Source organism: Arvicanthis niloticus, chromosome 7 (genome assembly GCF_011762505.2).
Source record: "Arvicanthis niloticus isolate mArvNil1 chromosome 7, mArvNil1.pat.X, whole genome shotgun sequence".
In the NCBI taxonomy this organism is placed as follows: Eukaryota; Metazoa; Chordata; class Mammalia; order Rodentia; family Muridae; genus Arvicanthis; species Arvicanthis niloticus.
The window spans coordinates 10,243,337-10,383,959 of record NC_047664.1 but is presented as its reverse complement, the minus strand read 5'-3'; the positions used below and the strand labels follow the sequence as shown (position 1 = coordinate 10,383,959).

General features: G+C 36.8%; 1 protein-coding gene across 2 annotated transcripts; it reads left to right on the top strand.

Annotated features, from left to right (window-relative positions):
• Positions 1-24,590: 24,590 nt before the first annotated feature.
• On the top strand, positions 24,591-101,681 carry Tinag (tubulointerstitial nephritis antigen). 2 transcript variants are annotated; one of them, XR_013111672.1, is made up of 12 exons: positions 24,591-25,013; positions 37,359-37,422; positions 38,074-38,163; positions 41,727-41,841; positions 51,113-51,236; positions 54,666-54,816; positions 58,036-58,216; positions 62,029-62,074; positions 65,037-65,160; positions 68,584-68,688; positions 90,528-90,573; positions 101,342-101,419. XR_013111672.1 is itself a non-coding variant. In XM_034509170.2 (11 exons), exons 1-11 carry the CDS (start codon positions 24,656-24,658, stop codon positions 101,474-101,476), a joined length of 1,434 nt encoding a protein of 477 aa, XP_034365061.1. In that variant the 5' UTR covers positions 24,591-24,655; the 3' UTR covers positions 101,477-101,681. The 2 variants fall into 2 exon arrangements, 1 of the variants encoding a protein (XP_034365061.1); XM_034509170.2 differs by lacking the exon at positions 68,584-68,688 and having other exon boundaries at positions 101,342-101,681.
• The last annotated feature ends 38,942 nt before the right edge of the window (positions 101,682-140,623 follow it).

Genomic DNA, 140,623 nt, shown 5'->3' with positions numbered 1-140,623 from the left:
CTCTCCCCTCCTCTCCCCTCCTCTCCTCTCCTCTCCTCTCCTCTCCTCTCCTCTCCTCTCCTCTCCTCTCCTTTCCTCTCCTCTCCTCTCCTTTTCCTCCTCCTCCTCCTCCTCCTCCTCCTCCTCCTCCTCCTCCTCCTCCTCCTCCTCCTCCTCCTCCTCCTCCTCCTCTTCTTCTTCTTCTTCTTCTTCTCTCTCTCTCTCTCTCTCTCTCTCTCTCTCTCTCTCTCTCTCTCTCTCTTGCTAAGGATCTTTGGGAAGGTGTTAGAGACCAAGGAGAGTAGTTTGCAGAAGGGTTCTGTGATAAAAAAGAAAATGAAAAACACAAACAAAAGCAAGCTAACAAACAAACAAAGGAACAAACCGGACCAAACCAAACTCACACACATGCACATGCACACGCACACACAGGTGTGAGTGGGTTAAAGATTCGAGCCTGTCTCAGAGGTGGGCAATTGCCTCCTCCCCTCCTCCCCATAGTAAGCAGGGCATCTTGTCTCTCCCCTCTACTAAAGGTTATATATATGGTAGGTTTGTATAAGTTTTCCTCAAGAAAGAATTTAGCAATGCTAAATCATTTATTTACTTCTTTTATGCCATTGTTTATCACTGTTGTTTTTATTTTACTGGTGGAAAAATGAATTATATGAATGATAAGCATATTACCAGGCCTACCCTGTTAAAGATCTGAAGAGCCCAATAATATTCACTCAAGAAAATGTAGTAGCTGACTCTCTGGCAGTGAGAGTGGCTTTCAAAAGGGTATAGTGAAAAACTGTGATTTGAAGTATTCATTAATTATCTCAGTTACTTCGTACATTTTTTTTTTTTTTGGTGTGTTGAGCAACTGATCTGAGCAGGGGCTGGGCTGCAGAGGTATGACTTAGGAATGTTAAAACTGTCCAGTAAGCCCAAAGAATGGTGGCCAGAGCTTCAAAGTTCAATCCTGAATGGTGGCCAGAGCTTCAAAGTTCACTCCTGAACAACTCATTAACCAAGCTCCCCAAATCTTGAAGAATGCAAATTTACCTTTCTAAGCTATGAAAGGAAATTCTTCACATCTTGAGAAATTGTGTCTTGCAGACTCTATCCCTAATCACAGCAGCATTTCAGCCGAATGTCACAGTTGCCTCCATGTCTCAGAACTCCATTGCCATCTGGTGCTTTTCCTCTTTTCCTTTGTTCAGATTTAGTATTTTCCTCATTAATTCCTCTAGCATTTGCATTGTATAATATATACTATATATATAAAACAAAACCCAATGTGATATATATATATATATATATATATATATATATATATATATCCAATATGATATACATATATCCAAATTCTTCTGTGCTCAGTATTTTTAAGTGTATATCATTTACACTTTATATTATGTATATTTAGATTACATATTTTATGTATATTACATTATGTATAAATATTTATTGGTGTATATTAATTTTCTCCCATTGCCATTTCTTGCCTCTCCTACATGATACTCCTTCCTCTTCTCAAATAGCTTACTTCTATTTTCATAACTTGGAAACATTCTTAATTCTGTCTTTAAGATGATATTGTCTTTTTTCCATCATGTGACTTTGACCTTTGAAAAATGTGGTTTGCAGTGAAAGGGAAAATGATGGGCTGTCAACAGAGAAAACCAAGAGCCTTGGAACTCTCTTGCCCTTATCACCTCTTCTGCCATGTTCTCTGCAATTCTCTAACGAGTGTTGAGATTTAGTCCAAACCAGTTCAAATGGGATTTTGTTACTTATAGCTAAAAAACATTCTTTAAATCAGTAATGGCTTAATACACACTAACTTTTATTACATTTAAATAGTAATTTATTAATTTTTTGAGAATTTCATTCAGCATATTTAGTAATAACTCATTCCCTCTTCTTTAACTTCTCCCAGATCTACACTCACCTCTCTACTTACCCAACTTGATGTTCTCTATAAAAAATAACAAACAAACAAACAAACAAACAAACAAAAACTTACCCAGTGCGACTTGTGTTGACCAAAGACTTTTTGGGTATGAGCCCTGCCCTGAAGATTAGTGAACAACCAGGGGTCACTCCTTAAAGTTAACAAACTCATGTTCTCACAGAAGCTATCAAATGCCTATAGCTTATCAGCTGGGGGTATAACCTCATGCCCAAATCCCCTATCCATGATGGAATTTGTTCTGTTTTGGGCACACATATGGTGTACATATTGTTACAATTACAATGAGTTCGTGTGTGGAAGACACTGTTTTTGTTGAATTTATCCACACTTACCATCTTCCTGCCCTTTCAGATTTGATAAAAACCTACCATTAGGGTTGAGCACTTTGCAGTCTCTTATTCTCTGCAGGTTGACCTGTTGTGGGTTTCTTAGCTAACTTCCATTTTTGGTAATCTGTTTACAGCTTGGTAAGATTGGTGGTTCCTTTTCTCCTCAGGTAGTATTCATAACATCCTCGAGCTCTGTGAAAGCTAAGTAGAGGAAGGAAGTTTACCAACATGATTTACTACTTCCTTACTTACTACCTACTTACCTACCTACCTATGTCTCTCTCTCTCATCTCTCAATCTATCTCTCTTCTATCTACTTACCTACTTACCTACTTATGCCTGCCTATCTATCTATCTATCTATCTATCTATCTATCTCGAGTTACCATGAGCAAAGGATAATACCCCTACTAGACACCATGTACTAGCAAATAGAAACATTAGTACCAGTAATGGGTTACTACCTTTTGAGTTGTTTGTGAGTGGTGTGAGTTGTATTCCATAGACCCCAAATTACAGGTTTTTGCCATTGTTCTTTGTTACCCTATAGAGCTTGTCAGAAAGACCGTGTTTATAAAAGCCAGATATATGAATCACATTTTTATTACTATAGCTAAGTCTTAGAATAATTTAAAAATTCTGGTCACCTCTATTCATACCTAGAATCAGCATTATGAAGTTACTTAAGATTATCAAATCTCATTCCTTTACTTACATATTTATGAATGCTGGATGACATTGTTTTAAAAATTATATTAGGAAGATTTTAAGTCAGTTAAAAACAGGGGGAAAAGTTACTAAGCATTAGAATTTACAGCCTAATGGAATGTTCAAGACTGTATCTGGTTGGTGAAAAATAATAAGCATCAAACCATAACTAATTAGGATTATTCCATCATTCAGATTAGTGGTGAGGAAGGATAAATCTGAAGAAATAATGCATGTGGCAGCCACAGGAGAGGAAACTCAGCTGTCAGGGAGACCAACTCTGAATGTCCTTTACCACTATAAATAATGCAGTTTAACTATATTAGTCATCCAAGTTACTGAGGCAAATAAAAATACCATGGCAGAAAATGCATATTCTTGGGGAACAAACCTAAGAATAGCTGTTATGTTAATCCTATGTGTAATTACTTAAGACCTTTTCCAGGATAAGTTATGGAGATTTCCAGGGTGAACCACAGAACTTTCCCTAAGAAGGACCATATTGCTGAGAAAGGTAACTCTCCTTAGTTTATACCTGGTTGTTGTTATTGTTATTGTTGTTTTGACACTTTAAGAAAGTCAGTAGCTCTGAAGAAGGTCATAAAGAAAGAAGTGGTTTCTAAAATCATTTTATTTTCCTTAATATATCACAGTGTAAATGGAAGAATGAATTTAAGGGGCAGAGAGATCCTGAGATCCTGGAGAAGACATAGAAAGCATGTGCAAGCTTTGAGAATGAGAAGAATGAAAAGAAAAATGATAACAAAGATAAAGACTTCTAGAATAATCGCAGCTGACACCTAGTTCTCACAGCCCAATGGTTACTACATGGTTGAATAAAGGTCAAGCAGGAGAAATCCAGGGAGTCTTGTCCATGTACTGAGTTAGAAAGACCTGGAACTTCACAGGTCAGAGATACTGATGGTCCCATAGAGCAAGCACAGGCCTATCTTCAGAAAGTAGAATATGAATATGTATATTCATATTCTATGCTTCAAGCTGAAGTCAACTAACTAGACCACAGATTTAATGATAAATTTATCATGTTACCTCAAACACAGGGGCTTTGTAATTCAATTTTCCAAAAAGACTGTATTAGATCGAGTCCAGGTAAGAATCGGGAAAGGGAAGGCATATATGCAGTGCTTAAAATGAAGTTCATGGGAAGGTATCTTTTTTGTTATGATATTTATGCTAAGTTTTAAAGGATAAGTAGATTACTCCAGTGGAATTTGGGAGGCATGCGAAGCTTTCTGATTCTCAGACACATATCAAGTATTTATAAGAATTATGAACTTCTTCATATGAGAATTTCCAGTGGTTGTACGTCCTTGAAATACAAACTTAAGGCATGCCTTATACTCTCCAGGAAATAGCTGAGGACAATTTAAAAAAAAAAAAAAACTTTTAAAAACTTTTTTTAATATATTTATTTTTTACTTATTTTTCCATTAATTTATTTATTCTTTTTACACCATGATCACTGTCCCTCATGCCCCCTCACAAGTCCCTCCTCTTACCACCTTCTCTTCTGAGGGTACTTCCCTCCCAGGTATCCCCAAACCCTAGCAAATCAAGTCTCTGCAGGGTTAGGTGCATCCTCTCCCACTGAGGCCAGATAAGTCAGCCTAGCTGGAGAATGAATTCCACAGACAGTCAACAGTTTTAGAGACAGCCCCTGCTCCAGTTGTTGGGTTACCCACATGATGACTGAGCTGCACAGCTTCTACATATGTGCAGTGGGCCAAGGTCCAGCCTGTGTATGCTATCTGGTAGGTGGTTCAGTCTCTGAGAGCATCCAAGGGGCCAGGTTAGTTGACTCTCTTGGTCTTCCTGTAGAGTTCATATCCCCTTCAGGGCCCGCAATTATTTCCCAAACTCTTCTATAAGAGTCCCTAAACTCCATCTAATGTTTGGCTGTGGGTCTCTGCATTTGTCTGAATTAACTGTTGGGTGGAGTCTCTCAGAGGACAGCCATGCTAGACTCCTACAAGCACAAGAGAGTATCATTAAAAGTCTTAGGGATTGGCAGTTGCCCATGGGATAGGTCTCAAGTTGGACCAATTATTGGTTGGCCATTCATTCAGTCTCTGCTCCATCTTTGTCCCTGCATGTCTTTCAGACAGGACAAATTTGGGGTTGAAAAGTTTTGTGGGTGGGTTAGTATTCTTATTCCTCCCCTGGGGATTCTGCCTGACTACAGGAGTTGGCCTTTTCAGGTTTCACATCCCTACAGCTATGCATCTCAGCTAAGGTCACCAGTATTGACTCCTGGGAGCCTTCCCCATCTCAGGTCTCTGGCATGTCCTAGAGATGTCTGTAGAATTAATTATTTAAGAAATCTCAGCAACATGTTTCTGCTTTCTGCCCCAAAGGTTTACTTTCCTGAATGAAAGACATATACACAGTCTTTATATTTTGATATGCCTTAAACAGCACAATAGCTGGGCCACTTCCTAACCTCCATATGGTTAATCAACCTCCCTCTGATAATCCTGAGTTATTACTTACTAAATTCTCTATTCTACCTTGACTGCACTGGACCCAGAGGGATGCCCAAATAGGTCGCACTCTCCTGGCTCCTTCATATGCTGGCTATGCCTCCCTGTCTTCCTCTATTCTCAGGTATGATGTTTCTCCTCTCCTTCTCCCTCTCCTGGCATGATACCTCTCCTTCTTCCTTCTCTCTCAGTCCCAAGCTAAGGAACCCAAAAAGTCCTATCTCTGTCTGCCATACCCAGCCATTGGCTCATCTTTATTTACCAATCTGAACCAACTGGGAGCAGGGTCCCTCAGTGTCTTATGTGCACACACTCATGTAAGCAGTTTTGGGGACCAAAATTAACATTATAATACAAGCAGCACTAGGTGAAACCCACTAGAGATGTCCCCCACCTTCTATTCCCACTAGCTGCAGATTTCCATTTACTTTCCAGGACACAATGAGAAGACCAAACCTAAGGATAATAGGTATAAATGAGGGTGAAGACTCCCAACTAAAAGGGCCAGTAAATATCTTCAACAAAATTATAGAGGAAAACTTCCCTAACCTAAAGAAAGAGATGTCCATAAATATACAAGAAGCCTACAGAACTCCAAATAGTCTAGACCAGAAAAGAAATACCTCCTGACATATAATAATCAAAACATCAAATGTACAAAACAAAGAAAAAATACTAAAAGCAGTAAGGGAGAAAGGTAAAGTAACATATAAAGGCAGACTTATAAGAATTACACCAGACTGCTCATCAGAGACTATAAAAGTCAGAAGATCTTGGACTGATATTAAACAGACTCTAAGAGAACACAAATGCCACCGCAGACTACTATACCCAGCAAAACTCTCAATCAATATTGATGGAGAAACCAAGATATTACATGACAAAACCAAATTTATGCGATATCTTACCACAAATCCAGCACTTCAAAGGATCACAAATACCACTGCAGACTACTATACCCAGCAAAACTCTCTATCAATATTGATGGAGAAACCAAGATATTACATGACAAAACTAAATTTATGCAATATCTTACCACAAATCCAAGACTTCAAAGGATAATTGGTGGAAAACTTCAAAACAAGGAGGGAAACAACAACCTAGAAAAAGCAAGAAAGTAATCTTCCAACAACCCTAAAAGAAGATAGCTACACAAAATAACTCCACCGCCAATAACAAAAATAACAGGAAGCAACATTAGTTTTTCCTTAATATCTCTTAATATCAATGGACTCAATTCTCCAATAAAAAGAAATAGACTATCAGACTGGATACATAAACATGACCCAGCATTTTGCTGCATACAGGAAATGCACCTCTGTGAAAAAGAGACACTACCTCAGAGTAAAAGGATGGAAAACAATCTTCCAAGCAAATGGTCCCAAGAAACAAGCTGGAGTAGCGATTCTAATATCAAATAAAATCGATTTTCAACCAAAAGTAATCAAAAAAGATAAGGAAGGACACTTCATATTCATCAAAGGAAAAATGTACCAAGAGGAACTCTTAATTCTGAACATCTATGCCCCAAATGCAAGGGCACCCACATACATAAAAGAAACTTTACTAAAGCTTAAAGCATACATTGCACCTCACACAATAATAGTGGAAGATTTCAAAACCCCACTCTCAGCAATGGACAGATCATGGAAACAAAAACTAAACCAAGACACAATGAAATTAACAGAAGTTATGAACCAATTGGACTTAACTGATATCTATAGAATCTTTCATCCTAAAACAGAAGAATATACCTTTTTCTCAGCACCTCATGGCACCTTCTCCAAAATAGACCATATAATTGGCCACAAAATAGGCCTCAACAGATACAAAAAGATTGAAATAATCCCTTGTACCCTATCAGACCACCATAGACTAAGACTCGTCTTTTATATGGACAAAAAGAACGGAAAGCCCACATAAACGTGGAAACTGAACAATGCTCTATTGAATGATGACTTGGTCAAGGAAGAAGTAAAGAAAGAAATTAAAGACTTTTTAGAATTTAATGAAAATGAGGACACATCATACCAAAACTTGTGGGACTCCATGAAAGCAGTACTAAGAGGAAAACTCATAGCTCTGAGTACCCACAAAAAGAAACTGGAAAGAGCATATACTAACAACTTGAAAGCACACCAGAAAGCATTAGAACAAAAAGAAGCTAATATTCCCAAGAGGAGTAGACAGCAGGAAATAATCAAACTCAGGGCAGAAATCAACCAAGTAGAAACAGAAAGAACTATACAAACTATCAACAAAACCAGGAGCTGGTTCTTTGAGAAAATCAACAAGATAGACAAACCCTTAGCCAAACTAACCAAAGGACATAGAGACAGTACTCAAATTAATAAAATCAGAACAGAAAAGGGAGACATAATAACAGAAACTGAGGAAATTTAAAAAATTGTCAGATCCTACTACAAAAGCCTATACTCAACAAAATTGGAAAATCTGGATGAAATGAACAATTTTCTAGAGAGATACCAAGTATCAAAATTAAAGCAGATAAGGAGCAGACAAAGCATCTAAACAGTTCCATAACCCCTAAAGAAATAGAAGAAGTCATTAAAAGTCTCCCCACCAAAAAAAGTCCTGGACCAGATGGTTTTAGTACAGAATTCTATCACACCTTAAAGGAAGACCTAATACCAATTCTCTTCAAACTATTCCACAGAACTGAAACAGAAGGAACAATATCCAATTTGTTCTATGAAGCTACAGTTATGCTCATACCTAAACCTCACAAAGACCCAATAAAGAAAGCGAACTATAGACCAATCTCTCTTATGAATATTGATGCAAAAATACTCAATAAAATGCTCACAAACTGAATCCAAGAACACATCAAAGCAATCGTTCATTATGATCAAGTAAGCTTTATCCCAGGAATGCAGGGATGGTTCAATATTCAGAAATCCATCAATGCAGTCCACTACATAAATAAACTCAAAGAAAAAAATACATGATCATCTCACTAGATGCTGAGAAAGCATTTGACAAAATTCAACATCCCTTCATGTTAAAAATCTTGGAAAGATCAGGAATTCAAGGCCCATACCTAAACATAGTAAAAGCAATATACAGCAAACCAGTAGCCAACATCAAACTAAATGGAGAGAAACTGGAAGCAATCTCACTAAGATCAGGGACTAGACAAGGCTGCCCACTCTCACCCTACCTATTCAATATAGTACTGGAAGTCCTAGCCAGGGCAATTAGACAACAAAAGGAAGTCAAGGGGATGCATATTGGAAAGGAAGAAGTCAAACTTTCACTATTTGCAGATGATATGATGGTATACTTAAGTGACCCTAAAACTTCCACCAGAGAACTCCTAATGCTGATAAACAACTTCAGCAAAGTGGCTGGATATAAAATCAACTCAAATAAATCAGTAGCCTTCCTTTATTCAAAGGATAAACAGGCTGAGAAAGAAGTTAGGGAAATGACACCCTTCACAATAGTTACAAACAATATAAAATACCTTGGAGTGAATCTAACCAAGCAAGTAAAAGATCTGTATGACAAGAACTTCAAGTCTTTGAAGAAAGAAATTGAAGAAGATCTCAGAAGATGGAAAGATCTCCCATGCTCCTGGATTGGCAGGATTGATTTAGTAAAAATGACCATCTTGCCAAAAGCAATCTATAGATTCAATGCAATTCCCATGAAAATTCCAAATCAATTCTTTATAGAGACAGAAAGAGCAATTTGCAAATTCATTTGGAATAACAAAAACCCATGATAGTGAGAACTGTTCTCAACAATAAAAGAACATCTGGGGTAATCACCATCCCTGACCTCAAACTGTACTACAGGTCAATAGTAATAAAAACTGCTTGGTATTGGTACAGAGACAGGCAGGAAGATCAATGGAATAGAATTGAAGATCCAGAAATGAATCCACACACCTATAATCACTTGATCTTTGACAAAGGAGCTAAAACCATCCAGTGGAAAAAGGACAGCATTTTCAGCAAATGGTGTTGATTCAACTGGAGGTCAACATGTAGAAGGATGCAAATCAATCCATTCTTATCTCCTTGTACAAAGATCAAGTCCAAGTGGATAAAAGACCTTCACATAAAACCAGATACACTGAAACTAATAAAAGAGAAGGTGGGGAAGACCCTCAAATACCTAGGCATAGGGGAAACGTTCCTGAACAGAACACCAATGGCTTATGCTGTAAGATCAAGAATTGACAAATGGGACTTCATCAAATTGCAAAGCTTCTGTAAGGCAAAGAACATTGTCAATAAGACAAAACAGCAACCAACAGATTGGAAAAAGATCTTTACCAATCCTACATCCAATAGAGGGCTAATATCCAAGATATACAAAGAACTTAAGAAATTATACTCCAGACAACCAAATAACCCTATTAAAAATGGGGTACAGAGATAAACCAAGAATTATCAACTGAGGAAACTCGAATGGCTGAGAAGCACCTTAAAGAATGCTCAACATCCTTAGTCATCAGGGAAATGCAAATCAAAACAACACTGAGATACCACCTCACACCAGTCAGAATTGCTAAGATCAAAAACTCAGGTGATAGTAGATGCTGGCGAGGATGCGGAGAAAGAGGAACACTCCTCCATTGTTGGTGGGATTGCAAGATGGTACAACCATTATGGAAATCAGTCTGGCGGTTCCTCAGAAAACTGGACATAGCACGATCTGAGGATCCAGCTACACCACTCCTGGGCATATACCCAGAAGATGCTCCAACATATAACAAGGACATATGCTCCACTATGTTCATAGCAGCCTTATTTATAATAGCCAGAAGCTGGAAAGAACCCAGATGTTCCTCAACAGAGGAATGGATACAAAAAATTTGGTACATTTACACAATGGATTGTTACTCAGCTATTAAAAATAATGAATTCGAGAAATTTTTAGGTAAATGGATGGAACTAGAAATTATCATCCTGAGTGAGTTAACCCAATCACAAAAGAACACACATGGTATTTACTCACTGATAAGCGGATGTTAGCCCAAAAGCTTGGAATAGCGAAGACTCAACTCACAGACCACCTGAAGCTCACAAAGAAGGAAGACCAAGTGTGGATGCCTCAGTCCTACTTAGAAGGAGTAACAAAAATACTCAGGAGCAAATATGGAAACAAAACGTGGGACAGAAACTGAAGGAGGAGCCATCTGCAGACCATTCCACCTGGTTATCCATCCCATGTACAGTCACCTAAGCTAGACACTGATGTGGATGACTTGAAGTACATGCTGACAAGAACCTGATATAGCTGTCTCCTTAGAGGTCTGTCAGAGACTGAGACATTTAGAGGACAATGCTCACAGCTAACCGCTGATATGATCAAGGGTTTCTCAATGGAGAAGTCAGAGAGAAGACTGAAGGAGCAGAAAGGGTTTGTGACCCCATGAGGAGAGCAACAATACCAACCAACCAGAGCTCCCCAGGGGGTCTAAACCACCAGCCTGGGAGCACATAGGGAGGGACCCATGACTCTAGCTGTATATGTAGGGGAGGATAGCCTTGTTGGGCATAGGTAGGAGAGGAGATTCTTGTTCCCATCAGTGGGGGAGGGGGGAGGAAATGTGGGGGCACAGCCTTATAGAAGGAGGGGGATGGGATAGGAGGTTTCTGGGAATTGTGGTAAGGGAATAAAATCTGAAATGTAAATATAATACCCAATTTAAAAAGAAAAATGAAAAGAAAAAGAAAAAAATGATTTATTTTTCCCAAGGGTAATTTTAAATAAAGGGGTTTTAATAATTTTAAGTCCAAAATTAATACATGTGACCTTCTTACTATGTAAGTAGGTAGTACTCAAACAGTCAGTGTAGCTTAAAAGTAAAGTTGGCTTTAGGGTAAGGATAATAAAAGAAGAATGATGCATTATAAAGTTGTTCCAGGTGACAAAAAGGAGATGGTGAGAATTTGATGTTTGTGGGTGGAGCTTAGAATGGAGAAAAGTGAACTGGCTAAGGAAATATAGAAATATTTTAACTGGCGGCCCATACTACACATGAAAAGTAGGCAGGGTGATAGAGAAAGATTGATGAAAGCTGTTTTGACCCGGAAATCTGAAATAGAAAATTTGGTCAAATACAATGACTTTCATTTCCTATGTTTTCTTTTGGCTCATAGAAAATTGTGTTTGGCAATCCATTTGAGGTTAGGGTGAAATGTGCAACCATCTCTGGCTAATTAAGCATGATTGGAAATGATGCACATTGCTTCTGAGACCAGACACTAGAAACCCTCAGCTAAGCTGTAGCCTGTATCTTTCTCTTTGGCATGGAGCAGAGAGGCCGTATGTGAACTGTTGAATCTCAGAATCAGAGTTCTGAGAACAATGAATTCCCTCTTGGAGGGCAGATGCTTTGGGCTGATGCACAGCCAAGGACCTTGTATGAACTAAAAATATACTTTATATGGCATGCTTTTAAACTTTGTTGCTGTTGTTTCTGAAAAATAGGGCTAGCCTATCCTGATGTATACTGGTACATAGAAGAAGTGTGTGTGTGTGTGTGTGTGTGTGTGTGTGTGTGTGTATGAGAGAGAAAGAGAGAGCGAGAGAGAGAGAGAGAGCCAGAGAGAGAGAGAGAGAGAACGAACCTGCCTTAGGGGAGATAACAGGCCCAATGCGAATTTAGTTTGTAAACACCAAATTTGAGATAACTAAGATATAAAATGAACATATTTAGAATATAGTTAAGAAAAATAGAATATAGTTAAGAAATATATGTGATGACTTCAAGCAAATACTAGACTAAATGTATAGATTTTTACAATAATCAGAGTCAAAGCTAAGTCATATGAAAGATGACTAATAAACTGTTTAACAGAACATCTTAGGGATACCCTCACAAAAGAGCAAAGAATTCACCCCATCATCATTAGCTATTTATAACTAACTACCCTCTTCCTTGTGAAATTTCAAACTCAAATCAGAAGTTGTATTTGAAATTTATCTGAGGCCATCAGTCACACAAACAGAACAAGCCAATATACCATTATCAATAACTATAAAGAAATCTCAATGCCATTATTTTAGGAACAGAAAATAAGATAGTACTTGGTGATGTAAAAATTACATGATTAAACCAGACTTCATAATGCTACAGATGTAGTATTGGGAAGACAGAGATGTATCAGAGTCAGTTATAAGTTCAACCTGCCTTAGGTTAGTGTACTCTTGTTCAGTTCTGTGTGTGTATTCCTGCTTAACAGTTGGCTGTTAGACACTTAAATTGAAACTTTGAGATCAACAAGAAAACATACAGTCATGAAGTTCACATCACTTTGTAAACAAGGCAGGAAGAAATAAGTTATTTGAACATGTACAGCCTAGTATGATCTAAGATGTCGATGACTTTCACATAATATTCTAAATCTGTGTGAGTGGGGGTAAGTCCACACCTAATGGATATATTATCTAATCTGTAACTAAGTAGCAAAGGTAAGAAAAGGTCAAAACCTCACATGAACTCCAAGAGGAATTCCCTGCAGGATAAAGTCAAACCCAGAGCCAAACCTGAGTTTCTTTCATTCCAAGTCTCCTATGCTTCCCTCTTGTCCACATAACCTCACATGGGATTGTTGTAGGTGAGGATTTCATTGATGTCCTGTAAAAATCTCCTCTCCTCTCCTCTCCTCTCCTCTCCTCTCCTCTCCTCTCCTCTCCTCTCCTCTCCTCTCCTCTCCCCTCCCCTCCCCTCCCCTCCCCTCCCCTCCCCTCCCCTCCCCTCCCCTCCCCTCCCCTCCCCTCCCCTCCCCTCCCCTCCCCTCCCCTCCCCTCCCCTCCCCTCCCCTCCCCTCCTTTCCTTTCCTTTCCTTTCCTTTCCTTTCCTTTCCTTTCTTTTTCTTTCCTTAGCCTTCCCTTCCCCCTCCCCTTCCCTCCCTCTCTCCCTCCTCCTCCTCCTTCTTTTTCTTCTCCTCCTCCTCCTTTTTCTTCTCTCTCTCTTTCTCTCTCTCCCTTCCTCCCCCCTCTCTTTCCTTTGGTTTGTAACTTTGAAACATCTTAAAAAGATATTAGTCTTTGTACTTTCTGATATCTTTGTGTGTGTGTTCATTAAAACAGTTTCCTTCTTTCTTTTTTGATTTTAACTAGATCAATGCTACAAAACAACTTATCATTTCAAGCCAGCAATGGTGTGTGCCTTATGGCAGGAAAAGAAGGTTGACAACATGCTATCATTTTAACACTATGCAGAAAAGTAATAGCTCCTGGTAAAACAAGGAACTCTGGTCCTGGCCAAAGCCATCCGTTGTCTCAGCCCACATATATCCGTCTCATCCTGCCTCTCATTGCATCTTGCTCATTCTGTTCTGATTAAACAGCATCTTTTGAATGGCTTGTTATCATCTGTATGAGTAAATGGGAAATGAATACCCTGAGGATACCACTCATGAATATAGAGTCTCTTTGGTTATACAAAGGAGACACATGATGCTGCTGAATAATAATAACCCACCAGAGATTAGAATTTAAGATTTGATAACTTCTGCCTAATGCATTTATTATCTGAAGGAGAATGATAGGAAGGGGAGGGCAGAGCAAGAGAACAATTTAGAGGAAGTGGCAGATACTGACTGCCTATTGCGCATCTGGTGAAGATCCTTTTAATCAGATACACTTTCAATTTATGGAGTCTCAGTAAGTGAACAAAATTATACTGTAATTAAAATCACCCATCACCATTAGATATGGTTAGGACAGTGTTAGAGCATTTTAGTCATTGGGTTTCTAGACTCATGGACAGGAAGTAGGCCATCTGCACCATTTTGGAGGTAATTTATCACCTCCATGGATAACCCTATATGCGTGGTAAGTAGCAAGTGAGTGCCTGAAAGACAAGGCTTATGGGATGGAGAGTGAAGGTAACGTTTATACATTAGAGGATGTAAAAAACGGATAATTATGTACAATTGTGGATGGTGACTCATTTTTCTCAGAAAATGAATCCTGCTTGTTATAATCAATCAAGGAAGAGGGAGGCCTGAGTCTATACCACTGGAATTGATAGGGAAAAGATGACAAGAGAGTGATTGACAAATAAATTAGCTTGTGTCCCAGTAGCCATCTTTCAGCTGCCTGCACCTCGAGGGTCATTAATGATGTGGTGTTACTTCTTCACTTTTCCTTGCTGTTGCTGTCCCTAGTTCCACAGGAAGAATTAGGCATTATTCTGTAAGCTCTTTTAAATTTTCCTGGAATAAAACATAAAGGCTGATTCCTATGATTTGTTTATAAGTTTGTTTTCCCAACAACATTAGCTGGTCCTTAACTACAAAGAACAGGTTTCATCAATCTATATATCCTCTGATTGAGCACAGTGCCTGAGATGCATTTGGGGTTCAATTTCTTGGAATGTGAGGGTAAGAACTAACAGTTTATTATTATGTCAGTTCCCACTGGATTCTAATCTGAAGCTATTGTTAAATCACTGGCTTAGGAGTTTTGGAATGAGATTATGAGCTTCTAAATGAAAATTCTTTTAAGCATATAATAATACTGGTGAACTATATTTTCAATAATGAAACCATGCCAGTGGTAATTCTGTAGGCACAGAGCTGCTCAGTATAAACATTTAAATCAATAAGGGGGTCAGTGATTGGTGGCACTGGGTGCTGCGAAGAATTGTTCATGCATAGATATCATTGGGAGAGTTGAATGTGTTTTTGTATATGTGTTTCAAAAAGGCTTCCCAGTAAGAAGATATTTTGACTTTAAGTCATTTATATGAAGTGTATATGAGACTCTTAGTTTGTAATTTTCTCAGACTCTGGACTTTAGAACACAGAAATTTTATATCAACTCTTCAAACTGACCTTTTTCAGGAACAGAAATTTCTGCATGTTTCCAACACATTAACCTGTGTTGTTTTACTTAATCTCCAAAGCAGCTCTATTAGTTTTACACTACACTTTCCACTTTGCTGCTTGAGGTAGTCAAATCTATTAGAATATAACTAACTTGATCAGTGTCTCAGGGTGACTAAGGAGGGCTTGAATTCAAAGCTGAGACCCTTTCTATAATACCACATTTCTCAAAAACATATATATTAAGTACGTTTGAATTTTTGTATCATTTGAAGGAAGAATTATAAAACATTTTAGTAGCACTCATAAGGTATTAAAATGTGATTCCTTACAGTTGACTTTTATAAGCAGATCATTTAAATGTCTTGCTGATAGTCCTGGCTGACAATAGGTAATGCCATTCTACAGCTTTCAGAATCAACTGTAGGCTGATAGCTTCCAAATCTACACTCTGGCAAAGATGAAAGTGAGTTTCTCATTAGACTTTTCCATCTGGACAAACCAGTGGAATGTCAAACTGGGTACATTGCAAACTGCATCCATTTTGCTTTAAATTGCTTTTACTAAGCTACCGACACCTACTATCTAGCCACTCATGCAAGAAAACTGAAATTCACTCTAGATAACTACAGTGCCTTTTCTGTTAGATCCAAGTGACTTTCAAAGTCCTTAGCTCCTTACTGCCTCTCTTCGTTCTCCAGTCAGTTCTGAAAGGAAGGTTATCATTATTTTTCACAAGTACTGCGGTGTTTTCCTGGCTCATCTTCTACCCTCCAGTCTTACCATTATAGAACCTGTTCTCTATTTTGATGACATAGCAATCTATTTAATACAGCAGGTGTGTTGCTGCAAAGCTATAATCACAGTGCTTAGGAGGCTGAGGTCAAGAGATTGTGGGTCACCCGACAGATTGAGTTATGTAGCAAATTTTTATCCTAAATAAATAAATAAATAAATATGTTTTCCTTTCCTTTTTGAGATTATATTACAATTACATTTTGTCTTCCTCTGAACCCTTCTATATGTCCCTTCTTGTTCACTTTCAAATTCATAACCTTTTAAAATTAATTGTAACCTACATGTATACATATATATTCCTAAATATAATCTGCTCCGCCTATACAATGATTATTGCAGTTATGTTGTCAGATCTAACATCTATCTGTTGGTTACTTTGGGAATTGTTATTTAAATACAATATCTCTCCCTTCTCTTTCTTGCCCCCAAATTTTTACATATAACTTTCTCTACTCCCCTTCAAATTCATGGCCTCTTTTTAAAATTGTTATTGTATTCATGTGTGTACTTGTATATACACATATTCTCAAATATAACTAGTTAAATCCATATAATGTTTCTTCTGTGTATGTATTCAGGGATGGATTTTTGGCACTAAACAATCAATCTGTGTGTTCTTGCATAGAGAAGACTACCTCTCCCACTCCTAGCTTTATTTAGTTGCCAGTAGTTCTTTCTGTAGGATTGAAGTTTGTGGGCTTTCCTCTGTGAATGAACTTATGTTCATTGCTATCTTCTTTGTTCAGCTCAGGTTTGGCTGGTCATTCATGTTGGTAACAATTTATAGTTATAGCTTCTATTGTTAGTAGGAGAGATGGACTCATATCAAATTCCCTGATTCTCTGTCTCTTGTAATCTTTCTGCACCCCCTTATGCAATGTTTCCAGAGTTTTCAGTACAGTAGTGTTTTGTGGATTCATCCATTGAGACTGGGATCTACAACTCTGCATTTAAACAGGTTGTGGTTTTCTGTAATTATCTATAACTGCTGCAAAGAGAAGTTTTCTTGATGAGAGGTCAGACTTCGTGAATCTCTGGATATGCTCAGCCCCCAAAGTGTCACTATTAGAATGTGTGGTCCTGTCGGAGTAGGTGTGTCACTGTGAGTGTAGGCATTATAACCCTCATCCTAGCTACCTGGAAGCCAGTATTCTGCTAGTAGCATGCAGATGAGGGTGTAGGACTCTTGGCTCCTCCTGCACCATACCTGCCTGGATACTGCCATGTTTTTTCCTTGATGATAATGGACTGAACCTCTGAACTTGTAAGCTTGTAACTGAATGTTATCTTTATAAGAGTTGTCTTAGTCATGGTGTCTGTTCACAGCAGTAAAACCCTAACTAAGACAGATTGTTGTTAGGAATTATCCTGTTTTTATACACTAGTGGTTATAGATTCTCTTCCAATAGACATGACTTCAATAGCATTAAGTAGTTATGTAGGTTTACAGTACTAGACATGATCCCTCTTGTTGACTAGGTCTTAAGTCCAATTAGAGATTGGCACTATTGCACCCATAGGGTTATCATGCCATGCTGGTCATTGACATGGTCCATAGGCATCATAGCTCGATAGGCCTGTTGGTTTCTTCCATCTTTTAGAAGCTTGCATGGTGCTTTGTGGTACCATAGAAGCTAGTCTACAGGGAGGGGTCATTCAGATCAGTTCTGTAAGACCCCAAAAGGGGACTCTCACCCAAGTCCGGACCTGCACGAACCCAAGGACACACGAGAAACCTTCTTGATGCAATTGCAGAGGAGGTTTAATGACGAGGGCCCTCGGGCCGGAATATATCTCACGCAAGAGATAGAGATTCCGACCCCAAGCCCAGGAAACTTGGGATATTTATGGGTAGGGGTTGGGGAGAGCGGGAAAGTTTGGCGCGGTTACATATGATTGGATATATCAAACATCCGTTCCCAAGCCTGGTTTCCATCTAGCCCCCATCCCAATTATCCTAATTTACATCTGTATCTTGCTCCTGAGAGAATTCCTTTCAAGTGACTTCCGTTTACCCAGGTGTTTTATTGCCTCTATCTTGGGTCTTTTGTGCCTTTGAAATGTTTATTCAAGCCCTTGGAATGCACCCCAGGGGCAGCTAACACTTGAGTGTAAATTGAAACTCTGAACCTAAGAAACTCACGTTGAGACCTAAAATTTCATTTTTACAATTTATTCTTACAGTTCCAACTCAGTGGTTTCTGCGCCCCGTATTTTTAAATATATCATAACTTTAGCACTAGAGGCTTAGTTTCGATCTCTGGGGAATAACCAAGGACAACAGCAATAGATAATATGTTGGGCAGTCTCTTATCTCTGTTTAGGTGTTTGGCTTTTGGGGAAATCACTATCAAGGGCTGATATTTTTTAAAACATTATTTTGATCTTATTCTTGTCTTGTTACAAAATTGTGGTAATTTTCTGTCTCATGATATCTTTGTTCTGGGGCGGAGGAAGTTTTGGGTGAGTTGAGGGTGGTTATGATTAAGATTGTGTGGATGAAATTGTTAAAGAATAGATACAAAATATAAAAAAATAAAATTTTAGCTACAGTTGACTAAATTCTATGCCGACTAAAAAAGAAAAAAAAGAAATGTTTTAAGAGAACATTGTCACTCACAGAGTTAAGGAAAAGTTGAAAGTGTCTAAGTCATGATCAAGTTTGGGAGTGTTGTATCTGAATGATCAACTCTGCTATTTATAAAGTCCATGTCTGTGCCCTTCCCCCACGCTGCCAACCTGTCTAGGTTGAGCAGCCCCTAGGTTGAGCAGACCGAACGTGCTGTTTACCACTAGAGATCCGAATAACAAAGGACTTGGGAAGCTGCCTGCATTGGAGACCTGCAGTCTGCCACAGGAGTTGAGCTGAATGGACTGCCTGCTGAGCTAGCCTTGACACCTTCGGACTGCTATCTCCTGGCCCAGCCCCTGGGCTGAGCCGAGAAGAGACTCTGGAGGGTGGGGCTTTCCCTTTATATGTGAAAGCCAATTATTAAATTTCAGGCCTTGATCAGAGAATTTTGTCTTGGCCTCATCTCTTCTCGCCCTCCGTCCCTTTCATTCCCAGCCCCCCTTTCAGGTGAACCCACTTGACTTGTGGCCGCAGGCGGCTACACATGTCCTCTAGGACCTGGGTGACTAGAGAGCCTAGTTTACCATGGGGTAAGAAACCTCTAAGAGGTGGTAGAGATGAGTATCTGTGGCTGACAATCATGCTAGACTTTCAATATAGAAGCAAAGTCAATGGATCCTCTAGGGAAACTATGAGGGGTCACATAGAACACAAGGGTGACAGTACATTAAGCATGTCTTCTTTACTTTTAAAGTCCCCAGTGTTCATACTGCATGTCATTCAAGATGCAGTTATGTAGCTAATCAGTTCTGCAGGTGTGCTGTGTGTTGTATTCTTTTCTTCTGTCTACAGTTTGCATGACAAACAGCCTCATGTGTAATATCACTTGGTGTTATTTTTCTAATATCCACCAGAAGGGCTTCCCAACATTTCTCTCTGTGCCCTTGTGAAAACCTTTTACATGCCCAGCAATAAAACTTAACAAGGACCATTGAAATGGTTTCTTAATAGGTTTGCTTTCTGGTCTCCTAGGCTAGTCTTTAAGGAGTAGGATCATTAATTCACATATCATTATATGATATGGCATTTTGAACTTGTTTGAAATTAACCTTTTTTCGTGTATTTGATGGGAGCTCTCCACAGGGCCTTTTGAACACCAGGCACATGCTCTAGTTAATGCACTACATCTTCATTGCCTAACATGTTTTGAGTAAAACTGAATGACTAGTATTTACCTTCTTCAAAGCATTATAATACCAAAAGAGCTGGGCATGTTTAGTTTGAGCTATCAGGCCCATTTCTTCTTTTCAGGTGTTTCTTGTGAAATGAAGTACTAATTAAAGATTTTATTTTTTACTTCTAGAATTAACGCCTTTGCTTTCTCCATTACTTCCCATTCCAATACATTAAAACGCAAGTTCTGAAGTGAAACTTTGTTCTGACTCACATGTGCAGCCTCCTTCTGCAAAGAGCTTTCCACTGGCCTTGTCTCTCCTGCCCTTTGTCTCTGCTACCTGACATTTCCTTTGTGAATTTCCCTTCATTTTCCGTTTCATTTTTGGCTTCTTTAGAGGATTTGTAATTATGGAATTTGAAAAAAGGGCTTCATAGTCTACAATGAAGCAAAGAGTTGAAAACAATGTTTCTTTGGGAGTCCTTTCATCAAAAGTAAGAATCCAGGAACAGGTGACGCAAGGCTTCAGGGAGTCTCTCTTCCTTCTGGGCTCAAAAGAACACATCATATTGGTCTATTTGAAGTTTCTGTGTTGACAATCTAGCTTGTCTAAATATGCAGTTTTACAGATCATCACACTATATAGCTCTGTGTGAGTACATAACTGGAAAAAGACGTTGATCAAACAAGAGGAAAATGGTACCCAAAGCATCCATCTAATAATAATGAGATAATCAAGTTTATCAACAAGACTGCCAAAAATCTCAGAGCTCAACCAGCATCCAGAATTGCATGGTACGCTCCCCTTTTCCATCTGATGGGTACGTGAAGTTGTAGATATTTTTCAGCTTTCATCAGCATTGTATAATTTGATACTGGATTTACATTAATGATCATAATTCTGCACAAGAAAATTCTTTCAACACTTGAACACTTTTATAATACACAATTAACGAATTAACAAAACTCATTATCCTTGCCTCGATCTCTACCTCTGCCACCCACCTCCACCATATTCCCTCTTCTTCAAAGATCATACTGTCTTGGTAAAAGACATGGGACAATTTTTTTTTCTGATGTCATGGATGGAGGCCAGGTTTCAAATAAGAGACTCAGGCGAATGTTTAGACAGAAGAACAGATGGGGCAGCAAGTTGTTCTCTGAGCAAATATTTTGTGTGACCTTGATTAGTCTCTTGATACCTAACTTATAAAACTAAATATATCATACACACTAAAAAAAATGAATGATGGTTATAACCTCTATCATCAATGAGAGCTTTAAAGATCATATGTGATCACACAATACTGTATATATGTTTTCTGTAGTCACTAAAATTCTTCATTCTAAAACAGTGAGTCAACTCCGTGGAGGAGAAATAGGCCACCTCAATATTGAGTTGAAAAGTCAACATGTGAGGAAAGATCCCTTCACTTGCAAGGCTTTAGGTATCTTTCCAGGCCAACCAGTCTTCAAGAACTCATGATCCATCCCAGATCTCTTGTCAGGATAAAGGTGAAACCCGCCACACTGAGGTGAGTTCATGTTACCTAGCCTCTCTTACCGAGAAACCCTCCCAATCAGTGAAAAATGTTTACCTAGTAAAAGAGTACTGACAGAATGTAGGCCACTCGGGTCTGTTATTTCAGCAGGTCCACCTTTCTGTTCTAGCCCCCCAACTTCTTCCTAACCCTTTGCCTCATAATTGAAAAATCCCCATCAATCCCCAACAAAACCACTGATAACAGGTGGCTCTCTCTGGAAATACGTACCATTTCATTAGTCACTTTCGAGATGAAGCCACTTGTTGGTTGTCTATCTGCTGGAACTTTACAGAAGCTCAAACTGAACATAAGCACTTTACAGACTCTGTGTATTCCAGGATGCTTAGCATTAACCCTCTCTACTGTACACCAAGTAAACGCCAGCAGCATTGAAAGGTCCGGGACTCCCCAGAAAGGGGTCCACTTAAGTCACAGGATAGCACGCACCCAAAGGACACACGAGAGACCGTCTTGCTGTAAAGCACATGAGGTGGTTTATTAAATCAGAGCTCTGGGCCAGCCCATATCCCCATATCTCACATAGGGGATAGAGGGACTGACCTCGTGGCTCAGGGGCATAGCGCTTATATATGGGCGGGGTAGGGAAAAATCGAACTTTCGCGCGGGTGCGCAGGATTGGATGTTTTACCTTTTTTGAACACTAGTAGGCCATACCATGGGGCAGGGTGTAGTTCTTCCCTTGGCCAGTCAGTTTCTGGGATGTTCTTAACAGGCCTTTGTACTGTAACTCCCCCCTCCTCTGTAACTAATTAGATGGACCCAAACCTGCTTGCAGGTGCTTTTCTGCCCAAGGTCTAAGGCGAAAAATTTACACATATTTCATAAGATGGCGTTTATAATTTTTCACTCTACAGCATCTCCACAGCTAGAACATGAAAATTTAAACAGACCCTCCCTAACTCCTATGGAGAAAATCATCCTTTGCTGAGAACTACTGATTTAAGGGAGTCAAACCCTAGTAGAATGTTCATTGCAGAGAACATTTTCAGCATAGGATTCCTCTCACAAAATGAAAAGCATTAATTTAGAGGTCATGTATTAGGTAAAATAAGATATTATCAGAAGAATATGTATTTATAAGACTGATAAACTGGGGATTAATTTAAATTTAAATTAATTTAAATTTAATAAAATGCCATACACAAGCACATTAAGATAATTATGTCCATTCTACTCACAACAGAGCTTCCCATGTGATATGGTATTGATATGGGTCCCAGAAAGAGCATTTCCACATGCTGGTAGAACATGGTATTTAAAAGCCAATTTTTTAGGGTGTTGTTTGAGATCTGTATCTAAACACTCCCTAACATTGTGTGGGTTAATGTTTAAAGACCATATTCTATGTTTTCACCTATAAATAAGATACACACACACACATACTGCATGAATGTAGAAGGGAGACCATATGGAGGAAAGGGTGCAGTGAGAAGGTACGTGGAGAAAAGAGGGCACTTGAGGGTAAAGATAATGCACGTGCATGATAATCACACATGGATGTCATCATAATAAAATCCACCAAGAAAAAATTAATTCATGGATTAAATATGATGAAAGAAATACTTTAATACTGTGTTAAAATAAAAAAATAAGTGGAGAAAGGCATAAATAGATGTTTCTCAAGAGAATACACACAAGTGGCTAGTACAGAAAATTATTTTAAAGTTATTGTCATGTAAATAATAGTAAAGCCATGAGTGGTTATCTCACATCTTTTCATATTTTGATTATATGGCTATGATCAAAAGGACAAAATACAGCAAATATTTGTGATGATATGGAGGAAAGGGGAACTGTATGCTGCTGGTAGAAGGGTGAATAAATTTAGCCATTTTGGAAAACAAGATGCAGGTCATCAGTGTGATTGGGTTCTAGTGATAGTACCAAGGACCGCATACATGGTAGGGAAATTTGCTGACTGAATACTAGGTAAAAAGGTAGAATCACCAGTTACTAGGCAGGAGGTCAGACTGGAGACAGGGTAGCAATACCAAGATGGTGAAGAATCTTTTAAACATAGAAAGAATTACACTTTTTAAAAATCCTTTTCACTATCCAAAGGAAGTGTCGCAATGAGGAACAGACCGATAAATCACAGGCAGAGCAAGATCAGGAAGTATACTGATGATAGTTCTAAGTTATCAAATAGCCACTGAGAGGAAGAACCCTTGTTTTATAGGAAAATAATCAAGGAGTAGATAAGTAAATAGTGATCCATAGGCCAGTAAGTTGCTTGGGAATGGAAGTCCAGGTCTCTGATTGCTAAGGGAGATCCTTCTCAGTAGCTTACCTAGCCAGTCTTGCTGATTCATTGCCTTCTGGTTATTTATCCCACATCCAAAGGTAGTTATTGTAGTTAATGAATAAATACAGTCTGGCAAAATCCACTGTAAATGCATAGCTTCACAGAATGCCAGACATCTTGACCTCTAAGTGTGCCTTATGGCTCTCTCCCCCACAGCTGCTTAGCAGGGAGACCTGGCTTTTCTTGGCTACAAATGCTTCCCAGAGTGTTGAGTTCCCACATTAACTTGAGGTAGAGACTGGGGTGGGGAGAAGTAAGGTCAAAGTCAGAGTATTCTTGCTGACTAGGGCTTTGGCAAGCCTAGACATTGAAATGCCTGTGATAGGTAAATGAGGTACAGATGAGAGATGAATCCAGCCTGCCAGTGTGTGTGTTATTCAGAGGAACTGCTGTCCGTGGGACAGTTCCCAGCAGGTGACATTGGAGGAGCCTGGGTTTAGTCATTAGGTAAGCAGGTGAAATGAGTAATTGTATTTTTGGCTTTTGAATGTTCTGCACCTAGCCAGTGCTTTTATATCCATGTTTTGGGACATACGTATACCAGGGATTGTTTTCTTAGATTTAACAACCTAGATTTTCTGAAGGACAAGCAATACTCCATGTATCATTTATACTTAAGATCTTAGATGGTGTTTGTGTGTGTGTGTGTGTGTGTGTGTGTGTTATGATCACATAAACCTTGTAACATTGTATGAGATATATACTTTTTTAAACCTTAAATAAATTATAATGGTCTATTTCTAATGCTTGTATTATCTTGTGCAAACATTGTAAGTTTTTTGATTAATGTTTAACCACAAGAGACTCAAGCAAAGAATGAGTCTCAAGGTCCAGGCTGAGCTATCCTGATGATTACTGATCAAGCTTCAAAGAAAAAAAAAAAAAACCACCCCAAGGCTAAAAGAATCGGATATAGCTAAAAGAGGAAGCTGAGCCAACAAACAATAATGTGGACTGGATCTAAGATCTTAATCTTCTTCTATCTGACAGCAGAAACCTGCTGTACAGAGACTCATTATTTATCTCAAGGAGAAGTGGATCCAGGGCCGAGTTTCACTAGAAATCACACCATTTTTGAAGGTACTCGGCACAAAAGGGCCATTTTCCAAGGGGAATACTGTAGGCGCTTTGGCTGTTGTGAAGCTAGAGATGACACCTGTGTCACCCAGTTCTATGAGGCCAATGCACTGTGCTACTGTGACAGCTTCTGTGAGCGGGACACCTCTGATTGCTGTCCTGATTACAAGTCATTCTGCCGTGAAGGAAAAGAAGGGCCTCCTCTCCAAGATCCTTTAGACCCGGAAGGTAGGCTTTGGGAATGTTTGAAAATTATCCTAGTATTCAGATCTGACAATGTTCTCCTCCTCTCCTCTCCTCTCCTCTCCTCTCCTCTCCTCTCCTCTCCTCTCCTCTCCTCTCCTCTCCTCTCCTCTCCTCTCCTCTCCTCTCCTCTCCTCTTCTCTCTTCTCCTCTCCTTTCTTTTCCCTGCCCCTTAGAATTAGTGTTCATGGTATTAGTAATGACATCAAAATTAATTAAAACAAAATAAAACTAGTAAGTACTTTTGCCTAAGGATAATAAATTCTTCAAGTACATTTTTGTCTTATTTCACCACTTTGGAAATGGGTATGAACATGATTCAGTTGGTAGAATGCTTGCTTAGCATGTATGAAGACATGGGATTGATCCCCAGCATTGCACAAACGTGACACTGGCAGCACATATCTGTCATCCTAGCACCCTAGAGGTAGAGGAAGGATGACAAGATGTACAAGGCCACCCTCAGCTACACAGCGATGTTGAGGACAGCCTGGGCTGCATAAGAGTCTGTCTAAAAAGGATCATTAAAGAGAAAGGAGGGTCACATAAAACATTCTTATAAAAATCTAGGACCCAAAAGTTCAAGAGAAGCAGTGTGTAGGAAGATAAATAGAATTGTGGTATTTTCCACACAGATGCAATTAAAGGAGAATGGATATTGACTCGGGGAAGTTGCTACAACAAATGGACATAGGGTACGTGGTGGACAAATGTACTCTATACAAGTTCTTGCAGCATCAAATCTCTTCATCAGAAGTTTGCAGTCAATCAGAAGAACCCTAGCACACCACTTAAATGGGACTAGAACTTGTAGTTAGAAAGCATTTAAAAATCCTATTTCAAAATAGAGATGGTATTGACCACTCTTATTTTCAATAAACTCACCCTGTTTATAAGTTTTAAGAAGTTTTCTTTAAATGTATGTTTATTGTTTAGAATTGTCCACAGAGTTTTCAATTAGCTCCAGCTTTCATGTTACCAACAGACATCTCAGTAAGCATTTCCTTCACTTTACAAAGCGGCAGATACTTTCCTAGGTATGAAAAAATCTAGTTTTCCTTCTACAATTCAAGTATCCCTGTTGTGCCAGGTATTGTGAAAGGTCTTACTATTATGAACATCAACGAAGTAGGATGAGTAGGGAAAACTTTAGGAAATTTACTGAGTAGCTGCAAATAGTGATGCGTTCTTTGAAGAAAACAAGAGTATTCCTCTGAACTGTGGGAATAGCTTAGATGATTAAAGCACTTGTGCTGTAAGATGAGGCCCTGCCTTTGGCATCCAGAAGCTTCATAGAAAAAATAGGATTGGTGGCAGGTGTTTATGATTCCTGGTCTGGAGAGAGAAGGGTAGGTAAATATAAGAAGCTCAGTGGCTAGATAACCTACTATACCTGTTCCATATCAGTGACAAACCCTGTTTCAAAAGTCAGGTGGTGACTCCCAACACAATGCACTCACATACAAACCAAGTGCCCTGAGAAAGTCTAACCCAAGAAAATATTAATATGTACCAAGCGATATACGCTATCTGTCTCGTCAGAGGACCAGTAAGAGAAAGCATATAAACTGCCACATGATAGAAGAAGCTGAGTCAGAAACCAGGTTGAACAAGAGTATTTACAAACCTGACTGTGAAGATCACAGCACTATTTATAAACTGGAAGAAAAACCTGGTTTCCATATAATCCTGATAAGGGAAGGGTGAGGACAGGAGATCAGTTTGGGAAGTGACTATAAGTTGTTGTACATGAGAACATTCAGGCCGTTTTGGGAGTTTGAGATCACATTTGTTTACTAGAACTCATCAGAAAATGGGACATTAAAGAAGGGTGAAGCGTCTTAGATGTTTAGACATGTAACAGTAGAGTCAAAGACTTCCCATTCTCAGAAGACTCTCAAGCTCAGTCAGTGCCATCTTGAAGCTCTTGATAATTTATTGGCAACGTGTTCCAATCCTAACTTTTGGCTCTGCTCCTGAATATATGTATGCTTCAGATTTTAGGTGGTATGGGAGGATGAAGAAACAAGGTAGCAGGGACAAGCCTTGCAGCAATTATGCTCAGATGGTGGAAAGGCAGAAAATTTGAAAGATACAGTCTTAACCTAGAGGGCCTTAGAAAAGTTAATGACATCCAGAGGCAGTAATTGTGGCAAGAATATACTCACTTGGCTAGAACCCAGGACATTGGAACTGAGTCTTAAGAACTGAGTGGGTCATCCTGAGGATAGGTGGAGTGGGCTGTATTTATCTCCATGAGGAAATATAATATGTACATGATGGATGTATAAGAAACTGCATAGTCCAGACTCAATCAGTAATTAGGCAGGAGGGAGAGGAAGGTTCCATAAGGACATGGTATTGCACTAAGGACACAAGTCTCATATTGCATACGTCCTGTCTGTAAATGTGTGTCTGGCCCTATAGATACTTTTTAGCAAAATGAAATATGTTATTTCTCTTCTGTATTATCTTTAGACAGAGACAATTGAGTTAATTAAAGTCCATTTAGGATTTAATATATTTAACATGTCATTATAAACTGTGTGGGATGATTTTATGTATCTGAATTATTAATTTCTTTAAAGTACCTTCTGTCAATGACAAGGGTCTTTCTTACTCTGTTCAGACAGATGAAGTTTTAGAATCTGTTTCTGTCTCTGTGCATGTCTAGACCTCTGTGATTGTCCCTTTGTTTCCCTTTCTGTTCTCTTCATGATGAATGGGTATTGGCAGCCACAGAAAGTCCATGGTGGAGAGTCTCCTGCACATCCACACTGTCAAAAAATCAGTCTTTGTGTATGTACAGTCCTACTAGATCCAATTTTTGTGTTACAAAGTGACATGAGTAAAATTTTTATCATTTTTTAGTGTATGTGTAAAAGTTACCCAGAGTAACAACATCCACAGTGAACCCTGGTTATTATATAATGTTTATAATATTTTAAAAGTTAATTGAATGTTAACTGCCTTTATTGAAAATCATTCTATTTGTTGTATTCCATCTTATAAAATAATAATCTTTAAAAATGCATTGGTCTCAACAGCCTAAACTAATTTACATTTATTTAAATTACCCTTTTAAGGTATTATAGATATACATATATTTTGCTCATCTCCTCCCCCAATTAACCTCTAATTTTCATTTCCCAATCATGGAATTTCTTCTTCCTATCCAATCCTTCTCCTGTTCTCATTTGTATGTGCCCACTGTATTTAGTTAGGCTTGCCTGCATGAGCCTAAGTGGGGCTTAACTACTGAAGCAAGAGTTACTTACTAGTGGCTGCATCATTGAGAGAAGTGACTCCTCTGTCCTGGGTAGACATTAAAGCCTATAGCTTTCAAGAATTTGGGCCTCATATGCCCCTTCTCACTCTGTGATAGAACCTTTATGGGCAGGTCTCATATAGCTTCTGTGAGTTTATGGGTACAAGGACAATGCCATTTTCAGAAGATAGCACTGCACAGGACTCCTTTGCATCCCCTGGTTTTTATGTCTCCCTTTTTGCATATCTTTTTCCTGTAATTGTGTGACAAAAAGAACAATAAAACAAACAAGCATGTGAGATTCCTAGAAAAGGGACATGCAATGACGTAGACTGAGTACTGCTACCTGGCTCTCCAGATTGTCTGTCCCTGTCCGATAGTCCCAGTGGGGCACTGAATGCAAATTCATTTACACCGTATTTTTAATGCCCCATACTATAAGATTTCCTTAGATGAGCAGTGAAAACTGGCTTTCTCCCCAGATTACTGATGGGTTTGAATTTTTCTTCCTATCTCATGTTGGCTTTTTTTTTTCCCATGATTTGTGTTTCTTCTCGTGATTTGCGTTTCTTCTCGTGATTTGCTTTTGACTATCTACAGCTTTCTACTTTTTCTTAACATCTAGAACAGCCAGTTTACTTATTTGTTTACTTTTTTTCTTTCTAGGATGACAGGATAGGTACTTAGTTCTTTAAAATAAGTTAGCTTGTTACTTGAAATAAGCTAAAACTATGGGAATAATTGTTTAAAATTTAAAATTTTTATTTAAATTAAATTTAGTTTTGAATTGACATAAAAAATTGTAAGTATTAAGGGTACAGTATGATGTGTTTGGTACACATATGTATTATATAATATTTAAATCAAGTTTGGTATTTATCATTTGTTTATGGTTAAAACATTCAAAAGCCTTTGTTCTACCAAATGTGACATGCAGATACATTATTTTTGCTGTCACCCTGCTGTGCAATAGCACATCAGGACTTCCTGCTCCTATGCACTTTGACATATTAGCACTAATCCACCATCTGTGTCTCCCTGGTCCTATTCTACCTGGTCTCTAGGAACCACCAGAAGATCTGCTTTGAGATCACTGTCCTTGTAAAGTTTGATGTTCTATCAAACAGTATAGAGTATGTCTCTTCTTACTAAGAATATTTGAAGAAGTCTTTATATGAAATATTTTTTTCTACAATAGCTATGTAATTATGTAAATTTTGGAATTTTTGCACTATTGAAGATTAAACTCAGTATCTAGGTATGCTAGGTAAGTCCTAGGTAAGCCCTCTACCATTGAGCTCTAGACTCAGGATTATGTTTAAAGTTAGTTCTTTCTATTTTAGACAAATCTATATTTTCATGGTTTTTCAGATACTACCTGGAAAAATTTCCCAATTCACTTTTTAGAAATAATAATAATGCAATTAATTATTGCAATGAAGAAAATACACAATAAACTTTATGCATAATGGGGAAATTTGTGCTGCGTTTTTAAAGACTAGTAACAGGTCATGTAAATTATCTTCACAACTACTAGATAAGAATGTATTTGTCAATGCTTTTAAAAAATATGCAAAAGAAACTGAAGAGATGAAACTCTCATTATTGAAGGCAATGTAATTTTGTAACAGAAAAAATCCTGCTAATATGGATACACTTGAAATCAGTGATTTGACTATGGACTGTAAATTATTAGTCACCCTTGGGGAGCTGGAAGGCTTGGTGAAGCTGAGTCTGTCTCCTGGAAGTGAGTATAGATGTCATCTTTTGGGAACACATGCAGTTTCTAATCAAACATATTTCAGAACCCCTATTTCTTATTTGAGTCTCTTTTTAAAATTTTATGCAAAGGCACCTATAAGTTCTTTGAGTAGAAGTTCTGGCTGTGTACAAAGCCCAACTTACATAACTGTAACCCTGGAATATTACCTTATGAATTTTAGGTTTGAATGACAGAAATTTCTTGAAAAGTGAAAGGGTCAGAGTTGTCTTTGTAGTTTGATTTACCTATTTTATCATTGCTGAAATGATTGTGAAAGAAACTTATAAATTCAAATTACATGATAATTCACTTACCACTTACCACACATATTTGATGCTTAACAGATTTTCTTAAGTATTATGTTTCCAACCATCCCACTAACCCTTCTATTCTGCTTCCTGGGAGTTAATACTATTGAGCACTTACTATTGCATGGAAGAATGTTCCAAGTATCCTTCAAGCTTTAATCCGTCCATTATTTTGTGTTTCATTGTTTAATAGGGTAGTTACTCTGTATGGATTGTATAGGCAGCTATTGAAGGGGCATGGTGCTTATTGCATGTGTTGTAGTTACAGCACATGAAGAGGAAGACTACTAAGGACCCTACCAAATATTGATTCAGTTAGTATTGGATTGATTCCCAGAAACTTTTCATGTTTTTGAATGACATAATCATGAAATTAAACAATAATCTTATTTCTATATTTTATAGAATACATTTTAAAATTATTTCTTTTATTTTTGAGAGCATAATATAATGACATCTATTTCCTCTTAAGTTTCTTATATTCAAACTCTTCTATATATCTCTCTTTGCTTCTGTTTAAATTCATGACCTCCTTTATCATTTTTTGTTGATCTCTCTCACCTATATCTTCTATCTATATCTATGTGTATATGTATTTAGGAATATATTTCTAAGTACATAAGTGTAACCTACTCAGTCTGTATGATGCTACTTTAATGTATATGTTTTCAGGGCTGACCAATTTGGTATTCCCTGGGGAATAATATTTCTCTTTCTCTCAGTATCCCTTAGTTGCCTATAGTTCTTTGTGTAGGGTTAAGGCCTCATGGACTTTTCCCTCTCCATGTTAGCATACCTATTTGTTTCATCCTTGCTAAGCCAATGTTTGGGCAGTCATGTTGATCAGACATTGTGGTATAACTTCTGACATTGCTAGGAGACACAACCTCACAGCAAACTCCCCAATCTTTTGAATTCTATTGTCTTATGTCCATTCTTCATAATGGTCCCTGAGCCTTAGGTGCAGGAGTTGTGTTGTAGATGTAGTTGGAACTCAGCTTCACAAATCTGCATGTTGATCAGTTTTATTTCTCTGTGACGGTGTCTGTTTCAAAGAGCCATTTCCTAAATAGGGAGGAAAGGCCAACCATATTTTTTTGGTATAAAAACAAATATAGTTAGAGATTATATTGACTTAGTAAGGTGGTGGTTATGGGTTCTTCTTCAAGTTCCACTCCTATCAAATATTGGTTCTAATAGTATTTGGTTGATATCTAGAAATTTTTTTACATATTTTAATGCCATATTCACCAAGTAATAATTTTATTCTGATATACTTTAAACATTATGTTTGTTTTATTTTTGAGATTATAATACAATTACAACACTTCTCCATTCTCAACACTTCTCCATTTCCTTTCCTCTCTCCCGTATATCCCTTCCTGCTTCTTTCAAATTCATGGCCTTTTTACCATTAGTTGTTAGTGTATTTCTATCTATCTATCTACCTATCTATCTATCTATCTATCTATCTTTCTATCTATCTATCTATCTATCTATCTATCTATCTATCTATCTATCATCTATCTATAAATGTAAGATTCTCAGTGCATATAAATGTTTTTGGTATATATGATTTTAGAGCTGATTAATTGGCACTGGAGAGATGGTTGGTTTGCTCTTCTGTAGGGAAGGCTACCTCTCCCAGCTTTCTCATGTTGCCTATACTTCATTGTCTGTATAACTTTAAAGAATAAACACATTTTAAGAGCCATGATTTTCATGCTGAAGGTCATTATTAAAATATATTTATAAAGTAGTGTGCTGTAATTCTCCAAGTTTCAATAGGTAATGCTTACATCTTTTTTCAAGGCAACATCTTGACAGAAGCTGTTGGTGGTATTTAAAGCTTGCAATGTATCTCTTCATGAACTTAGCACAGCTATGCTAATAAGAGAGAATTATAAAACCTCACATCTTGAGAAGCTTATGGTCTATACAAGTGAGAAATTTTTAGCATAAAAACAATTAGAACATTGTAAATGAGTAGAAATATCATATATCCTTATGAATGGCAGTCTCTGAAATATTAAGAATCATGTAAAAGCATGATTATCTAGATGCTTTGCCTTTTTATTTAAGTCATAATTTCAATGAAATATAATTATCTCCTACTTTGAGATAGGAGTTTGTTTTGTTTCCCAAGCTAGGCTTGAATGCTTGGACTTAGTCAAGTCTCTTGCCTCTGCTTTCTGATTATTAGGGACCCAGGTCTCTAGCATAATAGTATTATATCATCTTGCATATTAGTAGTATAAAATAAGATGACTCAGCTTTATTGACAAAGTAGACAGAGTCTCATTTTGAAATCCGAGCTGGACTATACCTCACTGTGTAGTACAGAGCAGCCTTAAACTCACAGCAAGCCTCCTGCCGCAGCCTTTCTCCTACTTTGGGAGATTAAAGGTGTCAGCCCCCATACTGCTGACACAGACAGCTATACTGCTGCTAACATACTAACGTATATCCAGACTTTGCCTATTTAAAACATATAGTTCATTCTGAAAAGTGATTTTTATCTCTTCAACATTCATTATTGCTTGAGAGGGAATATTGCAAGTATTTCTACTCACTTATATTTTAGGTAGAATTTATGTTCCAGGGATAGCTTTTAGACCATTCATTATGCATAGAAGCAATTACTCATTTTAGTTAGTAGCAAAGAGTTCACATTAGACTGTAATTGCTTTCAAGAAAGATACATTTTTCCTCTTGTTTTGCATTATCTTGAGAAATAATTTGTTGAAAGAGTTCTGCATGAAATTGAAGAAATGTGTAAAATGAACTAAAAGAAAAGAAAATAGTGCATCATTTCCACTATTTTCTGTATCCAAAGCAGCTTTTCTCTACCATGCTACATGTTTACTTAGTGATTATGAGTAACATGACCTAGTTATATAGCCTTTTTTATTTCTGCTGTGAGAACTGTTTAAATAAAAACATTGAACTTCTACATTATCTTAAAGACTAACGATAAATACAGTAACTTTGATAAGTAGAAGTATAACATACATTAGCTATATCCCTTTCTTCTTTATGCACAGCACCATATCCTATGATAACTTCTAGTAACTTCAGGATTTCAAATATCAAGTAGAAAACAAAACAGTATTAGCCTTCAAAACACAACTAACATGGAGACCATATGTTCACACATATACACATGTGTACTCATACACACATACATATACAAACATGCATATGTATATGTATGTATATGAGTCAGTGACATATATGCATATATGTGGATCCCTGTCATATTTGAAGTTTTGAGTTGTATGAATTCCTTTATCCCTTTGCAACCTCCTTAACCTTATTTGAATGAAGATCAGTCACAATGAATTTTTCAAATTTCCCTACATATATCAACCTACCCCCAAAATACCCTGATTAAAAATAGCTCTGTAATCTGAGTGAAATTTCAAGTCTCTGTGTTATTAGGAATTCATTTCTTTAAAAAGAGAAAAATACTGGAGGAATATGCGACACTATTACAGAGGTTGGGTCCTATTATCCTTGCAAATTATCAAATTGTCAAATCTTAAAAGTTGTCACAGCATACAGGATAAAGATCAATCTGAAAGGACTGGGTCCATTATTTTATATGATGTGTCCTGAAGAAATATTAGATAAATATGAACCATATTTATCTAATGATGTGAGAGGTATACTGTGACATTGAAACATGTTAGCTAACTACCTAAACTGAGCATTATTAACTAGTGTATGTTTTAGACCTACTGTGTTCAGTATCAAGCTGCTAATTTTACCAACAAAATCCAAGTTTTATCTTCACTCTGCTAGTTCTGCCGCTGAACATGTTGATAATGTAAGCACACAAAGCAGCCACCCTCAAGTCTGACATCTTAAAATGCATGCTAGTGCATAGCCCTAGGGTGCAGACTTCTGATTACAGCAAGTGACAGTCTTTCCTACAGTGTAGCTTCAGCCTGCACAGATATTTATAACACACTGTGATGGAGTATTTTAAAATAAATCACATACATCATATTATTATCTTTTCTTGAAGCAATAGGACCAACTATTTCCCTCTCCAAATAATTGATATGTCTAATTCTAGAAGCTTTTGAAGTCATAAGACTCTCTTAATTTCAATAGTCATTAGATTTACTTTTAATTTAATGTAATGCTCTTTACAAAACTGTGATATGTATGAACAATTTGCTGAACTCACTCAGAGATACTTCATACACATTTTATAAAACAAAACAAAAAAAGGAATTGTTTTATGTCTCCATCATCAAAGGATTAGCTTCATCATCTTAGTTCTATCTTGGTCCCAGCTTCAGATGAACTGAGTCTTTCTCACGAGCTTGGAGTCCTGTATTCCTTTCCGGCTCAATTTCTCTTTTATACTACAATATTCTTCCTCTCCCTTTTCCTCAACTATCAATTTTCTAAATGTAATTTTCAAATACTTTAATTAAAAATTAGAAAGGCTTTTCCTTGACTCTGTTCTTAAGTTCTATCTTATTTTCCTTTGACCATTTAATGACAAAATATCTTAAAGAAAAAAATTTGCTTTCTATTTTTCAAGTTGCTCATCACCTCATACCGAAAGGATCTCACTGTTTGCTGCTCTGCTGATCCTTTCTGGATAAGCCCACTGGTGACTTCTCCAGTATTGGATGCAATGCCCAGATCTCTGCTTTCTTGCTCTTGATCTCTGCCTGATACTGTACATGACCAGCTATACTTGTTTGTTTCCCATTGCTTGATGAACAGTGATAAACAGCATGAAAAAGGAAGCTTGGAGAGGAGAGGGTGTATTTCACTTGATAGTTTATATCACTCATCCCAGGAGGTCAGGACAGGCATTCAAGGCTGAAACCCAGAGGTAGAAGCTAAAACAGAAGGCATGGAAGAGGACTGTTTGCTGGCTCGCTCCTTGTGGGTTTTTCCATTTGTTTTCTTATGCTACTTGCCTAGAGTGTTACTGCTTACAGTGGGGTTGGCCGTTCCACATAAATTATTAACCAAAACTGTCTCTCAGACCTGCCTATAGGCTACTCTTATGGAGTCATTTTCCCAATTGAGCTGACCCTGGATGTATCAAGTCAACAACAACAACAACATAACCAACAAAGCAGCCATTTTGTTCTTAGAAAATTCTGTTCTTTCTGTTAACCTCTGGTGAATTTCCTTACAGGCCATTCATTCCAGATTCTTCTGAATGTTTCTCATCTGGAGTTCATTGAGCTCAGTCCTGGACAACTTTTTTTTGCCTAAACACACTACTAAGTAGGATACACACACACACACACACACACACACACACACACACACATATATATAATTTTTGGATTTCTATGAACTACTATCAATACCTCCATTTAGATGCCTAGCCTAGATTTAACCTAAAATATACAAAGCAGAATGGAAGCCTTTCTGTGTGTTAAGTAAGTACTTAACTACTGATACCAACCTCCAGTCTTAGAATTCTTTATCTCATGGCACTGTCTGGTTCTTTATTCCGGTAATAATAGCTATACTGCTTCATTATTAAAACTACCTCACCTGTGGTGTAATTAAATAATAAACTTAATTTAAAGTTAAATCTCCTCTTTACTTGAGTTTATTTTATTACAAAATGTCTGGTCAGGAGAGCCCAGTCAATGATTATGGAAATAGCAAATTCTCTATGGAAAAGGAGTGCAGATTTGCAGATACTTGGAGCTTTAGTTCATTAAACAGAGTATCAGTGGAAACTTTCATGTGTTTAAATCAAAGGGTTTTAAATAAGAAGTTGTCTATGACATTGTGACTAGTAGCAGTTGAATCAAATCTCCTGGGGTCTTTTTGAAATGTGTTGACCCCTATCAATGTAAGAAGATTATAATTTCTATTGCCAAATTCAGGGCAATTGATATTATAAATCAATACTATACGTTTGTTTTAAAATGTTCCATTATAGAAAGGGGAGTTCATTTTGCTAATTCAGCATTGATTTTAAGTTTCTGAAAAATTTATTTTTTAAAACTGACCTAGTTTGTAACCTGGATACTACTCTCATGATACTTTGCTAACAGTTTCCATATTATTGCAATTCATTATCAGTCCCTTTTGGATAATTTGTGTAATCTTATAAACCAATTAAAGCCAATTTTAGTAAATAGTTAAGAAGCATTTGGATCTTTTTTTCTTATTTCTCTTCTTTTATTTAAATATTTCTTGTATATATTTTAATGTTTTTCATTCCCCCAGCTTCTCCCGCACATTCTTTACCTCCCTACACATTCTCTCTCTCTCTCTCTCTCTCTCTCTCTCTCTCTCTCTCTCACTCACTCAAAAAGCCCCATAAAATAGAAAATCAAAACAAACACAATAAGACAACATGTCCTAACAACAATAGCAAAAAAAAAAAAAAAAAAAAAAAAAAAAAAACAAAAATCTTACACACAAAACAACATGGAGTCCGTTTGTACTGCTCTTGAGCATGGGGCCTGCCCTGGAGTGCACTTGATATACCCCATGACACTGCATTGTAGAACACTAATTTTCCTTTGTAAGCATCTATCAATTGCAAATTATTTCTTAATTAGGAGTAAGATCCCATGTCCATTGGCCCTCTCAGTGCTGGTATCTTACCTGGCTTGAACCTGGGTACTGCTACAATTTTTGTGAATTTATATTTATATCTGTGCCTGTTGTGCCTGGAAGACACTTGCTTCTTGAAGTCAGTCACAACCTCTGGTTCTTATAATCTCTCTGCTGCCTCTTCTTCATAGAGTCCACATCGATCTGTTTTGGGATGAAATGCACAGCAATAAAAACAAAACCTCCCAGAACAAGCACAAAGGAATTTGATCCATAGATCAAATAGACCTAAGAAACCAGATGGAGACTGCCATCAGATTGGCACTAAGTAGTTTTTCACATTCCATCAACTAATGACAATCGTAGATGGCATATCACGCGGCTATGGTTTACTTGGCTCAGAATTCTCATTTGCTTGCATGTCCTGTTATCAGGTTGCTCCAGAGGTAGCCAGCATTATGAAGAAGGATCAGTAGTTAAAGAAAACTGCAACTCCTGGTGAGTAACAAAGTGACACAGGTCAGGGCTCTTCCGCCTGTGTATTTCTCCGGGAACACGGGCATCTGCTCATTAAAGCATACACCTAAACACATCTAGACAAAAGTCACATTCTCTAAGAGAAACAGTTTCAGAAGCATGAAAACAATTTTGGATGTAATTATGCATGTATTTAATGCAAGCTTCAAATTTGATGGTTTTATAGTAAGCCTTCATATTGCAAATACTCATGAAGTATATTCTAAGTTATAAATGTTTGGATGGGCTGCTGACAAATTGTGGTTTTGTTTCTGTTTCTGTTTTTGTGTTTTTAGCACAGTAAGTAAGTATACATGAAAACAGGCTGATTAAATTGAGTTAACTTGCTTAGAAATTTTCAAATATAAGTATATCAAATCTATATTTTGATTTTTTAAGCTGTAGTGAATATAAGGTCATCTCATACAGTCACTTTAGAGGACACAAGCACATTAATCAGCATCTAATATAGGTTTTATTATTTATTTTCTCCAGTAAATCTAATACCCATATGGCTAACATTAATCAAGAAAGTTGTTCCATGACTTACTTAACAATGTACTACTCTTAATAGTATTTTGGAAACATACCCTGTAAAGGCCAAAGGACTTTGTAACTTTTTTATCTTTACAGTACATGTTCAGGACAGCAATGGAAATGTTCCCAACATGTTTGCCTTGTTCATCCAGAATTAATTGACCACATCAATAAAGGAGACTATGGGTAAGCATGTCTTTTAGTATAGGCTTCTTGTCATTCCCACCTACTCAAAACACATACTGTATGTCCCACCTCCTCAAAACACATACTGTATGTTATTTGCTTCTAACATGGTCATTAATTATAAAAACTGACTGGGACAGAAGTAATGAGAGAGACTTTCAGAAACGTGCATTTCAGATGTACAAGGTGAACATTAAATGGTTAAAATAAAATGTGTACAGGAAATGAAAACATAGATGTTAGCCTTAGAATAACTAGGAAAGGTTTGTGTCATTGTGTGGTGAGAGAGTGAAGGAATCTTCCCTTGCATATGTGGTAGTTAAAAAGACTGACTGATTCTGATCAGTTTCTCCCTGTTGTTGCCTTAACTGAGGCAAATCCACATGCGGCTCTCCTAAGTAGACTATGAACTCAGTCAGATGGAGTTCTATCTTGATAATACCTATAATATTGCACTAATTTTGGGTTTCTTGTAAGTGATTGACATTTAATAAATATTACTTACATTGACATCCAAAGACATGTGGAGATGCACTTTGTAGCTAGCAATTTTAAGATAGAAGGATAGCCAAGAAACACTGGAAATAACCCTTGTTGGCTGCAGACCCTGAAATTTGGTCACTTCTCCACTTATACACAGGAAAATAAGATGTAGGCTCCTGCTATTTTTTTCTTTATAAACTGGAATGAAAAATGAATAATCTGGCTAACCTATGCCTTAACATTTCCCCTCTGCCATTTATGAGTCTTTAAGCCACCAATAACTTCATTGACATTCTTCCAAATACTAAATGTAAAAAGACCATCATGAAACAACTAAAAAAGTGAAGTACTTTTCAGATATATGTCTTTAAAAGGCATTTTGAAATTATATTTTAAAAACTTGTGTGTGTGTAGGAGTGTAGGAATAGCATGGTAATATTATGATGCTAATACCTATGGTAATATTGGAAGGGTCGGCTCTTTCCTGTCACCATGTGGACACCTGGGAGGGAACTGCCTTCATCAGTCTTGGTAGTACGTGCCATTGCCTCCTGACCTATCTCAATGGCCCTTGAGATACATTTTAAAAATCTACTAGTATTTCTTTAGGCATAAAATTTTATGTCTCCCAGAACAATAGTAGCACTTAATTTCAATGTATCTAATGCATTTTCTTGGAAGACATAAAGTACAGAAAGTCACATTTTTGACATTAATATTCTGAAGTCATTCTTAAGTTCTCTAATGTGTTTGTTTAACCAGTGTTTTAGGAAATAGCTTGATGACATTTGAGTATTTCTAGGGAAACCAATTATGATTTCCTGTGCCTAAGTCATACCCTAATCATTGAAATGACATAACAAACACAATATTATGTATCATCTTGATAAATGACCCTAGTCACGTTTCTCAAAGGGTTTAAATGCTGGACCTATGCAGCACAAATTTCCAAGAAATTATAAGAGAAAAGCTTTCTATTGTTACAACACGCAAAGGAACCACTCCTAAGCAGGGTTTGTGAACATGGATGTTGTGTGGTACCTGTCTTCCTCAGAAGAAGAGTTTATCTTCTCTCATTTACTTGTTTTAAGTACAATGGAGGCATACTTATGAGACATGGGGTTTTTACTTTTGTAAAAAAAACAAAACAAACACATTAAAGCATGTGAGTTACAAACACATAAGCATTGCTTAAAAATGTTGCTTGCCAAAATATTTACTATATTTTAAGCTCAGATCTGTATTTATTGCACATAATATACTTTAGTGTATATTTATCCACTGTATGTTTGTTTGTTGAGACAGAATTTTGCTACAAACTCCAGGCTGATGTCTCTTCCTTGTTCACTTCCCAAGCTCTGGTATTCTAGGCATGAGCCACCAAGCCCCACTTGTCTGTGCTTTCTTTTTTATGACAATAAGTAATAAAAAGTGTCTTTCTTTCACAGAATTGCTGGAAATAAAAATAAACATTTTCTGCTTTAAACTGATTTACTCTCTGCTTGAAGAGCCAACACGCCACACCATTATAAAAGGCCAGAACACAATGCCAAGTTAAAATTGAACAAATTATTCTCAGTGAGTTAGTAGAATAAAGGGAGATCCATACCTGTTATTATTTATCTGAAACTGTGAAGCAAACATTCCAGACTCAACACTTTAAAGCTAAAAAACTCAACCAGGCTTCAGAGCTGAAGCTTGCAAGTCCAATAATTGAGAGGCTGAGAGAGGAGGATCACTATTTGAGGTCACTTTAAGTATGACATAGCCAATCAGGGTCACAGAGTCAGACCATGCCTAAAAAACTAAATTAAACTCATAGAGCCTCCTGAGTGGTGCGGTTAAAGGCAGGATCCACTACTCCAGATCTATCCCTCTATCTTACATTTTAAAATGCTTCTTCCTTTCATTAAATTGAGTGCTGAGTTTAATGACCCCTGGATGTATCTGACCAATTTGAAGACCACTAATACAGAGCACCTCCGTCCACCCTCATCACACTTTATCAAGCAAGTTCTCTTTGTCTTTTAGACAACGTGGCCATGCATAACACATGTCCAGAGGTTTCCACCTTGAAATTTCTTAGGTGTTGCAGATTTTGCTTTAAAAATATTACTGAACATTTAGTTGAATTTTTAATCACTCAAAGGAGCCCATCACACTATTTAAGTCATTTTGATAATAAGCACAACAGAGTCCAGTATGGATCCAGTTTAAATACTGAGAAGAGTCTTGTGCAATGCGTGCGATTTTGGCTGAGCAATGTTTCGATGCCGGTCAGATGTGCAGTTTTCAGCCACTATCACCTACAGGAGTACTCTAACTTCAATTTTTCATATCACATTTTGAGATTAGGGATTTTTAGAAAGCACTGCAGAAAAGTAAATTTTTAGAAAACTTGCGTTTTAATAGCTAATTTTAAACAATGGACCTAATATGTTTGCCAGTAACTATTAACAATGATTAATGCTGGATACAAATTAACTCCTTAACACATTTATCTTAATGTCTTATTAACAGTCTTTAAAGTAGAACAATGACGATTAGCAAGCAGTGACTCAATGATAGAACACTTACCTGCATGGATGAGGTCTTGTGTTCATTCTCAAATACTGGAAAAAATCAGATGCTTAGCTAGCTAACTTTCAGTTTTTCATGGGTACTTCTTTTTAATTGAGAAATTTCAAATATAAATTCTAAAGGCCCAGATTGTTCTATTTAACCTGTAAGAACTTGTCTGTAGAGTCAAATTTCTTTCTCGAAAGCAATTAAGTACATTTAAAGGAAACTGCATATATTAACCTTATTATACTTAATTCGTTTATAGAATATTAAGATCTCATATTCCTGGTTTCAACTTATAACTATGTAGCCTCATGTTTCTTATGTCAATTATAACTGAGATGGGTCAAATTCAAGACTAGTGTTTCATGTCCTTCATTGTAGACCAATCAGTACTGAATCTGTATGATTACTACCCTGTACTGTATTTCCCATATTTTGAGACCTAGAAATAAACATGGATTTGTAAAAGCGATATCATGTAACCTATGCATATTTATGCTTCATTTGTAAGGTAGATGGACAGCACAGAACTATAGCCAATTCTGGGGAATGACCTTAGAAGAAGGATTCAAATTTCGCCTTGGCACCTTGCCACCTAGTCCCATGCTTCTGAGCATGAATGAAATGACAGTAAGTGTTCTTTCTGATTCGTGGATGTACACACATTTTGACTGGTGAATTCATGTGCATGCTTAAAGAAATCTGAAAAGTTTTGATTTTTCAGGCCATGAAAATGAGACATTTAGTCACAAATTTTAAAAATTCCTAAATGTAATGACGATTACATACCTAGACAATTTTGTTTGCCCTTTAAGCAATGACTGGTGTTCTGGTTCATTGTCAATGATTTCATAGAAATCCATATTTCTGCTGAAGGGTTGTTCAATGTGTTCAGTGGTAAAACTTGATTGACAAATTGATTTTATTGAGGAGGGTATGCTTGTGAGAGTGCTTACAGAAATTAATGGAAGATTAATTATTTTAATTATTACATATAATTAAATAATTAAACAATGACTTGTTTGACTATTTTAATAAATTAATAAACTTAAAATAATAAATTATTGTAATTAAATTAGAGTAGGAAGACCCATTGTAAAATCAAGTGGCATTATCACTTAATCTAAGGACCCTGGTACAATAAGGAGAGGAAAAGTGGGAAGCTTGCTGTTTGGCCTCTTGCCCCCTCCCTTTGTTTCCTGATTATCAAAGTGGGAGTGGCTGCCTCCACCTGCTCTCTCCCCATAACTGCCCAAAACCTCTAAAACCATGAGCTAAAATAAGTCTTTCCCTGTTAAACAGTTTAGATTGAGTGTTTTGCCACTTTGAAAAGTTTGAGTGACATAATACACCAATTTATTTGTACTTTAATTATTTTCATTGTAATGTTTAAAACATTTTCCTATTGAATAAGGCAGATTGTGACCAAATTTACTACATTGGGCCAGGTAACTTTTATCTCACAACTATGTTAAAATTAGTTGTGTGCTGAGATTATAAAATTGTGCTCTCATGTCTGGCTATCCTTTTATTTTAAAACAAAATGTTTTGTGAATTCATGAAAACTTTGATGACCTCTCTTAGATTATTCATTATCATATGGGGATAAAATAAGTACTGGGAGCCTCAGGCATGCATTTCATGATCATCAGAAATCAGATATCCTCAAAAATCCTCAAACTGCCTTAAATAATATATTCAAATTTTGCCTAGAGACCTGGCATACTCATTTATGAAATTGCTTATTAGTATTTTATTGCTTTGTGCTATTGCACAGGTTGTATTTCATGTTGCATAAAGAAGCTTCAATCTCTCTAGGGACCAAAAACATCACTTAGTGTACAGTGTTTCACAGGCACATACACTTTTAAGTTGAGATGTCTCTCTGAGATCTGTTACAGTCCAGAGCAGAGTGGCATGCAGTGACACAGTGGTGGAGCCTGCCAGTCTACAATAAAGCCATCAGCTCCCGCTGCCCAAATGCTCCTAGCCTTCTGGTATTGCAAATTAACTAATGCTGATTAAATATCTAACCCAAGCTTTGTTTTCAGCATATGATCACCCCAGCTAAGTTCCAATTTAGGCTCCAGCATTGCTAGAACATAACTAGTATCAGAGAAAATAATACCAAGTGACATTTCCTGAGCAGATGTGTGCCAAGCATACATATATCTTCATACTTCATTTCATTGAATTCCCATCACAGCGTGGTGTTCTGGGTACTAACATCACTCAATGTCAAGCAAACTAAGACTGAGTGAACCCAAGTCACACTGAGAATAAACAAACAAAATGCTGCCTCGTGGTTCATTACATCACAGAGACTTGTCTATTTCTCCTATCCCAATAGTCTGCAGCATAAGCAGGTCCAGGTAACTTTAGAGAATTCACATTCAACATAGAAAAAAAAGATGGATAATCTCCTACTAAGAGCTATTTTTCAGCGATGCTCAGTTCTGAAATATTTTGAGGTCATTTACAACCAATCTGACAAAATCTTTAGCAGCATAGCTCATTTTATATTTTTCAGTAACTTGACTTCTTAACTTTATGCTTAAAAAAAACTTTATGCCTAAAAGTAATTTTTCCTTGTGTTTTTTGTTGTGTTGTTGTTGATGGTGGTAGAAGTGCTGGTGGTGGATTTTTATTTATTTATTTATTTGCCTCTAACATTGCTTAAGATAAAATTCATTATAATGATTATTCTTGAATTTTTTTCGCGAGCCACAATGAGCCCAATTTGTGGTAAATATTAATATGATCTTCCTCAAGATTGTTTCCAACATTTCCTTTCCAAACTTTAACTTTTCAGCCTTTTGTGGTTTATTCTAGTTTAGAAGAACATGTGATAAAACAATTTCAAGTAACTACTCACCACTGCAGACAACACAACATTTCTAGTCATGTATTGGCTCCTGGGTATTTATTTGCCCAAATGTTTTTGTGGAGATTTACAAATGAAAAAAAAATTAATGATTAGTATTCCAGGAGAGTTTAAAATCCCTAGTTGCTAAGTGTTTCCAAGAAAGCAGCAGGAACAATTCAGCTGACCTACAAGAGTTCCATTGCCTAATTACTACAAAAGGCATGAAAACTGTTTCTGACTTTTTGGGCACAACAGCTTGAGTGCTAAGTTTTAAGTATTAAAATTCTCTTAAATACTCATCAAAGAGAAGAGAAAAGTAAGGTAATAGAATAGAAAAAGTAAGGTAAGTGCTTCAAAGAAGGACATGAGATCATCATGAACTGAGTTGAATTGGTAGCCAGATAAAGACGTAGACTTATGACCGCACAATTAATACCCAATAAATGACATCAGACTGACTCAATGTACAATGAGAATGAATAGTTTATGTAATTGTATTTCTGAATAGCTGATATTTCCTCCACTTAAAATTATTTTCAGTACATGATGGAGTATATATGTAAGAGGGTCATTGGTCTAAAATCCTATGGTGAGGGAGGTATACATTTAGTGGAGTTATTGGTTGGTTATTGATTTATCTCTATATTTGCCAAACCATGATAGGAATGCCAGTATTGAGAAAAAGCACTGCACTCTAACCCCAAAATCTCTCTCATTCTTTGGCAATATTGTCCATATGAGTGTTGGGAAGTCTTTACTCTGCATTGAGAAAATGGGTGCTGAAACTTCCTTAATTCCTGGGAAAGCTCTTTCTTCCCTGTTTGGTATCCTAGCTTTATTCCTTGGCTTAAGTCACAACTGGTCTGTAATAGTCTACTGAACTTCAGTTAGAGGAATATTAATGGGTGTTATGACAATAGTCACAATAAATTCAAGACTCTGTTGCATTAATGAACTGACTGCAGCTGAGGCTGTCTGTATAAGACCTATACAAGATCAAGCCAGTTAACATACTAGCATGAAAGGGAGGAGGGTTCATTGTTTCTCACCCCTAAATGAGGAGCTACTTACAGTTCGTGGCTTCTGGGAAAGGTAGAGTCAGTTTTCTTCAAAGCTGTTGCCACTAGCTAGTTGACTATGCTATAGTGGATGGCCATATACCCATGAACATGAGCAGCATAAAAACAGATGACAAGGAGTTGTGAGTTGGAGGTAGATCTCAGAAAGTTTAAGAGAAAGAATAGGGAATAAATAACATCTAAAATACATGATTTGAAATTCTCAAAGAATTAATACACGTTACATTGAAAAATTAATTAAGAAACTCAAACACATTTTTTCATGGGTTGTGACTAGTAACAATGTGGAATACAAGTATGTCAATGGTGCAAGGCTAGAAAGTAATTTTGGGAATTTGGAGATGACCCTCTTACAGGTGAAACCTAGGTAAGGCAACCAAAGAGCAAGTGAACATATTCTCTCTGGCACAGGCAGAATGGTGAGCACAAGCAGAAGGAGCAAAAGGGAGAAGCCTGAGAGGGAGCTGGCCTGGACTCTGCAACTAGGCTTCCACAGGCAGCAGACAACTAGAACCATATCTCACAATGCCAGAGGAAGTTGTTATAAACAGCACATCATATCTTTCTTCTGAAGATTCACCCTATTCATAAGGGCAATGTCTATTTCATCAGTTTTTTTAATGCAGCATTTTCTAAATTCACAAGATTAGAGAGGCTTTTGGTTAGTAATCAGCTATTAGGTTCCACACAATGTAATTTAAGAAACACTGATTTCAGCTAGATTTTAAAATAAGAGTAGTGAAAGGAATAGAAGCATATTCTGTTGAAAAAAATAGAACACTGACAGTTCCTCATGGGGAAAAAAAATGGAAACAACCAATTATTGTGGCTGCGAGCTTACATTGATGGCGGCTCCTCTGAGCCAGCAGAAACACTATTGTTGAAGAGATGTTAAAAGGTACATGCGGGTTTGGCAATGAGCTTAGGAGTGGAATGCTTGCCTAGTATGTGCAAAGCTTCAGTTTCTCCCTCAAGTCCTATACATTGCATTAGATATGTGCATGTATTCATATATCTAGGCTATCTGTAGGCTAGAACATTCTCTGGAGCAAGGGTGTTTGGATATCAAGGTCTTACTGCTTATGCCCTCCATAAAATGATGGTTACAGTTGTACCTAGAGCTTAAAGCTTGATGAGCTTCATAAAGTGCTCAATAGGTGCTTAGCAAAACAGGTGACAGTAAGACATCAAGGGCCTGCTTTTATATATTTAGGTACTTTTCTCATTCTTTGTGTTTGTGATCTTGATTTCCTTAACCATATGAGAGGAGAGCACAGTCTGAAATGGGTTAGGTCTATTAGGGCCTACTTATTTAAACTTTCATTTTTAGCATTTATTTTCTACCAAACTGTGCAGCTTTTCACTTATTGACTGATGGAGTTTACATATTTTTGATGAACCTGAAAATTCTATTACATTCTTAGACCAAACAGAATAAAATCAAATCAACAGTATAAGATTGTTATTAACATATTTAACATTCATGTACTTACTGAATAGCTCCAAGAAACCCCATTGTGTTACATTTACTGAATAGCTCCAAGAAACCCCACTGTGTTACATTTATTTATAAATCTTGAAAATATTTTATATTACATAGACCAGTTATATTCAAAAACCTGAAAATTAAGAATTTATTTTTATATTTGATTCAGTTGAAATTGTTGAAAGCAGGACACAGAGGAATGACTCAGAGGTTAAAAATACCTTCTACTTTTGTAGAAGACACAGTATTAGTTCCCAGCACCCACATGGCAGCTCATAAACGCCTGTAACTACAGTCATGGTCAATTTGGTGTCATCTTATTGACTTTGCAGGCACCAGACATAAATGTACCCATACATACATGCAGGACAGACATATGAACATGTGTAGTAAACTCAATACATTTAAGAAATAAATATTTCTATTGCCCCTATTGGTTACCCCATGCCAATAATTTGATGGTACATCTGAGGTGAAACTCTTTCAAAGTACAAAAATGTTAGGAAGACTGGCATGTCAACTGAAACCCAGAGCCAAACTACTATATCAAATATCAAGTTGGTATGGGTAAAAATATTCACAGTTACCCTAATAAGGATATTTATTCAGTCATTTGGTGTAAATGAACTTAGCTGACACAACTAACAAATAAAATGACAACATAAATTTTCTATGGTATGTTGAAAGTTAAACATTTTATGAATTACAAACTAACTTTTAACTAAATTTTAACTAAATTAACTACATTTTTCAATGAGAAAATAATAGTACATCTGGTCATCTGAATGCTTCATCCTAACTATGTAGCAGTTGCTTGATTGACTGTTTTATTATACCTCTTAGTCATTAGACATAATTGGTTTGTTTTCTTTTTCTCATTTTTAAATTTTTTTCACACAATATAACTTGATCATGCTGTTTTCATTCCATCGACTCTTCCCTAATTATCTCCATTTTATGAGCTCTCTTAAAAAAGACAGAAACAAATCACAGTTACATACCTTTGTAATTCACATAATATTGGACAAAAATGGCCCCTTTTCCCACTCCTGCACACAGGACAACTGGCCACAGCACAGTGAGTCTGGACAGTGCCAGAGAGTCTGGGTCAGGAATGGTGGAGGCTATGTCAGTGTGTGTTCACCTCAGAACCTTCTCATATATGTGGGAAAATGGCAAGAGCAAATCAGAATGTTAGACATTCTCACTGTGACTGGGTCAAAGTTCTTAAAATTCTAGCCACCTTTTTATGCCCAATGCTGTGACAGTACCTGGCACAACCAGACCAGTAAGGGGCCTAAGTGGTCAGCACAGATAGATTTTCACATTTCTGAAATAACCTGAGATGCATTGACCCACATAATAAGCCACTAAAACTATGAATATTATCTCTAATTTTTATATCATCACATACATTGGCACTTGCTAAAAGACTGATGAAAATAGAAACCAGTTTAATTAAAAATAGCTCTTATAAACTGTTCAAATAAATCAACACTCTTAAAATTACCTGCTAATTTTTCTTCGTACTAGAGAGGTGACCCACATAGTATGTGTCCTGTAGGTATAGACTCAATAGGAACTATGTATATAATTTCTAATATTTCTGAAATAATAAGTGTGCCTTAGTCGTCTAGTGATTGCCTCATAATCTAGATGCAGAGACTAATAATATAAGGAGGGTTCTGGGCATTATCACTGCTATGGATTCGTGTATCTGTCCACAGTATCCTTACTTGTTTCTAAATTAAATGTTGAAATAGGGAAACTATTCAAATTTAACCTCAAATTTGGGTAACGTTGGTTTGAAATTATAAATCAAATTGTGATTGATTTGTTTCAACATAACAATTTGAAGAATTAAAAAGGCCCTTATGGAAGAGTGTGTATTTCATTTAAAGACAAATTTCTATTTCATATAAGATACCACATTTGTAATTTCTGTTACTCTTAGGTGTCCTCCTGATTCTTTTTGTTTCTAGGTTATATTTCAGCAAATTAATTAATTAAAATGTATCATTCATTAAAGCCAGAATTCTTTAACCTACATCTAAGTTAGTATTCTGTGGCTTATTGGCTCTCAAAATCATTCTTAGTTTCTACAGGAATATAACACTTGGGGGATTTTCCCTGTGTTTCTTAATTAAATCATTTGTTATCATGAGGGAAGTAAAATTGAAAGTAATTTCTCTGGCAAGCTTTAAGTCATAGAAGCCATTTTTTTTTGAAAACCAACATTAAATAAGTGGCAAAAATCTTTAAAATGTCAATAGATGAATTTCATGTATTTTTCTGGCTTATCATGCTGAGAAATATGTTTTCAATTAACAGTATTATATTTAGTGTCTATCTGTTACGTTATCTTCCAGAGAAGGGCTACCCAAATTTTGTGATTTTTTTTTTTATTCTAAAGCAGAAATCATGAAAGTAGCAAGTATATATGCAGTGCTATAGTAGTTCAAAGTGCTAAGGGGGAAATCCTGTTTAAGAGATGAAATCTACTTGACTTGGACACATGTACACACACACACACACAAACTTTTATTATTAACAGGCAATCTTTCATATGCAAAACATTCTGATTATCTTTCAAATGTGGAAATAAAACTCCACATAATTAAGTCCTGCTAAAATGGATTAGCAATGACAAATCATTGCTTCAGCACAGTAGAAGGGTTGTATCTTCACTATATACTTAATTTGTATTCGAGAGTTGTACAATAACAACTGCCATTGAGACAATCAAGTTTTCTGGAAACTTGAGGCAGCTTCATGTGCTAAGTGTTTAAGTGCTCACTGATAAACCAATGAATGTGATATGGGAAAGCACAGTGATGTGTAAGATGTGCATCTGTTTCCCATTTAGAAAGATGCTTCTGAGGCAAAGCCTCTACCTTCTCAGTGATTTCTTTCAGACCACTATGCTTATGTTGCTCCAACTCAGCTTCTGCCATGCAGTTCATGGTGCAACACTGGCATTTTGCATCTCTTAGCTCTGTGAGGCTGGACTTTATCATTCAGGCATATTGTAGTCACCAGCTCTGTGTCCTTCCTTCACTCTTGAAAGTAGCAGTGCGTTTGGGATGGACTTAGGATATCTTACTCTCTCTTTATTTTTTTCAAGGTGAAAATGTATCCTTTATTTTTATCATCATTTTCTTTAGTGTTTTTGTGTATTTTAGATACAGAGTGAACACTTTTAGGTTATATTTTCTAAGAGTTTTGTTGTAGATACATTTTATTTATGAATCATTCCATTCGTTTACAGTTTACATCTTAAATGATATCCCACCTCCTGTTTACCCCTCCCTAACCCCCCCATCCCACAGCCACCCTCTCCCCCCTCCCCTTTGCCTGTATGAGAGTGCTTATTCTCTCACTGGGTAGTAATAGTTCTCTACATCTAAAGTAAATTCTCTCATCAATGCCATAATTTAAAAACTAGTTTGGGTGGGTGCCCTTTTCACAAAGACATTTTACTTGCTTTAAACTTTGAATTTATTTTGTAATTTGAGAAGTAATTTTTTGTAAGATTTCAGATCAGTAGCGTCACTAGCACAAATCATAAAGCCATTAAATCAATGAACTTTTATTATTTACAGACATTTAGTTTTTTACACAAGTCACAACATCTACACATTTCTTGTACAAATGACAATAATGGTGCATGAGGTCAACAAAATTCTATGCCAGTGGTCTAGTCCAAGGAGGAAATCTTACTTAACAGAGCCTTTAGCCTGTCAATTAGCTTTTAGAAGTCAATTTCCTCACTTATTTTTTTTTAAAAAGCTGCAAATATTTCCTCTTATTATGTCACCTAGGTATGTTGAGATAGTAGCAAGAACTGATCCTGTTAGAAAATTAATTTGGGTTTTTATGACATCATGGCATTATCTATTTGGTATTACACAAATTTTATAGTCCTCTTTAATCTTTAATAACTTTATAAATATGGAAAAATTAATTTTATATCCATTTCTCATAATAAAAAATATCCAATGATTTCTTGTGTTAATACGCAGTTACCCTATATGGCTTGTTTTGAAATTTCTTTGCCCTGACAGCCATGTATACTCCCCAAAAGAAGAGAGACACAGAAATAAAAATTCTTTATTAAAAATAATTTTCACAATTGTTTGTGTGTGTGTGTGTGCATATGTGTGTGTGTTTAATATGAATGAGCAAGCTATAATTCAAGATGACAGGTGTACTGGTAGAAATGTCCTTTAGTAAGGACATTTCTTTGGTAAGCAGAAGAAACATTCAATCTGTGTTGTGATTCTCTGCATACAGCTTCCTTTCAACACAAGTGGGACAGAAATCCTCTGTACCTATGCTTTCTTCAGAAACCAGAATGTATAAAACAATTCAAAATCATTATAAGCATTGCAAGAGGGCATGTGTGCATCTTACCCTGACAGTGGGAACATACTTGAGAACATCTAATATGTCTGTCTCTCTTTCCCTTAGGCATCTTTTCCACCCAGAGCTGATCTTCCTGAGGTTTTCATTGCTTCTTATAAGTGGCCTGGATGGACTCATGGTCCACTGGATCAAAAAAACTGTGCTGCATCCTGGGCTTTTTCCACCGCAAGTAATAACATCATCTCAACCCTTCTTTATAACTTCTGTTTGTCTTTAGAGCATGATAGAGTAGTTGGATAGTTTATAATCTAATAAAATGTAAATAACAACAAATGATAAGCCCAAGGAAAGTAACACAGAGGTTATAAATTTATTCTAAAGCTTGGATATTGATGCCTAATTTATATACACAATAAATAAAAAAGCAAAAAGACACCAAAATTCATTTGATTTTGAATTTGGACCAGGAACTGAGAAGAGAACTTTGCTTTGTTTTCACTATAACATCACTTAGAATACTAATAATCATATGTAAACTCTACTTATTTTCTTTTTATAAAATGTATACAACTATAGTTATTAAACTATTTTGAAGCAAAGTCAAACTTAGAATTAAGCCATAATACATTAAAGAATTACACCTCGTTTTATCTGATTACTTTCCAAAGTAACGTTTATAAGCTCATTTGAAACTGTAAAAAAAAGTCCCCTCTCTAATGGCTACTTTTATACAAGTTCTTAAGTACACCATATAAGACACTCAGGTTGATCCCAATGTGATCTCCAAAATTTTCCCCAAAGACTTTTCTACAATGAAATAGAAGCCTCCATTATAATGTCTGGATACTATATACTCATAGAACTATTTTATGGGGTTTTAATGCAGTCTAAAAAGAACATTTAGGAGCAGACTAAAACACGACAAGCATTGTGAATTGAGTGCCAGGGCTCTAGGGCAAGCCAGCTTAGGCAGTGGCATTCTCTACAATAGAACCTTGTTAATCATTATGTACCTCTACTCCTTTGTACTAACTTAGCTACTCTAAAAATGCTCTGGTAGAATATTAGCCTTAGGACTACTTACCTTAGGTACTACTGCCCACCTTCTCAGTATAAATGTTGTCTGTTCAGTGTTTTGTGGGTAAGGCTGCTGGGAAATGCTGAGGGTTCCTCCAGGGGGCATATCAGCCATAGAATGGCTGATATGGCTCCATGGTTCCTCACAGCATAGGCCCAATGACACAAGAAAGTCCATGGGTTTTTACAGGCTTTAATGTCATGACATATGGTGGATGGATCTGGATGTAGACCCCCAAAACCCAGGGCAGACCTGAGTTAAATAGGGAGGGGGGGGGTAGGGGCTGGGGAAGAATGCTTAATTGGCTCCACCCTCTGGCCTTCAGGTACCTTATTAGTATGTAAATCTCTCTAGGGCTTGAGGCCTGTTCCTCCTGACTGTTGGCCATAGACCTCTCTGTGGGAGGGATTGCTAAAGGGCCTCTCTGTGGGAGGGGTTGTTGGAGGGCTGAAGCTAAATGAAAAGAACCAGGGCCTGGGAGCAGAGCTGAACTCCTGCTGTCCAATAAGGTTCCAGGGTTTCAAGCTCATGCTTGACCAAGCACCCAGCTGCTCCTTATAGCCCACCACCCCACAGTGTTTCACTTACAGTGTTAGGAATCTCTGACTTCTTTGAGCACTGTTTCAGTTGAATAAAAATTTAATCAACTAAAATATTTACTTATTTGTGCTTATGTGGTAAATACTTCCTACACTATGCTGATTCCTTACATTTCAGGTTAAGTAATGTTCTTAGTGGTAAGAACCAGAAAACTTTGCTAGGGTTGATCTGGAAGATGTGTCCTTTAGTCTCCTCAGGTCATGGCCTTACGGACTGTCTCAGTGGAGCCTTTGGCAACCTGTTTTATGAAGGAAGTCCATGAACTTGAATTAACTCACAAAGAGAAGAAGTGTCAGAAATCATCCTGAGCCTCAAGCTTCCAACTCTATCACCCCTGTTTTTCTTCATTGCAAAAGTATTATGAATGAAAGGTTATACAAACATTTTAAAATATATTTGATCCCGATTCACAAAACAAATACCAATATATCAAAGAACTTCTGTTCTCCACTACAAAGTAAAGATTTGTTCTCTCGAGAATATCAGAGGCGGCAGGATACTGCCATTTTATCCTACAAGTCTATCTTGTTAAAAAGTAAGCAGGGTAAAGAATGAAGAAGAGCTGTCAATGAACACATCTAAATACGACAAAAACACCACGCACAGCTCAGGCACTTAGAAAGCATACAAAAACTTCAAATTGACACCTTGAGAGACTCTCATGAAACTTGGTTGAAAAAAAATCAATCAAACAAAGATTAAGTTCTTCTGGGAAAAGAGAATGCATAAAAGCAAATTTCTTAATGTTCTGCCTTTAATTGAAAGTGTGGAAAAAAACTACCTTGTGATTTGCCTGTGAAGACGCATGAACAATGACATGATGTAGGTTTCTCACATCTCAAGAGTTCCTACTGAAATGGCCCTCACCCTAACTTTTTTTATCTCCTGATGACAAGAGTTGATTTCCGCTACTCTTGACTCATTTCACATTCTATTATTTTGTAAGGGAGAGAGATACGTTATCTCTTTTTTTCTACTCTTCAGCAGTAAATACATATTAATTTTCCATGTTAAAATTTTAAAATAGTATTCATGGAATTAAATGTCATGGCATAGCAGCAGCAGCAACAACAACAACAATAACAACAATAACAACAACAACAAAAACAGCAACAATGAAACAAACAGAAAGCGCCTACACATAATGACACATTTTCTCTAGAAAAGTCATATTTCCTAAACCTACCCTAAAGCTGCAATCAACTGACAAAAAATGAGTATTCAAATGCTGGGGACTCTTGGGGATATTTATCATTTAAAGCAAACATTATATGCCCTAACAACTTTTTAAAAGTATTATAATAATGATAGTACAACCATACCTAGTAATATACACTCACCTAGTTGCACATATATGTATATGTGTGTATAGATCTATTTGTATATATACAGAATTAACTGCATGCCTACTAAAATAATGATTATTTTTACTCATGAATATAAAAGTATGCTATAAAGAATTTAGCTATACTATAATGTAGATTTATAGTAGCATAATATAGTCAAAGTACGGCCTCCAGGGTAGTTATATTAGATGCCAATGTAAAAATTATGGGTTCGGTTACTCTCCTATGTAAAATTACTATGGGTTAATTTATAGTTAATAACTCTGTGATGAGCTTTCTTCATTTTCTTTCATATAAAACATAGATTTACTTGTAACTCTAGGGAAGATGTTGTTCCAGATGCAAGGGTTAGACAATTTGGGTGTATATGTCTCTTTCTCTCAGAAAACCTACCACTTGACAGTTTTTTTAATGAGAAAGGGGTTCAATACACACACACACACACACACACACACACACACACACACACACACACACACACTACATTTGAATAGCTAAGCTAGAAAAGCCCTTAAGCAAGGATTTACTGGAGCAATACCAATTTTGAAAACTAGTTGAAGGCTCAAATTAAAAAGTATTAGAAATACTATATGGCATGTCATTTGAATATTAATCAGAATTTTGTTCAAAACAGGTGTGGCAGCTGACCGAATTGCAATTCAGTCCAAGGGTCGTTACACAGCCAATCTCTCCCCTCAGAATTTGATCTCTTGTTGCGTCAAGAACCGTCACGGATGCAACAGTGGAAGCATTGATAGGGCCTGGTGGTTCCTGAGAAAACGTGGGTAAATAACCTTCCAACATATATCTTTCTAGGATTTTTATAAGTGAGACTATAGAAAAAGACTTGTTTCAGGACTGTATTTTTTTTTTATTTTACAAAACACCCCCCCCCAAATATACCACATCTATATAACAATAAGAAAATGTCACATTTAAATATATATTGCACTTGACTTCTAGCATAGTCGGACACTGGAGATAATGTTGGAAGACAGTACTCATTTCCAGCTAAATTCATATAAAGACTGAAAGAAGTATTTATTCTTCTTGCCCTAAGCCAAATAGTTTTACTGAGTCTTCACAGAGGGAATAAAATTGGCTAATGTCACTGATAAATCTTTTATTATATTTGTTTAACTAGGTTAAAGAATACATACCTGAAAAAATCATATTAAAAACAAGAAAAATAAAACTAATGAGCAATTTAGAGTTTTGGCAACTCCTCAGCCTCCAACCTATTTGATGGAAAACGGCATGTGGGTGGCATTTTCTTACTTTTACAGTATTTAATATTTATATAGCACCCATGTCTACTGTAAAACAAAGTTATTAAAACACAAAGGGAACTGTGGCTGATAGAGAATGCCATAAAGACGGGCCATTTGTTCTTTACCATACAGTTCTACAGTTCTAATATACCTGTTGGTTCATGGTATCTGACCATAGGCAGCCATAACTGTGAGCCTTCTTTCATGTATTTTACCTAATAAAGGTTATTATAAATTAAAGTTGCCTTATTTAGACTGTTAACTTCCAGTCAGGTTAACTTTTGCTTGGTCCCATGATTAAATGAAATGGGTGCAATAGCTCCAATCTGTACACTTAAGATTCAGGGCAAATCAAAATAGAGGACAGAGAGATTAACAGCTAGAGAATCAGATGCCCACTGTGAGCTAGCATCTTCTAGACATGACGGGCATGTTACACCCATAAAATATAAACAGTATGGTTGCCTAAACAAGACCTGAACCATGTATGTTAAAAACATCAGCCAACAGATCACTGTGGAGGAAGAAAATTTCTCAAGTTCTCACTCCCAGAAGAAGAGCTATAGTCAATTGTTACTGAGAGAGTGAAAATCAGGTTTTAGGGTATGAGCTCCCTGATAGTATGATTCCTAAGCAGTCATCCTAAACACATGTACATATGAGCAACATTAAATGAACTCAGTAGGTTGATAGACATATGTCACACATGTTACATATGTGTGTGTGTGTATGTGTGTACTATAATAATGTAACAGTAATGGAAGAAGTCATGAATTTGAGAGGAAGTAGAAGATGGGGACATTGGGAGAATTGGAGGTGGGAGAAGAAGTAGTAGAAATGACGTAAATCCAGTACTCAAGTATGAAATTCTTTTTTAAAAAATTAAATCATCATCATTATCATCATGCAGAAATGGCTTAGTGGGTAAAATGCTTGAGTAGAATTATTGTAATCTTCATAAAAAGTCGGTTATAGTGTTACAAACCTATAATATCAGTGCTGATAATCAGAAACAGGAACATCCCAGGGACTCCCTGGTCAGACAGACTAGTCCATTAGTAAGCTCTAGGTTCAGGGAGAGGTTCTATCTAAAAACTAGAAGGAGTTCGAAAGAAAAAGACACCAACATCAATCTCTCCTCCATATGTGTAATTATATATCAAAGAACCATCACACATGTGCACACACGTGTATACATATGTGACACACAAATTTAATATGTGTATATTAAGTATATTACATACATAAACTGACATTACAATCCAACTAAATCTCATTGTGTTTATCTGTTTAGGCTGCCATAAGAAAAAGCCATAGACAATAGACACTTTGTTCTGGAGCTTACAAAGTCATGATCAACATGCTGGCTGCTTCAGTCTATCAGATAAGCTCTTTACTGGCTGGCAAATGTCCATCCTTTTATAGTATCCCATAGAGGAAGTAGCTAGTTTTTATGAAAAGAATAATCCCATTCACAAGAGGTCCTTTCTCATGACATCACTTAAACCTGCACAACTTTTTAAGGCCTAAGTTCAGATATCACTACCTAACTTTTAGATATTTAACATCTTAAAAAAAATATCTCATGGGGCTGGAGAGATGGCTCAGTGGTTAAGAGCACTGTCTGCTCTTCCAAAAGACCCAGCTTCAATTCCCAGCAGCTATATGGCAGTTCAGAACTGGCTATTACTCCAGTTCTCAGGGATCTGACAGCCTCATACCAATGCATATACAATAAAGTAAAATAAGTTACTAAAAGAAAACATTTCTAATTAAAATAGGATGATATCATTTAACTCATTCCATTTTCTTTCTGTAGCCCCTCCACTCAACCCCTCTTCTGTACCCCAACACTCTAATTTAAAATTTTATTCTGATTATTTTTGCTACAACCATACATACATATGTATAGAATTTTATGTACAAATATATAAATATAACCTGTTGAGTCTGCTTTTATTGTTTGCCTGTATATATTTTCAAGGCTGCCTGCCATTTATTAGATATGCAGTAAAGAGTTTATCCCTGGGAGAGGCTAATTCATCAGCAGCCATTAGTTTCTGGTAGTTCTTTGTCTAGGGTTATAGCACTTTTGATATTACATATGTATATAACTAATTTTGTGGTTTTGTTTCCATGCTATCCACTTCCCTATTCAGGAAGGTAGTGTCAAATTTGGAGACAAACATTTTTGAGCCAAATAATTGTTGTGATTAGTTTCAAAATCTACCAATAATAGTTTCCTTTTAATATAACATATAACATCACTTTTTCACTATAAATTTCAATATTGTACAAATATTTTACAGTTTCCCCTCAGTATGTGAATTAGACATATATCCAATGAATTCTTAAGAAAAAGGTTAGCTTAATGGAAGTGTCACCAAAATAAAAATAATTAATTGTAATTCTAAAAGTTAAGGTTTTAGGATATCCCATTAGCAAATAATCAAATTATTGTTGGTTACCTTTTATCTTCAGGAAATTGCATGCCAAGTATATAACTATCTAAAATGTGTTGAAGCAAGCCTTTAAAAAATCATAATGAAATAGTAAAAGGGGGGAAGATTATAGTATGATTAAGATGCTGTGTTGTGTAGTTGGTTGACATTTTAAAACTACACAGGTAGATAAATAGCAAATTTCACAAATGTTTAGTTCAGTAAACTTAACTATAGACAGGATACTATAGCACTTTCATAAATAATGTCTTCTCCATTCTTCTTCTCTTAGGCTGGTATCTCATGCATGCTACCCACTTTTCAAGGACCAAAACTCTACCAATAATATCTGTGCTATGGCTAGTAGATCAGATGGGCGGGGAAAACGGCATGCCACAAGGCCTTGTCCCAACAGCTTCGAGAAATCCAACAGAATTTACCAATGTTCTCCTCCATACAGAGTCTCTTCCAACGTAAGTCTAAACTTTAAGAACTAACAAGGATGCCATTCTCAAACTTTTTGGCTTTGTTGTTATTCATACTATTTTTAAATTATTCAAAAACCATTATAGACTCACAAATGTTGTGCTTACGGGTATGCTTTTCTCTTTTTACCACATATATTTGTGTCTGCAGTATGTGTGTATGTATATGTGTGTGTGTGTGTGTGTGTGTGTGTGTGTGTGTGTCTGTCTGTCTGTCTGTCTGCCTAGGGATGAATGTACTATACATGTTTGTATAAGTCAAACAGCTTGGCAGGAACAGGTTCCCTCTTATCATCATGTGGGTCCTGGGGACTAAACTCAGGTCATCAGTCTTTTTTTTTTTTTTTTTTTTTTTTTTTTCATGCTTCTAAGATATAATAACCACAGAGTAATCATCCTATTTAGAAAAAAGAGACAGAGAGAGAAAGCACAATAGTGTAAAGCTAAATCAACAAGGCGAATATTAAATCACATAGACCTATCATAGACATTTGGCTGTAGAGTGCCATGGCATGAGCTCTAATAGTCTTTTCTCTTTCTCTCTCTTTTTTTATTGGATATTTTATTTATATTTCAGATGTTATTCCCTTAACCCATTTCCCCCCATCCAGTAAGCCCCTATTTATCCCCCCTCCTCCTGCTTCTATGAGAATGTGCCCCCACCCACCCACCCACTCCCACCTCCTCACCCTCAAATTCCCTCACACTAGGCATACAGCCTTCACAGGGCCAAGGACTTCCTCTCCCACCTATTTCCTACAAGGCCATCTTCCTCTACATATACAGCTGGAGTCATGGGTCCCTCAATATGTGCTCCCAGGCTGGTGATTTAGACCTTGGGGAGCTCTGGTTGGTTGGTATTGTTGCTATCCCCATGGAGTCACAAGCCCTTTTGTCTCCTTCAGTCTTCTCTCTAACTCCTCCATTGGGAACCCCATGATTAGTTCAATGGTTAGCTGTGAGCATCTGTCTCTGAATATGTCAGACTCAGGCAGACCTCTAAGGAGATGCTATGTCAGGCTCCTGTCAGCATGCACTTTCTGACATCCACATCAGCATCTACCTTTGGTGACTGCACATGGAATAGATACCCAGGAGGAATGTCTCCAGATGGCGCCTCCTTCAGTTTCTGTCCCACACTTTGTCTGCATATTAGCTCCTATGAGTATTTTGTTACTCCTTCTAAGAAAAACTGAAGTGCCCATATTTTGGTCTTCCTTTTTCATGAGCTTCATGTGGTCTGTGAATTGTTTCTTGGGTATTGCGAGCTTTGGGGCTAATATCTAATTATCAGTGAGTGCATACCATGTGTGTTCTTTTGTGATTGGGTTACCTCACTCAGGATGATATTTTCTAGTTCCATCCATTTGCCTAAGAATTTCTTGATTTCATTTTTAGTAGCTGAGTAATACACCATTGTGTAAATGTATCACATTTTATGTATCCATTCCTCTGTTTAAGGACATCTGGGTTCCTTCCAACTTCTGGCTATTATAAATAAGGTTGTTATGAACATAGTGGAGCATATGTCCTTGTTATATGTTGGAGCATCTTCTGAGTATATGCCCAGGAGTGGTATAGCTGGGTCCTCAAGTAATGTTATGTCCAATTTTCTGAGGAAGCGCCAGACTGATTACCAGAGTGGTTGTACCAGCTTGCAATCCATTTCACCAACAAAGGAGGAGTATTCCTTTTTCTCCACATCCTCACCAGCATCGTCTGGGGGAATCACCATCCTTGACATCAAGCTGTACTACAAAGAAATAGTGATAAAAACTGCATGGTATTGGTACAGAGGGAGACAGGAAGATCAATGGAATAGAATTGAAGACCCAGAAATGAACCCACACACTTATGGTCACTTGATCTTTGACAAAGGAGCTAAAATCATCCAGTGGAAAAAGAACAGCATTTTCAGCAAATGGTGCTGGTTCAACTGGAGGTCAGCATGTAGAAGAATGAAAATCGATCCATTCTTATCCCCTTGTACAAAGCTCAAGTCCAAGTGGATAAAAGACCTTCACATAAAACCAGATACACTGAAACTATTGGTTTCAGAAGAGAAGGTGGGGAAGACCCTCGAATACTTGGGCCTGGGGAAAAAGTTCTTAAACAGAACACCTAAGGCTTATGATCTAAGATCAAGAATTAACAAATGGGACCTCATAAAATTGCAAAGCTTCTCTAAGGCAAAGAAAACTGTCAATAGGACAAAACGGCAACCAACAGATAAGGGAAAAGATCTTTACCAATCCTACATCCCATAGAGAGCTAATATCCAATATATACAAAGAACTCAAGAAATTAGACTCCAGACAACCAAATAATTTTATTAAAAAATGGGGTACAGAGCTAAACAAAGAATTCTCAACTGAGGAAACTTGAATGGCTGAGAAGCACCTAAAGAAATGTTCAACATCCTTAGTCATCAGGGAAATGTAAATCAAAAAACCCTGAGATTCCACTTCACACCAGTAAGAATGGCTAAGATCAAAACTCAGGTCATCAGTCTTGATGGCAAATGCCATTTCCCTCTGAATCTCTCTGGCCTGTTCAGGTACAGTTATTACTATTCTTATTTTAAGCTTGCATTTTGAGCAAGTTTTAAATTGTTTAAAGCAGCAATTTACAGGATTGACTTAAATTTTAATGTACCTCCTAAAATAGTTTTTTTTTTTTTAAATTATGACATATAAAGTATGCACATGAATGAAACTGACAATTCACGGCTAAGCCACTACTCTTTGGTGGCAATAGTTTCATTTATTGATCTCATGCCTCAGTCCACAATGTAAGTGAACCTTGCATAATATATCTAGACAGTAGAAAATGATGTTGTGTACCAATATCATTATGAGTGAGTAGAGGATTAAATCCTGGCAAGACACTAATTTCTGTAAGTTATAGGTCAACTATATATTAAAGGCCAGTAAGCCAAAATAAAAACACTGGGTTGTGATCTAGATAGAACTGATGGCAACCAAAGTTTGATATATTTCTTAAATACGTCTAGATAACCTTGATGAGATTAGGTTAAAATTAGGTCAGCATGAAGCATGACAAGCTGGAGTCTAATGGGATCCTTTTTCCCTATCTTACTTCTGAGTGGAATTAAGTACCTTTAGTGTTTTTAATAAATGGCTCTTTATGATTTACCTATAATGGAACATGTTGTATGATATTACATTAGCTGCTCCGTAGCCTGTCTACATCACCAAGATGTAACTATTGCAAGGATGATGATGCACCTAAATTTGTTTTTATCACAGTTTGTAATGTATACTATGTATATATGTATGTATGTATATGTATATATGTATGTATGAACAAATGAATGGATGAATGAATGAATGATGAATGAACTGCCTCCCTACTGAGGGAACACTGACAGCAACAGGATGATTTTCATAATGAAGTGTTGTTGAGCACTTAACAGTTGCTTGGAGTAGCTGCTCTTGTTTTTGATCTAAGATCAGAGATAACATGAATAGTTACTAGTTAAGTCTTCTGATCTACTTTTACTATTTTTCTCCATCACCACAAAAAGTTACTTGACTCTCTATCCACTCCAACGTTATTGTAATAAAGATCAATAAAGGAAATGGACATGTCTTCGATTTAGCAAGTTCATTGATGTAGTATGGTGCAAATGACCATTTCAAAGCAGTACTAGAGTGCACTGCAGGTGGCCAAGTCACTGAGAATTATGTAATCCTAAAATGGATTGCACAGTAGCTCAAATGCACCAGACATCAGCTTTCCTGGTTCTCATTGATGCTCACTCATATATTTCATTCCAGGAAACCGAAATTATGAGAGAAATCATACAAAATGGACCAGTTCAAGGTAAGACCAGATAAAATGTCCCTTTTAATTATGAATTCCTATAGTAAACAACATGATATGATATCAAAGGAGTTGAATAAAAGAGAAAATCTTAGACATTTTCATAAGGGTTCAACACTTTTAGATTGTGCGATCACAGAAGATTGGCTCATCAAAGCATATCATGAGCTTCCATTTTACTTTAAGAAGACCACTTGTTTATGAGTTGAACTCATAAATAGTAATGACACATTTAAGGAAAGTCTGCTAAGTCTTTTCAGAGTTATCATGAATGGGTGATGGGTACATACGACATACAGTTATTAATTCAATGGAGCTCATATTATTCATATGGTCACACGTAAGAATCACACATAAGGTTAGGTTTGTATTTACTTTCAGTTTAGGAGGCTTTAGGAATACATTGAAGAAAAAAACAGTGTTACTAGAAACAAAGTATATAGTTTCCTTTTTATATTAGGTCAAGGAAAGTCAAACTAGGATGACTTTGTGTTTTACAAAGCCATTTAAAGTGACCTAAGTTTGTAAATTTATTATTGGTAGTAAAGTATTATTAAATAATATAATTATACTGTGGTGTAGTAAATATAGATTTTGACCTTAAGGCTTATCTGATCTGTTTTCTTTATTGGAATTTGTCTTATACCAGTAATGTTAATAAAGTGGAATTCACAAAATGTATTTTTGTGCAATATTTTCCCCTAAGTGCAGAGGGAAACAAACCAAATGAAGTATAAAATGAGAATTCAAGTATCAAACAGTGAAGGGCCAGAGTATAATGTCAATACAGTGGGATATAAATTAAAAACACTTGTTATGCGTTTGAAGAAATATTGGCTAGGTTTTTTTTCTTTAGTCCTGAATGCTGATCCAATTAGTATTGATATAGGAGGAACCATAGATTTTAATATCTTTGTTAAAATTAATTTATCAGGAAATCAAAGCTTACATAATCATACCCTAAATTTAATTTAAAAAACACTCTTAAAACTTTACATTAACTTTGCAACCAATGAATAATGCTCCTTCTTCTTAAATGTGTGAAATTTGTTGGCTGTTATAACTGTGGGAATTGGTGTGTAGTTTTACTATGTGCTTTGTCTAGTGGTGTCTGCGAAACAAATATGAAAGACTGAAGACATTTTAATTAAAGGCCAAACTCACAACCCCCACTTTGACATTTTCCTCTTAAACCATTTTAGCAATTCATTAGGCAACAGAATTGAATTACATTGTTCTGAATTTCCAAATCATTGTAATGCTAATCCATGCTCTCAACAAAAATAAATTTAGAGGCCAACCTTTGAAAGTTGTGGAAAACCAAGGTTTGCTTTTTGCACATATGTTGATTATTTTGTGTGTGGATTTCACATAATTAATTTGAAATAAAAAATTTTCCAACCTATAAAATAAAAATCCAAATCAGTGCACTCTCATTTTCTACTTGTTGAGAAACTCTTCCCTGCCAGCCTTAGGCAGAGTTAAGACAAAACAGGAACCAGGGCTTCTGTCTTTTGCCTTCACACATCTTATAGTTCTGGGCAATAGTTTCCTGTGTGCAGCTTTTTAAGGCTTAGAGGGCAGAGCACTTTCATGCAGGTTCACAAAGCCTGTAGATTCTTCTGTCTTGGTTTAAAATCAGAGACTGAAGGATGATGGTGCCTTTGGTTACTCATGATGTGTTCTTACCCTTGGCTTCAGTTGTCAGTGTTTTATAGCGGTGATCATATATGTATATGTGTATGTGTATATATATATATGTATATATATATACATATATATATATACACATATATATACATATATATATACACATATATATATACATATATATATATACATATATATATACACATACACATACACATATACATATATATATATATACATATATATATATATGCGTGTGTGTGTGTATATTTTCACAGTACTTACAGCAGTGCTGAGTGGTGAGAGCTAAATGAGTCAATGGTTATATAAAGTGGGAAATCACTGTGAATATCGTAATTATTTTGTGAATGAAAAAAATGTTATTTGGTCCTTGCTGTAACTGCAGTTTGATTTTCTGCTTGCTATAGCCTGATTTAACTTCTAGTATTTCTTTCTGTCTTGGGACAAAAGAATGTCAAATGGTTTGAACGTTGAATAAATAACACCGTGAGCATTTCTCTAAGACCTTCAGAAAGCAGAAATTTGCATAGGGTACAGTCTAAAAATTCTTAAAACCCTGTGGGGATGTGTTTTATAGTGGATAAAGGAGACTTGGATTCCAGTGACACTTACATTTCCCCAAAAGGCCCTGAATGCTAAAGACCAAAGTTAAAAACAGAACAGGAAAAGCCACATCTCTCTTTGCAGCCTGAGCGTCACTGTAGGATCTAGTAAATGCCAGTGACCTTCATTTGGACTTTATTTAAAATACATGTTGAGCTAAGATAGGTAAGCTTTGTTCTTAGCTACCACGATATCCATATCAAGTTCCAATTTAAAAACAACAACAAAAATACTTCGATTTATGTCTCCTGAGAGAGAAGTTTGAAGTCTTTAACCAGAATTGCACAAGCCCTTCCACAAAGCCCCACGTACAATAGAAAAGAGTGATCTAAGTGAGGAGCAAAGGAACGTTTTATGAAGCATGGGCTCTGGTTTTCAAGGAATGAAACACAGACTCAGCTCTTCAGAGCAGAAAGGATGAAATCCCGACAGAATATTCTTTGGCACATGACTTTCTTTTAATAGAACTCAACAAGAGAAGGCTTGAAAGACATTTTAAATATAAAATGTGTACATAAGTAATATTCTAAATAGTTGAAATTGCTTTCTTTTTTAAGGAATAGAAAATGTTTGTAGCTAGCTAATAGTAAAATTAGGTGTGATCTCTCTCTTCTTAGATTTTTTTAAGAGGTTTTTTAGTAACTGTGGTGTTTATCCTGTTGGTTTTTTGTTTTGTTTTGTTTTTCAGCCATAATGCAAGTCCATGAAGATTTCTTTTATTATAAGACAGGAATATACAGACATGTTGTCAGCACAAATGGAGAACAAGAAAAGTATAGAAAACTTCGGACACATGCAGTTAAACTCACTGGGTAAGGCAGTTACTTTAAATTTTCATTATATATATTTGTGGAAAATGAATTCGAGAATAAGAAGAAACAGCTATATACCACTGCTTAATTGATTGATTGATTGATTGATTAAAGATTTTTTGAGTATTCAGCCATACTTTCTTTGAGCCTGTATCTGATATCTCCGGTTGCCTCAGATAATTTATTTTTATCTGTAAAGTCCCATTTGCATTTTCATATTAACTTTAGAAATCTAATCTCATATATCTGTATATGATACTTTTGACTAGCATTTCCCATTTTCCCAGTTCATATTCTCTTCTATCTTGGATTCCAATAGTTCTTCATATATTATAATAAATGTTTCATTCAACTTGACCTATTCAACTGACCCTCTTCCAAACCTACATATACAACCTTACTTTTTATAACCCCATAGAAGTCTTTATAACTACCTTTATACATATAGTTCAGTAGTCAGAGATCTTTAGAAGACCAGAAGAGACAGAATAAGCTGTGAGAATGTCTTCAATAGACTTATATAAAGATAATAACAACAGTTTCCTTGCATATGAGAACCTGACAACCCAGTAGTTGCTTGGTCCTTGAGGCCAAATTCCTTAGTACTTGACATAGATCCACACTGGCTGTATCACCTCAGGGAGGATAAGAATGTCGGGCCTTGGCCATTTAACCTGCACCATCAATCACTTAGGATGCAGGTAGAGGGTGTGATTAGCAGGTCTCCACCTCTAGAGATTAAAATATTAATGAGTTATCTAAAGGTCGGAGGGGGGCGTGGCTAATTAAGTTATCCCCACCCCCTTTCCCCTCCCTATAAAAAGCCAGGCCCCCTGACTTTTTGGGGGGAGTATGCACCATCTACACCCACTCACCACACCAAGAACAATAAAAGCTTGGAAAACCGGACTCCACCTGTCGCCTGGGCTTGTTGCCGCTGGATTCCCAGCCTTTGGAACCCTGAACCTTCCGGATACTGCAGCCGCCAGCCCACAGCGGCTGTGTGAATGTGGGACCCTCTGCTGGTGGTGTGGGAAGCCCGCCCCGGACCCTGCTGTTGGACCACCGTGGGATCCTGCCGCCAGACTCTCTCCCCCACCTCCCCGACCCCCCACGAGATTTTTTTTCCCACACAAGAACCCACAGTCTCCAAGACTGTGGTGAGTAATTCGGCAGTTGCAGTCTGGCCCCTAAAACTTTGAAGGCTCCTGGAGACCTAGTTCTCAGTCAGTGATGGAGCCAGGATGCTGGTTCTGATATCATCTATGGAATCAGCAGGAGCAGCAGCCGTAGGATAAATCAATTCAGCAGCGATCAGGAGGGCTGGGCAGGCAAGAGGGAAGGTGAAAATCTTCCTTTTGTCATGGTCTCTTCTTTTAAACCAGGGCTGCTACTGAAGGCTCTGCCTAAACTTGGATGGTCTTTCTGCATCGATAAGGCAAACATGATGATTTTATAGTTTAGTTTCCCTACTTAAGGCGATTTTAATTTGTGGCAAGTTGGAATTAATACCCTTGTCATACCCTCTACTCTTCTATGCCTAAGTCACTGTATTTTCCTGCCAAAAATAAAAAAAATAAAAATAAAAAAATTAACATAGTGAAAACTATGTTAATTTTACTTTTATATCATTTTATAATGATAAATTTCCATGAGATGTCTTATGCGACTAGCGAATCTCCTTCTAAATACCCATTCTCTTTGTTTTCTCATTCTTCAAATTGTCATCTCAAATTGTTAAATCATGGATGCACCTTCCTGCTCTTAAATGATAATCGTATGTGTGATATCACTGACAAATTTGAAGTCGTCAGAACATGTTTCCTGGAGTCACGTGTCACTGTCAGCCTATGGTGTCTTTATCTTGCAGACTGTACATAAAAACCCTGTGTCCTTCTCTTTATGTTTCTCTTGTTGTAGCATCTCCCCCCAAACCCCTACAACTACTCAGGAACTCCCTGAGGCATTTTCTCTCTTTCTCCTTAGGATTAGACTTCATTTGAGTAAAGGCCTTTACGTTTCAGATCTCAACCTTTAGGAGGAAAACCTTTATTTTTTCTTTGTTTGTTTTGCTTTTGTTTTGCCTTTCTCAAGACAACTTTTGTTTGTTTGTTTGTTTGTTTGTTTTATGTGTAGCCTGGCTGTTTTGGAACTCACTTGTAGATCTCAAACTCAGAGATCTGCCTGCCTCTGCTTCCCAAGTGCTGAGGAACCTTTATTCTTAACTTCTTCCCCATTTTCTAACATTCTCACTCCAGCACAGGCTTTGCCAACACTCATTGTCCTCAAAACGTCTTCCCCAAAGTCTTTCCTAAACTTACTACACTCTTTCTTAAACTTAACCACCTATTTTCTCATGCTTATTCACCCAACTGCCTTTCTAAGACCTGCTTGTTTCAAGGCTATCGACTCTCTCTACCTTATTGAAACCTCTTGTCAGATTTTCCACTTGCCCATCCCTTCTGACATTCTCATACTTGTTTCTCTTTGCCAGGTTTCTTTCCCCCTCCTATTGGCTCTCACTGTTGTAGTTGCTAAACCCTGGCCTCGAGTCTCGTTCTCTTTTTTTTTCTACTTTTCTCACCTGTTCTTAGTGGATTCAGTACTCTCTGAACTCTCTGGCTTTCAGCACCAGATGAAAGCTGGCATCAACTAAACAGTATCCCCAATTAGACCCCTCTCCTCAACTCCAGACATGTATATTCTGTGTTCTAGCAACATCTCCCCATGCAGAAGATGGACACTTCAAACTTAGCACTTCTGAAACAGAACACAGAATATACATGTCTGGAGTTGAGGAGAGGGGTCTAACTTGGGAATACTGTTTAGCTCCTGAAATTTGGAACCTTTAAAAATGTATCTCCTTTCTGTGACAATAACAAAACTAACTTTGTTGGTAGGAATATCTTTTTTTTTTTTTCAAGTGTTTTAGGCCATCTGGGCATTGTTTGATGCCCCAGAGCCATAGATTTTAATTCCTTTCTCCACCAGCAATTCCTTATTTGGTAATTACTATGTTCAGGAGATAAGTACATTAGTGAGTTAGAGAGTAATCAAGTATTTCAAGAAAGTTAATGCCCCTTATCTGCAGAGCTCAATATACTTTTGTGAAGCACCTAACAAATTTATCTGAACAAACTGTTTGCTGTCCTTTGTGTAGAAGTCAAAGCTATTAGGTTTAATTTACTTGAACAAATGAATTCGAGCTTATATTAAGTGCTTAGCACTAGGGAACATAAGCTCAAATGATGTGTAGTCTCATTTCTCAGAAATTATCATTAATTCTCATTGTCATCTCTACTGGATTAAGGAATACCTCAGAAATCAATGAGGTACACTTGTGGGTGTGTCTGTAAGCACTTTGCAGAGTGGATAAACTGAGGTATATGTAGGATGTGCCTTCAATGTGGTTTGTATTTTCAGACTGAATACTGAGGGGGAAAAGTCTACACTTTTGGTGAAGTACCAGCATTGTTTTTTCTGTGCTTCCTGATCCACCAGGATGTGAGCAAGTTCTCCTAATGGCAGGTGTGAACCATTTCTGCTGCTATACCTTGACCACCAAGATGAACTATACCTTCTTAACCCATAACTCAATGTATACCCTTCTTCTTTTAAGTTGCTTCTTGTTAGACATGAAAAAGTAGTTAACACAGAAAGTGAGGCACATACATATATAACTGAATCTATCAGATGGCAATAAAAGCTGTCTTCTTATGTATAAAGCACAGGATAGTGAAGGGCATGTATAAATCTAGAATGTTTCTTTTCAAACACTCTTACTTTGCCTCTCTCTGTTTTAAGCCCCAGACATTTCTTGATACTATTTTGGGATGAAGTACTGAATAAAAATATTGTATCTTTAGACAGTATTATTTCCTATACGGCAAATTAGAAAATATCACTGTCAAAACTAAGGAGTCCTTTTGGTTTCAAGATGGATGCTAGTTTACAAGATGTTGGAACATGAAAACATTGCATCTTAAACAAAAATATTCTTTGGGATATTTCATTCCAGCCCATGTTCCCTGTCTCTGTTATAATCACACTGCCTTGTCATGGGTCATCCATGTCCCTGACATTTACATGAAGTCCAAAGTTTGCAATGCATTGCATGAATGGTATTTATTTTGTAGACGTTTCTCAAGAATCGCTGAGAGAATTCAGTGGTTAAATGCAATATTTGAAATCCTAGATAATTATAATAAAAAAGACAAGTTTTTGCTTTCCCTTATTGTCATCTCTATAGAACAGAATTATGTTTAAACTATAGTCTACATGTTGCCAAAGGAGCATCAAGTCACTGTTTTGTTATGTACAATTAGTATCTCACTTATCACATTTTCTGAACAAATGGTCAAGTGCTGAGGCTTTATCCATGGGTGGACCAGACAAAGACTCTGACCTCCCCCCATCAAACCAAAAGCCTGATAATAGCTACTACATAACTGTGAAACAAAAAAAAAATATATTTCATAAGGACCAGAATACAGATACTGACCTTTGTTGTCTAGAGTCAGTAGTATGAAGAATTTTTAAAGGCTTGTGAACATTAAGTAGTTATACATCAAAAAGGGAGACAAAATATAGTAAGCATGGCAGGGAACAGTCAAAGAAAGGCAAAAGGAAGAAGTAACAAAGCAATTTCCTGAGTGGTTTGTGATTTATTGCTCTTTAAATTAAATTTAGTTAATTCAATTTAAATTATCCACCCACAAATATCCCAAAAATTTATGCTGAAAAATGATTTAAAACTTTAGCATATTTTCCATAATCATTGTGAAGAAGTCTGTAAGATGAAAAACTCCAGCTGAGGGCTGGGAATGCAGCTCAGTGGCACAGCATTCACTTAGCAGATGTGAGCCTCAGGTTCGATCTTTGACAACCCCACCCACTGCCCAATAAAAATAAATGACAAAGTAAGCAAGCGGGTCTTAGGACAGAAAACCAATAAAAACTGAAGATGGATAATATTAAAAATAATAAGAAAAGCACTGAAACTAAGGCATGAGAAATCCAATGTAAGATGAACTAAGAAAGAGAGTCCAGAGTAATGGAACAGGAGAGGCTAGCAAGGAGGGGACAGGGAGGAAGATGACAGAGAGGTAGAGAAATATTAAGAGTGTGGAGAAATTTAGAAAGCTGAAAGGGGTTGGAATCTAAAGAAGAACATGAGAGCCTCTTGTGTGCACTTTGTGCAGTGGTGAGCCACTGCTGAGGTTACACACATACAGGAAGGGATAGAGTTCATCCAGTACTGATGGTGTTGGAGATGGGTACCATTAAAGAGTCAGTAAAGCTGTTTACTGCATCTACATCTAAACCTCCATGGAGACATGGCTGATTGACACATTGATCAAACTTGAGTTCACAGTGGTCTCTAAGAAATACAGGTGCATAGTCACAGAGATAAGCCCCAAGAGGATCCTGACACATGACACCATGTAGACATGGCTGGAATCCATATTCATCAATTTCCAACTCACAGTTTATACCACAATACTCTTGAGGACAGACACACATGAATCTTCCTATCTCATTGAGGCCATAACTAATACTGTGATTGCACATTTAGTGGATTCACAGAAACACACTGTGAGACTTTGATGCCTCTTTGATAGTCAAAACCTTGTCACAATATACAAACATGTGAAGACACTATTGACATCTATATTTGCCACTGCCCTACTAGATACACAAGCACCCTATGTGAGACAGACATAAATGCACTTAGTAGTAACTCTAGCCAACTTGGGTGGGGGGAATGTGCTGAGCTGTTGGTTTCTCCCTTCTCGGAGGTGAATGAAAGGGGTTAGGGCGGGGCTGTGTGACAGAGAGACTGGAAGAAGAGAGAGCAGCAATTGGGATGTAAAGAGAATAAATAAACGAGTTAATGAGAAAAGCATCAGAAAAGCAAGGTGTTAAAAATGTGCTATAAAAATTACAGAAACTTTATGAAATAGGAAAAACACTAATTTAGGAATTAAGAGAAAGTAGAAAAATCAGTGAGCTAGAAACCATGATAACTTAACTCTCAGAGATTTCATTTCTTTAGTTTAATTATGTTTTGCTAAGTTTAGAAACAATTATGAGAAAATGTCATGTAATAATAAAGAAATAGTATGGTACAGGCTAAATATATCTTTGCTGAATTACTAAACACCATGATTATTTATAATAAATGTGTAATTGTTTTGTCACACTAATTGTGTATTCTATGGTCAGAATCATCTTTCCCTCTCCCTTACCTATCTATCTATCTATCTATCTATCTATCTATCTATCTATCTATCTATCATTTATCTATCTATCATTATTAATCATCTAACTATTATGTATCTATATCCCTATCATTAACCTATAAACATACTTATCTACCTTTTATCTGTATATTAATTGACATTCTCTATGTATATATTATCACATAAGATACTTGCTTACTAATATATCATAAAAACTATACTTTCAGGTTGATTTATTAGGATCTTATCCCATATTTTTATATATGTAAATTTCAATGATTTTCTGAACATAAATTGATAGAGTGATTATAAAATCATCTGACATAGTTTTTATTAGGCCACTAACCTGCTGCCAGCATGCTATTTTACCTCTGTCCTTTAAAATAGAGACTGAAACTTGAGTCTGAATTCTTAGCAATGTTATGGTTAATGCCTGGACAGTTCATTACTTGTAGTAGGAGTTTTAATTAGATTGTTTTAATGCACAGATTTATGATAGTTGAATGAACATTTCTACTATGATGATTTAGTTAATGCATATAGATGTGTAATTGTAATAAGTAGTACAGGCAACATAAATTATTTAATTTGTGTATTAAAATGACTTTCAAATGTAAGCTAGTTTTTTCTTTCACTTTTTTCTAATGGGTATGAGAAAATATACCTGATATGAAAATATACTCTTCTTGAGAAAAAAATTGATCAGAGACAGATTTAATATATTTGAAATCTTGCATGTATTTGTAACACACTGAAACCTAAAAATAAGTTTATAATGTTAATATATAGTATATATAATAAAATATATTGTTATATTTTTTAAAAAATTGTTTGCTATTTATGATCATTGAAATAATTTACTTTATCAATCTTAACACTCTTGGATTTTGTGATTTGCAAACTATCTTACTAATTCAAGAAAAATGCAATGGGCAACATTGCAAAGATTTGAGTTTGCATCATGTAAGCTTGTGTCTGTCAGCACACCATTATGACACTATATCAATCTTGTTATCAACTTCTCATATGCAATTACTCATAGGAAAACATTAAGAAAACATTAATTTTTGTTTACAAAAGTTGAGGTGTTAAAGAAAATTAATGAAATTTAAAAAGAGGGATAGCATTTATAGGAATTAGAATGTATCACTATATAATAACAGTTTAAAGGAAAACGAAGGTTATTTAATGCTTATTAAATTGTTCAGAGCGTCCCGAGCTCTTTATCTGAGATAAAATCTCATCATTCTTCCTGCCCGTATGTTGATCACTCCCAAGTTTTAAGCTTCCACTAATTTTGGTTCTCATCTCAAGATTGATTGACTTGACAGTAGAGCTCCATTTGATTAGGTTTTGAAAGGATCTAATTTCAGTAAGCTTAAACTTTTTAATTTAAATTAATATAAATTTAATTTAAATGCATATTGAGATGAGTAAACACTTGTCATGGATCTGCTGATGTATATTTACAACAGTGGATTCCTCACAGTGATGTTGTCAATCGTTTGATAGTTAGCTTTATCGTGCAAAGGCTCACAGGCTTCACGCACTAATGAACACAGTCAGCTTTGCTTCAGTTTTCATTTAAAGGGGAAAGTTAATTTAAAAATTGTCTCATTACTGTCTTTTAAGATTTTGGCAAAAGATTATGATACATCATAAAATGAATAGAATGATAGAATAATAAATAATAAATGAATAAAAACTTCTGGAACTATTTACAAAGTACATTTACATTGGAAAAGATCACATTAAATGTAAATATTTCATATCAACAGTATTCTCACAGTATAGATGTGAGCATTATACATATGTGTGCTTTTGTTACTTTTTAAAAACTGTCTTGGGTTGGCAGAAAATAAGAGCATCTAATATAAACTGCTCATTTTACATTGGTAAATGCTAATTAAATGCTAATGTATTTTAACTTTCTTGCTTTTCACAAAATTAATTTATTTGGGATATTTTCTAGTATAAAGGTAGTATAAAATTTCTAAATGAAATTTTCCTGTTTAGAAAAGTCATTTTAAAGGAAATATCAAGGGGTTCACAATGGGTTAAAATATAAGATTAAACAAAGTGTGGTACCACAGAGCACAGTTTTCCTAAAGATAAGGCAGAACATTTACAAGTTTAAAGACCTAGAGCCAGCCAATGGGATGCCATAGCAGAGTGCAGAGCATTGTGTGGGAGGCAGTGGCTTAGTGACAGAGCACTTTTGTAGCTTGTCCTAGTTTTCACTCTCCTACAATACAAAAATTAATGAGCAAACAAATAAATAAAAGAAACCCCAGTGACTAGAGAAACAATCAAATAAAAATAAGAAAATAAAGAAATAAATTAAACAAAGTTTCATACAAAGTTGGAACCGACTGATATGAAGAAAAATACAGAATAAAGAAAAATAGAAAATCAGAAAACATAAGATTGAGTCCAAAATAAATTAACACAAGAATATATATCTTATAAAACTCCCCACAATTCTCAACCTCAAATTTATAGGCAATAGATTAATAAATCTAGGGTTGTATCATAAAATACTTGCTGACCTCTTGTTTGAAAGTGTCCTGTAGTGTGGTTATTATTAATAATAATTTATTATTTATCATAAAATTGTAAATTTACAATAGATAATAACATTTATAAAATTTATTAAAACAATTTATTAGGATATGATGAATAACAAAATAAATATAACAATAAAATTATAATAAGCAATTATTTTATTATGATATATTAATAATATAAATTATTAAATCAGCATTAATTTTCCATAAGATCTTTGTCAGTTTGTAATAAACTTAGACTCAGGTAGAAATTTGCTACTAAAGTTTTAGCTTTCTTACTTTTTCTGGTTTGCTTTCTCTCTGGTTTTATAAAATCTCATTTTGTTTTTTGTGCCTATTTCTCATTATGTTTCCCACTCATATCAATGTTATGAAAGCCAAACCTTTTTTTCAGTCTACTAATAAAACAAATTAAAACTCAGGAGAATGTTCTTGATTCCTATAATAAATATTTTCCAGGTATTAACGTTTTTTAGTTCCTGTATCCTTTACATTCCCTAAAGACAAGGAGAAATTTGCCCAGTCTCTCATGATGGGAAACAGGAGTTCAGAGAATCTTTTTGGCCCTACTTGGCACTTTCTTCATCTCAGGAACCATTCACAACCAAGTTCTGCATTGAAGTTCGTGCTGATGTGACCAGTTGTTAGCTCTGTCATCAGGTCTTGTTGATACTAGTCCATCTTTGTAGCACTGATAAGACTGGTTATTCTCAGAGGAAGTCAGTGTGCATCATTACAAGAAAACTTTCCCATTACAAGCAATGGTTACTCTTTATGAAGATTATGTTACCTCAAGTGTGATAATTTCCTGATTACATATTTGTTTCTCCCTTGGGATTTTTATCAATAATTAGAAGGGGCTCAGGATAAACAGAAATTTGGGGAATAAAAATTCCCTAAAGTTGAAATAAGAAAGTTGAAATAGATGTAGCAAAGAGTGTGTGGGGTCTTTTGGCTAGAAGGTTTGTAGGGTCTTTGGTCATCTAAAGTCAAAGGGGGTTTTATTTTCAAAGCATTCTCATCAGAAACCTACATGACTTAAAATTTAAGTCACACTTTGTGATGCTTAGAGGATAAAATTATATACTTGAAATTTAGAAGAATCTCAAATAGGAAACTAATGTACAAACACCAGAGGTTTAATAGCAGGTGGGGGTAAAGAGATCAGTCAGCAGTTAAGAGTGTTTGCTGCTCTTGCAGAAGACCAAAATTCCTTTTCTAGCACCAACATGGGCGTGGGTGCTCACCACCACCTGTAACTCCAGCATCAGGATATCTGACACCCTCTTCTGTCTTCAGCATGCATCTACAATCACATGCACAGGCATGTGATTGTGAGCACATGCTCACATACATATAAAAAGAAATCTAAAAAGAAATAATAGCAGCGTTGCTAGCTGTCAATATGAATAGGTGAGTATGAGGTATAATTTTGGCAGAACTGAGGGTTCATTGTTGTTTGCTGGATGTTTCGGGAATTGACGAGAAATGTGCCAACTGTGACTCCAAGTTTCTTCCGGATAACAATATGTACTATCAACTGTTTTGAGGAGTTATGGAAGGGCAAGAAATGGATGTACAAAGAGAATAGCAACTTTATTTTTAGTATGCTGTCATCTAAAGTTAAAATATAAAGCAACTATTCATGTATATTTCAGGAATTTAAAATTATATTTCCAAAACTCCAAAGCAGAAACTTTAACAATTATTGACACTTCAGGGAGGGAAAATATGGGCAAGTTTGATAAGGATGTGTCTTTAAAGAAAGCATGCCACTGTTAACATTTTGTCCAGAGCCAAAGTCCTAGAAGTAGAGGACTTCCCTTAGAACAGGAGCACCAGATAAGATCTCAGTGACCCTGACTATAAAAGGCAGGTGGAGAATTGGTCAAATAAGGAAGAAGATAGCTAGAGCATCTCATGTCAGATCTTGGAGCAAGTGGACTCTAAGGAAGACAAATTGCTTCATAGTGTGAAGTGTCACTTAGATGCTGAATGGATCATATACTGAAAGGTTTGTGTCTTAGAAAAAGAAAGTTTAAAAATTACAGTTGGTTCTCACTGAATCTTTTTATTTCCATGTAACTGGTGAAGATTCTTTTATCTCCATTTTCTATTTTTAAGTTCTAACAAATTGCATTTCTTCCATGTGAGTTTTCTTGGCATTCAACTATTTCTATAGCTAGTTAGTGTGTGTGTGTGTGTGTGTGTGTAATTAGTTTGTATATGTGTATAAGTATGTGTGTGTAATTAATGTGTGTGTGTGTGTGTGCACGCGTGCGCGGGAGTGCATGCTGAAATGGGCATCGTTAGAAGTCTATGAAAGTAAGCCTAGAAAGGTGGTTCAGTTATTAAGAATGGTTTCTTGATATTCTTGCACTAGACTGGCACTCTCTGTTCTAGGCACCCATTTGGTTAACAATTCCCTGTAACTACAGCTCTAGGGGTTCTGACCTTCTATCCTGGCATGTGTGGGTGCCCACACTAATAGACATACACATAATTTTAAAAATGAAATCAGCATGGAAAGATGGTCCAGTGATTAAGAGCTCTTACTTCTCTTTCAGACGATCAAGGTTTGGGTCCCAGCACCCATATCAGACAGCTTATAACTATCTGTAATTCCAGGAGATCTGTGGCCTCTGGCCTCTCAGATTGCCAACACTTTGGTGCACATATCCATATGCTCACATATATACCTGTTTATGGCTTAAAATATTAAATATATCTTTTAACATATGAGGGCAAAGTTAATGGCTTTCCAAATATTTGAATGTTGCATAAAAGTGGAAAATTGTCATTTAGTTCAGTTAGAGCCTCCCCAGTTTTTCTGAACTTTCAATAAACTTTACTGAGCGACAACTGTATAAAAAGCCTTCAGTTATGTACAGAGGGTACTGAGATGAATAACATGCACTGAGTCAATAAATGAAAGGAAATTAGTGGTCTCACTGGTTTGATGTAGATCAGTCACTCTGGGAACCCATTGGGAGGTCCCCCAGGGCTTCTGGTATTCAGAGAGTTTCATTTAGCCTGTCCAGGAGAGGCTTTGGAAACCGTGAAACTGATCAATGAGTTTTCTTTGCTTCTGCTTTCAGTGATGATAGATTCCTGTTGTCTTCTCTGTCTGGACTGAATCTAAGTGACAAGTCCACGCCCCACTTGTTCTCTTCTCAGACATATGTCTCTCACTGATTTGTCATCTCAATGGCTGATCAGGTCTGCCTCCCACTGTAACCACTGTTCCTGTGATCTTCCCTTTACTTACAATACATAAAGCAACAAGCTTATTTTTTTTTAATTAGATAAATGAATGATAGGAGGACGGTTATGAAAGGATTCTGAGAAAACCATGTTGGTGTTCATAAAATGTAGTTTATTAAATGTCTGTGCACACATGTAAATGTGTGTGTGCATGTGCATGTAGGTATATGAATATATGTGTACATGTGTTTAAGTATATGAGTGTGTGTACAAGTGTCTGAATGTGTATGTACATGTGTGTAGGTGTATCAATCTGTATATGTGTGTACATGTGTAGAAGTGAATGAGTGTATGTGTGTATGTGGGTATGAGTGTATGGGGGATTTTTTGTTATGTCAAGCACAGGATTAATGGTGATTGTGATGAAGAACTGCTCATCATAAAGTACAAGAGTTATTTACTCAGTTTTGGATTGAAATGCCAGTTCTGTACTCTCTCAGCAATCTCAGCTTATTTAATCACATGGCGGTATTTCAACGTTCTCAAATATTCCACTGGGACAAGACATTTCCTCTCTGCCTTGTTATGAAGATTAATTAAGACAAGATATATGCCCTCTAGTAGGCTTATCATTATATACTTGCTTCAACTTTTAACATCTGAGCTTGCTATTAGTCAAATTAATCCAAAAGGAGGCTTCTGTCCTTGTCCCTTAATGTGAGGCACTTTCATGCCCCTTCTGAGGGTTCTTTAATGTGTTAACCAACACAAATGCTGACCCTGCAGGTATGTCTCTCAAAGGACAAATCAAAGGTCAACAAGAATTAGACACCATCTTGAGTCAACCTCTGAGGATCCCCTTGCCCATCTCAAATCTCTGGAAATTCATACAGAATACTAGCCTTCTGGGTGTATAAGGACCAGGACACAAAGGCAGAGGAAGAATTGCACAGCCTACAGACAGCAGAGTCACGTATGGCTAGCAGAAGTGTATAGTATCCAAGGAAAAGATGCTACAGATGGACAACAAATACACACAACAGAGGCTCTGCACAAGAATAAACCATAAGTAAGAGAAGCACAGAAACTAACCCCAACTGTATCTTCCAAAAGCCTAGGATTTTAGAGGAGCATAAAGAAACTGCAATGAAATTCATATCACTTTAGTCAGAATGGTTATCAAAACCAGGAAATTGGGGGACTTTTTTGTTTCTTTGTTTCTCTCATTTTTTCTTTGTTCTTTTCTTTCTTTCTTTCTTTCTTTCTTTCTTTCTTTCTTTCTCTTTTTGTTCTTAGTCTCATTAATAAATGAAGTTCAAAATGAGTTGGAAGAAAGCTTGTAGATAATTTTCATAGAAGGTAAGAGAAAAAACAGCAAGACAGTCAAGTATTAATTGTGGGATCTGCCAGGAAGAAGATTGATGAGAAGAAAGAGAAAGCAGTACCTTTTTGAGTTAAAGTCCAAGAAAACCAGCAGTTTAGTTAATGATGTCCTTAAGCACCTCCATGGCAAACAGATAACTCCACTGTACAAGGCAGAGTGGCTCCAGACAATGGATGAGAAAACCCCAAGTGTCAGGTAAAGTATGCTTAGCCTTTGAGCCAGTATCCAAAAGGAAAAGATAAAAATAAGCATGAAAATGTTATGCTTTTCTGAGTTAGAACTAAAAAAAAAAAAAAAAAAATGGACACACTTAACTATGCTGCTTGATGGAAGCTTTGTATGTAACTATGTTGTGGAAAAATTTATGGAAATTGTTATTCTTCCTTATCTGCAGCAAGTCTTCAAGTGAAATATATTTCCTGAGAAATGGACTCCTAGCCAGATGATTGATAGGCAAGCTGGATTAACTCTTAAGAGTGGAGACAACTTTATGCAATGTTCTAATCTTTGGAGATCAGTAGTTCCCACTCTTTGACCAGGAGGAAGCAGTTTTCTCTGAGTATGTGTCTAAAAAGCCCCGAGGTCTCTACCTTTTCATATGGCTAAAGGGTTTGCTATTTATTTATTGAAGAACAAGAATAATATGAAATGGGAAAGAATTGATGATTTCCACATGTTGCTTCCTACATTTATGGGGTATTAATTTGTTTACTATTTGTTGTTTACAACCTGTTGGTTGCTTTCTGTAAACATTCTCTGTGTGTGTGTGTGTCTACACACATATGCACACACACACACACATAATTCTAAGCAAGACATATCAAAGAGTACATAACTTGAGGATAAAAAGTCATACATTAAATTTAGGTTATAAATATCGATAGAATGGGAAATCCAATCCATAGTAAAGAATACTAAATTGTTCTCTTAGGGTCACCTAAAACTTAAACAGGCTGACTGCACATTAGGATAGCAGGTTAAATACAAAAGTCTTAAAATTATCTCAAGGTATATTATTAGCTTGGACATAAAGTCCAGCAAAATTTCTGTCTGTTTGGGATCAAGATCTGTTTTCAGAAAAAAATATATATTCATACATATGTGTGTGAGAGAGAAAGAGAGAGAGAGAGAGAGAGAGAGAGAGAGAGAGAGAGAGAGAGAGAGAGAGAGAGAGGGAATTTATAAATAAACAAACCAGGAGGTTTTGTTAAGGGAATGTGTGACTATGGCAACTTACAATTTGTTCTCTGCACATTTTATCACTGACTACCTCAATGAGAACAAGGAAAAATTCTGCTCAAGTCTGTGCTGTAACAAAAAAGAAAAAATGCACAAGCCCCACCGAAATTTGTAGATAATAAATGAATCTGTTTGCTACATTAAATGACAAGTTTAATTCATTCTGATCTGTAGGCATTAAGTATTACTCCTACCCAACTCTTCTTGTAACAACTCTGTTCACTGCATTTCAGGATACAAGAATCAGGTCTCTAGGATGTAAGTAGATGAAATTTGAATAGAACAGTGTTATGATGGTCCATGAGCTTTCTCTTGTCCCACAAGTTCTGTTATTCCTTCACAATTCACCATCAGTAACTAACATTTTAATCCTATGTGTGTCTGCAATTATCTTTTCCCCAAACTTTCATAATTTTGTAGGAATGTGTGGAGGACAGCTCTTCACATTATCTTGTGCTTATCTCTGATTTACACCCTCATTTCTCCTTATGATCTTCTATAAATTATTCAACACTCAATATGCTTTTATAACTTAGCACAGCAAGCAATGAATAAAAGCATCCTTTCTCTCTTAAGGACCTAGTTTTCATTGCTCATGTTATTAATTTCTCCTCAGATATTCATAACAACTTGGGCACTTAGATTCATGCTTTTTGAAATGTTAGTTTATCTCTTTAGGGCTCATTTTTATTATCTGTGAAGTAAATAGCTCAGTTGGGATAACCAGTGATGTGATAAAACACTGTGATCAGATCAATTTAGGAAGGAAAGGGTTTATTTTATCTTAGGGTTGTAGTCCATCATCCAGGAAAGTCAGGGCAAGAATTTGGAGATGAGAACTGGTGCAGAGGCCATGGAGGACTGTTGCTTAATTATTTTTTTCTCATGGCCTGCTCAGCCTGCTTTCTTATAGCAACTAGAACCACTAGCTGAGGGGTGGCACTAGGGCCAGTGGATGAACACATTAGTCATCAATTAAAAGAATGCACCACAAGCTTGCCCACAACCTTATCTTATGGAAAACTTTTCTCCAACGAGGTTCCCATCTTTGAGATGATTATAGCTCTTGTCAAGTTAACATAAAACTAGCCAGCACATAAAGATGCTAGATTAAAATCGGATATATTTTGTGGAACATTTGTCTTTAGCATCAGCAGACACAGACAACACTTAAACAAATAAACTTAGTCATTCTATTAAATTATAGTTAGAAAAGCAGACATCCAGGCAGATCGAGCTTGTGAGCCAAAGCTGGCCAAGTGTGGACCATAGTCTCCAAGTCTATTAGTGCTTTTGATTCTAAGAAAATGTAAAGAGTAACCTCTATTATTAACACTAAAGGACTAACAGTTTTATGAAACCGTCTTGTTCTAACCCATCACTCTGCCTAATTGCCATCATTACGGATAGATGACTTGAGACATTGATTCTCTTTCCCCTGTATATATCTCATGATTGTGTGCACTTAAGATATAGTCTCTCCATATGTCAGACTGAAAAAAGGCAGCTTTCTCAGATACACAAGACTTCATTAACTGGGTGTAACTGTCTACCCGTCTCCCTATGCTTATTGCTGCAGGCTGTTTTACATCCAATAGCATAATTACATCCCCTTTCTTTCTTGATATAGTAGGTTACAAAAGATATATGAAAGAGTTTATTTTAAAAATTAGCTTTCAGAAATCTCCATCTGTTTCTCAAATCTATGACAAAAATTGGAGCCACTTGGCTAAACACATCACTGAAGCACTAATATTAGATTTAGTAAATACTAGCTTGATTTCTGTTTTCTTGAAGTGGCAAATAAAATGAGGTGCAGAAGTAGCTTCATTTCATCCTTCTCTTCAACAATCCATTTTCATTCACCTTTGACATAGTGTCAAGAGACACTTGCTGCAGGCTCCCTGATATACTCTACCCCGCTACATGTATAGGTGTGAACACCTTTACAAGTGAACCTCCTAGACACTTCTAGTATAGTATTTATGAGGAAACAAAAGTCCGTGTGCCTTCACCTGATTCTCACCGTGGTTTGCTTCCAAGTCTTTATGTAAAAGGAATTGAGACTCTAAAGTCTCAAGTCTAAAAGCAAAATCTGTAATGAATAGTTATGACACTATACGCTATTCTAAGCCTATCTGAAGGTTTCTGCATACTTGGATCCTAGTTTTCATTTTCCAACATGAATGATTGATTTTTCACATGAACAGCAATATTTCCTGCTGAAATGAACGGTGCTTCATCGACCATCGCTATGTGTCCACCTTTTGTGAACTTTATCACCCTCCATCTGGATCTGTCCTCACTAGTGCAGAATAAGTCTGCTTTAAAAAAACATAAATTTGAATTCTTGCTGTTAGCCTTTTGGCTAAGGTCCCAGAAGTAGCAAATCTTGGGAAGCATTCTGACATGTCTTTTTGGCTGATGGTTCTGTTACAAAACAGATCTACCATCAAATAAAATAAGCTGGAGTCAGGGCTAATGCAATCCCAGCACTGGACAACTTGTTAATGTTCATGGTTCATGCTGCTGACAAAGACCATGTCTTGGTCTGTGGCCAATACTAAAGGCATGTAGATATCTGTGGTCTGTGCTGTATCCTGAAGTCATGGGCCAGTCCCCACCTGTAACTCTAGCTCCTGGTGATTCACTGTCCTCTTTTGAACTGCAAGGATACCATACCCACATATCCCATAACCTTTACCCTGCATCATCCACATAAAAATAAAAAGAAATATTGTGTCTTGAGATAGGTCATCAGGTTAAGATACATTCTGCCCAGTCTAATGACCTGAGTTCAGTTTCTGGGACTCACATATTTGAAAGAGAGAACCAACATTTTCGGGTTGCCTCCGACATCCACATGCATACAAACATACTCCAGTGCAAATGCACGTGCATATGTGTGAACACAGATATACCTGGACACACAAACACACACACACACACACACAAATAATTTTAAAAGATTAATAGAACTATTCACTTGTTTTTACTCCATATTTTTATATGAATCTGATTCCTAGGGAAGTGGTATGGATGCATGAATTAGGAATATTATCATTATAGAAAAATTTCTCTCTGTAGAATTTCTTTTACAAAATTTCTTTTAATAATCAACTTTTTAGGATTTTAAGTGTATTTACTGTCTGCAATATCAAGTTGCTGCACATTATGGATTAGTATGGACAAGCACTATTAACCACCGATACTGAGATATCAAAAGAAGATGTCTTAATTCTATAATTGTGGCATTAGACAAAGATAAAATATTTTATCACCTGGAAGACATAGCTGTGTAATTTAAGGTGCTTCATAGGTAAGACATGCTTTGTGACTGTCAATTTACCCTTGAAATTCCTGTGTGTTTCCTGTCTTTCATCTTCATTTAGCCCATTAAAATGAATCAATGAATTGCATTACTTTACCTAATATCTGTGTTCTTATTCCCATTGCCTGTATACCTCATAAGCACAACAAATAATTATAGTTACTAATTTGATAGTCACTCGTTAGTGTTATAAGAATAAGCAATATTAATTTTTATCAGTATTTTCTTTTTTTTTTTTTTTTTTGCTTGTCCTGAAAGATTTATATTTTCTACTAGTTTCCTTCCCCTGGCACTTATCCCCCATGGTAACATCATAGCTGTCATTTTCAAGGACTATCTGTATCATACCATGTCCCATGTAAGAAGACTTTTATCACCTACACTGTGAATGCCAATGTTTGTCGACATGAATCTCTGGATAGCCTGTGTCAAGACTGACTTTTCAAATATTTTCTGACACCTCTACTCTATATGGAACCAATAGTTGTTCTAGCATGAGCTGCAGTGTGGTTCAATCATCGCCCCTAAAACAGGCTCAGATGGGGTTCAAGTGCTAGTCTTATATTAGGCTAAGCAGAGCTCCAAGTAAGGTTCCTAGAATAGGTAGAGATGAGGTTTCATGGCCCCTTTATCGTTTCACATTTGCTTATTGTGCTTCAACTTCTATACTCTGACTCAATCTGAAGACTTTAAGCTAAGTTCTAGAAAGAAAGTTGTCATTGCTCTCAGAAGACAGTTCATTTTCTACCTGCAATTTGTAGAAGTTTGCAAAACATCTTATTATACAAGGTAACAAATAAATTTGTAATTACTTATACATGTTTATTTTCCCCAATGACACACTTACTTGAATATCAGCTACTTTGAACAAAATCAAATAGTTTATTGGGAAAAAAATAGAACTCAATGTGTAAAATACATGGCTAACACTCTTCTCTGTTTTATTTTAATAAATATTTTATTAATTATTTAAGAACTTCATGCAATATATTTTGATCATATTTACCATGAACTCCTCCTTAACCCCTCCCAGCTCCAGCTCCATATACTAATCTACAATTTGTATTTTTGTTTGTCTGTTTAATGAGCCATGATTTCCAGTTTGTGCTGTCCATATGTATCTGGGTAGAGGGCCATCCACTGGAAACCTTACACTGAGTGAGGTATGCAGGGTTCATGCCACATGTTCTTACTCAGATGTTAGCATTGCTTCTTTAGATTTATAAACAACTTATACTACACAAAGAGCTGTGTTTCTGTATATTCTTTAAAGTGAACACATTAGCTGTATTAAAGGAATGCAGCATCAGGAAGATTGAGAACAGCTGATTTAGGTTGTTTTCACCTCACCATAAAGAAAAAATATATGTCTGAGGTGGTAGACTTGCTAATTACTGGATGTAATCACTATGCAGTATAAAGCATATTGGAAAATTACATTGCATTTCATAAATATAAGCAATTATGTGTCAGTTTTAAAGAATGAATATATGATATGATGCCTGAGGGAATTCAGAGACCATGACATTGAGTGAGAGCTGCTTAGGGTTTTTCTAAACCTGCATATTCCAAAAGAGAGAAAGGAAGTACTGAGTCCTAAATAATTGAAAGTTTATTTTAATGATGTAGGTAAAATTCTAAAGGACAGTATAAAGTTAAAATTAAGTAGAATACCTTAAGATAAGACAAGTCTGTGCTAGGAGCTCTCTAGCTTGTCTACCAAAATGAGAGTAAAGTTATTAAAAAATTTCATCGGAAGTTTCATCTGAATAAATGCCTATCACTTCTCCTTAAAATAAAGGAATTGATTTTATTGGAAAAGGAGAGTGGTTATGGTTACAGATAATATTCATGTTGTAGAAGTATTTACATCTTCAAAGACATTCACTGACTTACAAAAGGATGAATGTCAAGATGCATGCTTATTTTTTTAATTTTCTAACTATTCTTATTATAGAAGGCCGATGTACAGACTACAAGTCAACAGCATATGTGTACAAAGGGAAATGTTCTCCATCAGTCAAGAGAAAAGTTTTCAATAATAAAAATGTATTTGTCTGAATAAAGGTTTTTAGTCTCTTGGATTTACTGTAATACAAGGAGGGAGATCATTTGCTTCAATGTGGCTTATTTGTAGGGCCTTACTTGTACGGCCATGAAAGGGGTCTTGGATTTTGGTAGAAGCACTGGTTGGAAGTAGCCCTGAGACCCTGCAAGGGATGGGATCTATTCTGCCATGCTCCCAGAATTCAGGCTCCTAACACACCTCCATTGACACACCTTTCAGTCATGTAGGGCAACGCTCCTACCAACCCCTCCACAGGTAGAGGGCGTGACTACAGACCTCAGGGCCTCAAGAGATTTACATACTAGTGAGATTCCAGAAGGCCAGAGGGCAGAGCCAATTAGGCATTCTTACCCAGACCCTCCTCTCTTCTCCCTCCCTATTTAACTCAGGTCTGCCCTGAGTTTCACGAGGGTATTGCAAGACCCATCTACTTCCGCCATGAAAATAAATCTCTTAAACCCATGGACTCCATGTGTCTTTTGGGGCCCTTCTCTGCATTCCAGCCACAGGGACCCACGCTTACTCACTTAGAGCATGGGATATTTGGAAAACAACCCTCAATCTGGTTCATTACAACACTCCACTGCAGTTCTGTCATACCTCACGGCCATTGTAGATGTCTAGAGAAGATCAAAAAGCAAAAGGACAGTTGAAGGTCACTGTCCAAATACAGAGCTCGGCGATGAGTAGGTCTTGTTTGTTATTTGACTCAGAGACTATAGATTAAGCAAGCAATATTTACGGTGGTATATTTCTCTGTATAATGTTTTATTTCCATTTGAGTTGTGCACAGTGGTGAATATTCTGTTCAAATATTCTTTCACAAGCCTCCTTTCTAAAAATATTAAACTCAGCCGTCTTCTTTTGTTTTCCTTATCTCACTTCTAGGAAGTTATGAATCATGTGTCTTGCCATCCATTTTGTGAATGTTTATCTTATATAAATCCTCTTCCTCCCTGAGTTTGAAATGTTGGTGATTTATTATTTTCTTTGTTATTTATTTACTCATTATTTAATGTTAACAGATATTGAAGCTTGGACCTCAGCTATATTAGATAAACAGTGTACTACTGAACCACATCCCTGGGTCTCTTCTTACTTTGTAGATTTAGACAGTCTCACTCAGTTGCCTAGGATTAAACTTAAACTTGATTCCCTCCAGTTTTGACTTATAGAGTGCTATTTGAAATAAGTACAATGTAGTTTTTTATTAAAATGCTTCTTGAAAAGATGTTGGAATAATTCAGAGGTTTCAGAATTATTGCTGTAATCCATATCACTGAAAATATCCTTGGAATAATCATAAAGAGTATATAGAAGCATAGTGAAAGACTTTGACAAGTGAGTAAGAATAAAGACAAAAAATTGTATGTTTTAAAAGTCAGCAAACTAAGGCAATTTCTTTTACTTTTATTTTATTTAGGATCACTATAATAATGAAGAATTCAAAATAATTAAGTACCTCTCATACTTTGTAACAAAATGTTTGTGTGTGACTGTTACGTTGTTGACTTTCAATCCCATTTGTAAACATGTATTTTCACTTACCCTAAAAGTATCACAACATATCTGAGAGGCCCAGGGTTATGCTAAGTAAGCTTATTAAAAACACAGTGTTTGTTTCCTGGTATATTTTCTTGTGCATCTTACCTGTTTTCTCTATCAACTTTTTGGTTCTTCTATGCTTCACTCCTAGATGCTCCAGAGCACAAGGAATTCAAAACACCTTACCAAGTGATAAAGAAATATTGATAATGTTGTGTTTGCAAATTGTTTGAGTGTTATGAAACTGTTCTGTATAATACACATAATTTTGGGGGACATATTATTCAGATGTTGATAACAATTCTGTCATACACCTTCTTCAAATCAACTTATCAAAATATCAGTTGGTATCTCAGGAAGCAGGACTATTTTATGCTTACATAATTTCAGATGAATGAGTCTTTCTATTTAATTTCCTACTTTCTACTTTAAGTAAACAGCTACTGTGTCAGCCAGACCATGTGAATGAAAGTCTGCTAGCACACTGAAAGCATCCTGAAAGTTGTTAGTTGTTTTTATTTGTCGGGTTGGAGAGATTGCTTAGTATTTATAAGACTTGCATACAAACATGAAAACTCATGTTTAAATCCCCCAAACCTACAAAAAAAAAAAAAAAAAAAAAAAAAAAAGACCTCTTATAAGAAGAGTCTGTGATCCCAGCATTCATAAGGAAATATAAGATGGAGAAAAAGGAGATTCCCTACATGCTCATAGGCAGTTATCCTGTAGTCTATATCAGGAAAAAGAAAAGACAAGAAAAGGATTCTTGTTTCATACAAAGTAGAAGACAAGTACAAACATCTGAGAATGTCCACTGACTTGGACAAATCATGTGGCACATACAAAGATATATTCAAACACACACACACACACTTCTCCCCTCTATCTTCTGGTGGGTTGTAGGATGTAAAATAGACATTGTTGGCCTTCTAATATCTTGAGACACTTATTAATGACAATTTTTTCAACAATCAATGGCTTTTGAAAAGTTGCAAAGAGATAAAAGCAGCTATAAAACTACAATGATTTTGGACATTGTACTCTTCTCTTATTAACATACACATTAAGCTACCTAGAAATTCAAGCCAACATGTTCTTTTATGCAGCAAAGAAAAAAAAAACAGAAAAAAAAAAACATAAGTGCAATTAGCACCCAGTCTTGGGCAGAGTTAAAAGAAAGCAGAGATGATCTTCAGATTCTCTTAACCGTCCTTATTACATTTTCTTTCACAAGGTCATGAGAAAGGATCCAAATTCAGAATATTCCAAGAATCCTACCAGAAACTATTGTGTGAAACTTTTCCAGGAGAGCTCAGAACAAACATTTATTTACCCAAGATAGATCATCAACTATGTAACAAAATAATGACTCCACAAAACTTTGTGAACCCTTGAATTTATAGGAATTGCTGACAGAAGTGTAGGTGAGCAGTTACTTATAGAAGCTTACCTTACTGTTAAGTCACTTAAGTTACTTACAGACAGCTCAGGGCAGCCGTATTGCTGAAGCTTACCTGAGCCTAGGTGATAAATTATGGGAACTACATCCTTGGAATTCACTGCATAACTTGCAGGCAACCTCATTTTCTATGCAGCTCAGATGGTCAGTCTTTCCTCATCCAATGCTTTTATTTTTTTTATTGTTTTTATTGTTTTTATTGTTTTTACTGCTTCCATATCTTAGGTAGTAGCCCTGTGATTGTTTTTAGTTTCAGGAATGTTCTAAGACTTATGAGTTGTTTACTTTCTGAGTCTTAAGAGTGTATTTCCATTATTCTGGAGGAAATGGTTCAATTGAGAGAGAATATTGTTGTACAACCAAAGCCTGTCATCTTTGGATAACAACTTTGCATTTTGTTTTAATTATTATTTTAACCATTAAATGCCATTTGTGCAAATGGACAGATTATAAAATATTTGAACAATAAGTTTGTGTATTTTCTGGAAAAGCTTGTTCTATAAAATTTTATCTTGATTTAGCATAAAGAAACTCTGAGGATGAAATTGTATCTGTTAAAGACATGTTAGCGCAATGTCAGAGAATAATACATTTTATTCTCATAACTCATCAAAATGGAAGTCATCATACAATTCAGTGTTTCATAGGAAATTCCCATACTGTGGTTATTTGTTTATAATAAAAAGCAACTTTAGATGGGTATGGTGGTATAAGTTGTATAACTCCAGAAGCTAGGAAGTAGAGGCAAGATTTATCAACATAACTTGATCTTCATAGTGAGATTTTGGCCCATGTGACTTGGCAAAATCTTGTCTCAAATAAACAGGAAATATGCTTGTGTTTACACTAGATCTTCTGTGCATGTGTTATGGTTGTTAGCTTGATGTTTTTGTGGGACTTTTAACAGTGAGAGTGGGGGTATCTCTGACCCTGTAGTCTGCTCTAGAACCTTTTTACTCCTACTGGGTTGCCTTACTCACCCTGATATTAAAGTTTGTGCCTTGTTTTATTGAATCTTGTTATATCATGTTTAGTTTATATCTCTGTGAGGTCTGCTCTATTTCTGAAGGCAAGTTGAGAAAGGAGGAGAAATGAATCTAGGAGAGAGGAGAGGGGAGGTGCAGGAATGGGAGGAGTGGAGGGAGGGGAACCTACCTACAGTTGGGACGTATTGTATGACAGAAAAATTAATTTTCAAAAGAAAAAGAAGAAACAAAGAAAGAAGGAAAGGGGAAGGAGAAATAAGTCATTAATGTGTGCTAATGACTATAAAATTTGATTTCTTGATCCAATGTTTTCTACTGTATGATTCTAGAAAACAATTCATTATGTCATCAAGTAGAACATGAGAGTAATGCCTACCTCAGGAGTATAGTTAAAAGAAAAACCACAAAATATTGTAGGAACTATTACATGTTACTGAGAATCTAGGATTCAGTTTCTACATGTGTACATATACATGCTTCATTAGGTAGCATGTATATATGAATATTTTATAAAAACTCTTCTACCTATGTCATTATTTATATTTACATTATACTTTTAGAAGTCTTGGAGATCTTTTGTATTGTTTCATTTATGGTAGAGCATCAGTGAGTGAAATGAAACATGAGAGCTGTCTTTAAAACCCCCTTTTCCCAGTTGACTTAGAACCCGTTGCTAAAATTTCTTCCTAGGGTGATATGGAAGCATTGTGTACCTTTTTTTCCCAATGTCCCAATGTCAAATTGAGGCACCATTTTATAAATATTCATTCTGGTGGAATTGGTGCATTTATTAGACTTCTCTACAGAGTATAGGTGAAGAGGTACTTAGGAGAGTGGGCATTCTACCCCTAACTTCCTGTACCTGGAAAAGCCTTACCCACCAACAATGAGGGCTTCTCTATGTCACATAGACAGAACCTCTGATTTTGTTTATACACACACACACACACACACACACACACACACACTTTCTCAAACACACACACTCACACACACATACACACACACATGCTTTCTTAGTCCACAAGGGATCTTCTTTTTCAAGGTGTCTCAGTTGACTATAGCAGTTGCTTCTCTGAGAGTCAGTCACTCATGGCAGGGTCTCTCTTTTTTGGTAAACAGATTTAATTTCATGCTACTTGGATAAAGGTAACTTTTTATTGTTCACATAATGTTATAGTGAAGAAGAAAGCTAAACTAGCAAACTCTGGAAGCCAATTATGATACTTTTGTTGTAATGCAGATTAGAACATGCAAAGTTTAAAAGAAAATGTCAGTAAAATAAATGTTCTCAGATATAAGTAAAATGTTTTAGCTAATTAATCATTGTTATTATTTGTAGATGGGGCACACTGAGAGGAGCACGAGGAAAGAAAGAAAAATTTTGGGTATGTAAAATTGTCCAACTGAATTCACACTGTATAATGAAAACCAGCCCCACATTTCCCAGATTGATATTATGTAATCACATTATGAAATGTTTTTCACACATTGTTGTTTTCTTCCGCACAAAGCTAATTATAACAGTTTATATTGTAATAATAGTTTTCCTCAAGTCCTGTGTTTTCAGGTTGTAAAAGAATAATTTGGTTTTGTTTCTTTCAAATTGAGACTCAGTAGGACAACTATTTATTTTATTATCATCTAGACTATAATAACACTTATACTTCACTCATATCTGTATTTATATAAACCAACTTGAGGTCCTTACTATATTAATATCATGCATATATCCTATATATACATACATATCTCATAGAAGTTAAAAGTAATTTTTGCCAATTAACACATAAACATGTATCTTCACTTGGGAAGAAGTTAACATGTAGTTTCAAAAGTAACATGGAGCTTTACCAGGAATGTTGGTGCATGCCTATTACATCAGCAATCAGAAAGCCAAGGCAGGAGTATCAGGAGCTCAAGGAATCCTTGTATACATGGATTTAAAATGGAATTAAAAAACAAGCTCACATTACAAGCGATCTTAACAGAAAAATGCCTCCAAAATAAAACGACCTAATACAATACAGCTGATAAAAAAAAAAATCTGAGGAATCGGAGCATACTGAAGAACATAGTCAGTTGATTATAATGAAAGCAGCTAATTAGCCAAAATTTTATTTTTAAGTTTTTAAAATTACATTGATATTTATTTATTTTATGAGCACGCATTTATATATTTGGGCATTATCATCCACATCAAGAAAAATGGACATCAGAGGACAACTAGCAAAAGTAATTTTCTCATTCAACTATGATGACTGCAAAGGGCAAACTCACTCCTAATAACAGGCTTACCAGCAAGTGGCTTTACCCACAGAACTAGCACACACACACACACACACACACACACACACACACACACACACACGAGAGAGAGAGAGAGAGAGAGAGAGAGAGAGAGAGAGAGAGAGAGAGAGGAGAGAGAGAGTTTTAGTTATTTTTCTATTTTTGTGATAAAACGTTACAGCCTAAGCAACATATGAAACAAATCATTGGTTATGGTCTCAGAGTGTCAGAGTCCATGACAGTCGTGGTGGAGAGCATGGTAGCAGCTGTGGAGCTGTGACTAGATGCTGGGAAACTACATTTTGGGACTTAGCTACATGGCAGAGAAAGACAGAATGGTTTGAGTCTTTTTGTTGTTGTTGTTGTTAAATTTATTCTTATTTATTTATGTATGTATTTATTTTAAATTCCAGATTTAATTCCCCTCCTGGTCCACCCTCTGACTTTTCCACATCCCATTCCTCCTTCTCACTCCCCTGTCTCCATGAGTATGTACCCGCCCCCACCCCCACCCCCACCCCCACCCCACCCCCACCAGACCTCTAAACTCCCTGGGTTCTCCAGTCTCTTGAGGGTTAGATGCATCTTCTCTGACTAAACCTAGACCTGGCAGTCCTCTGTTGTATATGTGTTGGGGACCTCATATCAGTTGGTGTATGCTGCCTTTTTTGGTGGTCCAGTGTTTGAGAAATTTCAGGGATTCAGGTTAACTGAGACTTTTGGTCCTCCTACATGGTCCTCCTCCTCAGCTTCTTCCAGCTTTCCCCTAATTCAACCACAGGGGTCAGCAGCTTCTGACCATTGGTTTGGTGCAAATCTTTTGAAACTTCAAAGCCCTTTCCCAGAGGCACATACCTTCTAATCCTTTCCAAACAGTTCCACCCAAGAAATGAGCCTGAGGAGACTATTTTCTCTCAAACCATCATGATCCACTCCCTGACTCCCACAGCTTGTGGCCACATCAGTATAGAATGCATTTAGTCCATCTCGTGAATCCCCCCTAGTCTTTCATAATCTCAACACAGTTTAAAAGTCCAAGATCTCTTCTGAGACTCAAAGCTCTTACTCAAATTTACCTCTCTGTACAATCAGAAAAGCGAATTACATACTTCTAGCATACAACAACAGATAATATATCATTCTGAAAAGGAAGTACAAAGACATAGTGAGGAAATGCCAGGCCAAAGCAAGACAAAAACCTAGCAGGGAAAACTCTGTTGCTCCTTGTCTGGTACCAAGGGGCTTAGATGACTCTACCCTTCCAGTTCTATACTATACTTCCCTCTCTTGGGGTGTAAAGCTTTCCTTGACAGATGTCTAAAGAACCTGGCATCTATAACATATTGGGGTCTCCAATCAATTCAATTTATACCTTTACACCTTCACTCAATAGCCTTTTAGAGCCTCCTTTCAGGGACTCCACTGTCACATACCAGACCTCAGTAGTGATCCTTTACTGCTAAGATGCTAAATGAATATGCATCCATTTGTTATCCTGTTTTAGGTGCAGAAAATTCTTTAGTCCTTTCCTTTTTACACACTGGAAGCTTAGCTGGGTGAGGTCTTGAATTGAAGGCACTTCGCTCTTTATTCCATTTGGAAATGACCTTTCTTTAATCTTCTCATCTCTTTCAGCATAAGCCTTGGCTCCAACATTAATTTTTCAGATGCTTCCCTCTCTCTTTTTGCTTTAACCTGCTCTCTCTCTCTCCATCCCTCTCTCCCTCCCTCTCTCTGTCTCTCCCTTCCTTCCCCTCCCCCTCTCTCTTTCTCTCTCTCTCTCTCTCTGTGCTCTCTTTCTGACTCTGCTCTGTGCTCTATGTGGGTGTGGGTGTCTCTTTCTCTCTCTGCATGTGTGTGTGTTGTTCTGCTTTCTCTTTTTCACTGAGACTTACATAAGACTGATTACTAATAACCATGTAACAAAGTAAAGAGCAGGCCTTCCTGAAACCTCCACCACCAAGGAAATAAGTCTAATACTTCAATTTAGTCTCAGGAAGATTCTTAGGACAGGGGCAAAGGACACCTACATTCTTTGCCAAAATATCAGAAAAAAATTTCCCTTTGAAGCCTTTTGAACTGGGAATTCCATAGTCTACATTGCTCTCAGCACTATTGTTCTCCAATCTTCTATTGGGATGCCCTTTTAAACCCCACTTACAATGTTCAACTAGTTCAAAGTTCCAAGTCTTTCACATCCTTTTAAAACCAGCCTGGTCAGGTATGTCATAATATGTACTCCTTGATATTAACCTGTAGCTTGGTTATTTTTCTATCACTGTGATAAAACACATGGCTAAGGCAATTTATAAAACAAAGCATTTAATTTTGGAGCTTTTAACTCTCTCTCTCTCTCTCTCTCTCTCTCTCTCTCTCTCTATATATATATATATATATATATATCCCCTGGTCTCTGTCATTTTATTATGGGGCATCTACTGTTAGAAATGTCCAGATTTTATATATATATATATATATATATATATATATATATATATATATAGAGAGAGAGAGAGAGAGAGAGAGACAGAGAGAGACAGAGAGAGAGACAGAGAGAGAGACAGAGAGACAGAGAGAGACAGAGAGACAGAGAGAGACACAGAGAGAGAGAGAGACAGAGAGAGAGAGAGACAGAGAATCTGGAAATTTCTAACAGTAGATGCCCCATAATGAAATGACAGAGACCAGGGGATTTCTCCAGTTACCTAGAGGGAAAAAGTAGTTTCCTTCCCTCCTGAAGAATAAGGGAAAATAAAATGGCATTTATTACATTGCCCTGGCATTTAACAATATAACTATATCTTCCCGATGCCTAAATGAACTCCAGATAATGTCTTCTAATACTGGGCTTTAACTCTTCTGACATCTCAGTACTGAGGGAGATAATGTTATGTCCCTGGGAACTAATTCAGGACTTTGTCTGAGCAATCACTATTTGGCTCAGGAGAGAGATAAGAGAAGCTATATCACCCATGTACATTAAATCAGTGAATTAGACAGATGGCTACAGGGTTAATCCCTGTTGTATGTGAACAGTAAATGTTTTTAGGAGAAGTAAAGCATTCCTTACTATTGTATTATTTCCATTTTGGGTTCATTGAGATTCTTAATTTTCTTTAAATGCACTCAGAAATATAAAACAAGCTACTTATTGTTTTCCCAAAGTTATGTGACAGAGCTTAAAAATATTTACCACATTAGCACATTTTATAATTGAGGTTGTTGGGTGTTTTCTATTGCTGGGTAAAATTTAGTAGATAGCAGTAAACCAGAAACAAAACTTACTTAGTTTTTATTTAAAGTAACAATCAATACATGCTCCAACATATAACAAGGACATATGCTCCACTATGTTCATAGCAGCCTTATTTATAATAGCCAGAAGCTGGAAAGAACCCAGATGTCCTTCAACAGAGAAATGGATACAAAAAAATGTGGTACATTTACACAATGGAGTATTACTCAGCTATTAAAAACAATGAATTTGAGAAATTCTTAGGTAAATGTATGGAACTAGAAAATATCATCCTGAGTGAGGTAACCCAATCACAAAAGAACACACATGGTATTCACTCACTGATAAGTGGATATTAGCCCAAAAGCTTGAATTAGCCAAGATTCAACTCACAGACCACATGAAGCTCATGAAGAAGGAAGAACAACTGTGGGTGCTTAGGTCCTTCTTAGAAGGAGTAACAAAATACTCAAGGGAGCAAATATGGAGACAAAGTGTGGGAGAGAAACTGAAGGAAGGGCCATTTGGAAACCATTCCACCTGGGTATCCATCCCATGTGCAGTAACCAAAGGTAGACGCTGATGTGGATGTCAGGAAGTGCATGCTGACAGGAGCCTGATATAGCTGTGTCCTTAGAGGTCTGCCAGGGCCTGAAATACACAGAGGCAGATGCTCACAGCTAACCATAGATCTGACCAAGGGGTTCCCAATGGAGGAGTTAGAGAGAAGACTGAAGGAGCTGAAAGGTTTTGTGGCCCCATGAGGAGGGCAACAATACCAACCAACCAGAGCTCCCCAGGGTCTAAGCCACCAGCCTGGGAGCACATAGGGAGGGACCCATGACTCCAGCTGTATATGTAGGGGAGGATGGCCTTGTCAGGCATAGGTGGGAGAAGAGATTCTTGGTCTCATGAAGGCTGGATGCCCCAGTGTGGGGAAATTTGAAGGTGGGGAGGTGGGGGTTGGGTGTGAGGTGGGGGCACATCCTCATAGAAGCAGGAGGGGGTGGGATAGGGGGTTCCTGGGCAGGGGGGCAATGGGGTAAGGGGATAAAATCTGAGACATAAATATAATATCCAATAAAAAATAAAATAAGAAATAAAAAAAGAAAGGGAAGTTACCAAGAAAAAAAAAAGCTTTTAATATAATTAACAAATTAAATCTGATAGGTAGGACTTAAAATAGCCACTATAAAAATACTCCATAAAATAGGAATGAGATCAATCTGAAAAAAATTTAATTTGTACGGAAGCTTTTAAGTTTTGATTTTTCATTTGCTTTAATTCCTGAACAATTGGAGTCATATTCAGAAAGTCCCTTTCAATGTCTGTTCTGCAGAGTACTGATTATGTTTTTTTTCTAGCATTTTTAGGTACCATATTGAGGTCTTTGATCAGTTTGAGGTAAATTAATCAGATTGATTGATACAGGGCTAATTTAATTCTTCTCCATGTCGGCATCTAGTTTTCACAACACTGTTTATTGAAGTTGCTTTTTTCTCCAGTCATGTTTTTTTCATCTTTGTCAACTATCAGATAGTTGTAGTTCTGTGGACCAACATCTGGATTTCCTAGTTTGTTTCATTGGACTACATGTCTGTTTTCTGAGCCAATATCAGATTGTTTTTTTTTTTTAATTATTACTGTAGCTTTGTAATATGTCTTGGAATCTGGAATGTTAATTCTATCAATTATTCATCATTCACTTTGAGTATCTGGAGCCCTTTGTGGCTCTATATAAATTTTAGGACTCTTTGCTAGTCCTGTGAAGGATGAAATGAGGATTGAAATTGAAATTGTATTGAATATGAAAATAGCTCTTGACAGAATGGTCACAATCACAATATTAATTCTATTAATGCGTGGGGAATTTTTTTGTTTTTTAGTGTTTTCCTTAATCTCTTCAGAGATTTAAAGTTTTCACTGTCGAGTCTTTAACTTGATTAGTTTTACTCCTAGACATCCTATTTTTTTTCTGAAGCTATTGTGAAATGGACGTGTGTTTGTAATGTCTTGTATCCTGTCAATTTGCTGAAAATGTTGATCATTTCTACAAGTATTCTGGTGGAATTTTGGGGGTATATCATATTTTACCACATCTATCTATCTATCTATCTATCTATCTATCTATCTATCTATAAGCCTATATATAGGATATATTATATCATCTAAAAATAGTGGTAATTTGACTTCTTCTTTTCCTGCTTGTATCACTTTAGTTTTCATCTCTTATTTTTATACCAAGTACTTCAATTAATCATTTGAAATGAAGCTCAACAATATATATATATATATATATATATATATATATATATATATTATATATATATATAATAAAGTAGAGAAGATAATGGGATAAAAATGAAAATTCCAATAAATTTGTGCAGAGAGAGGTGAAATCAGTATTGCAACTTTAATTTCTTAAAAGCCTACTTTTAAGGATGATTCTTAAACACTTTAACCTCCCTTCTAGCCCATCACCCACCAGAGGTAGGGGGAAAGAAAGGATATAGGGGAAGTGGGCCTATTTAGAAAGTGTTCTTTGGAGCAAATACCATCTGCATTGACAGAAAAACAGCAATTCAGTTCCACAGGTCAGTAGGTGCAGCTTGATCCACTCGCAAATACTTCACAGATATCCCAGCAGTTCAGTTCAGAAGTGTCAGGATAGGAGCACCAGTGGCATGACCTAGCAGCAACAGCCAGGCCTCAGCTGAATTGGTAGGAGTCAACAGGGGGAACCAGGGCCAATAAGAATGCCATGGAAGTGAGGTCAGTGAAGAAGGGAGACCAAAAAGCATTTAGCTATGCAAATGAGCCAAGCTAAGCTAACAGTCCGTTGAGTCCTATATATACTCCCTCCAAAATATCATGTGTCCTCCATAGGTCTTGTCTCTCATGTCTTGCCTCAGCACATGAGTGAATCTGACTTAGCAAAACTCCACATGAGTCTTTCTCACAGCATCATTCTGTCAAGTCCTCAGAAGTGGCAAGAAGCTGCCATCGCACTACCAGAAGTTTCTTGGTGTATTTCTCTTTATGTAGTCTCAACAAATGGAACTCAACTACAAAATGTAAGGTGGACCAATACATGCCTGTTGTTGGCAAAGAATCTTTCACCTGCTTGCATTAGCAGAATATCCTTCACCTGTGTACGCTTCAGTGACACATTCCTTCACAAGTCTTCCTACGCCTTTCACTTGTATTTGCTTTGAAAAAATGTTCATGTGTTTGCCCCAGAAAAACACCATCTGACACAACTGACTTTCCAAACATCCCTTAAGTTTCCATTGCACAGCATATGTTCATATCGTTATACTCCTGGAAAAGAAAGAGAAAAAGACAACCCAGCAGGATTTGTATTTCACCCTATAGTGGCCAGTTTTCCAAAATTAAAAGATACCAAACCAATGTTTCAGAAATCTCCATAAACTCTAATCAGGAGAAATCATGAAAACTAAATGAAGGAATTCCATTACCAATAGCAGAACATAAGAGATAAAGAGAAAGAAAGTAGTATATATTAACAACTATACATGTCCATTAGAAATATATAACAATGATAATCAAAGGATAATTTGCCCTCAAAGTGCTTTCTCAATGTTTTTGTAACTGGTATGTAGAAAACCTTCTGATATTTACATGCTAATCTTGTATCTCACAAGTTTAATGAAAGTGTTTACGAGCTCTTAAAATTTTCTGGTGAAATAGAAAGATTTCTTATATATGAAATTATATCACTTGGATGTTAATTATATTTCTTATTAAACATTCTTCATCTTTTTTTGTCTTCTTTAAATAGAGCCTAAGGACCCTCCACTGAAGTGTTGATGGTTGTGATAATAATAAATGCTCATGCTTTGTACTCTAATGATAAAAAAATGCTTTCAATACTTCAAAAGTCACTGGTATTAAGAATAGATTTCTTGAAGATATAGGGTATAAGATAGTGGAAGGACCAATTTATTTCTTATTAATATTTAGATCATGAATGGATTTTGTGGTAGGCCAAATGTAAGATATCATCCCCCTCCTGAAGATTTTTGCCGCTTTGTGACAAGGTTAAGAAGTTTTGAAAAGTTGTTTAAATAGGCTCTACATTAATCTCAGTAGTTCCAACCCTGTGTTAGGGATCTGTACGATTCTGAGAGAACTATTAGCCCTTAGTCTGTGTTGGAATTCTGGAAAAGTAGGTTCTGATGTCAGTGAGGGAATACCTCAGTAAGAAGAGAGATAAACTTGACAGGAGAATAAGGACAAACAGATTAATGGGAACCTTCCTTCTCCATGTCCCATGTAAGCTACAACCAAAGGCACATCTCAGATTTAGAGTGGGTCTTTTCACTTCAAATAATCCCTTCAAAAAAAAATCTCTAACAGGCCTGTTCAGCTGTTTGGATTTTAATTGATTCCAGATGTAGTCAAGTTGATAGCCAAGATTAGCTATCTCAACTTTCATCAGCATATGGATTTACATTTGTTTAACAAATTTTACATGTACCTCCCAGTTTCTCCAAAGATAAAATGACAAAATTTTGAATGGTAATAATCTTCAAATAGTCAGATGAGAGCATGTACAATGCTACTAATATCAGTTTCACTATAAAAATAATGTTCCTAAAATATTTTTCACTTGAGATTATTTTTACTTGATTTTTCTGTCTTAAGAAAGTCGTTATAAGTATGTTCAAATACATACATATACAACAAATTATTTTCCAATGTGTACACATATTGGTAATGACTACAAAATTTGGGAATTGGAATTTTGTTTAGATAGTATCTGTAAACATACCCACACACTTTGTGGCTGTCTCATTCCAGGTGTTCAAAGTCCATTTTTACTTTGAGGAGACACACTGAATTCATGATGTCAGACCCATCTTTGAGAGTGCCCCCCTTTCATGTGTCAGGGATGATTGAGGAAGCAAAAGGCCAAATCTTAAAAAAAAATGCTGATGATAATTGGATGTATTTTTTGAAAACTGGTGCTGTCATGACAACTTCTGAAGCTGAGGGAGTCTGTTCTCAGAGGAGAAAACCGTGGAAGCTGCCTGCAGCACCATATGCCTTGGGAATATCTGTGTAGATCACACCCGAGATCACTTTCCATCTTAGACCCAGCACAAGGTGAATGGAAGCCAAGTGTGGCAGCTGTTGTCATGAAGTCTCTAATTTACAGAGCTGGTCTACTGCATTGAGATGTGGTCAGATAACTTCCCCCATGTGCCTCTCCTGCCTTTATGACATTCTCTGCACACTCCATTAGTGCCTTTGCCTCCCAATGTACTTACTCACTCAACCTTTAGATCTCAATGTTATTCTGGACCCAGCCCAGCTCTCTCATCATCCCCAGAGTTTAAAAGGAAAAGGAATAAAGGAAAAACTTATAATTCCTGCTGATTTTACTTTCTCAGATACTTTATACTCTCTGACCTCATTAGATTACATAACTGAAAGTAGTCATTTAGCAAACAGCGTCTGTCTACAGAGCAAGTTCTAGGGAGGAAAACCTTAGCTTTGAGTACTCTAAAGTGGCTTTTTAGTGAGTTTGAGGCTGGTATATAACCTATGATAAATCTGAGGTTTTCTCCTAGGCTAAACTAACAAAAATTTTTAGCAATTTAATTACTTCAATAAACTTCTTTATGCTGCTTCATGTTTAGGGCTTATAGTTTTTGCTGCTTCCCTCTGCCCAAGCATCTCTGTACACTGATAGTTCTGTCAGTTTCTGCATACCCTCCCTATGGAAGAGCAGGTTCATACCTTTCCCAAGCCAAACAAATAAAGATGGTGCAGCTGCAGTGACCTCAAGTGCACTCTAGGCTCTATCCACTTTAGCACTTAGCACAGGATGGTTACAATGAACTAGATTATAACTTTCCTGAACACAAAGAATAATATATTGTTAATATGATGTTTAACACAAGAATGGGTCCTAACTCTCCTGCATCTGTATCATACTTTCTTCTCTATTATGACAAAACACCCAGACAAAAGTAATGTAAGGAAGAAACAGTTTATGTCAGCTCCCGTTTCTAGATTCTAGTGCACCATAGTGGGGAAATCACAGGAACAAAGTATGGAGGGAACTGCTCACATTGTAGCCATAGTCAGGAGCAAAGCGGGGAAAACAACACTTGCAAGCAATTTCTCATCATGATTTTTTTCCTCTCTCATTCAGCCCAGAGTCTAGCCCAGGAAACAGTGCTGCCCACATTCAGGCATTCAGGCATTCAGGCATGGGCCTTTATATCTCAGTTAATCAAATCTAGAAAATTCCTCATAGGCACGCTTCTAAGTCAATCTAATCTACAGAATTCCTCAGTGAGACTCCTGTCTCAGGAGATTTTATTTTATTTGTCAGGTCTATAATCCACACATGCTTTCACATTTACGGTGCATCAGTTCTGGTTCTTGCCAATGAATCTGTGCAAGGTTATTAATGTGATATAAGAAACAGAACTCCTTGATTACTATTCAGAAAATATTTAGATGCTTAATCATTATTGTCTGTAAAAATCAAAGGCAATTTAAAGCGAAATAGTATTTTTCTGTTTGTAGAGGAAAGATTTAAAAAAAAAATCAAAGCATAATGCTTAACACTTTCATGTTTTTGTTTCTTCATGCAGATTGCTGCCAACTCCTGGGGAAAGTCTTGGGGAGAGAATGGCTATTTTAGGATTCTTCGAGGAGTAAATGAGTCTGACATTGAGAAATTGATTATCGCAGCATGGGGCCAACTGACAAGTTCAGACGATCCATAGCTACCACATTTCCATAAGATCATGCATTTAAGCAACTCATTAAATCGAATTTTAGCAATCAAAGGTTCTCTGTGCCAGGGGAAGCATTGCATTTGTGCTGTATACATAGAATATTCTTGTTTTCTTGTTTTACTCCAGGCTCTAATCTGTTCTCTTTATATTATTAAAATACTAATAAAAGAAAGAATGGCTAAATGTCATTAAAGTTCCCCAAGTGTTATTATTTTACTCTCATGATGGTATTCCCTTTGAATATACTGGTTCACACTGTAGCAGGATTAGATTTTAAATTTCCTATCAATTTTTTAGAGAAGTTATATGAACCCACCTTGAGCCAATGAGACTATTATATACACACACACACACACACACACACAGAGAGAGAGAGAGAGAGAGAGAGAACACAACAACAACAACTCACAAAATATAAGCATTGCTTATGTTTTGCTGGAAGCAGAAGAAATGAATTCTTAATTATTCTCTCAATGAGCTAATATTTTGTTTCCTTTTATTTATTCTAAACTTTGCTTGTAGTTCTATCCCAAAAGAAAAGTAACTCCCTATAAACAGCTACTTGAGAACTGTGTATTATCTGTGAGATGGACACAATAATAAGCAAAGAAATTCTTGGAGGCTAACAAAAGAAGAATTGTCTCAATATAATATACTTCTGTAGAGTGAAAAATTATAAAGACCATTTTATAAAATATATACAGGCTTTTTCTTTACCCCTAGACCTAAGCAAAAGAATGCAGGTTCCAGAAAGCAGAACTGAATGTAAGATTTCAGGCCTTCACTGCCCTGGGATACATTCCAGGAAGAGGACATAATCCCTGAGTCAGAGGACACTTGCTAGATTAACATTCCTCAAGCCTCAGGGAAGAGAACCCACCTGTGGGTAGAGAAGGCCCAAAGCAGGAGGACATATTCCTGACCACAAAGAGAAATGCAAGTCATCTAGGTGAGACTGAGAAATAGTTGAGCTAGTGACAGGGCAAGAGTACATTTTGAGAATACAGAGTGTTTTCCACATGACCCTGATTCACTTAGGTTGCGTTCCTCTGGAATTCTCTGCAATTTTATATATGTTTCCTTGGTTACCCCTTCTCCCCACTTGAGGTCTTCCCAGTGTTCCAGAAAGCTGTAATTTAAGTCTAACTAGATGCTCTGCTAACCTAGATAAGCTTCTGCCTACAGGAATTGCCCCCCCACCCCAATCTGGTACAGCCTGCTGATGTTCAAAATTTGTGAAGCAACCAATCATGTGTAACTGTGTGAAAATTCCTCCCTTTCTCCAACCCGTGCTATAAAAAGCCCCTCAGCTTGCTGATTTTTGTCAAAAATTCTGCTCCTGTGTGGGCAAGCAGTTTGACCTTGGCTGGCCAACTCTCCCTAATAAACCTCTGCTGATTGCATCCAGGTACAGTGTCTGGTGATTTTTGGGTGGCCATGATTTCCTGAGACTTGAGTAAGGGTCTCCCAAGTTTGGGGGTCTTCACTTCTATTTGGAGAAGCTAGCACACCTTTACCATATGTCACCTTTCCTATAAAATTAGCTATAAGTTTGTGCTTAGGAAGCTAACATATTAATCTCTGAAAACCAAACCAGCATAATTTCAAGAGTTGAATAAATGCATTTCTTTATCACAAACATTTCACAGTTTACCACTTGAAACTATGAAAAGTAAGCTAGATTAAAATTTATTTTGATTTTAATTCTCCATAGCTGGTGAAACAAAATGAGGACATAGTATTTTAGAAAATCATGGGCATCAAAATAGGAAATCAAAGCTAATCAGTAAATGAACATAGTTGATCACATTGAAATAGTAGGATAGCCTAAGAATTTTTGTTGTTTGAACAGAAGTGAAGACCCCCATACTCGGGAGACCCTTCCTCAAGTCTCAGGGAAATCACGACCACCCAAAGATCACAAGAAACCATACCTGGATGCAGTCAGCAGAGGCTTTATTAGGGAAGTTGTCCGGTGGTCAAACCACAAGCTCTCTCTCAAGAGCAAGGTTTGGCCTTGAGTGGCAGACTATGGGGTCTTTTAAAGAGGAAAACTGCAAACCAGGGGAGTGAGGAGGGGGTGAGGGGTTGCCAAGGATACATAACATAAGAATAAGGAAACATTCCAGAGAAACCCACCCTGAAAGATTAATAGCCATGGAAATTACTCAGTACAATCATTTTTCTCAATAATGTAGTCTTACCAAGTCACTGTCCACTATACTGTCATTACAAAATATTTCTCACTTCCTCCAGTCACAGCCCCACCTAGATGGCTTGTATTTTTTATGGTCAGGAATGTGTCTTCCTGACTTGCCCCCCTCCCACAGATGGGCCTGCTGCCTGAGGCTTGAGGAATGTAATCCAGCAAGTGTCCTCTGATTCAGGGGCAATGTCCTTCACCCGGAATGTGCCCCAGGGTAGTGAAGGTCTGAAGTCTTATTTTCAGTTCTGCGTTCTGGAATCTGCACTTTTCCTGCTCAGGTCTAAGGCAAAAAATCTACACATATTTCATAAAATGGCCTTTATAATTTTTCACTCTACATCCCCACTTTTTCCAATTAGGCTATGTTTTTAATCATAAAAACTCAATTATTAATAAGTCCATTCCTACCCCACTTTTTACGATTTGGATCTTTAGAAAAGTTTAAACTCCAGTGTCATCATAATTATCATTTTCTTGACCTAAAGCTCTATATTGATGGTGCAACACAAAAAGCTGAACAGCATTTATCTTTCCTCTAACAAAAGTTACTAATCTATTTAAAACACAAGGGCCTATGGTAAAAGGAAGAGTAAAATCACAAGAGGTCCAGCAAGGGAGGATAATAGGGTTCTCAACCAAGGGGATTTATTGAACCAACTCTCGAATCAACTTTGCTGTGCCTCTCTATCTTTCTATCTCTGGTCTAACCTTAACATTCTTCTCTTAGAGCAACACACTTCTTTAAGAAACAGCAAGTCTAGTCCTCTTAGCAGCACCTGTCTCCACACCTGCAGTCACTCCTAGTCTCAATGTTATAGCTAGAGTCAAGGAAAATAGGCTCTCTGCAGAAGAGTCTAGGGTGTATCTCAAACTCACGTTCAAGAGTACCTGCGGGAACTAGCTGGACAAGTATACAATAATCTTTGCTCTCATCAAAGATAGCAGTGGAAACACATGGTGTTAGCCCAGAGCTGCAAGTCTACCATTTATCAATTTTAGGCACTAAGTATCTGTTAGCAGGGGTCCTCGGGCTCTATTTTATTAGCTAAGGGTCTCAAAAATTTCTATTTCTTTTAAACACACTTTCAAAGTTGTCCTCTGACTTTTACATATTTTGTGGCACATAGTTATCTATATACACATAAAATCGCACATATAATAAAGAGAAATTGCAAAAAGAAACAAATCTATATAACTCTAGATTCACATTTCAACTTCAATCTTGGAATCACAAGCTGTCATTTAACCTTGGGTGTATACACTCTAAGCCCCACCCTCTAAGGCAGCATTTCCCCTGTGTCTCTAGGGTGGGATGTCTCAGGAGTCAAGGCCTGAAGTTCTTTGGCCTTGTAGAATAGCAGAAGACTAAACAGCAGGAGGTTGTTCTGGCATCTGGATGTTCAGGCACACATTTTGGGGGATTTCAAGGAGGTCAGATGGTCAGCAGCACCAGGAACAGTCTCTTAGTAGCCTGAAAAATCATTTCTCACACAAAAGGGACATTTTGGGTGTGGAACAAGGACAAGGGACACTCTAGCCAGCGCCAGTTCCTGAAAGTATTTAGTTTTAGGGTTCTGTATATTCTCTCTACCTGTCTTGAGCTTTAGAGACAGTATAAACAGTGGAGCTTCTAATATCTCTGACAGTTCCTAACTTATCTTAAAACTGCTATCTGATCTAATTACTTAGGACACTTGAAACCTCGGGAAGGTCCCTATTCTAGGCTGTTTTCTCCTATGTATTTCTTCTTTACTCTAAGTCTTATTATTTCTCTGGCTCAAAACCTGAGGTCCCTTATACGCTTTAAATCTCTTGGCTGCTTGGTTGCACTCATATCTTAAGAGTCCATCTGTGCATTTAGCTTGGTAAGTCTTTTGCTTTCTGGGGAGTATAGTTCTCCCTTCTTGTGTGCACCATTGTTTCTTTTCCTCTAGATAGTAGCTGGCAGGATGGCTAGCAATCTGAGTTCTTTCTCTTACTCTGCTTTAAGTGAGGCCATCTCTCAGGCCCTAAAGTGGGGAAGGGCTCCTGTATCAAGCCACTTGATCTGTCCAGTTATTGTCTCAGGCCAGTTTCCTCCCTTTTGGTGTTCTGGGCAACAAATATTTACAGCTTCTGGTTTCATCAGGGTTTCCTCTCTTGGCATATAGCCCTGTGGACATGGGCTGTGGCAAAAGCATACCTGCTTGTCAGCCCCAGGTTACAAGGTTGCTCTCTGCATGGATGATCCCACGGGTAGGGAGTTAGTCCAGATGACATTTGTCTCCACCACAGTAGCACTGGCTTGTCTCTGACCCAAATGGAGAAAACTGCTCCTGTCTGTAAAGCAGGTTACCTCGGCTCCCGGCTGGAGTCAGTAGGAGAAGCCTTTCCTCTACCCATGAGTTCTTGTCAGCTAGTTGTAGCCCGTCGAGTAGGAAGTGTATCTGGATGTCCATCCTAGGGAGTAAGTCTCAACCTGACAGGGGGTAGGAGCAGTCTAGGCCAGCCCATCTCTTAGTCCACCATTTTCGGGTAGTCCATGAATACATTTTGGCCCATTGGCCTGGAAGACCCTGTGTTTATCTTCACACAGAGTCAATATCTCTATTTCAATAGCTGTTAGGGCCCTCTTGGACCCCGAAGCTGGCTCCTTTACTTGCAATGTGCACACTGGTCTTTTTCAAAGAGTTTCTCTCTCTTTGATTGGAGTCCCTCTTCTCTGCTTTCTGTAAATTCTTTTCCTGTCACCTTTCTCTTTCTTCACCTCTCTCTAGTCCCAGCAACTTACACTAGACCTTTTATCTTCTCCATTCTTTTCCTCTAGACTTACACTAAATCTTCTCTACTCATCTTTACTCCTCTTCTCCACTTTTTTCCTCTAGACTTTCTCAGTAACTTACACTAAATCTTTTAATCTTCTCTATTTCTCTCCTCTACTCTCTGAAGCCTTGTCAATACTGACTGAATGTCTAGAAAGGTTGTGGGCAACTCATCTGATCCCTGCTTAACCTCATGTACCTTGGTGAAAATTAGTGGGGTCTCATGTTCTTACATAAGATCTATCAACGGGATCTGGTGTGGGCCTTTGGGTGTCCCTTACCTTCTGTAGCCCGCTGTTGACCATGGCCTGATCAATTATTGGGTCCCCATGTCTCCATGTCTGAGGGAACATTCTTTTTCCGGTGTCCCCTCTTGTTCTTCACTCCTGAAGACCAGAACCTACAAAGGTCTTGTGGAAAAAAAGCTTTTATCAGGGGAAGGGTATTCCTCCACTAGATTTATTTAGGTGACTATATTGGGCACTAGATCTAGGTGTCTGAGGGATCCTGGCCTGTCTATTGCTTTGATTACTAACTTACTTTTTACTATAAATTTGTATCTGTACCAAAATGGAGGCCTATTCTGACAGTCTTAACTTCTTGTAGCAGGCAACCTGTCTGACCTGTCTGACCTGTTTGCAGGCAGGTTTGTTGGTTCAGCATTTCTAAGCTGGAGTCATGTCATGTGACTTGTCTCAGTGCTATATATTTACTTTTCCCTTTTTTTCAAAATCTCAGCACTATTCACTTACTACTTTTTAAAATAAAAAATATAATTATAACTCTCAGGTGAATAATCTTGCAGGGCCTGTTTGTCTAGGTGCCCTGGCTCCACTGCCAGGTTTTTTTTTTTGTTTTGTTTTGTTTTTTTGTTTTTTTGTTTTTTTGTTTTTTTGTTTTTTTTTTTTCACCTGGGCTCTTATCTATCTTCATAGGTGGCAGGTGGAATGCTGCTGATTTGTAACAGCAGTGACCCCAGGTCTCCAGTATAGTTACACACACACCAAATTAGGTATCTGTCGCACGCTGTCGCTGTGCTGAGGAACCATGAGTTGTCCCCTGCCAAGTACAGGCTGGGCAAGGGCGCCCTCCATGTGATGTTACCTGGAGGATACCCTATATGCAGTAGGCAGGCTGTCCGAACAGGAACCTCGAACACGAACCACTGTGGGTGTCCCTTCTTAAAGGACCTGCCCACCCCTCTGCAGCAGTACTCTTGCACCTGCGGCTTTATTTCTTTCTCTGCCGGTGATCATGTTATCTCTTTTTAACTCAGGATGTTTAACACAGATTAACAGCTAACACAGATGATTTGCCAAGAAAAGACACACACATACAAAAGAACAACACAAATAGCTCACCCCTTTCATGGGTGGCACATAAACCAGGTTATACAGACAGTTCTCGCCCCTGCCATGGGCACAGAAACCAAGTTACACAATAAGGAAGAGCATCAGAAATCCGCCTGCCTCTGCCTTCCAAGTAAGACTCCAATAATCAGACAATTCGGTCAGTCTTCACAGATTCAGATTTAACAAATTCAGACAACTTGGCCAGTCTATGTTGGACCAAGTCTACCAGATTTCTAACACGCCAGCAATGAACAACCCAAAAATAGACACACTGCCATGAGAGCACAACAAGTGAGAGCACAACAACCATGGTGGCCATTTCTGACCTTTTCTCTCTAGTATCATTGTTAACACACAAAAAGACTAACAAAAACCTGTCTCAATCACCAATGTCAGCCGAGAGAGATTCCACATACTCTCTGGCACCTAGATGAACCCATTGCCAGCCAAGAGGGATTCCACATCCTCTCAGGCACCTAGATGAACCCCCAGACATCTCTGGGGATGCAGCAGCTAATGACCTCACAACACGTCTGTCAGTCACTTGTTTATCTCCTCTCAAGACAAAAATGGTTTACTGCCCCTCACTAGACAGAAACAGCTGCCAGTCCAAACCAAAAGTGCACTTTTCAGAAACCAAATAATTCAGACAGACGGGCACCAACAACTTAGAAACCAAACAACTTAGACAAACCTAGACAAAATGGCACATGAGAAATCAGACAATTTAGAGAACCACCCAGCATATGAAAAACCAGAAACCAGGCAATTTAGGCAAAAGGTCACACAACAACCAGACAGAAAACCGTGGTGTTCCCTTACCTCCCAGTGTGGTTCTTGGATTAGGGTGGTCGAAAATCCTGGACAAGCCCCCAAATGAAGACCCCCATACTCGGGAGACCCTTCCTCAAGTCTCAGGGAAATCATGACCACCCAAAGATCACAAGAAACCATACCTGGATGCAATCAGCAGAGGCTTTATTAGGGAAGTTGTCCGGTGGTCAAAGCATAAGCTCTCTCTCAAGAGCAAGGTTTGGCCTTGAGTGGCAGACTATGGGGTCTTTTAAAGAGGAAAACCGCAAACCAGGGGAGTGAGGAGGGGGTGAGGGGTTGCCAAGGATACATAACATAAGAATAAGGAAACATTCCAGAGAAACCCACCCTGAAAGATTAATAGCCATGGAAATTACTCAGTACAATCATTTTTCTCAATAATGTAGTCTTACCAAGTCACTGTCCCCTATACCGTCATTACAAAATATTTCTCACTTCCTTCAGTCACAGCCCCACCTAGATAGCTTGTATTTTTTATGGTCAGGAATGTATCTTCCTGCTTTGCCCCCCCAACACACACACACAGATGGGCCTGTTACCTGAGGCTTGAGGAATGTAATCCAGCAAGTGTCCTCTGATTCAGGGGCAATGTCCTTCACCCGGAATGTGCCCCAAGGTAGTGAAGGCCTGAAGTCTTATTTTCAGTTCTGCGTTCTGGAATCTGCACTTTTCCTGCTCAGGTCTAAGGCAAAAAATCTACACATATTTCATAAAATGGCGTTTATAATGTTTCACTCTACAGAAGTACTTAGATTAGATAAACCAATAGTTCTGAGTATGCACCACCTGTGGACAGACCCACCTATCCCCATGCAGACACATAAACAGATGTACAGTTGTGTTAATCATCAATAATTGTAGTTTTATCATAAATATTGAGGGTGATTCACCTTGTTGGTGTTGCCTCTCATTTTATAGGAAACAGTTGGAGAAATAATTTGATTTGTTTTGTTACTTCGGGATGATACAACACATGCTTTGTTTAGGTCCTGAAAGAACTGCTAAGAAGGGAATGGGCCCTGAGTAAAGCATGCACTGACAGGATTGTAGGATCAACTATACCTCACAAAGAAGTGATTCTTTGGCTGAATTCTGTGCTGGAGGCTCTTTCTTGCATAGCAAAAGTGGGGAAAAATAGATCCCATGCTCGGGGCCATTCCCAGTGGGCCATCTTTCTTGTTCTTGGTTCTTCTTGAGGCAGTGAAGGGGAAAGAATATGGGTGGGGAGGGGATAAGACATAGTCTTAGTAGATATTTAGGGTTGCTGTATAATAATAAAACATTTACCTAAGTTTAAGTTTCTTTGTTACTGTAGCTCACCTGCTTGAGTCCCTTTGAGACCAGAAACTGCAGTCTCTGGCATTTAGCACCTCATTGTAAAACAATAAGGTATTAAGTAAAGGCTTAATCGCTAGAACCTTTTCCCTTTTGTTCAGATGCTTCTCCCCTGTCATGCTAGGCGGAAGTTTGGAGCAGTAAACTTCTATTGAACCAGGAGAAGAGAATGACACTCCCAGAAGGAAAAACTTTTACATAAGCAAATAAGCATAAACTCACATATATCAATATATAGATTCACACATGCATATTTCTACTTTTCCATTCAGCCCAGTTGGGACTGCCTTTCATACATTTTCATAATTACATACACATCCATACTTTTTTAAAAAATTATTTATTTATTTTTTATTGGATATGTTATTTACATTTCAGATGCCATCCCCTTTCCCCATTTCCTTTCCCTAGAAAACCCCTATCCCATCCCCGCTTCTCCTTTTTGCTTTTATATAATTTTTTAAAATGTTAGTCAAAGGCTTTATAAGTTTGGTAATGCTCAATAACAAGATGCCCATACAATCAGAAGTGTAACCCAATACCCAACCTAGATATATCAACTATCTTTGTCTGGCAGAGACACATAAACTTCTGCCTCCATGTCCTCCACTCCCCCATCGTCACCTAGCTCCTCCTCTCCTTCTCCTCCTCCTCTCCTTACTCCTCCTCTTCCTCTCCTTACTCCTCCCACCTTAGCTCCTCCTATATATCACCCTTCCTGTTAAAATAAAACTTTTCTCTTAAAATACAATTAGAGCATAACTATACCAATTTGTGTCAGTAAGGTACAAGATAGACCTAATACAGAGTCTATCATTTCATTGACTAATCAGAACCTCTGTCACCTCCCCTAACTAAAAGGCTTACTTCTGAACCTGGCTTTTTTCTTGGCTTTAGAATGAATGTCAGCTGAAAAGCATCCTCTCAAATATTTTCTCTCAAAGTAAATAGCCGGGATTGGCTATGAGACTATAAGTTTTCAACCCCGTCAGAAATCCAGAATGACTGAGTTAACTGAAATTATGGGAAACACAAAGTATAGCTTCTAAAACTTAGCCAATTTATAGAGACTGCTGAACACCTGGACAGTCCCTATTCTACATAACGTTGGAGCATCCCATCTTCAGCCTTCTGGCCCAGGATCATCTGACAGATCTAGTGATGCAGAATTATTAAGGGCTGATTACTCTGTCTTGGCAAATATAGTCCACAAGTGTGTCCTTTTCTGGACAGTAATTTGTCTGTGGATGAAAAGAGGCAATTCTTGCTTAGTGGCTGTCTCACCACAACTGGAGTAACTCTTTAATGCTCAATTTCTTCTTAGAATCCAAGACAGAAAGCTGTCAAGAGCAGACAGGTCTGTAATCAAAATCAACTTTAATACAGAAATGTTTGTAATGTCAATTCTGTGGACTTCTGACATTTTGAAAACCAACCATCCATGTAAAACAATCTGGACTGTTGTCTGTTAATGTTTCTCAGCTATTTCTAAATAAAATACAGAAAACACCCTAATGATAAACTCAGAGCCATGAATTTGCTATAGGCTCTTAATTCACAGGCTAACCATCTCAAATCAGCTAGAAAAATTAAAGAAGGACTGGGTCTAGGCCTTGTATACCTAAATGTGTTATGTAGGCACAATGCCTATGACAATAACCATATTAATCCCACTTTTATATTAATAAGAAGCTCATACCAATACAACCTTAAATTTGAAGTCAAAGTAAATTTTGTACCATTTAAGAAATTATAACTTCATCTGAATAACAATTATACTTATTTCTACCAATATGTTATGTCTATGCAATAAATTGTAGGTAATCCTCCCTGTTCCAACAAAACCACTACTTTTCCCCAGAAAGACAGCCCAATATTAACCACCTCAGTCCCCAAGCCCAGGGAATAGGGGTGCCAACTCTTCACACACATCCATACTTACATATGTATTTGGAGCAAAAGACCAAGCACCTGTGCAGAAAGAACTCACACACTTTTTGTTCTCTTCAATAAGAAGACTAAGCCTGCCTTGCTATTAAGAAAGGACCTGTTCTGTCTCATGGTAAGGATATGGCTGCCTGCTCCTGCTCTCTCTGCAGCTTCTTCCTTTTTCCTCTTTGTCTTAGCATTCTGTATATTGCTATCTTAGTATTTTAAGTTGCCGTATAGTTTCAAATTTATTCTACTCTGCATTCTTCTTCTAAACTTGCTCTCTCCTCCTTCTCTGAATGTCACAATAATGCTCTTGCTCTCACTACCATTACTTCCAATGCTATGCCTTCTTCTTCTAAGTTCTTATTGAGTTTAGTTCTTTCTAATAAAGGTGTCCTCAGCTCAGTTCTGTCTCCTCTTTCTCCTCAGCACTTATACACCTTTCAGAATACATGATCACATGATAAAAAGTTCATCACAAGTTTACACATAAATCTAAAAGTTTACAACAGAGAATATTTATATGCATATCCATTAGGAGTAATTATCTGGCTAAACATTCATCACTTGCTACGAGCTCTGCAGTTTCCTGGAGAATTAAAAACTGTAACTCCTGTGACCAAGGTATTAATATTAATGAAATTTTGTATAGATAAACCCAGTCAGTATTCTATCTTCTGTCCTAGTATCTATAGTAAATCATTAGTTCCCTTTTTATGACCTTTGGTTAAAGATTTTACAACCTCTTGTAGTGCGCTCTGAATAGTAGATTTCTGCTTGCTACCTCAGAAGCAATTAACTCATAAAAACTGGCAGTTTTGATTATCAGAGAGAACCTAATAGCACTACCACTATAAAAGTATTTTCTAATATAATTTTAGGAATTCTTATAGAATCATCATTAAGGATTAAAAAATTATCTGTCTATATAGCATCACTACAAGACAGTACATCTTCATCGTTCTGCAGAGATCTGCTCAAAAGGGTGTGCTAATACCTAGTGATTTTTATATATGTTTAATAAAAAAACAGGAAAAGCACATTAATAGGAGGAATCTTTCCTAAAATGATATTTCCTGGGCCTTGCCTTATGGAACAAATCTTTTGTGGATTATAATTCGATGCAGACTCATCTCAGGAAGATCATCTGTTAGTTATTAGCTTCTCCTATGAGAGCTGCCGACAATCCCAGTGTTAAAAAAAACAAACACAGTGAAAGAATCATAATCTCTACTTGTTCAATATCCAGTCTACACTTGCTAAAACAGTACAGATAAGGCAACATGAGCAAGCACTGGCAGTGTTTCTCATGGGTGTTAAAACATAAGCAATGTATTGCAAGGCTTATAACGCTGGAAGTTGAGTTTTTGTTTTTGTTTTTTTTTTTTTTCAAAACATACCACCATGATCCAGTAGGGGCACATACATCAGTGCTATTCAAATGGAAAATGATATTGAAAATATTTTCCCCATTTTACTTCTGTTCTTAGATTATGCTGGTTTAAATTCCCCATTACATGGAAGACACTTAGAAGGATTCAAGGCTAGCCAGAACTATGTGAAAAAACTGTGTCTAAAAGTTGTACTTTTCTAGTGATCCCAAATAAGAAGGAAATTTAATTCAAAGAAGAAAAAAAAAAAAGAAAATACCAGTATATCAACTCTGAAAGGATAGCATAGGGTGAATTTAACCCAGCAAAATATGATCAAAGGAGAGTCAGGCACTAATTGTAGAGTAGTCCATAGGTAAATTGATGAAAATTTTTCTTTGACATTGAGTTGGTGACTCACCTTAACAGTCAGAACAAAGCTGATATCCGGATGGTCTGGGCTCTCTGATGGAAAAGCCATGGCAGCCGCAGAAGCTCAGCATGTTTATTCTGTATGGTTGAACAATAAGGTAGAGCTATTATATATAGATAAACAAGGAAGCAGAGTTATTATATACAATCAGACAAAGAGATATGTTTAACTTATCTCAGTAAGAGCAGCCTGGGAGCAGTTTTGATGCTATGAAAATCTTAGGAGGAGAAAGCTACTGTGGATATTTTCTGTATTTGTGGTCAACATTCACACTTGGACAGGAGGAAGGATTTGCATTCTGGTGAGCCTCACTCAGTGAAGGCTTTGTCACTCCCAATGGATTGAGGCACTGGGGTCCTTGAGATGGCTGTGCCCTTGTCAGCAATCCCACTCAGGATGTCACGTGCTCCCTACAAGCTACCCCTGGAAAAGAATGTATTATTTCTAAAGGAATAGGTGCACAATATATGAGGACTACACACTGGCTTATGCCATTTTATTTGCTTTATTTGCTTGTTTGCTTGTTTCCATGCCTGTGATCTTGTTTCTGCAAATATAATTTTTTTTTAATTGAAAAAAAATATATCTCAGATCAGAAGATACTTGATTGCCAACCTTGATTTTCTTTTCTCGTTTGATCAAAAAAATCTGTGCTTTTATGTTGCTCTCTGTTTAGCTATTTCCTATAATTTTCTTCATGAAACAGCTGAAATACTGGATACTGAATTAATGCTTAGACATTTCTTTGACTTGAACTGCGTCTCTTGAAATGTCATCAAGAAATACATAAATATGAGCTAAATGGAGGAGAAAAGCCTGGCAAAAAATATATTGCATGAAAAAAAGCAATGCTCTGTAGTGCAACAGATAACACATTGGACTTCTAGTGACAGAAATTATTTTAAAAAGACAACAACTTTTATATCAGTTTCACATTCTTCCTACTTTAAAATGATATTGTATCTCAATTTGTTCTAAATAACAAAAATACTTATCTTTTAAAATTTTTTTATTGGATATTATATTTACATTTCAGATTTTATCCCCTTACGCCCCTTCCTCCACTACCCAGGAACCTCCTATCCCATCCCCCCTCCTCATGCTTCTATGAGGATGTGGTCCCACCTACCCCCCTACCCCCACCTCCCCACCCTAGAATTCCCCTCCCCTCAATGTTCAGCCTTCATGGGACCAAGGATCTCCTCTCCCATGTATGTCCCACAAGGCCATCCTCCACTATATGTACAGATGGAGTCATGGGTCTCATCCTATGTGCTCCCAGGTTGGTGGTTTAGACCCTGGGGAGCTCTGGTTGGTTGGTATTGTAGCTCTTCTCATGAGGCTACAAACCCTTTCTGCTCCTTAAGTCTTCTCTCTAACTTTTCCATTGGGAAACCCTTGATAGAATCAGTGGTTAGCTGTGAGCATCTGCCTCTGAATATGTCAGACTCTGGCAGACCTCTAAGGAGACAGCTATATCAGGCTCTTGTCATCATGCACTTCCTGCCATCCACATCAGTGTCTAGCTTTGGTGACTGTACATAGGATGGATACCCAGGTGGAATGGTCTTCAGACGGCCCCTCCTTCAGTTTCTGTCCCACACTTTGTCTCCATATTTGCTCCCTTAAGTATTTTTGTTACTCCTTCTAAGTAGGACCAAGGCATCCACATTTTGTCTTCTTTCGTCATGAGCTTCATGTGGTCTGTGAGTTGAGTCTTGGCTATTCCAAGCTTTTGGGCTAATATCTGCTTATCAGTGAGTAAATACTCTGTGTGTTCTTTTGTGATTAGGTTAACTCACTCAGGATGATATTTTCTAGTTCCATTCATTTACCTAAGAATTTCTCAAATTCATTATTTTTAATAGCTGAGTAAAACTCGGTTGTGTAAATGTACCACGTTTTTTGTATCCATTCCTCTGTTGAAGGACATCTGGGTTCTTTCCAGCTTCTGGCTATTATAAATAAGGTTGCTATGATCATAGTGGAGCATATGTGCTTATTATATGTTGGAGTATCTTCTGGGTATATGCCCAGGAGTAATATAGCTGGATCCTCAGGTAGTGCTATGTCCAGTTTTCTGAGGAACCACCAGACTGATTTCCAGAGTGGTTGTACCAGCTTGCAATTGCACCAACAATGGAGGAATGTTCCTTTTTCTCCACATCCTCGCCAACATCTACTATCACCTGAGTTTTTAATCTTAGCCATTCTGACTGGTGTGAGGTGTTATCTCAGGGTTGTTTTGATTTGCATTTCCCTGATGACTATAGATGTTGAGCATTTCTTAAGGTGCTTCTTGGCCATTCAAGTTTCCTCAGTTGACAATTTTTTGTTTAGCACTGTACCCCATTTTTAATAGGGTTATTTGGTTGTCTGGAGTATTATTTCTTGAGTTCTTTGTATATCTTGGATATTAGCCCTCTATCAGATGTAGGATTGGTAAAGATCTTTTCCCAATCTGTTCATTGCCATTTTGTCCTATTGACAATGTCATTTGCCTTACAGACCTTTGCAATTTTATGAGGTCACATTTGTCAACTCTTGATCTTAGAGCATAAGCCATTGGTTTTCTGTTCAGGAACTTTCCCCCTGTGCCTAGGTATTTGAGGGTTTTTCCCACCTTCTCTTCTATTATTTTCAGTGTATCTGGCTTTATGTGAAGGTTCTTTATCCACTTGGACTTGAGCTTTGTAAAAGGAGATAAGAATGGATGATTTGCATCCTTCTACATGCTGACCTCCAGTTGAAACAACACTATTTGCTGAAAATGATGTCCTTTTTCCAATGGATGGTTTTTAGCTCCTTTGTCAAAGATCAAGTGATCATAGATGTGTGGGTTCATTTCTGGATCTTCAATTGTATTCCATTGATCTTCCTGCCTGTCTCTGTATCAATACCGTGTAGTGTTTTTTTGTTTTTTTTTTTTTTTTTTTTTTTTTTTTTTTTTTTTTTTTTTTTTTTTTTTTTTTTTTTTTTTTTTTTTGCTATTGCTCTATAGTACAGTTTGAGGTCAAGGATGGTGTTTGGTGTTTCCCCCAGAAGTTCTTTTATTGTTGAGAATAGTTCTCACTATCCTGGGTTTTTTGTTATTCCAAATGAATTTGCAAATTGCTCTTTCTATCTCTATGAAGAATTGATTTGGAATTTTGTTTGGGATTGCATTGGATCTGTAGATTGCTTTTGGCAAGATTACTAAATTAATCCTGCATATCCAGGAGCATGGGAGATATTTCCATTTTCTAAGATCTTCAATTTCTTTCTTCAGAGACTTGAAGTTCTTGTCATACAGATCTTTCACTTGCTTGGTTAGGTTCACTCCAAGGTATTTTATATTATTTGTGACTATTGTGAAGGGTGTTATTTTCCTAATTTCTTTCTCAGCCTGTTTATCATTTTCATCTCAGCCTGTTTATCAGTGAAGAAGGCTACTGATTTGTTTGAGTTGATTTTATATCCAGCCACTTTGCTGAAGTTGTTTATCAGGTTTAGGAGTTCTGTAGTGCAAGTTTTGGGGTCACTTAAGTATACTATCATATCATCTGCAAATAGTGAAATTTTGACTTTTTCCTTTCCTATTTGTATCCCTTTGACTTCCTTTTGTTGTCTGATTGCTCTGGGTAGGACTTCCAGTACTATATTGAATAGGAAGGGTAAGAGTGGGCAGCCTTGCCTAGTCCCTGATCTTAGTGGGATTGCTTCAAGTTTCTCTTCATTTAGTTTGATGTTGGCTACTGGCTTGCTGTATATTACTTTTACAATGTTTAGGTATGGGCCTTGAATTCCTAAGCTTTCCAAGACTTTTAACATGAAGGGATGTTGAATTTTGTCAAATGCTTTCTCAGCATCTAGTGAGATGATCATGTGGTTTTTTTCTTTAAGTTTATTTATGTAGTGGATTACATTGATGGATTTTTGAATATTGAACCATCCCTGCATTCCTGGGATAAAGCCTACTTGATTATGATGGATGATTGTTTTGATGTGTTCTTGGATTCAGTTTGTGAGAATTTTATTGAGTATTTTTGCTTCAATATTCATAAGAGAGATTGGTCTGTAGTTCTCTTTCTTTGTTGGGTCTTTGTGAGGTTTAGGTATGAGCATAATTGTAGCTTCATAGAACAAATTGGGTAGTCTTCCTTCTATTTCTATTCTGTGGAATAGTTTGAGGAGAGTTGGTATTAGGTCTTTTTTGAAGGTCTGATAGAATTCTGCACTAAAACCATCTAGTCCCAGACTTTTTTTTGTGGGAAGACTTTTAATGACTGCTTCCATTTCTTTACGGGTTATGGGACTGTTTAGAATGTTTATCTGCTTCTTATTTAATTTGGTACCTGGTATCTGTCAAGAAAATTGTCTATTTCATCCAGATTTTCCAAGTTTGTTGAGTATAGGCCTTTGTAGTAGGATCTGAGGATTTTTTTTATTTCCTCAGTTTCTGTTGTTATGTCTCCCTTTTCAGTTCTGATTTTATTAATTTGAATACTGTCTCTGTGCCCTTTGGTTAGTCTGGCTAAGGGTTTATCTATCTTGTTGATTTTCTCAAAGAACCAGATTCTGCTTTTGTTGATATTTTGTATAGTTATTTCTGTTTCTACTTGGTTGATTTCAGCCCTGAGTTTGATTATTTCCTACTGTCTACTCCTCTTGGGTATATTTTGCTTCTTTTTGGTCTAATGCTTTCAAGTGTGCTGTCGAGTTGTTAGTGTACGCTCTCTCCAGTTTCTTTTTTTACGCACTTAGAACTATGAGTTTTCCTGTTAGTACTGCTTTCATGGAGTCACACAAGTTTTGGTATGATCTGTCCTCATTTTTATTAAATTCTAAAAAATCTTTAATTTCTTTCTTTATTTCTTCCTTGACCAAGTCATCATTGAGTAACGCATTGTTCAGTTTCCACATGTATGTGGGCTTTCCATTGTTTTTGTCATTATTAAAGATGAGTCTTAGTCCATGGTGGTCTGATAGGGTACAAGGGATTATTTCAATCTTTTTGTGTCTGTTGAGCCGTGTTTTGTGACCAATTATATGGTCTATTTTGGAGAAGGTACCATGAGGTGCTGAGAAAAAGGTATATTCTTTTGTTTTAGAATGAAATGTTCTACAGATATCAGTTAAATACAATTGGTTCATAACTTCTGTTAGTTTCACTGTGTCTCAGTTTAGTTTTTGTTTCCATAATCTGTCCATTGCTGAGAGTGGGGTGTTGAAATCCCTCACTATTATTGTGTGAGGTGTAATCTATGCTTTGAGCTTTATGCAAGTTGCTTTTATGAATGTGGGTGTCCTTGCATTTTGGGCATAGATGTTCAGAATTGAGAGTTCCTCTTGGTACATTTTTCCTTTGATGAATATGAAGTGTCCTTCTTTATCTTTTTTGATTACTTTTGGTTGAAAATCGATTTTATTTGATATTAGAATTGCTACTGCAGCTTGTTTCTTGGGACCATTTGCTTGGAAGATTGTTTTCCAACCTTTTACTATGAGGTAGTGTCTGTCTTTTTCACAGAGGTGCTTTTTCTGTATGCAGTAAAATGCTGGGTTGTGTTTATGTATCCAGTCTGATAGTCTATGTCTTTTTATTGGAGAATTGAGTCCATTGATATTAAGAGATATTAAGGAAAAATGATTGTTGCTTCCTGTTATTTTTGTTATTGGTGGTGGAGTTATGTTTGTGTAGCTGTCTCCTTGTAGGGTTGTTGGAAGATTACTTTCTTGCTTTTTCTAGGTTGTAGTTTCCCTCCTTGTGTTGGAGTTTTCCACCAATTATCCTTTCAAGTGCTGGATTTGTGGTAAGATATTGTGTAAATTTGATTTTGACATGGAATATCTTGGCTTTTCCATCAATAGTGATTGAGAGTTTTGCTGAGTATAGTAGTCTGGGCTGGAATTTGTTTTTTCTTAGGGTCTGTATAATATCAGTCCAGGATCTTCTGACTTTTATAGTCTCTGGTGAGAAGTCTTGTGCAATTCTTATAGGTCTGCCTTTATATGTTACTTTACCTTTTTCCCTTACTGCTTTTAGTATTTTTTCTTTGTTTTGTACATTTGATGTTTTGATTATTATGTGACAGGAGGTATTTCTTTTCTGGTCTAGACTATTTAGAGCTCTGTAGGCTTCTTGTATATTTATGGACATCTCTTTCTGTAGGTTAGGAAAGTTTTCCTTTATAATTTTGTTGAAGATATTTACTTGCCCTTTAAGTTGGGAGTCTTTACCCTCATCTATACCTATTATCCTTAGGTTTGGCCTTCTTATTGTGTCCTGGATTTCCTGGATGTTTTGGGTTAGTAGCTTTTTGCATTTTACATTTTCTTTGACAGTTATGTCAATGTTTTCCATGGTATCTTCTGCACATGAGATTCTCTCTTCTATGTCTTATATTCTGTTGGTGATACTTGTGTTTATCACTCCTGATTGTGTTCCTAGGTTTTCTACCTCCAGGGTAGTCTCCCTTTATGTTTTCTTTATTGTTTCTACTTCCATTTTTAGATCCTGGATGGTTTTGTTTAATTCCTTCACTTGTTTGGTTGTGTTTTCTTGCAATTCTTTAAGGGATTTTTGTGTTTCCTCTTTAAGGGCTTCTACCTGTCTACCTGTGTTCTCCTTAAATTCTTTGAGAGTGTTATTTATGTGCTTCTTAAAGTCCTCTATCTTCATCGAGAGAAGTGGTTTTAATTCTGAATCCTGTGTTTTGGGTGTGATGGGTGTTCAGGGCTTGCTATGATGGGAGAGCTGCATTCTGATGATGCAAAGTAACTTTGGATTCTGTTGCTTAAGTTCTTGTGCTTGCCTTTCGCCATCTGGTTAACTCTAGTGCTACCTGTACTCACTGTCTCTGACTGGAGCCTGCCTTTCCAGTTATCTTGCTTGTGTCTGAACACCTCAGGGTCCACATGTCTCTGTGATCTTGTAATCCTGAGCTCCAGCTGCTTTGAGTACAGTGGCTCCTCTAGGATATCTCAGGATATGGTGTCTTCATGGTAACAGACCAGCTAGGTGTCTGCTGCTCTGGGTGCAGTGTCTCCTCTAGGATGTCTCAGGATAAGTTGTCCACTGCTTTGAGTGCAGTGGTTCCTCTAGGATGTCTCAGGATATGCGTGCCACTGCTCTGAGTTCAGAGACTCCTCTAGGATGTCTTGGGGTATGGTATCTGTTGCTCTGAGTTCAATGGCCCCTCTAGGATGTCTTGGGATAAGGTATCCACACAGGAGCAGGCCAGCCGGGTGTCTGCTCCAGGCACCAGGCCCAGGTGAGGGGCAGAATGGGAGTGGTATTCTACAGTGGTGGGATTTGGGTGTCTGTTGGGTCCTGAGTGCTCCTTGTCCCCAGCTGTAGCTCTGGGGCAGGCATAGGGCAGTGGGTGAGTGTTCTTACCTGCTGCTCTGAGTTCAGTGGCCCCTATAGGATGTCTCAGGATAAGATGTCCACATGGAAGCAGACCAGCAGGGTGTCTGCTCCAGGTACCAGGCCCTGATCTTGAGGCTGGGAGATTAAAGTTTCTGACCTGGATCTTGTATGGAGGTCTTGAGGCATAGTCCTTACTTAGCTTTTAAATACACACACACACACACACGCACACGCACACGCACACGCACACGCACACGCACACGCACACGCACACGCACACACACACACACACAAAGTTTTTGAAAATCAAATAAAAAGAATGATTTTATGTTAGTTTTCAACTATTAAAAGAAATTTAATAAAAACCAACAAATTAACCAACCAAACAAATACAACAACAACCCAATTACCTGGCTGGAGGTGAGAAAGCAAGAGGGAGCTCTGAGTTTGAACTGAGATGAGAAACAGTGGGCAGTAACCATCATTTCTGGGGATGAAGACAAGAGTTGACTAGAATTCAGCAGCTAGAATTGGACCTGCAGTGGCTCTAAATGGGACTGGCATGCAGGTAAGGGCTACAAATGGGATTGCCAAATTTGCCACAAGCCATACAAAAGGGTGGCCCCAGGTTGCTTCCTACCAAGTGATTTCTAAACTCTCATCAGAATCTCTTATTGTCTGGCAATTTTGGAAGGAAAGAAATAGATATTTTATGAAAGAAAGTCAGGTGTCAGGATCAATCTTTTGCTTTATCAGATACAGAGGAGAATAAGATAGCAAGAAACAAACCAGGAAAACATAGGAAACAAAGACTTAGTTTATTTTCTCTAGATGTGGAAATAATTATTTAGTTTATTAACTTAGTCTCTTTATTAATACATCTTTATTATTTACCTACTACTATGTATCTGTTTTCATTTACATTGAATAAATATATTATGAACTGCATAGAGAAAGTCTTTTTCCAAGTTTATTCTCTGTGATTTGTAGAGACTGATATTTTATCATCATATGCCTGGGAGTCTGTGAGGATCTGGCAGACTATTAGGTACATTTTTGTCTGTCTGTTTGTTTGTTTGATGGAATTTGATCCTATTTTCAAAGGAAAAGAAATGGAGGTAAAGATGGTGAAACTTCATAAGCTACTGCTTTATGAAATGTTTCAAGAGACAAAAAGCATCAATCTATAAGGTGCCACTGTGTCAGAAAAGAGACTTTTAAAGAACGCACAGACATTCTGTCTCCTGTAAAGTCAATGGAATAAGAAAAATTCAACCCCACAGTGTCAAGAAAGGACGATTGGAGGAAAAGAAAAAGCTAGTTCCCCTATGGCTATTACCATAACTCATTTTGATGCTCTCTCTGATAAAAATGATTAAAAATAATTGGCACTGAATCCAAGATAATGGACTTTTGCTCCAGAGCCATCACCAGTAAGAGCTCCATTATTTAGACAAGAACAGCAGTAATTCTTCCTTCTGTCTATGATGTGCTGACTGAAACGTCAGGCCTCCTATAAAGCAAACAGTTGGGTTGCTTCCCAAGATTGTTTCTGTGGTCTTTGTGACAATCATAACTGTAAGAGAAAAGGGGTACAGTGAATTTAAGGCAAATACCATATTCTCAAATGAAAAAACTCAGTTTGTAGCTACTGAGGAAGGCCACAGTGAAGTGTAGCACAGAGCTGCTGTTTTTCTGTCCTTATTCACTTTGACCACATATCTGTCTGTGCTTTTGGAGTTACAGTGTTGTTTCAATTGTTGACAAACTGTTCTCCTAAAAAGTTTTCGGAAATTATACACAATTCAGTTGATGTTTAAGATATATCTCCAATGTGGTCGTCACTTTGCAAGATACCCCTTGTGGAACATTTCCTGCTTGTTATAAGTAATTGGGTTTGAGATATTCTAGTATGTATTTTACAGTGCACTGACTTGTAGATTAAAATTGTGTCATGAAAGTATATACTATTTTTCTAAGCCCCCAAAACTCGATATGAATAAACTACTTCAAGCATTTAGTCCCTGTTTTACATAGGCATTCCCAGTGACAAATCTTGTCACTTGCCAGAGCATTTGGTTTTGGTTGGTCATCATGGACAGATGTTATAGCCCTCGATCCATGAGTAACCATTGACACTGTCCTAGTTTTTTTTACTTTAAACAAGAGATTAGAATTCACAAGGTAATTTTACAGGTGATGAATAGATTTATAATCATGCTTTTAGTGGAATATATATACTTACCTTAGAGTCATTAAGTTGGGGACATTAAATAAACACACACTTTTGTGTGCTGACCATACACATCTTGTATCATAATGTTAAATGCTATTTACTATTTTATTTTATTCCACTCCAGGCTTTATATTTTCTTACTATCTATTGATTTGGGTTGTTGTCTGTTCTTTTTATCTCTGAGGTAAATCAGTAAGTAATTTGCATTCTTCTTGATTTTTAATGGAACTATTGATCCTACTTAGGGTTTCTATTGCTAGGATGAAACACCATGACCAAAGCAACTTGGGGAGGACAAAGTTTATTTAATAGTTCACTTCTACATTGTAGTCCAGTATTAAATAAAGTCCGGGCAGGAACTTAAACAAGGAGGAAACCTGGAGGCAGGAGCTGATGTAGAGGCCATGGAGTGCGGTTCCCTACTGGATTGTTGTTCATAGCCTACTCAGCCTGCTTTCTTATAGAACTGAAGATCACCAACCTATGGATGTAACCATGCACAATGATATGAACCCTTCCATATTAGTCACCAGTCTGGCCTGCAGTCTGACCTTAAGAATGAATTTTCTCAATCAAGGTTCCTCCTATCAGATAACTACAGCTAGCACACTACTCCTTGTTATAAACTTCTTAAAATATCCTTTTTAGTATTCTAAAATTTCCTTTAAGTTGCATTTCCATTTGAATTTGATTTAGTATTTAAAAACTTTCTGCTTGTGTCCTTCAGTGACCCAGTGGTCATTCTATAATAAATTACTGACAACATTCTTTTACAAAGAATTGTAAGACACAACTTCTCTTTTAAACAAACTGGCTTCCCACAGAGACAAAGAAATTAGAGATCAAAAAGTCAGGTGAGTTGTAAATGGCTTTTTCATTGCAGATTGTTTCATATTCTTCAGAATATTTGTCCTAAAGGTATCTTGTATCTTAGCATGTTAATTCACAGATATTTTTTCCAGGAAGGGATATTTGGCTGAAGGATGGTTTATTTTATTTTATTTTATTTTATTTTATTTTATTTTTTATAACTTAACCACTGGAGATAATTACCACTTGCAATCTGCAACATTTCATCAACTCTAATTTATGTCTTTGTTTATGAGACATCTATCTGTGGAAGTGAATATTATTTTAAAATGGCTGTATCTCTATGATCTGATAAGGTAATGTTTTGCTGATTGTTAGTCCCTGGGTTTTGCTAAGTGATGTGTTTATAAAAGTGCTGAAAAGGATTCTGGGAATGTGAATATGATGGCACAGCAAGCTTTTTCCCTGACTTAAAGGCGTTAGATGGCACTTGTAAGTTAAGCAAAATGAGACTGAAATTTCCTCTTTGTGTATTAAATTTCAAGGAAAATTTACTGTGTATTAGAAAAGTGGCTGACATTTGTAATTATGTTTGTCTTATTGTTGAACTGAATTATTATAGTAGTTGCATTAGTAGTCATTTAGCTTCTGCAGTGTACTGAATGATACGACTTCTGTTTGTAGTTTCTAAATTAGTTTAGTAATTGTCTAAAAGGCATGAGAAGGGTTAATCAGTACACGAGCTACAGATCCTTTAATGATAGCCTTGTCTCCCTATCTTGGCATGTAGGAGGATAAGAGGGAGCATAGGAAGAGAATGGAAACATGCCACACAAGTCATAGAAAAGATTTTCTCACTCCACATGATCAAACCTGCGAGCAGCTTAGAGGAATCATACTGTATTCTTTGCTCAATTTGCTCAAGACCCTTCTCCATCATTCCCAAGGAAATCACCAAAATCTTGGTCAAATATATGTTTAAGGCACTGTTTTAAAGTACATTATCACAGTTCTGGAAACTTTTATCTGTCTAGAACTAATGACAAATACTTGGATCTTTTCTAGCTCCCATGCTATTTAAAGAAAAAATAAAAAACAAAAAACAACATCAACAACAAAAACAAAACAAAGCAACAACAAAAAAACCCAGGAACAGTGTGGGAAAGAATAAGGAAGGCAGGTTCAGGGGATTAGGGAGACAGGAAGAAGTCAAATAAAAGAGAATTAGGACATATAAATTGAGGGACTTTTTTCTTTTCTTGGCCAGCTAGGTAGGTAGTAGGTGAGGAATGAAATAACAGCTCCCATTTGGATATGCTTCACTATGATGCCAAGTTTCTACAATTCTAAGTGGACAACGTTGCTTCTTAGCCTAAGGAAAAGGCAAGATAAACAGGGGCCTTTAGTTTTGAATGAGTTGAACAAGGAACGAGTAAGCTAATAGCATCAGGGAGCTATTCAATGTATTTGAGAAAGGTGCTGACCACAGGAGAAGGACCATCACAACAGGTGCCAATAACATATATAGATGAAGATCTAGCAGCCCTCTTTCTGACTCTGATCCAATGAAAACTATGTAACTCCTTAGACTTAATTATCTCCAGACAGCAATTATGATAAGAAATGAAATATTAATTAACTGATTTTAGCACAGGAAGCAATGCTTAGGTGGAAGTTGACAAATGTATTTTTGTCTATAATAATATATGATAGATAATTAAAATAGAAATTACACAGTAATACTTTTTAAAAACTAAAAATACACTACTTATTAAATTTAAGTGTACATATTGTATATTTTATAACATGTACTACATCATCATCATTATCATCATCATTATTGGTTTTATTTAGACAGGATTTCTTTGTATATAAACCTAGCTATCATGGAAGTTGCTCTCTGTAGACCTGGCTGGCCTTAAATTTGGAGATCTGTTTGTCTTTACCTCTTGAGTGCCTGAATTAAAAGCATGCACCACCACCACTCTTCATGTACATTATTAACATTGGCAAATTTGAGAACCTTTTGTGTCTTCAGTAATGCTTATTGTGGTGTTTGTTTTAAGCAGATAGAATTAGGTTGTTGATGAATACTCAATATTTTAAGTACAAAATTATAAGTGAGTTGTTAAAAAAATCTGTATGCACATAACAAAATTCTGTAAATTTTTTGGTAGTAATGTCTGTAAAATGGGGTAATTATTTTACCTCAAGAAAATCACTGGAAGTTTAACTTCAGAAGCATTATTAATTTGATAACCTTGTGTAACATAAATATATAACATTGTTAGTAAGATCTAGGCAATTCATTCTTTGTCTACATATGTAAACATTATTCATAACACTGAATCCTTTTGAAATCAACAAGAATAAAGTGCTTACTAATGATGAAAGTGACCAAAGTTGATGGCTTTTGTTATATTTGCTCTAACAAGTACTGAATAAACTACAAGCGTGATTTGAAGAAAGACAAAAACAGCAAACTTTGAAACCTCATGCTTCTTCATCTACAAACCAAATAAAATCACACAACAGCATGAGCTCTTCCTTTGACTTTTCATGCTCCATATGAAATCTAATTTAGACTTGGGGAAAATTACATCATCAGCAGAGCTGGCTGGATTTGTACTTACAGCACTGATGAGAAGTGAAGTCACTTCAGTGAAGTATAAAGAAAAGACCCTGAGAAAGGGGGAGCAAAATAAGGAAGGCAAAGTCTTTGATTTGGGCTTTGTGAGGTTGGAGGGCAAGGATGGTGTTCCCTTCCATTGTGTTGAGGATGTAGCAGGATCATTCAAATCCTGCAGTACCTTCTCTGAACCATTGTCATCTTGCTTTGTTTGATGAAAGTGGATTTGGACTTTTGAAAGGTTTTGTGATAAGTCACTAAACATTTGTAAAATCAGTAGTGCTAATATTGCAAACCATGAAAATTCTCTCCTGATATTTTCTAAGCTATAGGGCCAGAAGTGTGTGTGTTATACTTATATAAGTTTTCCTTAGGAACTTTTTCAAAATGCATTGACTATGAAAAACATATAAAAATAATTGCTGAAATTAATCCTTGTCTTTAATATAGTACATAATAATTACCCATATCTGTTTTATGAGTATCCAGAAATTGGTGAACTGATACTATGTATTATTTATATACACTGTCATATGATACATAAAATAGTGAACGTATTTGAAAATTACTTTGAATGCAGACATTATTATATCCATTATTATTCAGTCCTTTCTTCAGAAGTGCCCACAGAAGCATACATTTTCCTAGAGTGTTTCTTTTGTTTATTTATTTATTTGTTTGTTTATTATATACTTTACATCCAGGTCATATTTCCCCCCCTTCTCTCCTCCCAGTCCTTCCCTCTCACCCCAACCCCACCTTCTTGCCATCTCTTTCTCCTCAGAAAAGTAGAGGTCTTCTTTGGATATCAAGTCAAGTTGCAGTAGGATTAGGTACATATTCTCCTAGTGTAGTTAGATAAAGCAGCCAAGTTAAGGGAAAAGGATGCAAAGGCAAGCAACAGAGTCAGATATATCCCCTGATTCTGCTATTAGAAGTCCTACATGAAGACCCAGCTCCACAACTGTTAAATATATGCAGAGGGCCTATGTCCATCCCATGTTTGGCCATTCAGGCCTTTGGGCTCCAATGGGCCCAGGTCAGTTGATTCTGTTTGTTTTCTCAAGGTGTTTTTAACTGCTTTAGCTCCTTCAATTCTTCATTCCCCTCTTCCATAGGATTCCCCAAGCTCTACCTAATATTTGCTTAGATCTCTGCATCAGTTTACATCAATTGCTGGGTGAAGCCTCTCAGATGACAATTGTGCTACACATCTGTCTGAAAGTCTAGTAGAATACCATTAATAGTGTCAGGTGTTGGCTTTCTCTCATGCCGTGGATCTCAAGCAGGGCCAGTCATTGGTTGACCATTCCCTCAATTTCTGCTCCAACTTTACCCCTACATATCTTGTTGGCAGGACAAATTGTGAATCCAAGGTTTTGTGGTTGGGTTGGTGTCCCAGTCCCTTCATTGGAAGTTTTTTCAGTTTACAGTACATGGCCTTTTCATGTTTCATGTCCCCCATTGCTAGAAGTCTTGTTAGGGTTTCTTTCCCAGGAAATTCCCAGGAGTTTCTATTGTTTTAACTTTCCAGCTCATCCCAAAATGCCCCCCAATACACACACCAATTCCAGTTCTCTCTGTGTACTCTTTCCTTCAGTCCTCCCCACCCACTGGATCACTCTTGCTCCCTTCCACAAAACTTTCTCCACCCAGTTTCCTCCATTCACCCCCATCCCAGTGTCTATTCTATTTCTCCTTCTGAATGAGATTCAAGCTTCCCCACTTGGGTCCTCCTAATTACTTAGCTTTTGTAGGTCTGTGGGTTGTAGCATAACTATTCTGAACTTTATGTCTAAAATCCACTTATAAGTAAGCACGTACCATGCTTGTCTTTCTGGGTCTGGGTTATTTCACTCATCAGTATGATCTTTTCTAGTTCCATAATTTGCCTGCAAATTTGACGTCATTGTTTTTAACAGCAGATGGATATTCCATTGTGTAAATGTACCACAGTTTATCCATTCTTCAGCTGAAGAACATCTAGGTTGTTTCCAGTTTCTGACTATTCTGAATAAAGCTGACATGAACATAGTTGAGCATGTGTCCTCGTGTCATGGTGAAATCTCTTTTGGTATATGCCCTGGAATGGTATAGCTGTGTCCTGAGGTAGAACAATGCCCAACTTTTTGAGAAACCACCAAAATGATTTCCAAGTGGTTGTACATGTTTGTGCTCGCACCAGAAATGGAGGAATGTTCTCCTTGCTCCTCATCCTTGCCAGCACTTGCTATCACTTAAATTTTTGATCTTGGCTATTCTGAAGAGTGCACAATGGAATCTCAGAGTAGTTTGGATTGGCATTTACTTGAAATTTTCCTTAAATGCTTCTTGGACATTAGAGATTCCCTTGATGAGAATTCTCTGTTTAGTTCTATACCCCATTTTGTAATTGTTTTATTTGGTTTGTTGCTGTCTAATTTCTTGAGTTATTTACATATTTTGAACATCAGTCTCTGTTGGATGTTGGGCTAGTGAAGATGTTTTTCCAATTTGTAGGCCACTGTTTTATCCTATTAACTTTCCTTACAGGAAATTTTCAGGTTCATGAGATCACATTTATTAGTTGTTGCTCTTTGTGCCTGAGTTGTTGGTATACTGATCAGGAAAATATTTCCTGTGTCTCTCTGTTCAAGACTATGCCTCCCTTTCTCTTCTAACAAACTTAGTGTATCCAGTTTTATGTTGAGGTTTTTGATCTTGACTTTGGTGAAGAGTGATAAATATGAATCTTTTTGCATCCTCTACATCCAGTTAGTCCAACGCCATTATTGAAGATGGTTCTTTTTTCCATTATAAAGTTTTGGCTTCTTTGTCAAAAATTAAGTGTCCAAAGGTGTATGGGTTTATTTCTGGGTCTTCTGTTTGATTCAGACAGGTCTGGTAGAATTCTGCACTAAAACCATCTGGCTCTGGGTTTTCTGTTTGTATTTGGAGGGAGTCTTGTAATGACTGCTTCTATTTCATTAGTGATCATATGCTTATTTAAACTATTTACCTAGTCTTGACTTTAACTTTGGTAAATAGTATCTATTAAGAAAATATTGATTTCACTCAGATTTTCCAATTTTGTGGAGTACAGGTTTTTGTAGTAAAATTTTAGTGTCTATTATGTCCCCTTTCTATTTTTGAGTTTGTTACTTTGGATATTCTCTCTCTGCCTTTTAGTTAGTTTGGCTAATAATTTGTTTATTTTGTTGATTTTCTCAGGGAACCAACTTATGGTTTTCTTGATTCTTTCTGTGTTTCTAATTTATTGATTTCAGCCCTTAGCTTGATTATTTCTTGTCATCTACTCCTCTTGGGTATGTTTGCTTTTTTTTCATTCTAGAGCTTTCAGATGTGCTGTTAAGTTGCTAGTATAAAATATCACCACTTTCTTTGTTAAGGTAATCAGTGCTATGAACTTTCCTATTAGTACAGCTCTCATAGTGTCCCATAAGGTTGGGTATGTTGTACCTTCATTTTTATTGAATTCTAGAAAGTCTTCAGTTTCTTTATCTCTTCCTTGACCCAGTGGTCATTTAGTAGGGAGTTGTTCAGTTTCCTTGGTTTTATAAGCATTCTGTTGTTTCTGTTGTTGAAGTACAGCTTTCATCCATGGTGGGCTGATAAGATACAATGGTTATTTCAATTTTCTTTTATCTGTTGAGACTTGCTCTGTGTTTATGTATATGGTCAATTTTGGAGAAAGATGCATGAGGTGGCAGGAAGAAAGGATATTCATTTGAGTTGAGGTGAAATGTTCTGTAGATATCTGCTATGACTGTTTGATTCATAACATCTGTTAGTTTCATTATTTCACTGTTCAGTTTCTATCTGGATGACCTGTCCATTGATGAGAGAGGGGTGCTGAAGTCTCCCACTTGGAATGTGTAGGGTTTAGTGTGTAATTTAAGTGTTACTAGTAAAAAAGTAGTATTTCTGTTACAAATGTGTGTGCTTTTACATTTGAGGCATAGATATTAATAATTGAGATGTCATCTTGGTGGATTTTTTTTCCTTAAGTGAATATTTAGTGTGTTTTCCCATCTCTTTTGAATAACTGTGGTTTAAATTCTATTTCTTGGTGATAATGTCTGCCTTCATTGCTGAGGTATGTTTCTTGTATACAGCAGAATGATATATCCCATTTTTGCATCCATCCTTTTAGCCTGTGTCTTTTTAATGAGGAACTAAGTTTAATTATGCTTGAAGAAATTAGTGACCAATGATTATTAATCCCTGTTATTTTAATGGTGGTGGTGATGGTTGTGGTGGTGTGTTTATGTGTGCTCTCTTCTTCTTCTCCTTGTCCTTCTCCTTGTCCTTGTGCTTCTCCTTGTCTTCCTCCTTCTCCTTGTCCTCTTTCTCCTCCTCCTCTTCCTTCTCCTTGTCCTCTTTCTTCTCCTCCTCTTCTTCTTCCTCCTCTTCCTCTTCCTCCTCATCCTCCTTTTTCTTCTTCACTGTTGTTGAATTATTTATTGTCCATATCTCTTAGGTGTAGTTAACCTCCTTGGGTTTGAATTTTCCTTCTAGTATCTTCTGTAGGGATGAATTTGTGAATAGATATTATTTAATTTGGTTTTGTCATGGAGTATCTTGTTTTCTCCATCTATTGTGTTTGAAAGTTTTGCTGAGTATAGCAGTCTAGGCTGGCATCTGTGGATTCTTAGAGAGTGTCAGACATTTTGGTGGATATTTTTCTTTGGTGAGTGTGAAGTATTATTTCCCATCTCTTTTGATTAAATTTTATTGAAAGTCTATTTTATAAGATATTAGAATGCTACCTTGCTTCCTGGGTCTGTTTACTTGGAAAATATTTTCCAACCCTTAACTCTGGAGTAATATTTTCTTTGATGTTGAGATACGTTTCTTGTATGCAACAGAATGATGAAATCTGTTTTCACATCTGCTCTGTTAGCCTTTGTCTTTTTATTGGGGATTGAATCCATTGATATTGAGAGATTGATATTAAGAGAATGACTAATGACTGTTAATTCTTGTACTTTTGATATTGGTGTTAGTTTTGTGTGTGTGTGTGTGTGTGTGTGTGTGTGTGTGTGTGTGTGTGTATGTTCCTTTTCTTTTAGTTTTGTGGGTATAAAATGATTTCCTGTGTTTTCTTGGTATAGTTAACCTCCTTAGGTTGGAGTTTTTCTTCTTGTATTTTCTGTAGGGCTGGATTTGTACATAAATATTGTTTAAATTTGGTTTTGTCATGTATTATCTTGTTTTCTCTTATGGTCATTGGAAGTTTTGCTAGTTGGAGTTTTTCTTCTTGTGTTTTCTGTAGGGCTGGATTTGTACATAAATATTGTTTAAATTTGGTTTTGTCATGTATTATCTTGTTTTCTCTTATGGTCATTGGAAGTTTTGCTAGTTGTAGTAATCTGGTATGACATCTGTGGTTTCTTGTAATCTACAAGACATCTGTCTAGGCCCTTCTGGCTTTTAGCATCTCTGTTGAGAAGTCCAGTGTATTTCTGATAGGTCTGCTTTTATATGTTTCTTGGCCTTTTTCCCTTGCAGTTTTTAATATTATTTCTTCATTCTCTCCATTGAGTGATTAGTATGTGGTAGAAGGGTTTTCTTTTCTGGTAGAATTGTAGAGTGAAAAATTATAAAGATCATTTTATAAAATATATGCAGACTTTTCTTCAGGCTTTTCTTTAAAGGGCATGAAAAATATAGAAAGTTTTTATGACCCCTAGACCTGAGCAAAAGAATGCAGGTTCACTAGTTCCAAGAAAGCGGAACTGAATGTAAGATTTCAGGCCTTCAGTGCCCTAGGATACATTCCAGGAGGAGGACATTATCCCTGAGTCAGAGGACACTTGATGGATTAACATTTCTCAAGCCTCGGAGAAGAGAACCCACTTGTGGGTGGGGAAGGCCCAAAGCAGGAAGACATATTCTGACCACAAAGAAAAATGCAAGTCATCTAGGTGGGGCTGAGAAACTAGTAACCACAATGACAGGACAACAACTGAGAAATAGTTGAGCAAGTGACAGAGCAAGACCACATTTTGAGAAGAATGAGTATACAGAGTGTTTTCCACATGACCCTGATTCACTTAGGTTGGGTTCCTCTAGAATTCTCCACTATTTTTATGTTATGTATCCTTGACAACCCCTAACCCCCTCCTCACTCCCATGGTTTGTGGTTTTCCCCCTTTAAAAGGCTTCTCAGCTTGCCAGTCTTTTGTCAAATTCAGCTCCTGCGTGGGCAAGCGATTTGACCATTGGCTGGCCAACTCTCCCTAATAAACCTCTGCTGATTGCATCCAGGTACGGTGTCTTGTGATTTTTGGGTGGCCGTGATTTCCCAAGACTTGAGTAAGGGTCTCCTGAGTTTGGGGGGTCTTTAGAATCTATTTGGTGTTATGAAAGCTTCTTGTACACTTATAGGGATCTCTTTCTTTAGGTTAGGGAAATTTTCTTCTCTGATTTTGTCAAACATATATTCTGGATCTTCGACCTTGGAATCTTTCCTTTTGTCTACCATTATTTTTGGCTTGGTCTTTTCATAGTGTCCCAGATTTTCTGGCTATTTGTGTCAGAAACATTTTAGATTTAGCATTTTCTTTGACCAATGTATCATTTTTTTATTGTTTCTTTTATGCTTGTGAGTCTTTCTTCCATCTCTTGAATTCTGTTGATGCTGGCATCCGTAGTTCCTGTTCTCTTCCCTAGGTTTTCTAACTCCAGGATTTCATCAGTTTGTGTTTTTCTCTATTTCTTTAAAGGATTTAATTATTTCCTCTTTAAAGGCCTCTATTGTTTCCATAAGACTGTATTTGAAGTCATTTTCTTGTGTTTCAGCTGTGTTGGAATATCCAGGGCTTGCAGAGGTAGGATAGCTGGGCTCTGGTGGTATCATTACTCTGGTTGTTATTGACTCTGTTTTTATGGTGGCTTTTAGGTATCTGGGTTTTGTGGTTGTTATAGGTTTAGATGCTAATCTCTGAGTTCAATGTGAATATTTTCCCCTTATTTTCTCTTTCCTCTCTGTCTACTGGCCTGAGTGGCTAGGGGTTCTAGTTGACTAGCAGGTATTCAAGTCCAGTATGGTGTTCTGCTGAGGTTTTTGTGATCTGCAGGGATTCTGGAGTTTAGGGTGCTAGGCATTCCTCTCAGGTCCCTAGTACCAGTGTGGCTTGGGGTCTCTGGTGCCAGCTGTCATCAAGCAAAGCAGGTGAGGTTGTCAGCTGGAAAATGGAGTCCAAGGGTCAGGTAGAGTTTAAGACTAATGGGTTTGTTTTGGGGGAATAATGTGAGCCAGGGCTTAGGGCAGGATCTTACCTAATTTTTTTCTGATGTTGGTAAGCCTACAGGAAAGCAGGCAGAATTGTGGGGCAGGAAATGGAACACACTGTATGGGGTGTAGTTTACCACTGCTTCCAGAGAGCTGGGGGGAGTGGTTTGAGAGGGTTACCTGGTGTCCCTGGTGCTGGCAGGCCTCCTACAATAGTTCTTCAACAAAAGTTAGACTGTGAATTGATACTGAAATGAAATTAAATTTCATATTAAAACTGAACAATTTTTTTCTCATTAAGCAAAACCTCATTTTAAGTTAAGCTATACAGGAAAGTCATTGATTCATGTGATTGAGAAAAGTAGAGGTAGAGACAAACTCTGGCTCAACTAAATCTGGAACTGCAGCGTTTTAGATTCTGTCTCTCTCATCTCTTGTCCTCTCTTCTGCTACAGCTTATTGCAGTTCAGTCTTTATACATACCATAATGCTTATGTAACAGACCTCATTCAAACATAAGTTTACATTCTGCACCATCCTAAAATTAGTGAACAAATGGCTTTCCAAGTGTGGTCCCCAGACCAAGAGAATTATCAACAAGTGGAAATTTGTTAGAACTGCATTGCTAGTGTCACAACAGGAAGTCCTGTTAGACTTTCCTACAGAGGAAAAGAAAGGGGGAGACACTGAAATTATATTATAATCTCAAAAATGTAACAGAAAAACTCTATATTTAAGATAAATGAGCATTTAAAATTGAAATTTAATAAGAGACCTTTTTTGCAAACATAATGACTATCTAACATTCAGAGATGTTTCAGATCTTTTGAACTTGCTTTCTGAATTTTGAAATGCCTGTATGTTGAACCCTGCCTTACTGAATGCTATCTTCTCAAAGTAAAATTATTAACACTGTGTTCACTTCCTTTCCTTCTAAGAACAGACATTGGCTTGGAGTCTTCTGATATGGTGCAATCTTTTGGACATTGCTTTGTAATGTAGGTATATGAAGGACCAGAGTCACTATAGAAATGGACTTCCCTGGCTGGGGGAAGTACTAAGCTGTGCTTCGGTACTTCATAGTAGTGACAAGCCCTAAGTAAAGCATTTCAGCATGAGATATGTGAGGCAATGTGAGGTGAGAGTATCTTAGATTCAAAATCTCAACTTTGGCAAAGCCAAAATTGTTCTGTCATCATGATAGTTCATGTCATCTTCTTAAGCCAGGCCTGTGGTAATAGATAATGCCTGGAAATATGTTCCAGACCCATGGTTCTGAGTGTTTCCTATGTGTTCTAATAAAACTCCATTAACTCAAACTGGCCACTGTGTATTATCTTTTAAATAGAAACTGAAAACTCAGAATTAAAAAAGAGAGAAGAAACCTTATGAAGTATTATTGGATGTTTAACTGTACTATAATAATTTATGTGTGTCACTTTATATAGATTGCTTGGATTTGTTTTATAAACTGTATAGGGCAAGAGATTCTGTTCCTTCCCTGTACAGTGGCTATTGTGTGGTATACTCAATACAACAATAGTAATAATAATAATAATAATAATAATAATAATAATAATAATAATAAAATATTCAAGGAAAACTAGATAAATAATCTTAGTTATGGTTAAAAACAACATAGTAAACATGATATTGATTGACATAATATCTTTGTGCATTTTGAATGAAATGTGATGTTTGATTGATATGTATTTTGGGCATTAAAAGTGATCAAGTCAAGATGATTAAAATATCCAGCACTTTGAACTTTGGTAATTCCTTAATAAGATGTTCAAATGCCTCTACTACTTGATTTCCATTTTAATACTTAAGCAAAATGCAAATTACCCAATCAATAATCTTCTGCTCACTGAATTATTCTTCTGCTAAAAAAGATTAAAATCTTTAGAATTATACATGGCTCCAATGATTTTTTCTATTTGAATACAAATCATTTATTATAAGAACTGTCAACTACTTTCTGAACAGGTGCTCTACCACCAGTCAGAAATGGTTTTTCTTTTGATTGATGTGTCCTTATAAATGTATAAAAGTTTATGTGTAGAAAAATGAAATAAAAACTTAAATAACTTTATTATATTCATTACTAAGTCATGGGAGTGTAGAAGACAGAAATAAATGTATTCATTTTTCTACATTCCTTAATATTTAAAATTCGGGAAAAAAACCCTTGCTATAGAAATACATAATGAAATGTTAAGTTGTACTTACAGTATATTTAAATCTTTAGTAAAGCTCACTGGGAATGACTCCTTTGGGGCAGGATATGGCTTAGAAAGCAGTCTTAGCCCAGGGAAACACACAAATTTGCCATTGATAGAAAGTAGTTCTTAAGACTGAGAGGTAGAATGCTAGGAACTGGCAAATGCAGAATGTTATAGAGTCAAAACTGACAGAATAGTGAGTCAGCTACTCACATTCCCCTTACTCAAGGCCACCACTTGTCTCTGTTCCTATGTCTGACTACATCTCCCAGTTTGAATTAAAATTTATAAAGAGTACATGATTAAATATTTGAAATTGAGTCTTCTTCCCCCCCAAAAAAAACCTTTGTGTTTAACCCCTAGATGAGTCAGTTTTCTCATTATTAAAACCCTCATCTGACTACTAAACTAAATTAGTTTTAAAGAGGTTGTATAGGGACAGGTAGGTAGAAAATCTTTTGAAACTACTAGAAATCTTATCGGACAAATATTCATGCCTATGTGACCTTGGTCTAGATTGTTGTGTGGTATTTCTTCATATGATATACATTATCAATTACAATTTTATTTGTTACTAAGACTATAAAATTTTATGTAATGTCATCTTGTTTCTACTTAGTTATTATCGTGTTTCTATAGGAAGGCAAGATGTGTGTGTATGTGTGTATGTGCACAACACATGTGTGTATGTGTGTGTATGTGTGTGTGCACCTGTGTGTATATGTGTGTATGTGTGTGTGTGCACAAGTGTGTATGTGTGTGTGCACACATGTGTGTATGTGTGTATATATGTGTATGGACATGTGTGTGTGTATGTGTGTGGGCACATGTGTGTGTGCACATGTGTGTGTATGTGTGTGTGTCCACATGTGTGTATATGTGTGTGTGCACAAGTGTGTGTATGTGTGAAGGTGTGAATGTTTTATGAAAAAGCATCTCAATGTATAGCCCGTATCATTCTCCCCATCTTATTTTTAATGTGTAACTCTGCCTATGTGGATAATCACTTTCTTCATTTCAGGTAATTTCCCAAATTCTTCCCCAAAATTTTCTATGGTCCTCAAATGTTATTGTCTCTATACTTTTGGATCACTCTCTTTCAGTGAGTGTTTATTAGATGTAGATATGCCTACTGGGCAAGAAATAAACAAATTCAACTTTGTTCCTTATAAGGAAAATAGAAACATAGCTGTGTCTATCCACAGATGTACTTCTAAGAACAGCTGGATACCCCTGAGGCTTTCATCCATCATGAAGTGCGGTTTCTTTCTTTCTCTCACATCTACACTTCATCCCCAATTGGCTTCTTTTACAGACAAAATGATATCCATCTATATATTCTTGATGTAACAGGGATTTCCTTACTGAAAATTATTGCTACTCCTTTTTGTGTTTAAAATTTTCCCTTTTTAGCTTCAAGTAATGAGAAACAGTATAATCAATGCAACTAAGAAACATGTGAAATATTCTTCATTTGATTTTAATAGCAGGCACTGTGTGTTTGAGCACACAAGTAAATGGACATTGATTACCCATAAATGTGAGGAGGGAGAACAGCATGGAATCCTGTTTGCCCTTTCATTGAGTTGTACCTCTTACAGGGCTCAGGCAATCTATAGAGCTAAAAGGTCCACACAATTGCAAAGACCTTCAACACAAAAGGACAATGTGGAGGCAGTTAGCTTCCTGTGGACCAGAGAAAGCTCAATCAGGCCACAAATACTAATCAACACTGTTCTGACAATCACTATTTCTGAAATAGAAAGCATGGGTAAGTTCCACTACCAGATGTTGGTAGATTTTGGACAGTATGTTGTCGACATGCAGCCCATTCACTGAATGAAATACTCTCAAATTTTATATGATCTTAAGAATGTTCTAGTGTTTCTTCTGATGCAATTTTGAGGCAGTTAAGTAAATTATTGTAATCCTTTGAATATTTTCCCAAAGATAAAGAATAAAATTTACAATAAGCTATATAAGTTCTCATTCAAAATGTAGAATATAATAAATAGGTGAAGTATGTCAAAGATTGGATTATAATAGAATTTATTTGACTTTCATGCCCCCACAAAACATAATGGATTTTTTTTTACTTCATGGAACTAGAAAGGTATAATATTACTTAGTTTACTATTGCTGAATATAGCTGAGAAAAATGAAGGACACTGACAAACAAATTTTCATTGATCTTAAAGATAACCAGAAAATTAGCAACTCCTGTAAATTAATACTGAAAAAAATGTTGGTTAATTCCCAGAGCATTTCTTAATATTATGTGGTTTAGCTATCATTGTGTACTTAAAAGCAATGAAATTTTCATTTAGAATGAACAGCCTATTATAAAGATGGGGGCTGTGTTCTAATTCTTCTCACTTATTTTCTCCTTGTAAAAAAAAAGTGAGAAGGGATAGGAGGGAATGATGTGACAGAAGGTATAGCTCAGTGGTAAAGGAGGGACCAAGAACCAAAGCAAAGCCCAAGGTTGAGTCATTGAGCAAGAGCTTCTGTCAGCATGGGGAGGCCCTGAAGGAACTGCAGGTGGAATCTATCCAAACTAGCTTATGTTCAGTTTTATAACAATAAATAACTCTGGTAATTTTCTATTTTCTTTTAATATCATTGTGTACCATGTATATTTACTTATACTATAAAAATTGGCTACAAAGGCTTATTTTGGTAATCAAAACAAATACATGTTTGAAGAAGTTTGAAGACACAATCCTGATTCATGCTCACTTATACTTGAGAAAATTGATGCTTTCTTTCTTTGATGTACTTTTAATTTGAGCACACACAGTTTAGAACATTTTGTGTATCTATCAGAAATGTAGCTTCAGTAGACAAAACTCAGATTGGACGCATATGGTTGCATGTTCCATAGAGTAAACATATTGATCTATGCTATATTTTATAGAGAATGCAATTATAATTGCATTTGGATTAACCATTCAGATTATTAATTTTTAAAATGAATTAAATAATAGGGTTAACATGACATCTTTATATATTGATGTTATATTTTTTTCACTTCACCCCTTGTTCTCACGAACCCTTCTTCATCTCTCACCTGCCTACTAGTCCCTTTCTTTTACAAAAATTTTCCCTTTTTTTCATGTCAATAATATATTTTATAGCCTTTTCTTCTTTCTCCTTTTAAGATAATTTTTCCCATTTCACTATCTTATTTCCAGCTAGATGAACTACACACACTCATACAACTTATACATAATTCAAAAATGTGGATTACACATATGAGAGAAAATGTGGTATCTTTTTTTCTTTTTGAGGTGAGTTTGTTTCATCTAATGTAATTATTTTCAGTTCCATTTATTTACCTGAAAAATGTCATGGTATCACCTTTTAAAATAGATGAATATAATCAACGGTGTATGTATAGCACAATCATTTACCCATTTGTTTGTTTAATAGAGAACATCTAGAGTGGGATAATATTTTTGCTTTTATGAATAGGGGAACAGTAAACATAAATACACAAGAATCTCTGAATAGGTTGACTTACAATGTTTCAGGTATATAGCAAAGATTTATATACATATATATATATATATATATATATATAATTTTTATATATTATATAAATAATAAATGAAAAATTATATATATATATATATGTATATATCACCTTTTTAAGGAAATCCCATAGTGATTTATGTATTAGTTGTATAAATTTCTATTCTCACAAGTAGTGAAAAATGTCCCCCCCTTTCCCACATTCTCCCTCATACTTTGTTGTTATTTGGAATTTGGTGGTTTAAATGAGGTGAGGTGGAGTATCAAAGCAGTTTAAATTTGCATTCTTTAGTGGCAAAGAAGGATTAAAGGTGTGGTGTGTCTGCATTCTAGCTGGATCACACAGACCTAGGTCTTTGGATGTGATTCCTTGCCAGAGCAGCCATGTTTCCTCAACCCATGACTAAAAAACCCCAAGTATCATTAATGTAAAAATCTTTACTAAATTATTTCTTCATGTTCAGTATAGAACAGAACCGTTTAGGACAGAATCTGAGGTTCAGATAAGGGTAAAATTGATTTTTAATCTGAAAGCCTGATAAGAGAGGCCATCATTGAAGCTGTGGCATCAGTTGTATTGAAGACACACACATTGGAGATGCCAGGAACTGTAGGATGTCTACCAACTGTGGCAGGTATTGTGTGAAGCTAGCATAAATCCACAAAAAAAAAAAAAAAAAAAAAATGTGTACTACAAGTGATAGAGCTGGAAAAGTGTAACTATTTAACTGTTTGGAGGCTGATTATAAGTGAATTCCAGATCTGTACGTGGAGTCCTTTACACTGTTGAAATTTGGTTTTGGTTTGATCTGTTTGTAACTATGCTTCAAAAAAAAAAAAAGATGCAGTT

Bases quoted from the DNA above. Each gene is read 5' to 3' on its own strand.
- Tinag (XM_034509170.2), top strand. From the start codon at position 24,656: ATGTGGACTGGATCTAAGATCTTAATCTTCTTCTATCTGACAGCAGAA. The intron at 25,014-37,358 runs GTAGGCTTTGGG...TCCTGTTATCAG, and splicing joins AGATCCTTTAGACCCGGAAG to GTTGCTCCAGAGGTAGCCAG. The intron at 65,161-90,527 runs GTAAGGCAGTTA...TATTATTTGTAG, and splicing joins CATGCAGTTAAACTCACTGG to ATGGGGCACACTGAGAGGAG.